This window comes from Papio anubis, chromosome 5 (genome assembly GCF_008728515.1).
Source record: "Papio anubis isolate 15944 chromosome 5, Panubis1.0, whole genome shotgun sequence".
Taxonomy (NCBI): Eukaryota; Metazoa; Chordata; class Mammalia; order Primates; family Cercopithecidae; genus Papio; species Papio anubis.
Genome location: NC_044980.1, coordinates 168,447,507 through 168,590,360, shown reverse-complemented (window position 1 = coordinate 168,590,360; position 142,854 = coordinate 168,447,507). Strand labels below are relative to the sequence as shown.

Here is a 142,854-nt window from a genome sequence, read left to right as displayed (position 1 = left end):
GTGTTTAACTGCACTACCATGAGAGTGCCGTTTCCTCTGCATTCTCACCAATACTTGTTATGGTCAGTCTTTTTCACCGAAACCATTCTATTAGGTTGGTACAAAAGTACTTGCAGTGTTTGCTCTCAAAAGCAATGGCAAAAACCGCAATTACTTTTGCACCAACCTAATATGTGAGTTGTGTGTGTGTGTGTGAATTCTAGCTCCTTTGGTAGAATTTTAAAATTAGCTTGCTAATTTGTACAGAAAAAGCTTCCTGGTATTTTGATTAAGATTGTGTTGAATATAGGGATCAAAGCAGGAGAACTGACGTGTTAAATATTGACGGTTCTGGCCGAGCGTGGTGGCTCACACCGGTAATCCCAGCATTTTGGGAGGCTGAGGCAGGTGGATCACCTGAGGCCAGGAGTTCGAGACCAGCCTGCGATATCCCATCTCTACTAAAAATACAAAAAATAGCCAGGCATGGTGGCAGGCGCCTGTAATTCCAGCCCTTCGGGAGGCTGCGGCAGGAGAATCGCTTGAGCCCAGGAGGCGGAGGTTGCAGTTAGCCAAGATTGTGCCACTGGGCGACAAGGGTGAAACTCCATCTCAGTAAAAAAAGAAAAAAAAAAAAAAAAAAAAAAGGACTATTCTGACCCAATAACCAGGTATATCTTTCTACTTGTTTGTCTTTGAGAGCTTCTTTCAGCAAGGTTTCATAGTTTAGAGTGTACTAGTTTTCTGCATCTTTTATCAGATATCTCTGTTTCACATTTTTAACGTTTTATAAAATCATATTTTTAAAAGATGTAATTTCTGATTGTTTCTGGCGTACAAAAATATAATTTTCCCTTGTCTACACATCTTATATCCTGCAATCTTGCCCGAAGTCATTTATTAGTACTAGTAGCTTTTTTTTTTTTTTTTGCATTTCTTTGGATTTTCTACATAGACAAATACAGTTTTGCCTCTTCCTTTCTAATCAGGATGCCTTTTATGTATTTTTTCCCTTTTATTACTGGCTACAAACTCCAGAACAATGTTTGAAAGAAGTGGTGAGAGCTTGTCTTGTCTTGTTTCTGATCTCAGGAGGAAAGCATTCAGTCTTTCATCACTAAGTGTGATTTTTTGTTGTAGGTGGTTTGCAGATTTTTTTTTTTTTAATCAGGTTCCTTTCTATTCCTAGTTTTCTAAGAGATTTTTTTCTAAAAAATCAGGAACAGGCATTGAATTTTTTTGAATACTTTTTATGTCTCTGTAAGTGATCATATGGTTTCTGTTTTTTAGTTACTATTGTGAGTTACATTGATCGATATTTCTAATAATGACCACCCTTTAATTTCTGACACATAGTCAGTCCAATTGGTTATTATCCTTTTAGTATATTGTCAGATTCAAATTGCTAAAATTTGTTTAGACTTTTTTTCCCTATCTGTATTTATGAGCATTATTGGTCTGTAGTTTTCTTTTCTCACAATGTGTTTTTCTGGTTTTGGTATCTGGGTAATGCTTGCTTCATGGAACAAATTGGGGGAATATTTGCTCCTCTTCAATTTTTTGGAAGAGTTTGTGTGGAACTGGCATTTTTTCTTCCCCTAAATATTTGATAACATTCACGATGAAGTGATGTGGACTGAAAGTTTTCTTTGTGGGAAGGTTTCAACTACAGCTGCAACTTCTAAAATAGATAAGGGGCTATTCCCCTTAACCATTGCTTCTTAAGTGAGCTTTTGTAGTTTGTATCTTTCATGAATTTGTCTGTTTAATCTAAGTTTTCAGATTTATTCGCATAAAGAGTTCACAATATTCTCTTATCCTTTTAATGTCTATAGAATCTATAGTGATGGCAGCTCCCTTTTTTTTGATCTTGATAATTTTTATTTTCTTTCCCTTTTTCCTGATCTATCTGGCTAGAAGTTTATCAGTTTTATTTATCTTTTTAAACAACTAGCTTTTATTTTTATTGATTTTCTGTATTGTTTTTCTATTTTGTAGTTTATTGATTTTCATTCTCACTATTTTCTTTGATAATGATGATGATGATGATTATTGTTATTATTTGAGACAGGGTCTTGCTCTGTTGTCCAGGCTAGAGTGCAGTGGTGTGATCTTGGCTCACTGCAACCTCTGCCTTCTGGTTTCAACTGATTCTCATGCCTCAGCCTCCCGAGTAGCTGGGACTACAGGTGCACGCCACCGCAACTGGCTAATTTTTGTATTTTTAGTAGAAATGGTGTTTCACCATGTTGGCCAGACTGGTCTAGAACTCCTGACTTCAAGTGATCTGCCCGCCTCAGCCTCCCAGTGTGCTGGGATTACAGGCATGAGCCGCTGCACCCAGCCTCTTTGTTTATTTTAAATTTAATATCTCTTCTTATTCTAGTTTTGTAAAGGGAAAGTTGAACTCACTGATTTAATATCTGATTCTTTTCTTTTCTTCTTTTTTCTTTTGAGATAGGTTCTTGCTCTGTTACCCAAACTGGAGTACAGCTCACACTGTAGCCTCAACCTCTTGGGCGGAAGTGATCCTCCCATCTCAGCCTCCTGAGTAGCTGAGACTACAGGCGCATGCCACCATGCCCAGCTAATTTTTAAAGCATTTTTTATAGAGACAAGGTCTCACTATGTTGGCCAGGCTGATTTCTAATTCCTGGGCTCGAGTGATCTGCCTCGGCCTCCCAAAGTGTTGGGATTACAGGCATGAGCCATTGCAGCCAGCAGACCTTTATTATTTTCTAATATAGGCATTTAGTGCTATAAATTTCCCACTAAATGATGTGTTAGCAGCCTCCCACAGATTTTGATATGTTGTATTTTCACTTTCATTCAGTTCAAAATATAAATGTCTTTTGACTTTTTTCTTTGATCCATGGGTTATTTTGAAGTATGGTATTTAATTTCCCAACACTGGGGGTTTTCCAGAGATCTTTTTGTTGCTGATTTTTAATTAACTCTATTTTGGTCAGATAACACACTTTTTATGACTTGAATCCTTCTGAATTTATTGAGATTTGTTTTATGACCCGGAATGTGGTCTATTTTGGTAAATGTTCTATGTACACTTGAGAAGAATGTGTATTCTGTGGTTGTTGGATGGAATATTCTGTAAATGTCAATCAGGTCAAGTGGATTGATAGTGTTATTCATCTTCTACATTCTTGTTGACTTTCTATATAGTTGTTCTATTCATTATTGATGATATTAAAATTTCTGACTATGATTGTGGATTTTTAAATTTCTCCCTGCAGTGCTATCATTTTTTACTTCATGTGTTTTGAAACTCTGTTATTAGGTACATAGGTGTTTAGAATTGTTATGTTCTTTTGATTAATTGTCCCCCTGTATTATAAAATGAACTTCTTTTTATCTTATAGTAGTTTTTGCTTTGAAGTATACCTTGTCTAATATTAATATAGCCACTCCAGCTATCTTTGAACTGCGTTAACATGCTATGTAATTTTCCATCTTTTTACTCTTAACCTATCGATGTCTTCATATTTAAAGTGTGTTTCTTGTAGACAGCATAAAGTCTGGTCCTGCCTTTTAAAAAAATGCAATCTGGTAATTCCTGTATTTTAATTGGGAGTGTTTAGATCATTTACATTTAATGTGTTTATTAATGTAGTTACTTTTAAGTCTATCATCTTATTATTTGTGTTCTATTTCCCATCATTCTTTGTTTCCTTTTTCCTTTTGTTCTGACTTTTTTTGGATTTTCATTTTATTTTTTAAAATTGACAAATAATAATTGTATATATTCATGGAACACATAGTGATGTTTCAGTACATATAATATATAGTGATCAGATCAGGGTAATTAGCATATTCATCGTCTCAAACATTTTATTGTTTCTTTGTTTTGGGAACATTCAGTATCCTCCTGGATTAATTTTTTAATGATCCCATTTTATTTATTATTATTGTTTTTGAGACAGAGCCTTGCTCTGTTGCCCAGGCTGGCGTGCAGTGGTACAATCTCAGCTCACTACAACCTCCGGCTCCCGGGTTCAAGTGATTCTCATGCCTCAGCCTCCTGAGTAGCTGAGATTACAGGTATGCACCACCATGCCCAGCTAATTTTTTTGTATTTTTAGTAGAGATGGGGTTTCACTGTATTGGCCAGGCTGGTCTCCAACTCCTGGCCTCAAGTAATCTGCCTGCCTTGGCCTCCCAACGTGCTGGGATTACAGGTGTGAGCCACCACGCCTGGCCTGTGATTCCATTTTATATGGTGCACTCTTAGTAAATTATTAGCTATAACTCTTTGTTTTGTTATTTTGATAGTTGTTTTAGGGTTTATAAGGTACATGTTTATTTATCGCAGTCTATTATCAAGCAAGTACTATTATACCACTTCATGTACAGTATAAGCTTACAATAATGTACTTCTATTGACTCCTTCCTATTCTTTATACTTATTGTCATGTATCTTATTTTTGTTTATGTTTTAAAATCCAGAATATATTGTTAGTATTTTTGTATGGTCAATTTTATATAAGGAGTTTCAAAAATTTAAAAAAATTATGTATTTACTTACATAGTTACCATTTTTGGTATTCATCATTCCTTTGTCTAGATCCAGATTTCCATCTGGTATTATTTTTTTCTAATTGAAGGACTCACTTTGACATTTCTTATAGTGTGGATCTGCTGGTGATTAATTTCTTCAGCTTTTGTAAGTCTTTACTTCACTTTCATTTTTCAATATTTTAACTAAGTATAGTGAAAATATTTTATTGTCAATTACACTGAGAATGTTTTTCTTTCAGTAGTGTCATCATGTTTATCTGCTGTCTTCTTGATGGCCTTATTTCTGACAAGAAATCTGTGCCATCCTTATTTTGATTTCTGTCTACATGACATGCCTTTTCTTTTTTCTTTGGCTGCCTCTAAGATGTTCTTTTACTAACTGGTCTTTACAAATTTGATTATAATATGTAATTTTCTCCAGTTTTTTTTTTTTTTTTTTTTTTTTGGCATGGATGTGTGCTTGGATTCTTTGAGCTTCTTAGATCTATGGCAAGTTTAGAAAATTTTTAATCATTGTTTCTTCAGATATTTTTTCTGTCCCCACTTCGTTCCTGTTATTTGGTGACTCAAATTATATACATAATAGGCTGTTTGCCTTGTCCCACAACTCACTGATGCTTTTTTAAAATTAATAGACTTTATTTTTTAGAGCAGTTTTAGATGTACAGAAAAATCATGCAAATAATTCTGATATGTCCATTCTCCCCTCTCCTTCCTATAGTTTTTTTAGTGTGATATATTAGTTACAATTGATGAACCAACACTGATGCATTATTGCTAACTCAAGTCCATAGTTTACATTAGGGTTCACTGTTTGTGTTGTACATTCTAGGTATTTTGACAAATGATGATATCATATATCCACCATTACAGTATCATACAGAACTACTTCTCTGCCTTGAAAAACATCCCCTATGCTCCACCTGAATGTACCTGCTTTCCCTTTCCCTGGAAACCACTGTCTTTTATTGCCTTTTCCAGAATGTCATGTAGTTGGAATCACACAGTATGTAGCCTTTTTCAAACTGATTTCTTTCATTTAGCAATACCCATTTACACTTCCTTCAGGTCTTATTATGGCTTGATAGCTTATCTCTTTTTATCTATCAATAATATTCTATTGTATATATGTTTGTTTTTACCATTCACCTGTTGAAGGACATCCTGGTTGCTTCCAGTTTGGGACAATTATGAATAAAGCCATAATAAACATTCATATGCAGGTTTTTATGTAGACATATGTTTTCAACCCAATTACTTAAATACCTAGGAACATGGTTGCTGGATTGTATGGTAAGAGTATGTTTAATTTTGTAAGAAACTACCAAATTGTCTTCTAGAGTGGCTGCAACATTTTGTATTCCCACCAGCAATAAATGAGAGTTCCTTTTGCTTCGGATCCTTGTTAGCCTCTGGTATTGTCAGATTTTTAGTCATTCTGCTAAATGGCATATAGTGCTATCCCATTGTTGGTTTGATTTGCAATTTCCTAAAGACATATGATGTTGAGCATATTTTCTATGTTTATTTCTAATTTATATATCTTCTTTGATGAGGTGTCTGCTTAGATCTCCTGCCATTTTAAATTTGGCTTGTTTCTTACTGTTGAGTTTTAAAAGATCTTCACATATTTTGGATACCAGTCTTTTATGTGTTTGGCAAATATTTTCTCCTACTGTGCAACTTGTCTTTGTATTCTCTTATCGAGGACTTTCTCAGATCAGAAGTTTGTAATTTTTAATGAAGTCCGATTTTTCAGGTATTTCTTTCATGGATCAGGGTTTTGGTGTTGTATAATAAAAGTCATTGCCAAGCCCGGGGTTATTTAGATTTTCTCCTATGTCATCTTCTAGTAGTTTACATTTAGGTCTCTGATTCATTTTGAGCAAATTTTTATGAAAGGTGTAAGGTCTGTGTCTAGAACCTTCTCTCCCTCACTCTCTTCTTCCCTCCCTCCCTCCCTGTTGTTTCTGCATGTGATATTGCATGTCCACTTGTTTCGGCCCCATTTGTTGAGAAGACTACCCCTTGCTCCATTGCCTTTGCTACCCTTGAATTGCCTTTGCTCCTTTGTCAAAGATCAGTTGCCTACTTGTATGGGTCTATTTCTGGTCTGTGTTCTGTTCCACTGATCTGTTCCATCTGTTCTTTTACTAATACTATACTGTCTTGATTACTGTACCTTTACAGTAAGTCTTTTAAGTCAGATATTATTGGTTCCCTGACTGTTTTTCTTTAATACTGTGTTGGCTATTCTGGGTCGTTCATCTTTCCATATAAATTTTAGAACCAGTTTATCAATATCCACAAAATAACTTGCTGAAATTTTGACTGGGATGGCATTGAATCTATAGATCAACTGACATCTTGGTGATATTGAGTCTTCCTCTCCATAAACATGAAGTATCTATTCATTTAGATTTCTTTTCATTTCTTTAATCAGTTTTGTAGTTTTCCTCATATAGATCTTATACATATTTTATTAGATTTGTAACCAAGTATTTTTTAATGCTAATATAAATGGTATTGTGTCTGAAATTTCAAATTTCAGTGGTTTGTTGCTGGTATATATGAAAACAATTGACTTATGTTTAAATCTTTTGTCCTGGCAAGCTTGCTATAATTGATCATTGGTTCCAGTTTTCTTTTGTTAATTCTTTAGGATTTTTCTATATAAAAATCATGTCATCTGTGAACAAGGACAGTTTTCATTGATTTCTTTCTACTCTGTGTATATTTATCTCCTTTTCTTGTCTTAGGGCACCAGCTAGAACTTCCAGTACAATGTTGAATAGGAATGATGAGAGAGTACATCCTAATCTTAGGGGGAAGACATCCAGTTTCTCATAATGAGGTATGACAGGAGCTGTAGGTTTTTTATAGATGTTCTGTATTAAATTGAGGAATTTCTCCTCTATTTCTAGTTTGCTGAATTTTTATCAAGATGGAGGTTGGATTTTGTCAAATGCTTTGTATCCATTTATTCATATGAGCATATGATTTTTTTCTTTAGCTTCTTGATGTGACAGATTATATTTATTGACTTTTGACCATTTTTTAAAACTATTTGTACAGACACTGTGATGATTTTAATTGCATATGAAATTAACTTTGTTATCTTATCTTCAGGCTTCTTTATCACATCAAAGGTTTACTTGCAAAATTGAACCATTGTTCTTATTCAGTAAATCCATGTTACAAGATGAGCCAGGATTTAGATATGTAAATATATGTAACTTTTTAGCATCTTTCATTTCAAATTAGAACCACGTATTTAGAATTTACTGCTGTAGTCTCGTGATAATGGCTGACATGAGAAGACATTTAAAAAATCCTGAAGTTATCCATACTTGCTATTTATTTAGTCTTCTTGTTTGGAATGAAAAGTAAATAATTCATGAATACTGCCACCTAAGCACCTGTTTCAAATGAAACATCATTCAGCTTGCAAAATAATGTCTTATAATTAAAGAAATAGCAGAAAACCTATGCTAGTTGCTTTTTTCTTCCTGGAGAAGTTGACAGGATAACTGCAATCCTAGGGACATCTCTGTGTTGAATCTGAGAGGTGGAACAAAAAGAAAAGTGGCCTTTTCCATTCCAAGCCATGGAGGTAATGTGTAGAGAAGAGACAACCACATTTAAAGAATACAGAAAGTAACTGGATAAAAGAAGCAGGACTGCCCACTTTAGGAGACAACATAGAGATACTTGCCAAGTCCCGAGTTCAGAATTTTTTTTTGAGATGCATATCAAAGCACCTAAAGTTTGAGAAAAAATGTTCTTCCTGTGATAAGGAACCTGCACTGGGGTTAATTTAAAAAGATGTCAGAAGTCGCAGAGAAGTGGTTCTCAAGCTTTTACGGAACACTGTCCTGTTTGAGAATCTGCTGATATTATGGACCTTCTTCTTTCTACAAAAATGTATAATTGTGCATAAAATTTCAGTAGTTTGTAGTCCCCTACTTAAGACCTTTGCTTTAGTGTAGATTATTACTCCCCTCTGTAAGGTAGGGAGGAAAAATATTCCATTCCTTTCCTCTGGTCGATATCTTTTTTCTTCTCCTTGCACAGTCCAACAGACACACTCGGCCTCCCAGAGACCAGCTGCACCCGCCCCCACAAAGACACCAGTTTGCAGCAGTGTGATCATTCCACCATCTTTGCTGCCATTTGAATGTTGAACCAGCTTTGCATACCTGGAATAAATTCTATTTATCCATGGCATGTAGTTTTTAAAAAATACATTGTTGAATTTGATTTGCTAATGTTTTGCTGAGGATTTTTGCATTTATGTTCATGAAAGATACTGATCTGAAGTCTTCCTTTCTGGTAATTTCTTTATCTGGTTTTGATATTAGGGTAATGCCGGACTCACAGAATAAGAAGTGTTCCCTCTGCTTCTATTTTCTGGAAGAGAATGTAGAGAATTAGTATCATTTCTTCCTTGAGTGGTACAGTTTTACCAGTGAAATCAGCTGGACCCGGTGTTTTCTGTTTTGGAAGTTTATTAATTCCGGTTCAGTTTTGTTAAAGATACAGGTCTATTCAGATTGTTTCTCTTTGTGTGAGTTTTGGTAGATTGTGTCCTTCAAGTAATTGGTCAATTTCGATTAAGTTATTAAATTTTGGACATAGAGTTGTTGCTCTTTTTATTTTTTTATTTTTTCCTTCTGTGTAATTATGGGTAATTTCTATGTCTTCAAGTTCACTAGTCTTTTCTTCTGCGATGTCTCATCTGCTCTTAATCTTAGACAATATATTTTTCCTCTTAAACATTATAGATTCTCTCTCTAGAAGTTTAATTTGGGTATTTTGTATATCTTCCATATCTCTACCTAATGTTGAATATTTGGAGTATAATTTTCATAACTATTTTAATGTCTGTCTTTGATGATTTTTTTTTTTTTTTTTTGGAAATGGAGTCTTGTTCTATTGCCCAGGCTGGAGTGCAGTAGCATGATCTTGGCTCACTGCAACCTTTGCCTCACGGGTTCAAGCCATTCTCCTACCTCAGCCTCCTGAGTACCTGAGATTACAGGTGCCTGCCACGATGCCTAGCTTATTTTTATATTTTTAGTAGAGATGGGGTTTCACCATGTTGACCAGGCTGGTCTCAAACTCTTGGCCTCATGTGATCCACCCGCCTTAGCCTCCCAAAGTGCTGGGATTATAGGTATAAGCCACTGCACCTAGCCTTTCTTTGCTAATTCTTACATCTATGTCAGTTCTTGGTCAGTTTGATTTATTAATTATTGTCCTCATTATAGTTTGTGTTTTTACCACCTCTATGCATGCTTGATAATCCCTGATGATTGAATGCCATATGTGAATTTTACTTTGTCAGGTGTTTAATATATTTGTATTTTTATAAATATTTGCTCTGGAATGCAGTTTACTTGGAAATAGTTTGATCTTTCTGGGGTCTTGCTTTTATTATTTGTTAGGAAGGTTTAGAGCAATGCTTAGTCTAGGACTAACGATTCCACATGACTAAAGAAAGACCCTTGTGAGTGCTCCATCCAGTGCTCCATGAATTGTTCGATTTTACTGTCTATCTGGTGTCAGTAAGCACTGTTCTTAGCCCTGTGTGAGTGCCAGATAATATTGCTTTGAACCCTTTCAGATGTTTTTTTTTTTTCTCCCCACAGCCTCAGGTTTCTTTTCTATTTTGTTTGTTTTAGAGATGGGTTCTCACTGTGTTGCCCAGGCTGTAGTGCAGTGGCTATTCACAGGCATGATCATTACACACTACAGTCTTGAACTCCTGGGCTCAAGTGATCCTCCCACCTCAGCCTCCCGAGTAGCTGGGACTGTAGGCATGTGCCGGCCAGGCATGGTGGGTATTTTTATTGCATACATGAGTCGACCAATACTCTGCCGTTTCCATGAGCGAGACCCACTGCAGATTTCTGGTGCTCTCTCTCTGGGCAGTTACCTTTTCTCTGCAATCTGCTCTAGAAACTCTGCTTTTGTCTCCCTTCCTGGAGTGGAAAATCTTAAGACAAAAAGGAGATTGTAGGTAGATATCAGGAGGAACCTAGTAGAAGAAATTTCTTACTCTCATAGGCATCTATAGGCCAATGGAGATATTCAGCCCTGAAAAGTAAAAAGAAGCTTGCTTTCCAAATGGTTCATCAGTTACTGTTTTCTTTCAGTGAATGGCAGATTTTAACACAAAGAAGAGTTTGTAGGCAGACATTGAGAAGAAGCTCTATCTCCTCAACTTAGGGAGTCTGCTGGGATCTGCCTCAGTTTGCCTGCCCTGGGTTATGGTTGCGAATCTCTGTTAATACAGTGATTGGGGAAAATTACAGGGTTCGTCTTATTTTGCATCTCTCAGAGATCACTGTCCTTTGTTGTTGTCTGATGTCCAGTGTCTTGAAAACTACTATTTCATTATTTTATATATATATAAAAATATGTGTGTTTATATAAAAAATATTGTGTGTGTGTGTGTGTGTGTGTGTGTACTTGAGACAGGGTCTCGCTCCATTGCTCAGGCTGGAGTGCAGTCGGCTCACTGCAACCTCCGCCTCTTGGGCTCAAGCAATTCTTCTGCCTCAGCTTCCCAAGTAGCTGGGATTACAGGCGCCTGCCACCATGCCCGGCTAATTTTTGTATTTTTAGTAAAGATGGGGTTTTGCCATGTTGGCCAGGCTGGTCTCCAACTCCTGGCCTCAAGTGATCCACCCGCCTTGGCCTCCCAAAGTGCTGGGATTACAAGTGTGAGCCACCGTTCCCTGGCCTATTTCATATATTTTTAATGGTTTCTTGGTTGTTTTCAATGGTAGGATAAATCAAGATTCTGTTACTTCATCTTGGCTAGAAGCAGAAATTATTTAAGTTTTTATTGTGAGAATTTTCAGATACAGAGTCGTTAAAAGAATGGTGCAATGATTATTTGAATACTTAGCACCTGGATTCAGGAACCGTGTGCGTGTGTGTGTGTGCGCGTGCGTGCACACAGGCGCACATGTGCATGCTCGTGCCATGTTTATATATTTGCTGGACCATTTGAAACTAAATTGTCGAGGTATCAGGACATTTCACCACTAAATCACTAAATACATTGGCATGAAACTCCTAAAAACGACAGTCTCCTGCATAATCACACCACCAGTATCACACCTAAGAAGATGAAATCATTGCCTTTATCATCTGTATTAGTTATCTGCTGCTGGGTAACAAAACACTCCAAAACATAGCATTTAACACCACAAATATTTTTATCTCACAGTGCCCGAGTGTTAGAAATCTGAAAGCAGCTTAGCTGGATGGTTCTGGCTCAGAGTCTCTCATGAGGTTGCAATAAAGCTTCCAGTTGAAGCAGACATCTCCAGACTTGTTCAGTGGCTGATGTCTGGAAGCCTGAGGTTCTTTCTCCATTGCTCGATCCAGTCTGCCTGCTCATTGTCGCAGCAGGGCAGATGCCTTCACCCAAAGCAAAGGATCTTTGTGTGTGTGTGTGTGTGTGTGTGTGTGTGTGTGCATGAGAGTGAGAGAAAGAGAGAGCAAGTACCCAAGACGGAAGCTGTAGTCTTTTATAACTGTTCACAGCAGTGACTTACCATCACTTCTGCAGTATGGTATTAGACACATAGACCAATCCTAGTATAATGCAGGAAGGACTTTGTATGGGTGTGGGGGTGGGGATCACCATGGCCCGTCTTGGAGGCTGGCTACCTCACCATCTAATATCTGGTTCATCTTCAAATTTCTCCAAATGGCAAAAAAAAAAAAAACCAAAAAAACAAAAACAAAAACAAAAAAAACAGGATCCATTGCATTTGTCTGTTGTGTCTCTTTGGTCTTTCTAATCTATGACATTAGCTTTTTGAAAAGGCCAGTCTTCTAGAGCATCCCACAGTCTAGGCTTGCTGATTATTTCCTTGCTTGACTTGTTCCTCTATTCCCTGTATTTCCTATGGATTGAAAGTTTAGTCTACAGGCCTTTCAAATTCAGGTTAAACATCCTGCCAGGAAGATATAGCCAAAGCTATGTACTTCACCCGGAGGCATATGTCAGGAGGGATTGCTATTGGTGATGGTGTTTGATCATTTAATTCCAACTGCTTCTTAAACAGACTTTCAACCAGACTACCTGCTTTAAGCCCCATCTTCACGTCTCTTTCAGAGATACTTGGTGCCTTCAATTCCCGAGGGTTTCTGGAGACTTGCAGTGCTAATCAGCCAGCTTCTGAGCTTCCCCACCAGGAGCCTAGGTTTCTGCTTCCTCTGGTCTCTGCTAAAACAGTTATTATCCATCTAGTTTCATTAGTTTTGTTGCTCTCATCTCCTCTTCTCACTGGGACACTCTGAATACCTCCTCTAGGCATCTGTTCAGCTATGACTACGTGGTTCACATATTTTAAAGAAAGCTGCCTTTGGTTATATATCTTTTCATAGTTCCTGTTTAGAGATCACTGTCCTTTGGTTTTGTCCCAAACCGAACAAAACCCACATGTTGACCCTCATTTGGATGAACTCCATGGGGTGGCCCTCATTCTTGGGTCAGGGTAGCATTTTCCAGATTCACTTACTAAGATCTACAAAGGATTAGTAAATAGGCCTGTGAGGAAAGAGTTTTAGGCTCCATTTTAGAGATGCGGAAATGGATAAGGTAAAGTCTCAATGTCAGTACATGGCAGAATCCAGATTGGAAACAAGATCTGCTTGACTCAAAGTCTTTGCACCAGAGTGTAGTTGCAGTGAATATCACTTCAAATAAATGGAAGCCATTTGTCAGAGGTGTTAATCTCTCTCCGGGTAACAGGCATTTACGATTGAGCCATGAGTTTGTGTCTTATTAACTTTGTGCTCTTGGATGAGTTTCTTTGCCTCTTGGAGCCTTCCTTTTTTCACCTATGATGTGGGTTGATAGTACGTAACTCACAGAGGTTTCTTATGGGCTAAAGAAGATGATGCTGCTTGCAAACGGGTTTCATGTAGCATTCTAAGAATATCAAATACAGAACCTGACTCCCATGCCTATTGATTCCAGCCTGGAGATGGACATAAATACCACTGTGGGGACTGTGGGGGCTAGAGGCCACATGCTAGTTGCCGTTGAAAAGGATGGGGACAGCTGCAGTTCCAGCTCTTCCCACACATGAGAACTTGAGCTCGGGATATAGATCTAATTTTCCAAGAGGAGCCAAAAACCTCAATTTGTTTACGAACGCTCCTGATTTTTAAATGTTGGCATCTGATTGAAACAGAAATCACGTGGACCAAAGTTCTTGACAGCAGGTGAAAGGAGTTTTGGCAGCAAAGCTCCCACAGTGCCGGGCTCTGTGCTAGGGTGGCTGGGGACAAAGGCAAGTCAGTCGGGCCTCCTGGGAGGCTGCGATCCAGGGGTGAGAGCGGCCTTCCATGGAAAAGGGGCACTATAATAGGATTTAGTTAAATGGGATTTGACCCACATTATCCTTGAGCTCCTTAGGCGTGGACCTGCAGAACGCTTTTTGTAGCTGAAATTGAAAAAGTAAAACAATTTGCAGCAGGCAGAGGGAATGTCTTGGGAAACGTTTCTAGGGCTTTCATGTTTCCTGAGGGCTTCCCCTATCTCATTTGAGTTATTCCATTAAATGAGCAATAATCCTATTTTCCTGGGCGGGGGGCACTACGGCTCATAGAAAATAAAGGTCTGAGAATCATACAAGCTGGGACAAGGGAGAGGCCAGCCTGGGACCCAGGATCAGGTAGGGAAGGGAAATTGGGGCCTGACAATATTTGAACACCTAGTGTTCATACTGATCTCATTGGATCTTCCAGGCAACATGTAAGGTCAATCTCATTATCCTCACTTTATAGCATTAACTGAGGCTCAGGGGGACGAAATGACTATTCAAAGACACAAACCCAAGACACTCAGGAAGGTACAAAGTGTCCATGTGCTCCTGAAATCATCTGCAAAATGTTTTATGTTTGTACTTCTGTCCATTTCCCAGGGTAAAGAGCCCAAAACTTTCAAAGGATTCTCAAAGGGGTCAATGATTCTCAAAGGTTAAAAGCCACTGATTTAAGCCAAGACTTTTCTGATTCCAAAGACTGTTCTCCGAGGCCCCCTCTGCCACACTCTGGTTAAGAGAGTGTTCTTTAAAGTCAAACTGAAATAAGACCCAGATCTTACTAGCTGTGAGACCTTGTTTCCCCATCTATAAAATAGGGATTCAGCCGGGCATGGTGGCACGCACTTTTAGTCCCAGCTACTTGGAAGGCTGAGATGGGAGGATGGCTTGAGCCCAGGAGGTCAAGGCTGCAGTGAGCTGTGATTGTGCCACTGCATTCCAGCCTGGGTGACAGAACAAGACCCCGCCTCTTAAAAAATAAAAAAGGATTAATTTATTTCACAAATATTTTATTGAGCCCCTGGCTGTGATTCAGACACATTCTAGGTGCTGAGGACACACCAATGAATTAAACAGTGTCTCTGCTGTCATTATTCTTTTTTTTTTTTTTTTTCTTCGAGATGGAATTTCACTCTTGTTGCCCAGGCTGGAGTGTAATGGTGCCATCTCGGCTCATTGAACCTCAGCCTCCTGGGTTCAAGCGATTCTCCTGCCTCAGCCTCCTGAGTAGCTGGGATTACAGGTATGTGCCACCATGCCCGGCTAAGTTTGTATTTTTAGTAGAGATGGGGTTTCTCCATGTTGGTCAGACAGGTCTCGAACTCCCAACCTCAGGTGATCCACCCACCTCAGCCTCCCAAAGTGTTGGGATTATAGGCGTGAGCCACCTCACCTGGGCCTGTCATTATTCTTATATTATGTGGGAGGTTAAAGACAACAAGCAAACAGATACTTGTGAGATGGTGATAAGTGGTATGGAGGAAAATGAAGCGGGTAAGTGGGATATGGCATGCTTCAGGGCTGGGGCTAAATATTTTAGTATATTCACAGAGTTGTACAGTCATCACCACCCACCCATTTTAAAGCATATTTCTTACCTCAAAAAGAAACCCCATTCTTTTAGGCATCATCCAAGCCCCATAATAACCCCCCCATTCCTGCCCTAAGCAACTGCTTATTTCTGGACACCTCATAAAATGCAATCATATAATCTGTAGTCTTTTGTGACTTGAAGCTTCTTCATACAGTCTGGATATAAGAGTTTTAAAAATCTGATATACAGTTTGCAAATATATTCTCTCAAGTCTGTGGGTTTTGATTTCCTCCTCTTAGCAGCATCTCTTGAAGAGCAGAATTTTGGTGAAGAGCAGAATTTTGATGAACTCCAATTGATCAACTTTTTTCTTTATGGGTCCTTCTTCTAGTGTTATAGCTAAGAAATCTCTGCCTAATCTATGGTCAGAAGGATTTCCCCCTACGTTTTCTTTTAAAGGTTTTTTTTTTTTTAAAGAGAGACGAGAAATCTGTATTCTATGTGCGACGTCTCCATTGGTAAGATTAAAATGAAACACGTTAAAAACACGTGGGAAAAAAAAAAGACATGTATATGGGCTAGAAAAGGGCCATAGACTCTCAGTTCTCATATATTAGTTTATGCTGCATGCAAAATTGCTTATATTTGGCCAATTTTTGATCTATAAAAACAGCAGTTTCATGCTGATAGCCTTTGCAGGTTATTAAGTTGTAGGTAATCAGGTGAGTCACAAGTGTGCATGGTATCACCACTAAATCACTAAATACATTGGCATGAAACGCCTAAAAAGAAGGACAGTCTCCTGCATAATCACACCACCAGTATCACACCTAAGAAGATGAAATCATTGCCTTTATCATCTGTATTAGTTATCTGCTGCTGCGTAACAAAATACTCCAAAACATAGCATTTAACACCGCAAATATTTTTATCTCACAGTGCCCGAGTGTTAGAAATCTGAAAGCAGCTTAGCTGGATGGTTCTGGCTCAGAGTCTCTCATGAGGTTGCAATAAAGCTTCCAGTTGAAGCAGACATCTCCAGACTTGTTCAGTGGCTGATGTCTGGAAGCCTGAGGTTCTTTCTCCATTGCTCGTTCCAGTCTACCTGAGCATTGTCGCAGCAGGGCAGATGCCTTCACCCAAAGCAAAGGATCTTTGTGTGTGTGTGTGTGTGTGTGTGTGTGTGGTCTGTTTATTTGTTTTCTGGTCGAGGCCTTTGGGTTTGCTGAGCCTTCCCTATTATAGATGAGAAAACCAAGGCCTAATGAGGGGAAACATCTTGCCTGTGGATACCCAGCTGTTCTCCACTTACATGCAGGCATTGTGAAGCCCAAAGGTCCTCTGGCACTGTGCTTTCCAAAACAGAGCCCTCCACACTGTATTTGAGCTTCACATTTGAAATATGGATTTGAACATTGTAATAAACAGAACAAAAACCCTTGGATATATTGCATTCTAAATGTTAGCATTTGGAGATGGCCAGCACAGTTTCTTATGCTGTTAACTCAGTTGTCAGCAAGTTTGACACTGAAGTTTGTCCTGCTATCTCTGTCTTAGTAAAGAGGACCCTAAAATTGCAAGCGAAGCAAGGTTCTAAATACTGCTAGGATTTTCAACTGCTATTACTTGGTGACCTGGGATTTTCTTAATGTATTTGCAACTTTAAAAAGTTTAAAATTTTTGAAGCTTAAAGTCAGTGCTGAGGTTGAGACATGGCTGTATCTGTCATCCATAATATCTAATTTCTTGTTTTTTTGTTTTGTTCTTGTTTTTGTTTTGAGCCAGAGTCTCACTCTGTCACCCAGGCTGGTGTGCAGTGGTTCAAGCAATTATCCTGCCTCTGCCTCCCAAGTAGCCGGGATTACAGGTGCCCACCACCACACCCGGCTAACTTTTGTATATGTAGTAGAGATGGGGTTTCACCATGTTGACCAGGTTGGTCTTGAACTCCTAACCTCGAGCGACCCACCTACCTCGGCCTCCCAAAGTTTTGGGATTACAGGCATGAGCCACCGCACCAAGCAGAATTTCTTATTCTTTTTGATCTATCAAAACAACCTCATTGTTCTCAATGACTGACCTTATAATAAGTAAATGTGATAGAACATATAGTGTCATTTTCCTTTTCCAGTAGAGGAAGATTACATTTCCCAGAGTTTCTTGCATTTGAATAGAGGCCTGTGACTCGATGCTGAGGGCCCCTGGGATGTGGGCAGATGTGGGCTTCTTCCCCTTACACAGAGGCCAGAGCTTTGTCATGGCAGAACCACAGGTGGTGGGAGGGTGGATCTCTGGACCACTGGTTGAGATGGCAGAACCACAGATGGTGGGAGGGTGGATCTCTGGACCACTGGTTGAGGGGTAGAGAAAATCTGCTAAGAAGAGTTCCCTGACCTGCACTGAACAGTGACAGGAACGAGAAGCAAACCTTCGTGTGTTAAGCTACTGAGATATTGGGGTTTATTACAGCAGATTCTGGTCTATCCTGACTAATACTGGATCAAACAAATACCGTTTCTTGCAAATCAAAACCACAATGAGATACTATCTCACGCCAGTTAGAATGCTGATTATTAAAAAGTCAGGAAACAACAGATGCTGGAGAGGCTGTGGAGAAATAGGAAGGCTTTTGCACTGTTGGTGGGAGTGTAAATTAGTTCAACCATTGTGGAAGACAGTGTGGAGATTCCTCAAGGATCTAGAACCAGAAATACCATTTGACCCAGTGATCCCATTACTGGGTATATACCCAAAGGATGATAAATCATTCTACTATAAAGACACATGCACACGTATGTTTGTTGCAGTGCTGTTCACAATAGCAGAGACTTGGAACCAACCCAAATACCCATCAGTGATAGACTGGATTAAGAAAATGTGGCACACACACACCATGGAATACTATGCAGCCATAAAAAAAAATGAGTTCATGTCCTTTGCAGGGACGTGGATGAAGCTGGAAACCATTATCCTCAGCAAACTAACACAGGAACAGAAAACCAAACACTACATGTTCTCACTCATAAGTGAGGGTTGAATAATGAGAACACATGGACACAGGGAAGGGAACGTCACACACCAGGGCCTGTCAGGGGGTGAGGGGCCAGGAGGGGACAGCATTAGGACAAACACCTGATGCATGTGGGGCTTAAAACCTAGATGACAGGTTGATGGGTGCAGCAAACCACCACGGCACGTGTATACCTATGTAACAAACCTGCACGTTCTGCACACGTATCCCAGAGCTTAAAGTGAAAATAAAAATTAAAAAAAAACCACAAATAACATTTCTAACAAAACACAGCTCTTATCTGTTCTATGTATTGGGTTCCATGTATTGTTTATTGAAAAGTAAAGTTTTCTGCTACTAAAGGTATCAAAATCTGCGATGGAGTTTGAAGTCAGAATCTTACAGGTGGGGAACTCAAGGGCTGGAGAGGAGAAATAACACCTCCAGGGTCACATAGCTGAGGCAGGGCTAAAATCCTCCGTAGTTTTATCCTGTCCTTTCTTTTGGTAATGGCAGCTGAATTTCCTCCTCTTCCTGCTCAGGCCACATGCTTCGTGTGGGACTCATTCTCAGCCCTCAGCTCCAGGCCTGGCGAATCTATGTCATCTATCACCCAAGCCTCAGTGATTAGCTTGAGGATAGAGGCATGACCCAGTCCAGACCAATCATAGCGAATCCCTGGGTTTTTGCTGGAGCTGCTCTCCATGGATGGTTGAATCAATAGGATATAAGTCTTGAGCTACTGGGGGCTGTCTCAGTGTCTCTAGGTTGAGAATGGAGCTAACACAGGGGAAAGCAGAGCTGAAATATGGAGAGAGCCAGACGATGCTTGATGATGTTTGAGCACCTGGATCCAGCCATGCCTGAAGTTGGATCTTTTAGTCACATGAACCAATAAGTTCCCTTTTTGTTTATGTCAGTTTTGACTGATTTTCTGACTTATACATACGATTTTGTGCTTTTTTTTTTCACCAAGGGACAGGAATTACTGTATTTTTCTGTTTTACTGATAAGGAAATGGAGGCTCAGTCCATTTGTCATCAGATGCTTCAAGTCTCGCCAGATTCAAGATTTGATGACCTCCCTTTTGTGTTGGGAATGGCCCACACAGGAACTCTTCTTTGCTTCTGCCCCCTGCTTCAGTGCAGACACACTCTATCCTGTTTCACAAGGGGGTGGTAAACACAATATCCACTACAGAGTAGGTGCTAAAACATTGCTGAAATGAAATAAGGAAAGAATGCCCCTTTAAAAAAAAAACTGTGTAAAGTGTATAATGAGGCAGTTCATCAAGAAATGCAAATGACTCAGCCCTAAAAGATACCCAGCTTCACTAATAATTAAGAAATACAAATAAAACAGCTATCATCTTTCACTCATGAGTTTGTCAAGGAGCTAAAGGTTTCCTAACAGCTGAGGGCAGGGAAATAGGCTGTTTCCTGGGCTGAGGCAGCAGGAGGGGAAGGGGCACAGTCTCTTTGGAGGGCTGTGTGACAATGTCTGTGAAATGTAAACAGTGTACAAGCCGTTTGCCCTCCAGTTTAGAATGTATTCTACAAAGAAACTCCAACAAATATGCAGAGATGCAAGTAGAAAGCTGTCCAGCAGAGAATTATTTTTAATAGCAAAAACCAAAACCGAAAGAAAACAGAACAAAACTGGAAACAAATGCCCACCAAAATGGATCTGCGCGAATCCCAGTATCCAAGACATGGAAAACATTTTAGCTGCTAGAAAGAATGAGGCAGCCCCAGATGTGTGGGGGTGGAAAGGTGGCCAGGGTATACCATGTGGTTGGGGGAGAACAGGATGTGTGATATGATGCTATTTATGCTGAAAAGGAAATCTAATCAAAGTTAAGATGAAGATAAGTTGGGAAGTAGAATTAGGGGGTCAGGGGACTTCTATTTTCAATGAATTAATCTTCTTTACAATTTGATTTTTAAAAATTATGAACATGTGCACTTTACAATTTGTTTACTCCTTTGGATACCCAATAATGCACAAAATTTCAAAAGGCACATGGTGAAGATGTATAATTCTGCAGTTCTCTCAACTATCTGAGATAGAATTAATTTATTCCCAGTATTCATTTAGTGTATTTAGAAGGAGGAGGAGGAGAATGAGTGAGAAAGGGTGGGGGACACAGGCAGCTGCTGCTCTGCGATCGGCAGCTGTGGTCAGGTGTGGAGGTGGGCTGCCCTTTTTGGGGTCACTCTGTCCTTGGTTTCCTGGCGCCAGGCCTTCCTAACCCCGCTGGAGCACTAGCAAAGGCCTTTGGTGATGCCCTGCCCATGACTACTGGCTGTGGTTCTGCTAGGTCCGGGTCCTACATCTCAGGGCTACAGGGAGTGAGGCGCTGGAATCCCCCAGGACTGCCCCCTTCTTGCCAGCTCCCCTCCAGCTAGGCCTGCCTGGCAGATGCCCAAACACTCATTAGGCAAGACAGGTCTGTAGGCAGATATTTATCCCTGTGCAGCTGTGGGCTGTGAGGAGGCAGCAGGTGCGGGGCAGAGTCCTGTTTACCTAGCGCTGAGCCTGGTAGGCGCTGCCTATTTGCTGAGCTCCCTTCCTGGCCTGGCTCAGGTTGGGCAAGCTCTGCCCTCTTCCTCCCTCCCTCCTCCCTGTGCTGTGCTGTTCAAGGGGGCTAGTCGTTCTTCCCACCTCTTTCCTGAGCTGACTGCTGCTCATTCTTCTGTCTCAGCTTCAACACTCCCTCTTCAGGGCCTCCCTGACTACCCTCACTCCAGAGTGGCTGTTGCCACGGCCCACAGTTCCCCATCGCGGTCATTACTTATTTCCCACAGTTACCAGGTTAGTGTTGGTCTTCTCTGCTAGATGCCAGATGAGCAGAGACTGGGATGGTTTCGCTCACCACTATTTCCCCAGCCCCTCCCATAGTGCCTGGCACTCAGGTGGTGCTCCTCAGGCATTTGAGTGTCAGCCTGAATGAAGGCAGGCAGAGAGCCCTGCATGGGCAAAGGCACAGATGTGTGACGGAGGGTGGCGAGGAGAGGGGGGCGGTGACGATGTATGGTGGGGAGTGGCAGGACTGGAGGCTGGAGAGCGAGGTGGGGTATTGAGCACCTCCTCGTCCTCTCCTTACTCTGAAAGCCTTTGAATGCCACATCTGGGAGTTCAGGTTTTATCTAGTCAGAAATGGGAAACTGTTGGGTAAAGAAAATGCAAATAATACAACCAATGAGAGAATGACAAGCCAGATATTTCATGCTGAATGGTAAATTCTGAAGTTCCTACAGTGGCCTGTGAGGCCCTGCAGCATCTGCTGCCCACCACACCCCTTCCCCGTCTCCTTCCCCTACTCGCTGCAGCCACACTGGCCTCCTTGCTGTTTCCTGAACATCGCAGGTATAATTCAGCCTCAGGGCCTGCTGTGGTCCAACTGTGTCCTTCTCAATCTGTAAGTTGAAACCTAATCCCCAGTGTGAGGGTATTAGGAAGGGGGGCGTTTGGGAGGTGAGTAGGTCATGAGGGTGGAGTCCTCACAAATGGAATTAGTGCCCTTATCAAAGAGGCCCGCCTTGTCCTTTCCACTATGTGGGGACATGGTGAGAAAGTACCATCTGTGAACCAGAAAGCAGACTGTCTGTCATTAGACACCGAATCTGCTGGTGCCCTGATCATGGACTTCTCCGCCTCTGGAATGGTTAGAAGTAGTTACGTTGTTTATAAGCTTCCCATTTTAATGGTATTTTGTTATAGCAGCCCCGGCAGACTAAGGGCCTTTGCACTTGCCATTTCTGTGCTTTTCCCTTGGATATCATGGTTTATCTCCTTTGTTTAAACCTCAGCCTCCTATGGCATCTTACCAGAGAGGCCTTCCATGACACCATGAACAAAGGAGCCTCACCCCCCTCCCCAGTGCCCTGATCCTGCTTTATTTTCCTCTCTAGTATTTGTATCTGTTTACTTGTCTATTGTGTGTCTTCTCTCCATGGATGTCAGCTCTGAGAAGGCAGGAGTATATCATTTCTCTGATTCCCAGCTGTGTCCTCTGAGCCTGGAACATATACCTTTAGGCTCAATAAATGCTCGTAGAATAAATGAATGAATGAATGAATGACTGTGTAGTATTAAGCTAAGCCACCCCGGTCCTGGAATGATGTTAACTGTTGCTCACATGCTCTGTCCTATTGCCAGAGCTCACACACAGCCTTGAGTTCCTTTGCTCTGCACATCAGCCAGGTGAGAAGTGCAGGTCAACGTTATTATCTGCCTTAAATAATAATTATCAATGACACAAAAGCATCATGATCACCTGGACAGAAACCAAAATGAAATGCCTGCAGGCTCATGACGTCAGCAAATCAGTTTCTAAAATATGATGTGCAGGAATTGTGACAAAGAGGATGGAGTCTGCATTGTGAGGCAGATTTTCCCTGTGTTCAATTCCCAGCTCAGCTATTTACTTACTCTGTGACCTGAGACCATTCAAGCCCCTTCTGTGAGCCTCAGCTATCCCTTCTGTCAACGGAGATCATGATTCCCTTGAGTAGATCTAGTGAAGAAGGCATTTGGACCTAGGCATTTCCTGGGCTGCACCATCCACTGTGTTTCCTTTTTGGTGCCAGCATAATATTCCACCAAGTAGAGTCACATGCTTTGTTTAATCAGGTGGCTATTTCCAGACATGGTAACAGTAGCCTCCATTTACTGATCTGCTAGGCGCAAGGCCGAGCACTGCACCTTCCTTATCTCTCCTTCAGTCCTCACTGCAGTCCCGTCAGGTGGGTGCTGTTAATATTTCCATTTTGCATATGAGGTTAAGCAGCTTGTCCAAGGCCACACAGCCCCCCTAAATGGAAGATAATGGAGTTGAAAGCCAAGTTGTCAAATCCAAGAGCTTTCAACTCTGTGCTTTGGTGGGATTTTTGTCCCCCATTTTGCAGATGGAAAATGAGGCTTGGGGAGGCCAGCGACTTGCCCAGGGCAACAGTGAGCAGAGCTGGGATGAGTCAGAATCCAAGTCTACCAATTCTATTTTATTTTATTTTATTTTATTTTATTTTATTTTATTTTTTATTGAGATGGAGTCTCACTGTCACCCAGGCTGGAGTGCAGTAGCGCAATCTCGGTTTACTGCAGCCTCCACCTCCCAGGTTCAAGCAATTCTCCGGCCTCAGCCTCCCAAGTAGCTGGGACTACAGGCATGCACTATGACACACGGCTAATTTTTGTGTTTTTAGTAGAGATGGTGTTTCACCATGTTGGCCAGGCTGGTCTCAAACTCCTGACCTCAAGTGATCCACATGCCTGGACCTCCCAAAATGCTAGGATTACACGCGTGAGCCACTGTGCCGGCCCAAGTCTACCAGTTCTTAACTTATGCTTTCCTCCAGACCTGCCTTCTCACCCTGGGACAGTATCCACGGGTCTTATTTTTCCTGAAGCGGGGACAGTTAAGTGGCTGGGGAGAGATTGGCCCTCTGGTTTCTGCTCCATACCTAGCTGAAGGCTTCAGGATAAGGAGAAGAATCGCTGGTGAGCAGAGGAAACCTATTTCTGCTCTGGAAATGGCTCTTCTCTCCCTTTCTCTTCCCCCACCTCTTTCTTCCCTCCCCTCCCCTTGCTACCCCCCAGAGCTCCATACCAATTAATCAGCAGACAATGGAGGCTCCAGCTGGGACAAGTGGGCTGGACTCATTAGTACAGAATGACATTAATATCAGAGTCTTTTGAGACAAATGCATGATTCAGGGCAGACGCCTATGGAGGGCTGGCTCTGAAGCTGGTGTGGGAAACGGAACCACGGTCAAAGACAGAGAGAACCGTGTATACGTGGATGGACAACCAGGCCGGGTCCCCGGGATGCCTGAGGGGAAGAAGGGGCAAAGCAGCTCTGCCTTGGGCAGGGTCCCTGTCCTCTTGTGCAGCCTGACTTCTCCCTCCTCCCTGCCTGGGAGGCCTGCATGGGTCACTGGGTCACTGTAACCCTGGGCAAGCCGGAGAGGCAGCGGGGCATGGAGGCCTTCAGGGCTGGATGGGCTGGGGCCGGGTCCCAGCTGCATCTCCTCTCCCCTCTCCCTGTGGCTCCAGCAACTCGCTTCATGTCTTTGGGCCTGTGTCTCTTCATCTGAACTATGGGGTAGTGATAGCTGCCTCTCAGGCTGGTGAGAGGATCATGGAATGAGGTGGACACACTTTGTAGAATGTGGACTAGCGGGGAGTGAAGCGCATCTTCACCATCTCCTCCTTCATTGTTCTTTACACAGTGGGGATAAATGTCAAAAATCTTCCTTTAGGGGCAACAGGAATCAAACCAGCTCCTGCAGGGAGCCTTAGAGATAGAGTTCTGCCTGGTTCCTATGCTCTTCATTTCTTCACTCACTCAGATATTCATTCATTGATTGATCCACTCACACGTGTACCGAGCACCTCTCACAATGTCATCAATGTGGCACTGGGGATAAAAAGGTGGATGGGACACCATCGCTACCTCGGAGGGACTCTTCGTCTAGTGAGGAGGCTTTCCCTGCCTGGAGGACATGTGTGTGGTCAGAGAGAGCTTTGCAGAGGGGAGGCCATACAGCTGTCCTTGTGGTTTAAGGAGTTTGCCAAGTGGCCTGGGGTGGGGCAGTAGGGACATCATTTATTTGAAAAATATTTATTGACTGACTACTACATGCCAGGCACTGTCCTCAGTGTGGGGACACGGCTGTGGACAGCAGAGATGAAACTCTGCCTTCAAGGAGACGGCATTCTGGTGGAAGGTCGTAGAAGCCACGGAGCAGTGAGGGGGCGGTGACAGGGCTGCTGTTTCGTACCGGCTGGTGCAGCAGGCCTCAGCGAGAGGTGCCATCTGGGCAGAGATCTGCAGGGGCCGGGGGAGTGGCCCACAGGGATACAGGAGCGGAGGGGTGGCGGGACGCATTCCTGAAGTGGAGGAACTCTCTCTGGGCTCTGGGAGAAACAGGACACCCAAGCTGCAGGGGAGGTGGGGGTGTGAGGTACAATGGGGTGTGGGGGTGTCCCCGGTCATCTCAGGCTTTGTAGGTCTGGCTGCTGGAAAATTACTGGATGCCCAGTCACACTGGAATTTTAGATAAACAGCAAATAATTTTTTAGTATAAGTGTGTCCCACGCAAGTTTGCCTTTCTGTGAAATTCAAAAAAAGATTTTTAGTTCCTAATATCCCTTTCTTCTTTTTAAAACATTGTTTTAATTGACCAATAAAAATTGCATATACTTATGGCCTACAACATGATGTTTTGGAATATGTATACAATTATGGGATGACTAAATCGAGCTAATTAACATATGCATTACTTCCCACATCTTTTTTTCCCCTGTGGTGAGAACACTTAAAATCTACTCTTAGCACTCTTAGCGATTTTCAAGAATGCAGTGTACTGTCATTAGCTATACTGCCACGGTGTACCATGGAGCTCTTGCACTTACTCTCCCTAACTGGAACTTTGTGTCCTTTGACCCACAGCTCCCCAGTTCTCACCCCCTGCCCTCCCAGCCTCTGGTAGCCACCATTCTACTTTCTGCTTCAATGAATTTGGCTTTTTCAGAGTTTGCATGTCCGTGTGAGATCACATGGTATTTGTTTTTCTGTGTCTGGCTTATTTCACTTAACATGTCCTTGAAATTCAAACCTAACGGGCATCCTGCCTTTTTGTTTGTGAAATCTGTCCACCCTAGCTGTGGCCTCCCTAAGACTTTGACTTTACTCTGAGATGGAAGCCACTGGAAGCTTTGAGGTGCAGGAGAGATGAGGTGTGACCAGTTTTAAAGGGTCCTGGGTCGTGAGCAGACTGTGGCTGGCAAGGGCCGAAGCTGGGGGCCACTGGAGGTGGGAGGTGGGATGGAGGCGCCAGGAGGGAGTGTGCAGGTGCTGAGGGGAGTCTGTATGTGTTTCGAAGACAGAGCTGACCCCATTTGCTAATGCATTTGTTGTGGGATGGGAGAGATGGGGACATGGAGGACTTCTGGGCTTTTGACCTGAGCAATTGGAAAGATTGCAGGAGGATCCCATGCTTATGTATATGTGTGTGTGTGTGTGTGTGTGTGTGTTTGTGTGTGTGTGTGTGTTCGCGTGTGCTTTTGGACACATGGTTCAGAGATGCCCACTGGACAACCAGGAGGAGACATGCAGTGGGCAGCTGGGCACATGAGCCTGGAGTTCAGAGAGAATCATTCATTCGTCATCAGCTCAGATGTCATTTAGAGCTGAGCACCTGCCCAAGGCGGAGGAGGTGTGTAGGTAGAGAAGCAGCCCTACTCCAACATCTGCAGAGGCCTGGAGGCTGGAAGGCCCTGGTGAACACTGATGGTCAGGCCCAGGTGGTGTGGGAAATGAGACTGGCATGGCCTGGAGGCAGAGAGCCATGAGGAGTGCTGAGAAGGGGAGTGACATAGTCAGATGTGTGTGTTTTAGAAGGGTGCCTCCGGGGCAGGGTGGAGGGGATGGAGCGAGGCCAGGAGGGCAGAAAGGGGACTGTGGCACCAGCCCTGCCCCAGGACAGCAGCCGGGGACTTGGTGGGGACGGTGTGCAGGGAGACAGAAGGGAGGGTGGTTTGTGTGTGGCGCTGCGGACAGCGCTGGGCAGCAGGATGGATGTGGGGTGCAGGAGGACGGCTGGGGGCAGAGAGAGAGGCTTTTGTATTTGCCTCAGAGGAGTGCAGAGTGTCCCCACCCCACCCCCAGCAGCCCACGGCCCGCTGTGCTTGTTAGCAAGGAACACTCCTCAGAGGGAACATATGTGCTGTTATTTTTAGGTGATTAGCCGCACGTCGTGGAGCGTTTGTTTGCCAGTCGTGGGTAAACAAAAGCCATTTGTCAAAATGAGATGTTCCAGCCTCGTCCTCCCTTCGGCAGGCCAGTCCCCGCGCTGTGAATTCCTGTTGCATCAGCAGCGAGGCTAATTAGCTCCTCGGCTCTTGAATAATAATGGCCACATTTACCGAGAGATTTCTGTGCACCAGGAGCCCTGCAAATGCCATCTATGCAAGAATCACAGGTGCATCTTATTGGCTGCAGTTTGGAGTGGAGGAAACTGAGGCTCAGGGAGGTGGAGCAGTTTGCTCAAGGCCCCACAGCTAGGAAGTTAAAGCTCTGACATTCTCAGGTCTGAATGACCCCAAAGCCTGAGATGGGTGAGGGGGCTGCTCTGTTCTTCTGGAATATCTCCCCTTCCCCATCCTGTGAGCAGAAACTGAGCAACATCACCACCAGCAGCCTAAGGTAATTAGACCGTCATTCCTTGTACGGAGTTCAAATCTCCGCTGCATCCAAGGTATCTGCTCTGTTGCTCACTTCTGAGTCCTGCACGTGCTGACCTTTCCAGTCTCTGGGCTTTGGACAGCCTCAGAGAGTCAAGTTTGTTTCTGCCACTTCAGGTCTGAGTATGAGCTTGGGCAGGTCGCTGAGATGAAGTGTGTGTGGGCTCATTGGCCAGTGCTCCTCAAGTCAATACCAGTGGAAGGGAGGCTTGGGCAAAGGGGGAGGCTGACCTATGATGCTATCTCAGCAGAAGCCTCAGATGGCCTGAGGATGGGATGACCCCTCAGGACTGTTCCGGGTCAAGGCAAAATGTTGGGTACTCGGCACCCCACATTGGTCAGTTCATTTGATGTAGGCCACCCTGGGAATGGAGTGTGAGGGCTGTCAACTTTCTGCAGACGGTACTCCCAGCAGCTGGGGTAATAAGTCCTTTATTCCTGCAGAGGGACCTGAGTGGCACCTTACAGAGTCCTTCACAGTCCACCTCTTGGATCCACTTCATGTAAGTTCTCCGAGAAGCTCTTCTAGGAGGCAACCTGAAGAGGAAAATTACTGGGATGAACTCCAGCCCCTGTCTCTGAAGTTTTAGGGTCTTAGGGCTGCAACTGACATCCTTAGCTGCCCACTCCACTACCCATTATAGACCACCTCACCCTCAGATGACATCTCTGTTGGTCTCCTGATTACCTGAGGGAACTGAGACCCTGGTCACCATGCTATTTTCAGGCCAGGGTTGCTATACCTGTCAACTTACCATCAAAATTGGGCAAGGGAGTACCAAGAAGCACCCAAGGGCATCACCTGGATGTCAAACATATTCCTCCCAGACCCCATGTGCAACCCCTTCTGGATGCCGGGATGCGACTCCTCTTCTTACCGCTGGCCCCTTGATGCAAGGACAAGAAACCCACAGTGCCAAGGAGGCGGCTGTGCTTAGACTTTGAGGGACTCTGGCTGTGCCACCTTGCAGAAGTATTTTCTCTTTAGGAACAAGGACCTCTAAACCTACAGAAGCCAGAGTTGAGGGACAGAAAGCACAAATTCTCCAAGTGGGCCACTGGGCCACTTAAGCTTCTACCCCTAAATTCCTAGACCCATGTCTTCTGCCCAGTGGGGATGCAGTGCCATATATAGTATTTGATTTGAAGTGATTCTGCATCTTGGAGGATGGTCCTGAAACGTTGTGAAGGCTTGTTTCTGAACTGGCATTGCAGCTCTGTCTTCAGCAGGCCATCACAATGCACCATCGGCCCAGCAGCTTTGGGATCATGTGGTGTGCAGTATTACCAGTGGATCCCTGGTCATGGGCCAGCCCACTCCTGCCCCTCCAGGGTTATTGCTATAAGATGGGCTATTGAGTCAGAAGTGATGTTATGTGGCATCCTGTGCCAGTGAATCAAACACTTCATAGACCCTTGAGTAGAGAGCCCACGGGCAGGAAAGGCAAATCTCTATCTGGAACAGTTCTCTATTCCTGATCTTTCCAGGAGGGGGTCCAGTGTAGTCATCTGCCACATGCCAGGCCAAACCAATCTCAGTTTTATCCTCTTCAGCTGGTGACATGGGAGTCCCCCATGTGGCCATTCAAATGAGCGGAGGCTGCTGGTGCCACAGCGGGGATGATGTGGGGTCTGGGCTACCTGCTGTGTAGCTTGCTGGTGTCCTCAAGGCCTGCTCATGTTTGACCTGGGATGTTCTCACCATGTTAGATTGACTGGGTCTGGCAGACCCAGCTCATGACAGGCAGTTCCGGCTGCCTGATCACTCGGTATCTCACGTCTGGGTGTTCTGTGTCACACAAGGTCTAGGAGTACTAGACCAGGACCTGTTTTCAAAAGGTGTATAATCCTTTGCTGCTAATTGTAAGGATTCACTCCCAAATTCTAGGGAGTCTCCAGATCCTAAGGGATTCTCCCACTGTAGCTTGCGTCCTTCTCTGGCATCTCTTCCTGTCACTCTCATGGCTGACACCATAGGGTCTGCTGAGTTGTATGGCTCAAGGGATGGGGCTGATGGCTCCAGCAGCCTGATACTTCTGCAGAGTCCTTTCTTGCTCTGGGAAGAAAGGACTCTTGGCAGCCTTTCATGGCACTGGCCTACAGGGTTGGAGCAGTATTCCCAGCTATGGAATATGTTGCCTCCAGACCTACCTGTCAGGTGTTAGGATTTCGTCTTCATGGTAGGAGGTAAAAGATTAAATAATTTGTCCTTACTTTGTAGGACTAAGTTTGTAGGTGTGTCCCAGTATTCACCAGACCATTGAATTCCTAGAAATTTTACTCATGTGGTGGCCTCTTCATCTTCAGTAGTTTTCTCTCTCACACTTTGGCTTCCGGCATGCTAGGTACTGCTTGTCTGTCTGCCTGGTCAGCACGATGACATCCGTGTACTGGATCAGCGTGATGTTCTGCAGGGTCTCCGATGATCCAGATCTTTTTGGATGGTCATAACAGAGCCCTGATGAAAACTGTGAATGTATACTGTTGTCCTTTCCATGTGAATGTGAACTCTTTCTGATTCTCTTTCTTGATTGAGATGGAAATGAACATATTCACCAGATTAATGGCTTCATAACATGTGTCTGAATTCAGTTTTTTTTTTCTTTTTCTTTTTTTGAGACAGAATTTCACTCTGTCACGCAGGCTGCAGTGCAGTGGGGTGTGGTCTTGGTTCACACAACCTTCGCCTCCCAGGTTCAAGTGATTCTCCTGCCTCAGCCTCCTGAGTAGCTGGGATTACAGGCATGCGCCACCATGCTTGGCCAATTTTTGTATTTTTAGTAGAGATGGGGTTTATCATGTTGACCAAGCTGGTCTCGAACTCCTGACTTCAAATGATCCACCAACCTCAGCCTCCCACATGCTGGGACTGTAGGCATGAGCCACTTCGCCTGGCTCCCTGAATTCATATTAATCTTCTCTAGCAGCAATACCACACCTAGCAAGGAAGCTGCAATTGGGCTACTACTTGTTGCACTTCTGGTAGTTTCCATGGGGAACAGACTGGTGAATTAAGTGGGACTATAATAGGAATGACTATCCACACATCTTTTAGATCTTTAAGAACAGCACTCATCTTTGCCATTCCCTGGGATGTAATACTGCTTTTTATTTACCATCTTGGCCAGAAGGGGGAGTTTCAGAGGCTTCCACTTGGATTTCCCCACTATGATAGCTGTTACCTCACAGGATAAAGGGCTTGTATCAGTTACTAAGTAATTGGAGACCACTTTTACATTTATACATTTGGAGACCACTGAGGGTGGGACCGTGGACCCACTGTGAGCTGGACCTAGGCTAGAACTCCATTTATCACCTGGCTCCCTTAGGAGGGGCCATGCTAATGCTCTGGGTTTCCCCTTCCCCAACACACAGTTACCTGAGTAGTGTTGGGAAGAAATGGGGGAATCCTTGCTGTGTGCAATTGTGGGGGTTCTTCCTCCTGGGGACATGGGCTTTCTGTCAGTCAAGTTTCCACATCCAAGAACTTGCTCAGGGATGGACACTGGGGAAGGGATTGTTCCTTTTTTTTTTAAATTAAGGTGACTGTCCTTAGCTCCCCAGCATCTTATGCATTTACAGTAGTGTCCTTGTTGCCTCCAAATGTATGTGGCCCCTAGGGGTGCCAAGTTCTATTCACTCCACAGGTCTCTGTAGGTCAGGCTCCCCTGGCCTCCTCTCTACCCTGCCACTCACCACAATGACATCTTCCTGCCTTCTGATGGTGCCATGGTCTGAATGTTGGTGTCTCCCCGAAATTCATAAGTTGAAACCTAATCACCAATGTGAGGGTATCAGGAGGTGAGGCCTTTGGGAGGCGACTGGGTCATGAAGGTGGAGCCTCTTGAATGGGACCAGTGCCCCTAATGAAAAGATGTCCCAGCATGCTGCCTTGCCTGTTTGACTCTCTGAGGACACAGTGAGAAGGCACCGTCTGTGAGCCAGAAAGTGGGCCCTCAGCAGACACCAAATCTACTTTGATCTTGGACTTCCCAGCCTTCAGAACTGTTAGAAATAAATTTCTTTATAAGCCACCCAGCCTACGGCATTTTGTTACAGCAGCATTAAGGCAGATGGCTTCTAGTTTTCCAAGGTCCTTGGGATCATTTCTGTGAGTAAGCCTGGTTCTACAATGGCAACTCCTCCTGCCAGCCCTGGTCCCCATCACTGAATTTCTAAGGAATCCATTCCTAACAGTCTTGGGAAGTGGGATATCATCCGGGTCCTGCGTGCAGCATAGGCCTATGGGAGTTCCAGCCTTACGTGGTACACCTCCTCTGGTGGGCACACCTCTCTGGGCCTCAGTGCCAAGGGCCTACCATCTGCTCTGGCATTTCTCACTTCATGTTGGCCACTGCTTTTCCCATGTTTCTAGGAACCATCTGTAGTGAGTTTGTACCATCTCCTGGGACGCTGGTGAGAGTATTAAATCCTGTATTCTGGGAGGGTTCTCCCAAGTTGATAAATACTCCCTTATCCAACCTTACCATCTGATCTTCTTGACCAGAGACCCTTGGATTCCAGTCCCATGTTCCTGCAGACCTGTGCTGGTTAGGTCCTACAGCTCCTTTGGGGTATAGCCCCATCTTTCCTCACCAGGCTCAACGTGCCCACAGCCGGTGCCATTGTGACTTCATCCTAGTCGTTGGCCTAATGACCAGGAGGACAGACGAGGCAGAGCTTGAGCTGGGGACATGTTGTCTGGCTGAGGAGAGGCCTCTGCACAGTGTCCAGGCAAGGAGGGAGGGAGTTCCAGCCCTTAGCAGCAGGGTGACATTCCTGCCGGCTCAGAGGGCTCAGGGGGATATAGAGAGTCCATCGTTTATAGAGACCTCAACCTAGATGTCCCCAGCCTGTGTGTCAGGGTTGTTCTCTCTCTCTCTCTTTTTTTTCTTTTTGGCAGTGGGTAGGGGGACAGAATCTCGCTATGTCACCGATGCTGGAGTGCAGTGGTGAGATCTCAGCTCACTGCGACCTCTGCCTCCCGTATTCAAGCGATTCTCCTGCCTCAGCCTCCTGAGTAGCTGGGATTACAGGTGCCTGCCACCACACCCGCTAATTTTCATATTTTTAATAGAGACAGGGATTCACCATGTTGGCCAGGCTGGTTTTTCATATTTGTAGTAGAGACAGGGATTCACCATGTTGGCCAGGCTGGTTTCTAAATCCTGACCTCATGATCCACCCACCTCAGCCTCCCAAAGTGCTGGGATTACAAGCATGAGCCACTGTGTCAGGCCACAGGGTTGTGCTGTCTTCTAACCAAGGCCCTGGCCTTGGCACAGTAGACCTGCCTTGGTTGGAGTTGTATCTTTTGTGGATTCTGAGCCTGGTTTCTGCTTTCTCTGTCCTGGTGCAGAGGAGAGCCTCTTTAAACGCCAAACAGAAGGGCCTCTGGCTTTCACATTGGCCTTTAATTGCTGATTAATCACGCTTAGCTTTTTGTTATTGTTTTCCAGATCAAGTGGATTTAACAATAGCTACCTAGTTCAAGTGTTATATTACTTCCCCCACCCCTGACCCTCCACCCCCGTCTTTCTCAAATCTATCACACTGACACATCACACCGGTTAATGAATTTCTTTCACAATCCAGCATCCTTCATCACCTGGGCCAGGGGCGATCTGTGCCAGGCGTCTCATTGCCAGCTGAGCAGCAGGTGGTTCAGCTCCAAACTCTCCACCCGTGTCTGCTTTCCTGACTCATGTTCAACACCAACTGTAACAGGTTGGGTTCCTGGAAAAAAGACTGTGGTGAAGTTCAGCATGCAGGATATTTATGGAAAGTTAATTTTGGGATCAACACCTGTGGAAGGAAAGGGAGAGAAGCAGGACTGGGCAAGGAGGGAAGTCAAGTTGCAACACAGGATGGCAACCTCTGCTGGCTCGCTGGGAGCTCTGAAGGTGGTAGGAGCCTTTGGAGCTGTCCTCATTGGAGCAAGAGGGCCTGGCCTTTGTAGCGCCATGTTGATCAGTCACTGGATGTGGGCAGTGCTGGGAACAGCGTGTGGCCCGGGTGAGGTGGCCCTCTCCTGTGGAGGCAACCCTTGAAGATGCGGATAGCTGAGGGTTGTCTGATGGTGGCACTTCCTACAGCTGGGGTAATAGGTCCTTTATTTCTGAAGGGGAACCTGGGTGGTGCATCTCAGTATCCACCCTAACACCTGAGTTCACTTCTCTATGAAATAGGGATAAATATCATTAGCTAACACTTGGTAACTGATAAGGACTCCACAAATGACAGCTATTACATACTTATGGTAGTTTTCTGAGGGTTTTTTTTTTTGGTTTGTTTGCTTTTTTAAGACAGAGTCTCACTCTGTCACCCAGGCTAGAGTGCAGTGGCGCGATCTCTGCTCACTGCAAACTCTGCCTCCCAGTTCAAGTGATTCTCATGCCTCAGATGGATTACAGGGGTGTGCCACCGTGCCTGGCTAATTTTTTGTATTTTTAGTAGAGACGGGGTTTCACCATATTGGCCAAACTGCTCTTGAACTCCTGACCTCAAGTGATCCACCTGCGTCCGCCTCCCAAAGTGCTGGGATTATAGGCATGAACCACCACGCCTGGCCTTTTGAGGATATTTATAAGTGATAAAACTTCAACTCAAAATAATGTAAGTAATGAAAGGAATGTACTTGTTCATGCAATTAGAAAGACAGCATCAGGAATGGGTGGATTCAGCAGCTCAAAAGATGTCCTCAGAGTGGATTGCATCTCCCTCTCCACACATACACACCTGTCTCTCCATCTCTAATTTCTCTGCCTTGGCCTCACTCCCAGGCAATCTCCGTACTGAGGTTAAAGATTGCCCCCAGCAGCTCCAGGCCCACAGCCTGCCAGCTCAGCAACACTGGCAGAAAGATTGGGCCCCACACCCAGCAATTAATAGCTCTAGGATAAACCCCAGGGGCAGACACCCGTGGGCCAGGCCTGGGACGTGGGCTCATCCCCAGACCTGGGGAGATGAGGGCAGCCCCTCTCCATAGGAACGTGGGGAAAGGAGGTTTTCTACAGGGAAACTGAGGTGCTGCGAGCACAATAAAGGAGAGCAGTCGCTGGCAAAAACCAGATACCCTCTTCCCCTGACTCTGGGAGCCCTTGCCATGCCATCGAGAGGGCGAAGGGGCATCGGACTGGTCGTCCTGTGTGGGGGCGTGTGCTAAATTCAGGAATGTGGCTCACGTGACCGCATGTGACACGTTTCTGTGTGGCTGCCTGGAGACACACTGCATGGCCCACGGGCCATGTTTCTGGGGTACATCAAAGTGGGTCCAGCATCAGAGGGGCCCCAGCTTCCCAGGGAAATGGGAAAAAACCAGGGGGTCAGACAGACTTGGATGAAATTTCGTGTGACCTTGGGGTTAGGCTTCGATTGTCGTTGAGCCTGAGAACCCCGCGGGCATCAGATCCGAAGAGGGGGCCGGATTCTCCCTGTGAGAATTAAGTGAGAGCATGCTCACGAAGCCCCTGGCATGGGGCCTGGTGCACTGTTTGTTCTCAATATATTAAACATGAGAATATTTTAAGATGCATTCCTTGGCAGATGAGATTGCCTACTTAGAGGCGGTGGTTGCCCTGGAAACGTGGGTTTCTCTGCACAAAGGGTCTGGAACCCCTAAGGACTGGGTTTGCCTCTCTGACGTTCCCTGGAGCAAGACCCCCAGGATTTTTGGTCTGTGTCAAAACATCTTTCTCTTTTGGCTTAAGCTGCTGATCTCTCAAAGCCCCACCAGACAGTCACCGTCTTTTGGCCCATGGGTTCTGGAAACCTGGTTTTCTTGAATGACTTCTTGGCTGCAGATCCCTTGCTCGGTCAGCCCTGGGCAGTGAACCCTTGCCCCTGGCCCCAAGACTGAGTCCAGGTGGACCGTGAGGCCACCTCTGACTCTAATTTGTCTCGAAATCATTCCTCCGTCTGGCTTCCTCCATTCGCTACACAGTATTAGCATCTACTTTTGCTGGCCCCAGCGTGAGGCCCCGGTGGTGGTGTCGGAGCCTCTCCTCGGGGAAGGATGGATGACTGAGGACTGGGCCACAGAGTGCTCCATGGGATGAGGCAGCAGGGAGCTGAGGGGCTGAGGAGGAGCCAGCCCCAGCCCGAGCCGGCAGTCCCTGGGTCTGTCTGGCTATCAGGGGTGCTCTCTCTGGGCTGCAAACGTTTAAAAACATTTATCTACGTTACCATTTCTGTACTATTTCATCAAATCTGCTATGACACCGATTGCAAGGTAAGCCTCTGTTTTACCTACCACCAAGAAAATAAAGCTCACAAACTCTGACATCCAGCAATTGTAAGATGGCCTCCAACTTCAGTGATTTTAATATGTGAAAGTATGTACTGCTTCGTATTGGTGAAATACAGTAATTATCAACATTTAAACATTGGGGAAACAGCATGTCAGTTTCTCAAAAAGTTAAAAATAGAAATACCATATGAGGCAGCATTCCACTTCTGGGGATATACCCAAAAGAGTTGAAAGCAGGGACTTGGCCAGGCACAGTGGCTCATGCCTGTAATCCCAGCACTTTGGGAGGCCAAAGCGGGTGGATCACTTGAGGTCAGGAGCTTGAGACCAGCCTGGCCAACATGGTGAAACCCTGTCTCTACTAAAAACACAAAAATTAGCCGGGTGTGGTGGTGCGTGTCTGTAACCCCAGCGACTCAGGAGGTTGAGGCAGGAGAAATCACCTGAACCAGGGAGGCAGAGGCTGCAGTGAGCCGAGATTGTACCACTGCCCTCCAGCCTGGGAGACAGAGTGAGACTCTGTCTCACAAATAAATAAATAAATAATAAAATTAAAGCAGGGACTGGAAGAGACGTTCGTCCACCCAGGTTCACAGCAGCACTGTTCGCAACAGTGAGAGCATAGAAGCAACCCAGGGGTCCATGACAGACACCAAACGTGCACTTACACACGTGGAGTATGACTCAGCCTTAGGGAGGAGGAAAACCCTAGCACGTGCTACAGCCTGGATGGAACTTGAGGACATGACGCTGTGTGAAACAAGCCACACAAAAGGACGAATACTGTATGACTCCACTTGCATGAGGTAGTTGGAGGAGTCAGAATCACAAAGACAGAAAGCAGGGCCAGGCGTGGTGGCTCACGCCTGTAATCCCAGCACTTTGGGAGGTGGAGGCGGGCAGATCATGAGGTAAGGAGTTCGAGATCAGCCTGACCAACGTGGTGTGAAACCCTGTCTCTACTAAAAATAAAAAAATCAGTCGGGTATGGTGGTGCGCGCCTGTAATCCCAGCTACTCAGGCTGAGGCAGGAGAATCGCTTGAATCCAAGAGGGAGAGGGTGCAGTGAGCCAAGATCACACCACTGCACTCCAGCCTGGGCGACAGAAGCGGGAACTATTTCAAAAAAAAAAAAACAAACAAACAGAAACATTGGCTCACGCCTGTAATCCCAGCACTTTGGGAGGCTGAGGTGGGGCCCGGATCAAGGTCAGGAGATCGAGACCATCCTGGCTATACGGGGAAACCCCGTCTCTACTAAAATACAAAAACAAGAGTAGCGTGCGCCTGTAGTCCCAGCTGCTACTCGGAGGCTGAGGCAGGAGAATGGCGTGAACCGGGGCCGGAGGAGCTTACAGTAAACCGAGATCGATAATCACTACCTCAGCCTAGGCGACAGAGGAAGACTTGTGTCTCAAAAAAGACCGGTAGCGGTGGCTCAAACACCATAATCCAGCGCTGGGAGGCGAAGGGCAGTGGATCCGCGGTCGAGATCAAGACCATCCTGGCTAACCACGGTGAAACCCGTCTCTAAAAACAGCGAGAGCGAGATGGTGATTTTCGCAGTCAGCTTCAGGGAGAGCTGAGGCAGGAAAGAATGGCGTGAACCGGAAGCGGAGCTTACAGTGAGCTGAGATCCGACCCTGCACTCCAGCCTGAAGCGACAAGCGAGACTCGAATCAAAAGCGAAAGGTGGTGCCGGGCTAGAAGGTTGATGAGGCTGGCAGGCTGGTTTTGGCCTTTGGGTGAAGGTTGGTGTGGTGGTGAGGACTTGCAGACAGTGATAGTCATGCTTGTCGGACGTTTTAAGATGGTGGTGATGGTAGTTTTACCACAATAAAAAATAATGAGAAGACGTGTTTTAAAAAATCCAGCTATTTCACATTAAGCTCCTGTATTCTGGTTTCTTCTGAGTAATTGTAAACTCCAGCCACACAGGGCCTGCATCTCTGCAGAGCGTTAGTCAGCTGCAGGGGAGTGGGGCTTCCTCTTCTGTTATCTACAAATTTTAACGTTTATATCAAATAAATAATACATCTTAGGATTCAACAATCAAAACAATATGCAACAGTATAGAATGAAATCTCCAACTCCTACACCTGCCACCATTCACTGGTCTCAACCCCCCCACCACAGAGAAACCCTTATTTGAGTTTCTTGTGCATCTTTTCAGGTTTTTTTTTTTTTTATGCAGGTACAAATAAATATGAATAAATATTCCCTCAACTGTCTTTCATTTATAATAGGCTCTGTCTTTGCTTTGATCATTTAATGATGCGTTTGGAAGAGATTTCCAAATCCGTAGACAGAAGCTGGCCTTTCAGAAGGGCTGGGTTCTCCATTAAGGGGAGCCTCCCCACACCAGGTTTCTTTGAGTGCCTAGTAGGTTCCTGGGGGCATTCGAATTCAGCCTCCCTTATATGTCCTGGGGCATTCTTAAAGGGCAGGGATGCAGGCTGGGGCCGAAGGGCAGAATTAATGGAAGGAGGGACTTGAATTTCTCTTGGTGGTTGGCATGTGCGTACATGCTTCCATCTGGTGTAAAGGCTCTCAGGTAGGGGAAGGGCACACAGCCCAAGGAGCCTGCCTGAGAGGCAGGATGCAGAGTTTACGCAAACAAGATCCAGAGAGTTCATAGTTTTGTGGAGGAGAGAGCAAAATGAGGCAAAATGGACAATTATAAGACCAGAATGGAGGGTATGATCTTGGGTAAGTTAATTAAACTCTTTTTTTTTTTCTTTTTGAGATGGATTCTCACTCTGTTGCCCAGGCTGGAGTGCAGTGGCATGATCTCGGCTCACTGCAACCTCCACCTCCTGGGTTCAGGTGATTCTCCTGCCTCAGCCTGCCGAGTAGCTGGGGTTACAGGTGCACACCACCACGCTAATTTTTTCTATTTTTTGGTAGAGACGGGGTTTCACCATGTTGGTCAGGCTGGTCTCGAACTCCTGACCTCAAGTGATCCACCCACCTCGGCCTCCCAAAGTGCTGAGATTACAGGCATGAGCCACTGTCCCTAGCCAGTTAATTAAACTTTACGTTTCTGATGCCTGATTTGCAAAACTGTGATATTTTAGTCCCTACCTTTCAGGGTTATTGTGCTGATTAAATGCAACAACACAATGCCTGGCATATAGTAAGCATTCATTCTATGTGGGGGCGTGGCAGAGAGAATCTGACTGCTTGGAGGTGATACTGAGTGGGGTTTTGAAGGCCAAGTAGGAGTTTGCAAAGTGGAGAAGCTGGAGTAGTACATTCCCTCGAAGGAAATAATGTTGGATCTCCTGGCTTGCTTTCAGGTATTAGCCCTATATTATATTAACCCTAGAGGATGTAACTGAATCTCACACAGGTCAGAACAAAATGAGTGCTCCTGTTCCCAAGACTCACTCCTGCTACAACTCTGGCGTTCAAAGACCCAAACACGCAACTGCCACCAGCACTCAGCTCTGCTTTCCCCTGTGTGAACGTTCTTCCCAGGTGGGCCCTCCCTAGAAGGTGGCAGGAGGAACACTGGCAGCTCCAGGCCTGTATTTAGCCATTCAGCCAGAGGAGAGGGGAGGGGAGGACTGGGAAGGGGAGAGGGGGAGGGGCAGCCGCTTTCCCAGTGGTTCTCGTGAGCACTTCAGATGCGGTTCTTACTGGTCATAGCTGCTTCATGGATCATCCTTGAACCCATCCTGGTTCACCTTTGAAGTTGGCCAGGCGAGCCAGAACAGGGGTTGAGAGTAGAGAAGGGTGGTCCCCCAAAATAATATTGGGGTTCTGCTCTTAGAAGAAGGAGAGATGGCCAGCATGCTCAGCCGGTGTCCTTCACAGAACCCCAGAGGAGTTTGCAGCCTGGTCTGCAGGAGACAGAGCTGCCCAGTGATCTCCTTTGAACCTGGGCTGAGAAAGGCACCAGGCTCCTGAGCTGGGGGAGGTGGGGAAGGGCGCACAACCCCGAGGAGCCCGCCTGAGGGGCAGAATGACCATCCTGACGGTGGAAACCGTGTCAGGGAACAGGCATGGTTGCGGCGAGCTGCTAGACAGGGCGAGAAGCATTCCTGCCTCGTCCCCACACTGTCCTGATTGTGATTTGGAGGAAGGATGTGTGAGGGAAGGATCTGAGCTTCCACAACTCACGGGCTTGCCGACTCTGCCTGACAAAGCCTTCCAGGGATTAGCAGTGATTAAGTAAGAGGAAAAAAGGGGTTCTAGAAATTAGTACCAACCCCTGGAGGGACAAAACCAGCCTAGGGGAAGCCAGAGAGGTGAGCTTAGTCCCCATGGCATCTGCTGACCCTTTGTGTAGAGAAACCTGTGTTTCCAGGGCAACCACCACTTCCTGATTGGACACCTCACCTTGCCAAGAAGTGCAATTGGAAACATTCTGGCATATAATTTATTGCAAACATTCTGCGAACCAGGCCCTGTGTCAGTGCTGTGCATATATGGTCTCCTTCCAGCCCGTCTGCGTGAGCGGGTATTGCTCCCATTTTGCAGATGAGGAAACTGAGCTTCTAGGAAGCTAGGAGACTTCCACCACGGTCACACACTGGAAGGTAGAGAAGCCAGATTCCCCCCTGTCCATGTGACATACAAGCACCGTTTCTTCCACCCTGGGACCCCTTTTCTGCTGGAGGCCAGAGACCCCGTTGCAGCCTGCAGCACCCCAGAAACATAGCAGGTGGGTGGTGCACGTGTTTCCCACAGTTACTCAGCAAATATTCTGAGGACACTGGAACAGGAGGCACAGAGGGAGACTTCACTATCGGGCCTGAGTCTCCTGCCTCCCTTTCTCATCTAAAGCAATTTGGGTCCCCATTGCTTCAGAGAGGAGGAGGTGGGAGGTTTAGGAGAGAGCCGGGAGGGGTAGAATAGGCAGGGAGAGGTGGGCAGGGGCCAAGGCCCCAGATGAGGCAGGACACAGGGAGGTAGCTTCATTAGCCTGTCCCCAGGGGACTTGGCAGCCAGTTATTAAATACTCCCTACGTTGAAGAGCTTGGTGGGAAGGAAAAACCACCTGTGGGAGTTGTGTGTGGAGGGGGTGGGGCCTGGCTCTGCCCGGACTAGGAAACCCTTTGGTTTCATTTGACTGGGGGAAGGGCTGATACTGGGGCTTCTCCAGGGCCTACACCTGTCACCATGGCTACCCCCTGGCAGCAGAGATGTCTTGGGCATCCTTGGATGCAGGCAGGGAGTTGGATCAATGTCAGAGCTGGTCCCCAGGGCCCCTCTGAGGGGCACCCCCATCTTGAGGCCTCCTTGGCTTCCATGGTGGGGGCTGGGGGTTCCCTGGGACCCTCACGCTCTGCCTTGTCTGTCTCTGAGAATCCTGCCATTTCTATTTGCAGTTTTGGGTCCTCTTCCTGCTCCCATATTGCAGACCATAGCATTTTCCCTTGTTCCATGTGGAAAGACATCTGTTAGGTGGCTCAGTTCCCCTGGCCTCCTCTCTCCCCCTTACCATGTGCTCCCTGGCCATCAGTGGTGACTCGAATTCCTGTCTACAGCTCAGATCTCTCTGCTGAGCAGCTGCCTCCAGGATGTCTCCTGGGGTGCTTCCGGGCTCCACAGACTCCTGCATTCTCATCCCCTCAAATCTGCTCTGCCTCTGTGGCACCTGTCTTGAGGAAGAGCACTAGTCCAGGCCAGAAAACGGGACTCATCTTCGACTCTGTTTCTTTCCTGACCCCCCGCAGGGAAGTCAGCCCTCCAGTGTCTCCCTCCGCTGCCTTCCCCACAGCCCTAGACCCCACACCTTCCCTTCCCTGATGGACCATTTCAGTCTTCACTTTGGTTCCGCTGCATCCCCCTGCAGCCCTTTGCACCCTCCGGTTCCCACAGTGGGGGGCGGCTCCCCCAATCTCGGAGCCTCTGCTCCTGTAGCTCTTTCTGCCTGGGATGCCTGCCCCGCACCCCCATCCCCTGGCTTTTGGTTTTTAATCTTAGCTAACTGGAGAGTCAGCTCAGCTTCTGCCTCCTCTAGGAAATGCCCCCAGCAGGTTTGGGTGTCTCTACCCTGGGCTCCGGCAGCATCCTGCGCGGTCCTGTATTACAGCACTGAGCATGCTGTGTCAGAGTCTACTGCGTATGTGGCCCCTGCCCCAGCTGACTACCAGAGCCTGGAGGGTTGGCGTTGGGGGCCATGTTTATCTCACTGTTCCTGGCATCCAGCTCAGAGTCAGGCCTGTGCTTAGTGCTGATCCAGGGCCTCAGGGGGAGTGTTTGTTCACCATCCTGTTGAGTACCAATATCGTATCAGTTTCCTGTTGCTGCTGTAACAAACACAGTGCCTGAAGCAACACAGTTATTCTCTTAGGGTTCTGGAAGTCAGAAATCTGACCAGACTCAAATGTCACTGGGCTAACATCAAGGTGTGGGCAGGGCTGTGTTCCAGGCGTCTGTTTCCTTGCCTTTTCCGGCTTCCAGAGGCCGCCCACTTTCCTCGGCTTGTGGACCCTTTCTCTGTCTTTAAAGCTGGAAATACTGGGCTGTGTCCTTCTCACACTGCCATCCCCCTGTCTCTTCTGCCTCCTTCTTCCACTTTTAAGGACATTGGTGTTTACATGGCCCCCAATCAGATAATCCAGGATAATCTACTCTTTTAAGATCAGATGAATTAGAAACATTAATTGCATCTGCAGCGTTAATTGCTCTTTGCTGCATAAGATAAGAACACATTCACAGATTCCAGGCATTAGGATGTGGACATCGTTGTGGGGGTAGGGGGCATTGTTCTGCCTGCCACAATGTGGAGGACCCTGGAGAAGACAGAGCCCTGTCGGGGGAGGGACCATACCCCATGGAGCTCCAGAAGTGGGGAGAAATCAAGGGCAAAAGAATGATTGAGATCTGAGAGCGGGACGGTTTGACGTAGGGAAGCTCCGTTCTGGGAGAGCCAGAAAGAGCTTGCCTTCGATATTGGTCAGGCCTGCACACGACAGAGACCCAACCCAGATGGCTTTAAGTACAAGGGGATTTTATTGACTCATGGAACTAGAAAAGCCAGAAGGGAGGGAACTCTTCCAGGTATGGGTTGGTGGATGTTCAGAGGATGCCCCCACAATTCCATTTCTCTTCATCGCACATGTTTCCTCCTCACCCGGGATTGGCTTCATCCCCAGCCCACGTGAGATGACAGTGAGGGAGGCGGCACTCGTCTGTCCCAGTGCCCAGCTTTGACTGCACCGGGGAGGAGGAACTGTGGTCTCAGCACATTTCCTGGACCCACCTTGCCCAGTTGGGTGCTGAGTCTGGCTCCCAACCAATCACAGGACCAGGGGAACACTTGCTGAAGATTGGATTGGATTTCACGCAAATCATGGTGTAGAGAATAGAGGAGGAGTGGGTTCCCAGAGGAAATTCTGGGCGCTGTTTTACCAGATGGGTGATACCCCCTACTCTGTCCTAGGGAGGCAGGAGAGGGAACGCTGGGCTGAGAGGCGACCTGGGTTCCATTTCTGGTTTAGCTGCTGGTTTGCTGCGTGACCTTGAGCAAGTTACTTACGAACTTCTCTGGGCATCGCTGTAAAGCAAGGGGGTGAGGTTGGATGCTCTCTAAGGGGCCTTCCAGCTTCAAAAACCTTACCACTCGGAGGCTTTTCCCATCTGTTTAGCCCATCTGTTTTCTTGTGCCTGTAGACACCAGTAGTAAAAATCCTTAGAAAACCCGGTGGGTTTTCTGTAGGGAAGGTTGTGGAGAGTAGCGCTAAGTTTGGGATTGGCAGCAGGGCTAGACAGGCAGTAGGGAGCTTTGTTCTCTGCATGCGGTGCTGCTGGGAGGCAAGACCTGGGTTCATGGGAGAATTTGGGGCCCAAGCAAATGGTCAGAGACTGTGACAACCTCAGGCTGGGTCTGCCACTAGGGTTAAGCCTCACTCTGTGCTTGGCGTCAAGACTGAGTGTGTGGCCAGGGTTGGGGGTACCGTGTGAGTTGGGGTCACCATATGGCTGAGGTGGAGACTCAGTCTAGGCCTGGGGTGAGGGATCAGAATCTGTTCAGCAGTAGGCAGGGCAGATGCCATAAGTTGGTATATGGGGGACTCAGGTGTCATTCAAAAGCCACTTTGGCCACACATGACTTCTTAAGTGCTTATTATTATTTTGAGACGGAGTCTCGCTCTGTCACCAAGGCTGGAGTGCAGTGGCTCAATCTCAGCTCACTTGAAGCAATTCTCCTGCCTCAGCCTCCCAAGTAGCTGGGATTACAGGTGTGCACCACCACGCCTAGCTAATTTTTGTATTTTTAGTAGAGAGGGGGTTTCATCATGTTGGCCAGGCTGGTCTTGGACTCCTCAGGTGATCTACTGGCCTCAGCCTCCCAAAGTGCTGGGATTACAGGCGTGAGCCACTGTGCCTGGCCGGCATTTATTATTATTTAATAGCTTATAGATTTTACTTATTCTCTTGTTTCTTGGCCACTGCCTTTGACTAGAATGTTGAGTCTATGCAGGCAATGACTTTGTTTTTGGTGGCATTTCCAGCCTTTAGAACAGTGCTCAGCCATTGTAGGTACTCAATAAATAACTGTTGAGTGACTAAATGAGTCATGCTGAGTACAAGCATCCAGGGGTAGCAGTGCTATATGCCTTAGACTAGCAGTTCCCTGACTTTGCTGCCCATCAGAACCACCTAGAGAGCTCTTAATTAAAAACCCCAATGCCTGGGTGGCTGAGGCAGGAGGATCATTTGAGGCTAGGAGCTCAAGACCAGCCTGGGCAACACAACAAGGCCTCGTCTCTTAAAACAATAATTAGCTGGGTTTGATGGTGTATGCCTGGAGTCCCAGCTGCTAGGGAGACTGAGGCAAGAGGATTGCTTGAACCCAAGAGATCAAGGCTGCACTGAGCTATGATTGCACCATGGGGCATTCCAGCCTCGGTGACAGAGCGAGACCCTGTCTCAAACAAATAAACAAACAAACTAAAAAGCACCTCCATGCCCAGGATGCACCCCATACCGATTGAATCAGATTGTCAGGAGGCCAGGGCCAGGCTTCAGTATATTTTGGAGCTGCCCCAGGCTAGTCTGCTGTGCTGCAAAGTTTTAGAGCCACTGCATCAGACCACGTAAAGTGCAGGAGGGGACATGCTACTGCAGAGGACACACATGGCAGCCGCACAGGTGCAGGAGGGAGGAGGGAGACCAGAGCTGGGCTGCAGTGAGGCTAGGGTTCTGGGCATTAGGATGGAGACTTTGTGTCCTAGATCTCTATCACATTCTCCGGACACCCGCCACGGAGGCGATTACTCTGCTATCACAGAATGGATTTTGGCCACAAGTCAAGATGAGCTCTTGCTTCCCAGCTAAACGATGGCAAATCAATTTGAGGTCTTGGCTGGAGCGGCTGATTAGGGCTGGCAGCTGGGGAGGCTCTGGCAGGCAGAGCCAAGGCAAGGCTCAGCTAGGCCTTGGAGAAGGTGGCTGGCAGGAGCTGGGGGCCAGCGTTGGGGTCCAAGAGCCCAGCCTTCTCTTGAAGGGCAGGGGAAGCCTAGGTGGGTGACTGTCCGGGTTTGGGGTGCAAGTTCTGTTGATTTAGAATAGTAATATTAACAGTCTTAGTCATCATTTTTTGAGAACATGCCTTGTGCTGGGTACTTTCACACATTTTTGCCATGACTGGGCAGTGCAAGTCATATCTCTTTTTACGGAGGCCCTGAGAGGTGAGATAATGAGATCAAGGTCAAATGAAGCCTGGCTTGGAACCACGTTCCAAGTGTTTTTTCATGATCGGCTGCTTGCTGTGTGTTGGTTTGCATGTCCGGACTATAGGCTCTGGTGACCATGTCAGATTTGGGTCTGAAAGGCAGTACTTAGCCTGGGTTTGGCCATGAGGAGGCCCTCGGGAGGAAAGCACTTGCTGATGGCAGAAAGGAATGAGGAGATGTTTTCTCAATGGATGGATGAATGAAGGAGTCTTAACCGGGGGCTGAAGAAAGAGCTGCAGGTGTGCTGAGGTCTGCATTGTGAGGCAGACAACCTGCAAGGCGGGGGGCAGGTGGGGGCACAGATTCCTGTCGGGATGAGGAGAGCAGGAGGCTTTAAAGCAATCAGCCCCCGTGTTTGGCATACAGCAGATGGTTGGTAAGTAAGGGCTCCCTTGCCCTCCCTTTTTCTCCCCCGTCTTACGTACTTTGACATGGGCTGTCTTGACCCTCATGCAGACAGGGCCATGCCAAGTGCCTCTCACAATGAGAGCAGCCTGGAGTTGATGTGGCCAAGAGCTGAAGACCCCTGGTCCTGCCCCAGGATAGAGTGGATGCCCTGGGTCTGGAGCCCACCGAGACGGTGACACCAGCTCTGACCCACCCACTGAGTCTGTGCAATGTGCTGGCTCTGTGCTCCCATGGGGAAGTGCCCTGCCTGAGCTCACCCAGAGGGGAAGGGCTGGAGCCTGCATTCATACCCAGGCCAGTGCCTGTGGAGAGGCTGGGTGTGTAGTGTCATCTCCAGCTGGAGAATCCCAGCTGAGAAAACATTGTCCTCAGGGGGTATCGCATCATCTCTCAGATCAGGCAAGAAGTCCCAATTAATTACAAGTGCTAAGTGAGTGGTCTGGAAGCAGGATTTTGCAGTCAATTAAAGAGATGCTGGAGGAGGCTTCATTAACCCCCTGCTTCCTGGCAGCTTTTGGTTTAGGAGAAAGAGGGGAGCTGTCTGCCTAGAATGAGCTTCCCATCGCTGTGGGGAATGTAAGCAGGAGTGTGCCCTCTACCTAAGATGGCACAGGAGGTTTTCCTGAATTGCATGGGAGGATGGATTTGACTTTAAATTCCCTTCCCATACCAGGTTTCTTGATTTCCTATGCTTTGATCCTGTAGTGAAGTCAATAGTCAAGACATGGCTACATTTTGGGGTTCACCTTCCTCACAGCCCCAGCTGATCTTCCTCAATTTGCACATCTGATCATATCATACCTCTGCTCTGTACCCTTCAGTGACTTCCCATTGCCTGCAGGTAGAGTCCAAACTCCACCTCCTGGCACCCGAGTTGAAGTCCCTGGCCTCTCAGCCTTTCACAGAGACCTCAATGAATTCACACAGATACCCTCTGTTTCTCCCTCCCCCACTCCCACTGCTCAGGTTAAACTACTTTTGTCTGCTCCATGCCTTTGTTCATGCCAGTCCCTCTCCTAGATGTGCCCTCCTTCTCCACCAGGCTGATTCTTCCTCATTGAAGACTCATCTCAGATGTAAACCCCTCCAGGGAGCCTGCACCATGATCCCAGGTTCACCGGTGGCACTGCTCATGCTGTGGTGGGCAGCTGTTCTGTTTCTCCATTATCTCCTCCTTCAGCACGTGGGTTCCTGGAGGGAGGGCTGTGTGATTGGTATTCTTGGTGTCTAGCACATGGTAGAAGCCCAGTGAATACTCATTTTACTGGAGAGGATTAAGACTCTTAGGAGAAGACATTCAGGACTGAAAATGAGAGGATGCTGGCATTTACTGACCTTATGATCCACTGAGCAGAGAGGAGAGGGAAGCCAAGGGTAAGTATCCAAGTGTCCCAGGCTGGGTTGTTTCTGGAGGTGGGCCCTGGGTCTTAGGAGGACAGTGCCTGGGGTGCTGGGCAGAGCACACAGATAGACTCCCAGGGAAGCCACAAGCCCTTTTGTTCTCTTTCTCTCCAGTCTCCACCCTTGGAAGGCCCTCAGAGCCCAGCCTGGGAGCTCTGGGAATGACCTTAGTCTTGCAGAGGCTCCAGGAGAGTCTGCCATTGGCCGCTGCTCCAGCTCTGAGACATTTCCTCTGCTACCTGGGACACTGTGGCTGAAGAGTTTTGGAGCTCTGGCTCCTCCAAGGCCCTGCTCTACTCTAGTGCTTTGTAGGAAAGGGGAAGTTTGCCTCAGTCTCTACGGTGGGCAGCCTCTAAGATGCCCCCAATAATCCCCTGTCCTGGTATTCACACCCGGTGTAGTCCCGTGCCCGTGAGTGTGGGTGAGTCTTGTGACTTATCGCTAGTCAATAGAAGATGGCAAGGGTGACGGGGGGTCACCTCCATGGTTAGCTTATATAACAACATGGCTTACATCTTGCTAGCAGACTCTCTCTGTTGCCTTTGTGGCTTGCACGCTTTGGTGAAGCAAGCTGCCCTTTTGTGAGCAGCCCCAGTGGACAGGCCCACATGGCAAGGGCCAGGGGATGGCCTCCAGCCAACAGTCAGCCAAGAACTGAAGCCCCCAATCCAACAGGAACTGAAGCCTGCCAATAATCACGTGAGCTTGGAAGTGAGTTGTGACCAGCTGAGCCTTCTGATGAGACCCCAGCCCTGGCCTGCACCTTGACTGCAGCCCTGTGAGAGGTCCTGAAGCAGAGGACCCTGGTAAGCTGTGCCAGGACTCCTGACCCACAGAAATGGAGAAAATACACATGTGTTATTTTAAGCTGCTAAGTTTGTAATGATTTGTTATGTAGCCATCCATCACTAGCACAGCCTCCCATTGCACACTGAGCTCCCTCTGACTCAGAGAGTCCAGGGACCCTGCTACCCACAGTGCACTAAGCCAGGGGTATGGGCAGATCTGGGAGAACAGGCAGGAGGGTGATGTCAGGACATAGAAGGTGGAGGATCAGGGTCTGCACCCCTCCCCACGTTGCCTAGTAAGTACAAAGAGCCAAAAGAAGAGTGACTGTGGCTATCATGTAGAAGGTGCAGAGATCGATATCTTGGGCCCTGAACCAGCACTGGGGTCCCTGGCAACACACTGTGGGCCAGACCCTATGCTGGATGCTGGGGAGGGATCAGAGCACAGGCCAGCTATAAAGCTCCCAAGTTAGTGAGGGAGACAGGTGCAGCGACATCTCTTTCAACAGAATTTGCAAAGCTCCATTCACTGAATGCTTGCCATGTGGTGCTCATAGCATGTGCAGGACCCCATTTACTCTTCACAACAAGTGTGGAGATTGGAGCAATGCTTATCATCCCATTTCACTTATAAGCAAACACTCAGAGGGGTTAAGTGGCTTGTTCAAGATCACTCTGCTGGGTGACAGAGCCGTAAACACATCCAGCGCTGTCTGAACACTCAGACATGATGCTCTGTGGCTGCGAGTGCAATGAGAGCCTCTGCTCTAGTCAGGGGGACGGGCTGGGTCAGAGTGGGCTTCAGAGAGGAAGTGATGTTTGAGTTGGAGCTTGACGGAGCTCCAAGCTCCCGGGAGCACCAAGGAGGGTAAGGGCACCACTCATCTCAGGCCCTGGGGGCAGAATATGCAGACGCCAAGAAGATGGTATGGATAGGGGACTGGGGCACTTGGAGCACAGAGGTGGGTGTGGGTTCTGATCAGCAGGTTGAGGCCACATCACACAGGGCCATTTGGACAATTTGGATGTTATCCTATAGGCAGATGCCTTCCTATTGGCCTTTGGAGGGCTCTGGGCAGGGAGTGACATAGTGAAGTCTGCGTTTTGGATGCACCTTGCAGGCAGGGGCAGGGTGGCACGAGAGGGTGCATGGAAAGAGAGGGGTAGGGGCTGGGAGACCATTGTATGGCCATGGGAAGGGCCCAGCCAAGCTGAGAGGAGTGGGACCTAACTTAAGGCAGGGTATTAGGGTGAGGGTAAGGGCGGAGGGGGTTCCGGAATGGTCCTGACTCCTCACCAAGGCCTGGGAAGTGGCTGTGTCCGGGAGGAATGCTGAGTGGTGTCCTTTCTTTGGGAGCCCAGCCTCCTGCACGTGGCCTGCAGGGAGCAGGTCTCCCTCAGTATTTGGGAAATGAATGAGGACAGGCCGCTGCCCATTGTGTGACTTGGCAGCATTCTCAGGAAGCGGCACCCTGAGGGTCCTGGGGGAAAGGGTGGTCAGGGATGTTGTGCGTAGGGGGTCCACAGGGACCACTCAGCCCCTGGGGCTGAAGAATTGATTCTGGAAGGCAGGGAGGCAGAGTGATCCTGGAACCCTGAGCCCAGTCCCAACTCTGGCCGTGGTTGATTTCTGGAGTCATTTCCATGGGGTCCTGGCCAGAAGTCAGGGTAAAACTGAAGATTTTCTGGGGCCTCTTGAGCTTTGTGGGTTGCCTCCTCCCTGGTGAGTCGGGGCCCCTGTTTGTCCCTGGTGGTGCCGATGGACAGAAGAGGACAGAGAGACAGAGAGCTGCTGTACAAGGTCTTTTTCTTTGTTGTCATGGTTGATTTTGTACATCTCAGCATTTGCATCATACAAAGGGGGGAGCAACAGCCATGGCTTTTGGTCAGGTTCAGGGGGGCTGAGGGGGTGCTCCTCCCCTCCCCCCAGGCACTGACACATTGAAAGGAAGCAGAGCAACAATGACACAGCACAAATGTGGGAAAGAGGTTCCCCCGCGCGAGCAGGATGGTCGATCTCACCTGGGTCTCACCAGGACTCCCCGCTCCCACCCAAGGCCAGCACGAGCACCTCCCATTCTCTCCCCAGTGAAGAGCGTGGGGTGACAGGAGTGGGACTGGAGCAGGGGACATTTGGTGGGAGGCATGTCCTCAGGCCTGGGAGCCCAGGCTGACCCCAGCCTCCCTGTGCAGTCAGGGGCCTGTGGAACCCTAAAGGATGGAGCAGGTGGCCAGCGGGGATGGACAACCCTGCCAGCTGGGTGCCGGGCTCTTGGAGCTAGGGGCCCACCGCACTGCACTCTAGCCACAAGGCTGTGGGCTGGCTGCTTTGCCCACCGGCTGTCCCCTGACAGGGGCTCTGGGCTGCAATACTGCTGTCTCCTTTTCGTTCTCTCTCTCTCACACACCTGGGATGGCGTCTCCACTTCCTGATTCCATCTGGAGGAGTACCCCGCACAGCCTTGCTGTTAAGGACACCTTTTGGGAGCTTCTGGATTTGGAGGGGAGGATGTCCATGTTTGGAGATCCTGACCCGCCCTGACCCGTCGCCGGTGCCCAGCCCAGGGCGACCCGTAGCTGCCTTTTTCCTTCTCTCTGGCAGCGCCTCCCAGGCACGGGAGCCCGGCCTTCCCCAAGAGCGCACATGCTCACCTCACCTGGTGCACGCTCCCTTGCGCCTCATTCTTTTCACCCATCTACAAATGATTGCTCCTTCCTATTTTCCTATCTGGGGGTCCTCTCCCTTGTGTGTGTGCTGAATTCTGGGGCCACTCCTCCCCTAAGTGTGTTGCATGCACACTGCCCCATTTATGTGTGCACACTCATTCCTCTCCCACCCAGTGGGTCACGCACACCTCACCTCCCAGGCGATCCTGTGAGGATCCCACCCCTGCTAGAGCAACTCTCACGTATTCTATGCACTACGTGTGCCACACAGACATGCTCTCTGGGCCACACATTAGCTGCTCTCCACAGCCAGGTCTGCGTCAGTAATGACAGTCATTGTGTTCCCCTGGGCCTAAGAGTGATCACTTGGCAGTGGTTGGAGCCAGGTGTGTGCCAGGCAGAAATTTTCCCCCATACCCACCCCCAGGAAGACCTCAAGTCCTGCTGTCCCAGAGCAGAATAGAGGGGTCTGGGACGTGGACTCAGACTAAACCAGCCATCCTGGAGGGCAGGCATCAGGGTGGGGCTGAAAGCCCCGATCCCACTCTGGGAATACAGAGGGACTGCACTGTGGAGACCACCAGGGCAGCCCTCTGAGGGTCTGGGGTCCCTCCAGCCCACCTGGAATATCTGGTTTGACTAGGTTCTCTTGCTCATCTGAAGCGCCCTGCGCCTTGGTCTCTGCTACCTATCTGGTCCTCTCTGTGTCCTGGCATCACCATCGAGGCTTGAAGGTCCCTGTCAACTGGCGGAGGGGCACCTCTGAACACTTGTGTCCAAGCGGGGCTCACACACAGGGGCTGGGGAGGCCTGGGGCCCCTGGACTGGGCCCTGCTTGTCTCTGGCCCAGGACCCCAGGGTTCTTGAGAATGACCATCCTGCCCAGGATAACAGACACAAAGAGACAAGCAGACAACAGGGGTGCGAGGTGGCTCCCCATCACAGACACAGGCACAGACACAGACACAGGCCCCCGGGGGGCTGGACACAGGGGCACGAGGAGGGGGCGGGGGTGCAGGGAGGAAGGTAGGTCCAGGGAGCTGGAGCTGCCGAGACCCTGCTCCCCAAGGAAGGGACAGACCAGGGGACTTTTCTGGTTCCCTAAACATATGGATTGTTTTGTCTCGTGTTTAAAGTATTGCAGTCTAACTGATATGGCTTTACCTATTGGAAACGGACAGAGAAGACACATGTCTGTCTCTGAAATAAAAGCAGAATCCACTAAAATGGAAAACCTGCAGAATGCAAACTGGGGCCAATGGGAACAGGGGCTTCAGGGGCAGGCAAGTCGCCCCTCCCTGGCCCTGCTTTTGGGATAGGCCCTGGCGGGGCCCAGCATGGCTTCCTGGGGCACTGCCTGGGTCTGTCGCAGTGGGATTCTGAGGACCTCAGGCAGGAACCCCCCAAGGGTGGGAGCACTCTAGGCCAAGGACAAGGTCTCCTATTGGAAGTGGCCAACTGTGACCAGTGGTCTCAGGGCTGGGAGGGGACATCTTACCCTCGTTCTTTCTCCCCAAGCTCACATCCATGCACGTAACTGTCTTTTCAGACCCCCAAACATGCACACACAAACCTTCAAATATCTCCCAATTCTCTCAAACACACACTTCTACAACACCTAACACAAACCCATCACTCCCAATACACACGCTATTTTGAAAACACATTCTTACACAAGCTAACATATACAGCCTCTAAACACGAGATGGATAGCACAGACATATGATACAATTTCAACCCAAATACACCACCTCAATCAAGCACACATACACAAGGCTAACACACAATCTGTAACATAGATATAACAACTACAACACACACAATATCAAGACACACACACGCTCTAGCCCTACACATATGCATATGATCTCTGAACACACAATCTCTGATGCAGTCTCTGCCACACACTATCATGCATGCATGGATACAGTTTCCTCCCTCATTTGACCCCTCTTCCCTCACCATCCCCACACAACGGACTGAGCAGAAAGCTGTGATAATTTGAGTGGGGGACAAATGCCAGTCCCAGACATCCCAGAGGAGAGTTTGTCCTTGGCCAGTGAGATGAATGGGTGGTGCCTTCTGTCAAGCGGGAATTGGCTTCTCACCAAAGGCTTGGGGCTTTGGCCAGGAAGGGTCCTCCTGAGGACCACGGGGCCCTGGAAGCGCATGGACAGGACAGGGTGAGGAGAGGGTTGGATAAGAATGGGGGCAGCTTGGCCACACCAATGGGGGTGCTCCCCACGGCACAGACCATCGCTGCCCGATGGCTCCAAGTGTTTTCTGGGGGCCTGGGCAGCCCCTTGGCTGAGCAAGCTGGGCCTAGCCTGGCAGTGGGGGCCCAGGACCTAAGTGGGGTGGGGGTGTGGAACAAGGGGCTTCCCTACCTGGGGCTCCTCCACAGATGAGCTAAAGTCCACAAAGGATCCATTTGGAGGGACCAGCTTGGCAGGGGCCATGTCTCTCCAGGTGGGGGCTGGGGAAGGGGGTGCTCCTGGGCTGGGTGTCACCAAGGAGATGGAAGAAGGAGAGCCCCAGCCTCCTGCCCAGATCCCAGCCTGGCCAGACCCGGGGTCTCTCAGCCTGGGCCTTCCCGGGACAGGCTTCCCCTGACTCCCTTCCTCAGAGCCAGGCCACTCAGTGCCCCTGCCCTGACCTGGGGGCCCACTGAGGGTTGGAGGCTAAAGGTCAGCATGCTGGGCAGGGCTGGAATGTGTCATTACTTTGGCTGACTGGGGACAGTGGTCCTCCTGGCAGTGGGGAGCATGAAGGAACGTATAGGGGTCACCACACTAGCATGACCTTAGGCTTCCTGAGGGGGCTCCCAGTACCTTTGGCCCTGGGTTCAGCGCCCCCCCACCCCCACTGGGGAAAGACTGTCTTCCCTTTTTCAAGCTACTTGGGAGTGGGGTGCAGGTGGATACCCTGGAATGAAGGGAGGTGTGAGGGAGAGCTGAGGGGGAGAAGCCCCTGGCCGGGGAAGGGGGGCAGAGGCCAACTGAGGTTTTCCCCTTCAGAATTGAGACTTAACCTAATAAAAAGAAAAGAAAGAACCAAAAAGAAGTAGTAACAGGTGGAGTGGGCTGGGGCAGGAGGCCTGGTTACTTCTTGAACATGTCCTGCAGCGGCCCGGGCAGGTATTTGAGCACCGTGTCCAGGATGCTCTCCTCTTCCTCCTCCTCCTCGTCCCCGCAGCCTGCAGGGATGGCCTTCTTGGGCCGGGTCAGGCTCCCCTCGCAGGGCTGTTCAAGGGCCGCTTTCTCCTCTGCTTCCTTCTCCTCCTTCTTCTTCAGCCCATACTGGGGAGGGGTAGGGCAGAGACACGCATGAAGCGGGGTGGGCAAGAAGAAGCAGGAGTCTCACGATCATGCAGCACTGGCTGAGGTGGCCAGGAGTACCTCCCAAGCCTCAGTCCTCTCATCCGTAAGGTGGGCATAAGGGTGTCTTCCCTGTAGGATGGTGCCTGGTCCTCAGTGGGAGAGACCATGCGTGGGGTTTCCTTTAAAATTAACATCTGCCCATGAGAACTTCCTGCTGTGCTGAAATCCCCAAAGATCTGAACACGGGGCGTTTGCTCATATATTTTGAGCCAAATTTGGTGACGAGTCTGACTTGAACCAATGGAAGACTACTTCTAGCCTTTATTTATTGCAGGGCACTGACAGACATGCACTGGACTGTCTGGAGTAGGGTGGCAGCCCCAGACCCGCTGGGAGTGACACCTAACAGCACAAGGTGCTTAGGACACTGTGGTATTTTTCGAACATTCCCCAGTTCGGAACTGCATTCATTTTTGGTCCCAAGAATCTGCAGTACTAAATGGTGGACCGTAGGGTCCACCCTCTTGGAGTACCTACTACGCGCATTCTCTTAATCCCCAAAAGGATCCCTTGAGGGAGGTGTCCTTGTGACACCCATTTTGCTGATGAGAAGAGTGAGGCTCAGAGAGAGCTAGGGCGAAGGTGAGAGCTGGGATCCAGGGGAGGCCGGGCAGGGGCTTTCGCTGAACCGATTTTACCCGCTTGTGGCCCTCCCCAGGGCGGGCGGGCGGAGCTGACCTTATCTCGGATCTGCTGCCGGACCTTCTCCCGCTCCGCCTCCATGCGCGCGTGCTTGGCCTTACGCTCCTCCTCCTGCTGCCGCAGGGCCTCCTGCCGCTCCTCCTCCTTCTTCTGCGCGTCCGGGTCCTTCTCCTCTTCTCCCCCCAGCATCTTCCCCATGTCCTTGGTGGCCCCTACGAGGAAGCGGTGGGAGGGAGAGGGCGGGGTCAGCCAGGGATCAGGGCTGGGGAGAGAGGGGCTGGGCGGGCCGAGCCCCCTCCCACAAGGGTCGGACCCGCCGAGGACGCGCGGTGGGGCGCTGGACCTCACCTCCAAGGGCCTGCTTCATGACGAAGTCCATGCCGCCGGCTCTGGTTAGCGTGCCCTAGCCCACGGCAGAATTTGCATGCAGCGCTCCTGGCTGGCCTGGCTCGGGAAGACGTGACAACCTGCAAAAGAGAATTGGGAGTCAGATGGGAGAGGCCTCTGCGCAGGCAGGGCAGTGGAGCTAGACAGACAGCAGCCTCACCCTGGTTCAGACACCAGGCACCCATCACTCAGGTCAAGACCCAATGCCCTGCTAGAGGAAAAAGGAGAGGGAAGAAAGCGACTTACTGGGCAGACACGTAGGTGCTGCCAAATAGCTTTTTGAAAGCGGTTTGGTCCCTATTTTAAAGCCTTCATCTTGACGCTATTGTTCAGATTTGATTGAAGCCAGGAGCTTTGGAAAGAGCCGTGAACTTGGAGTCAGGCAGATCTGGGTTCCAATGCTACCGTCATTTCCTTATTTGCCATGGAACCTTCAGCAAGGCCCTAACCTGCTCAAGTCCCCAGTTTCCTCCTCTCTAAGAGAGAAATGGCAATGCCACCTTTCCCCCGGGTCCGGCGGGGATTGGAGGGGGCCCAGCCTGGGCCACTGGATCAGCCCATCAAAAGACCAGCCCGTGTTACTGCCCCAGCCAATCGGAGGCAGCTGAGCCAATGAGAACAGCCAGCTTGGATAAACAGATCCTGACTTTGGAAATTAGACAAATGGAAAATAAGTTATTTTTATTGTAGTGTACATGTAATTTTTATGTTTTGTAGCTTAATATCGATTTTTATTTTGAATTTCACATGGGAGTGTTGGAGACATAACCTTCTGGGGGCTTAGGGCTTTTAAACTACCTAGCATGGGCCTTGCAGGCACTTGGCAGACATTAGTACCCTACCCCTCTTCCTAAATCACCGACTTTCGGTTTTTATTATATTTTTTATTGTTCTGTTTTTGCCTCAGAAGTGTTCTCCAAATACAATCTTAATAGGAATCTCAATATGCAAAATATGTAAAAGTGGAACTCTTCCAATGGTAGAGGTGGGGGAGGAAGAGCCTTCCCCCTTGGCCTCCTTACCATCTTCACCCCACATCCCTGAGAAGCTGAACCCTAGTACTCTAACTTGAGAGTTTCTTTGTATTTTAACCATTCAGTTCCACTGGTTCTTTAACAGACACAGATCTGTTTTCAAGTGTAGAGGGGACATCCGTGAGCTATCCAAAGTGTGAAGTAGCTTCATGGTAAGCGGAGGCCAGGTCTGCTCCCCAAGGCCTTTTGTCCCACACTGCCTTGCAAGGAAGAAAAAAGGTTCCTGGGAAAGGGCGGCAGATATTGCAACCTTGTTGGATTCAAGGCTGGATATTGCAACCTGGCTGAGTTCTGGGTCACTGGTTGTTCTTTGATAGATTTTCTTCATTTCTCTCAAGATGAGAAGTCATATCGGTAGACTGAGATTATTTCATGATATGGGGCCCAAGAGCTTATCTACGTGATCAGACCATCTCATCTGATAGGTTGTTCTGGGAAGAGAAAGTCATTCTGTAGCAGAAAAAAAAAAAAAAAAAAAAGCAAAACAAAATACCCAGGGGCTTTGGCATCAGACACACCTGGTTCAAAATCCAGGCAGCTATACTTACTGGCTGTGGGTCCCTGGGCAAGCTTCAGTTTGCTCCCTGCAAAATGGAGGAGTATTAAGGCCGCCCTAGAATGGATGGTTGAAGGAGAATGAATGATACCAGTCAAGTGCCTGGGGTGTTGCAGGAACTCATAAAATGTCAGCCGTTGCCGACTACGTATTTGTGGAACAAGCCAAAAAGGAACAGGCTTTCCATGCTTTCTAAGAAATGCAAGAGAACCCACCTGCCTAACCCCAAATTCTGAGTTTGAAGGTTGCTCAGCTCAGTCAAGATGTTTTCGCTTGATTTAATACATTGTGAAAAAGCTTCATTTCTAAGAACAGGAAATGAACAATTTAATAATCAAGTGATTTCAGGAACTCTTGGGTTCCTACTCTGTGTTTACATAGAGCTCAAGGAATTACCAGGTGGCAGTGGGAGATGCAGGGCTCTAATCTGAGATGTTCCAAATTGGGCAGGGCACCCAGGCTTTAGTTGCACCCTCATCCCTAACTTGCTGGGTGATTCTGATGTGTCTCTCTCCTGGAGCAGATGATCTTCCAGACCTTTTCTCCCATGCCTCTGTTGAAGCAGTCTGCAGCATTTGAACTGCTGACAACCCCACTGTACCCCCAAACCTCCTTCTCTCCTGGTTCTGTGACTCAGTTCTTTCCTGTCCCTGCTTCCCCTGTTTCCTCTCCTCTCCTCTTTTCTTCTCTTCCTTTGCATTTTCTGACTCCTCTTCTTCCTCCTGTCTCTTACATAAGCTTTTTCCCCATAACTCTGACCTCAGCCCCTGCCTCTTTTTTCTTTCTAACCTTTCCCTGGGAGAACTCATCCATTCTAGGGGTTTTAATGACCACTGAAACTGATGACACCTAGACCTGTATATTGACTCATCCAGCAAGTATTAATTGAGCACCTACTTTATGCCAGTCAATGTGTTAGGCACTGGGGATTTACAGGAAGCAGGCCAGACAAAGCGTTGACCTCATGCAGATTACATTCTGAGGCATGTATGTGTGTATGTGAGTGTGGGTGTACATGCATACATATGTAGGGAAATAGGCAACACATAAGTAAAAAAACACATTTCCTTCTCCTGGATACCCTTTCCTGGATGTCTGTGGGCACCACTCAAACTCAACATGCCATTTCTGTATCACCCAACTATCACCTACTCCAGTCACCTCTGCTTGCAGGCATGCATTAATCAGACATTGTTTGCCACTGCCACCCCTCCTCCAGTTTGCAAAGTACCTCTGCTCACCACTGAGTCTTCTCAATGCTTGCATTCCTGTGGCTCTAATAGCTCTTCTTCAGCCTGCTGGGATTCTTTATCTGAAATTCCCAACTCTGCCCAAAAATCCTGCTGCCCAATCCCAGTATGAACCTCTGAGCTGTTAAGCAGTCTCCCGTTCACTCTGTCTACACTCTCCTAACCAATTCTCCTTTTCTCAAGGCCTAAACTACTACTGCCTTCTCCCTCTCAGCAGGTGACTTTCCCCCACTTCAAGGGCCAAAGTATAAGGGGTATGAGCTCTGAGGTTAGGCATGCCTGACTCACATCTTGAATCTGCCGCTTTTTAAGCTGTGCAATAGTAATTGACCTAGCTTCGTTGATACTTGATCTTCTCTATAAAATGAGAATTATAATGCCACTTTGAAATTTTAGAAATACTCTATGGGATGTGTTTGCACATGCTGGGTGCTCAGTAAATGGTGGTTTTAATAATCAAAACAATTAATGTCAGTGAGTGGGAGCTCCAGTAACCTCCCTTCCTTCTAGCTCCTGAGGAAGAAGCCCTCTTCTGGCTGAAGCCAGGGCATCCACCTGTGCCCTGGATTCCCTCTCTTTATACTTCATCACTCCCTCTTCCTCACATCTTCCATCTCCTCTCCACAGGTTGCTTTTATCCCCTCCCTTCTTTAACTCCTTCCCTATATTCTGTGTTTCCCTTAATCCTACCCCTCTCACTTTGTGACGAAGTGATCTCAACGTGGTATCTCCACATCTTCACCTCCCAGTCAAGCCCTACCTCTCTGTGAGACCAGAGCTCTGCTGCCTCTGCAGGAACCCTGAAACTGCCATAATCAGTCGCCACAGGTGATCCAAGAGGGTCTTCACAGCCGTCATCCTCCTCCTCCATCCCTCTGCTGAATCACATGCTGCTGCTGACTCCCTCCCCCCACCTTTTCCAGCTTTCTGGAATCTCCTCCTGAATTCCATGACACAGCACTCTTGTGGTGTTCATCCTACTTTTCAGATAGGTCTTCTCTCTCTTCTTTGCTGACTCCTTTCCTTTCCTTTAAAGTGAAGATGTTCTCCAAACGAACTCTCCCCTCCTGCCTCTCCTGCTCCTCTGTCTCCCTTGGGAATCTCATCTACCCCTATTGGTTTAGTGCACTTCTTTAGCCACAGATACTTCCCTCTCTCTGCCTTCCCTCCCCCAAACCTGCGCATTTAACTCTCTGTTGGATGTTGTCACATGGATAATCTCAAATTCTATCTGTCCAAAGATCAGTCTCATCCTGGCTTTCCCCACACACCTATCTTTTTCTCTAGCATGCCTTGTCCCAATCACCTCAACTGAAAACTCTAGAGACAGCAAATTCCTCATTCATTCATTCATTCACTCACTCACTTGCTCATACTACAAATATTCCTTGAGTATCTACTTTCTGCCAGACACTGTTCTGGGTGCTGGGGCTGTGGCAGGGAACAAGGGAGTCCCAGCAGTGGTCTCACAACATTCAGCTGGGCTGGGGAGGTAGAAGCTGAATAACAGATCACACAAGGAATTGGGGAGTAAGATTGGGATGGGGGTGCCGAGGGAGAATTCCAGGGAGAAGTCCAGATGCTGTGGCTTTGCAATGCTGCCTGCATCCCGACCCTCCATTCTCCGACTGCTGCTAATGCCTTGGTTCAGGACCTAGAGATTCTGGATTTATCCATAACCTCTAACTGTCTCTCCCCCAGCTCTCATCCAGCCTCCACATGGCCATCCAATTAATTTTCCTAAAGGGCAGATTTGCTCATTCACACACACCCTGCAATGGCTCCCCATGGCCTTGTTAAACTGATGCGAGTCCTTGTGCTGACCTTCAAGGCCTGCACAGTCTAGCACCCGTCTGTCTTCCTTGCTGCTGGTGTGCCACCTCTTGCACAGGGCTCTGCTTCAGCACGTAGTATTTCCCACCAGATCCTCTTTCTGAAAATGCCTGGGCATTTGTGCATGCTATTCCCACAGCCTTGGAACCTCTTACCCTTATCTCTGCCAGTTCACATCCTGGCTCCATCACTTACTAAGTAACCTTGAGCAAATGACTCAATGTTTTCTCATCTGTGAAATGGAGACAACACCACCTATTCCCAAGGCTTGTAGTGAGCATTGAATGAAGTGATGCAAATAAAGTGCTCAGCCCAGTGTTGGCACAGAGTAGGTACACATTATCTAACATCATTGCAGTCATCAGTATCATCAGCAGCAGCATTAATTTCCGAAGATCCCTCTCAAATAGCACTCCCTCCATGCAATTTCCCAGATCTCCTTGGCAAGATGTGAGGGCATCTTCCCCTTTGGAGACCTGTGGCACTTTCTGGGGCAGTATTGCCTGCCTCCAGTACATGCTCTCTTTGTCTGTTTTTCCCTTCCTGGTCACTCTGAGCTCCTCTCAGGACAGGACCAGTATCTTGTTTCATTTCTCTTGTCCCCAGAATCGGCTACATCTCCTGGTACATGGTAGATCCTGAGGACATGTGTGCTGGGTTGAATTTAACGTGTCAACGAGTGCATGAGGGTGTGTGCGTTGGAAGTATGACCCCGTGTGTGCAACTCTGGACTTAGACATCGTATGAGTGCGTGCGTGTGTGCAGGCGTGTGTGTGGATGTTTTGCCATATGCCTGCGGGAGCGCTGAGGTCCAGCAGGTTGCCAACAGTTGAGGATTTTGACCGGGCCGCCAGGAGGCGCTCCTTAGCGGTTCTGCGGGAAGTCTTGGTCTATCCCTGCGCGGGAAGGGGGGTGGGGGTGGAGGTGGGGGTGGGAGTGGGTGGGGGACGCTGCACTGGGGGAGGGGAGGCCGGGGGTGGGGAGGGATGCTGCTGTAGCACCAGGTTTCCCTGCCTTCAGTGCGCCGGGGACCCAGGGCGCTCCTTCAGCTTCCTTGCCCTCTCCGACTCCCTCCGAGCCCGTCCCAGCCCAAGCACTGGCTCAGGCTCGACCATCTGAGCCCCTGGAGGTTTTCGGGACTGGGCCCTGCCATCTGACAAGCCGACTCGGGCACCTGCAGTGGTTGTCCTTATGGCTGTTTTTCTGTTTTTATGGCTCAAATCTGGGCTATATTCACCGCAACTCAATTCAACACTCATTTGCTTCTGGCAGGGGACTGTACGCCAAAGGCAGTGGCAGAGACAGGGGACGTCATTCCACCCCCTCCCCCCGCCCCGTCCCCACCCCGTGGCCCGGGATGGGAGAAGCATGGGGGAGGGGAGGGGCAGCGGAGGATGGGAGGAGGTAGGGAGCCGGCCCAGGCTGAAAAGCGGAAGTGGCCGGGGGTTCCCGTTTCCCCGCCAGAAGAGAGGACAGGAACCCCGGCGTCCCTCTCTCGGACCCCCGCGGAGACCCATCCCCCCGGCAACTCTGCCTTGGAGCTCCCGGTGGGCCACAGAGAGCGCCCCTTCCCCCAACACACATAGCTCCAACCCCAAGACCCGGCCCAGTTTCAAACTTTGCTGAGGGAGGGGGCAGATTGAGGCGGACGAGAGCGGAGCACTGGAGGGGTCGTTCCCGAAGACTCCAGGCGGCGGACTTACGCTGCCCAAGCCGCTTCTCCTCCCGGGAAGGGACAAATAGTCCCCTTGGTCCCCCATCCCCAGTCGACGTTTACGTTCTCCTCCCCTGCACCTGCCGTCTGTCCGCCCCCTTGCCGCCGCCCTCTGACTCACTCCGGGAGCACGAACTGTACCCCTCGGGGGCGACTCCCTCCTCCTGGGCGAAGCGTGCTCCGGCGGGCTTCGGGTTAAGCACAGCCAGAAGTAGCTTAGATCGACGTCCCCCACCCCCGCGAGCTCAAAGTTGTTCTCTGGGTTCAGACTTGAGTCTCCGCCGCAGCCGGGGCGGTCCTGGCTCCAGGACCCCGGCCCTTCGGGCTCTACCTGGAGTCTCCGGCTAGGGCCCACGCCTCCCCTTAGTTCGCAGCCAGCCGCCTGCTCGCGGCCGCTCGCAGGGAGCTGTCCTTTCAGCACCATGGAGAGCGCGTCCGCGAGTGTCCCCTCTACCGCCTCTCAGTCCCCATCCGGCGCCCAGGCAGCCTTGGGGAGCTGTCCCCCCGAAAGCCGTGCTCCCCAGATTCCCGAGTTGCCCCAAGGCCTCGAGGCGAGAACCGGGACCCTGTTGCCCACAGCCCGGCTCCGCCCTCCCGGCCCTCGGCCAGCACCGACCTGGCGGTCCCTGCAACCGTCTGAGCCACTGCAGGGCTCCGGCCCGACTCCACGAGGTGGTTCCTTCTGCTATTCCAGCTCCCGCCGCCGCGTGCAACTCCGCCAGGCGAGCTGGGGCCGCGGCTTCTGCTGCGGGCGGCTGCCGAAGGCGCCCTCCAATCACGCCCCTCAGCCGGGCCCTGACGTTCTACCGCTCCCCTTCCAGATGGGAAATTCAAATCTCTCTCTCTCTCTCTCTCTCTCTCTCTCCCCCCCTCTCACCCCTCTGTCTCTCCCCCCTCTCTCTCTCTCTCCCCCCTGTCTCTCTCTCCTCTCTCTCTCTCCCCCCCCCCCCGTCTCTCTCTCCTCTCTCTCTCTCCCTCCCTCCCTCCCCCGTCGTTCCTTCCTTCTCTCCCTCTCTCCCTCCCTCCTCCCTCCCGTCTCCTTCTCCCTCCATTCCTCCCCCTCTTTTCTCGCTCCCCTCCCCTCTCTCCTCCACCTTACACTGTTCTCCTCCCCCTCGCAGACGCCCCTGCCGACTCCCTGCAGCCAGACATCCTGGCCACAGCTCCAGGCCCACAAGCTTTCTGCTCCTGAGGAGTGGTGGGGGCAGGGGGTGGAGGAAGGGCTCTTTAAAGCAAAGCTCAAAGTTCGCCTCCTTGGGAAAGCCCTCCTTGGTTTCTCCAGGCAGAGTGGTCGCACCTCTTGGGGTTCCTGCGACTCCGAGACAAGCCCTTGCCTCAGCGACTCCCGTTCCACCTGTTAGCTTGCCTCTTGCCTGTGAGCAGCTCCAGGACTGGACCTTGGCCGGATCATCTTTACAGCCCCTCCCCCCAGCACAGTGCCCAGCCACAGGAGCACTCAGGAAACACTGATGGAGCGTGTGAGCAAGACCCTCGCAGTGGGTCAGCACCCAGTGAGAGAAGACTGATGCAAAACTGCAGTGGACCTTAGGCAAGCCACTCACCAATCCCTTTGAGATCTGATATCCTGTGAAGAATAAAGACTCCTCTGGCAAAATTTATTCGAGAAGGCCATTTCTTTTCCTCCTATGCCCAAGAAAGTAAAAGGACTTCCAAGAGGCAGGACAACATCTGCTACCATCCCCAGCCTTTTCTCTTCCCCTGGCACTCATTTTTTTTGTTTTATTACTCTCTCTTAATGAGCCTCTTTATTCTGCCTGCCATCTTTCGGCTCCCAATTGCTCCCTTTAATCAGGCCCGATGTGTAGGAAAATGGTTTCAGAGAGGAGGGGCCTTGCACAAGGCCTTTGAAAGATCTGCAGGAGTTTCTACATCCGTCAGGGTATGTCAGAGTGGAGATGGCTTCTCCTTCTAAGGGGATGGCCTCCTTCCAAGGAAGGGGCAACAAGAGTTGCAGAAATATGATTTCGTTCCAATAAGGGGGAGCTTATCCCTTCACACACGATCACAGCAAAGGCCTTAAAGCAGGAGACCCCGCCCCCCACAAGTCAGAGGCCACTGGTGAACCTGGTGAACTGGTGAACCTGGCCACTGGTGAACGAGAGGCCTTGTCACCTGGAGAATCACCTTCTGAAGCCTATGTCTGTTCTCCCCTTACAGGCTTGGGTAAGGAAGGCCCCTCCTTTAGGGCTGAGTTCCATGTTTAGCACTGTGTTGGGCCGTCAGCATAGAATGCTTATTCTTTATTTTCCTTCCCTTTCCTAGGGCAGATACAAAGAGGGGGATGGCAGTGGCAGGGAGGCTCTTTGATTAGAGTGACTTAGACTTTCCACTAATGCCTGAGGGGAGTTCTGGGCAGGGAGATCTGACATCATGTCATTTCGAGTGCACAGTCCTCCTCATCCCCTCTTTCCTCATGTGCTTCAAGAACATGCTTAGTAAATGGGACCTGGCTGCCAGCACTCTGGTTACAACTGAGGTTTTTCCACAACTGGTATTGCTTTTGACATGGACACAACTGAACTGGGCTACAAATCTAGTTGAGGTTTAGGGAAAATACTGAGCTCAGTTCTGGACACCACACTTTAAGATGGACTTTGGCAAACTTGAGTATGTCAAGCTCGAGAAGGGGCTAGTCTGGTGGTGGGCACCTGGAAAACAGGTCAAATGAGGGCAGGTTGAAGGATTTGAGGATCTTTCACCTGGAAGAAAGAACACTGAGGGGGCATTAACCCTTGAAGGGCTGGCAATTCCTGCTTAATTTATAATTCCCCCGCTTAGTAACGTGCCTGGCAAAGTAGGTGCTAAGGAAGTGCTTGAATGGATGAATAACTGTTGCAGGGGAAGAGTAGTACTATTGCTTTTTCTATTGCTGGCGATAGAATTAGGGCAATGGGGGAAAGGTAAAGGAAGCAGGCAGAAGCTCTGAGAGGAAGAACCTGCTCTCCAGAGGAGCTGTCCAGCCACAGCATGGACTGCCCCATGTGGGGTTATGGGTTCTCTACATCTGGAAGATGGCATGTGGGTGGGAGGCTGGTCCAGCTGATGGCTAAAGCCCCCTTTGAGCCCAAGCATCTCTGAGTCTATAAAAAACTGCCTAAGCTGACATGAACTGTGTCTCCCTGCAGAAAATCTTACTGATGAATAGGAAGACAGCTCAGCCACATTTTGGTGACTTCATTTTATTGAGCAATAAGGGGTAAATCACGACACTTTAGCCATTAAAGAAAGGTGATGAAGAGATGAGTACCTGCTTCCTATTCAGTGTTACCAGCCTTGACATGCTTCCCAAATGACCTATTATTGAAAAAGTTGCTGAATATCATAAGCATTTCCTAATGATTAAAATACTACTACTAATAGTGAATATTTGAGCTTTCATTATGTCTCAGGTGTTAACTTTGGTGCTTTATAGGATTTACATGTTCTCATTTAATTTACACAAGCGCTTATGTTCAAGATGGGAAAGTTGAGGCCCAGGGAGATAAAATGAATCTTTGGCAGAGCCAGCATTCCAGACCAGGCTTGCCTGACACTGAGTTCTGTGGTCCCTCCAGCACGTGGGGCTGCCTCTCTCCTGACACATCCCACAGCCTATGGAAATGTAACTTTTGCTCTGCAGATATTTTTTTACATTGGCATTTATAGTCTTCCCTGTTCTCCAGTTTCTCACTGAAAGAAAAAAAAAAAAAACTGCCAGGAAATCACACCCAGATCAGGGTCCTCATGTCATGTGGGTTGCCAGCATTTCCTTCATCTCCTGCATCTCTAATCCAGCGGGAGTGCAAACAGGCCCAGCCGCAGGTTCTTGCCGAGTCTGCTCTGTAGACAGCTTCTAAGAGTCACCTGGTAAAATATAGATTGGGCTCTGCTTTAGGGGACTTATCCTGGCTGGAGCTGAATTTCCACTTTTATTTATGAGCCCTGGGGGCAGGAGGAGGGGCTCAGATTTGAACAGATTTGTAAGATGTTATGTATATGCCTTGAATGTTCAGTAGGAAGCCAATCAGGGAGCTAATGTTAGTACTTTGTGTGAGGATCGAGGAACAATGTGTGAGGAATGACAACTGTCACAGACCATAAATGTGGTGATCAGTGAGAGAGCTTGCATAAGGCTCCTGTCCAAAGGTCAGCCCATTTCTTCCCTGCAATTGCCTCAGCCCAGAGGGCATCCTGGATGCCATGTGGGAAGTGAGGGGGTGTCTAGGAAATGCCAGGCACCAGCTCTGATCTGGAGCTCGCTGGCTGGTTCTGAGCTTGCTGGGAGTTACGTTGGTGGGTGCAGGGAGACATTCAAATGCTCCAGACACTGGCTTCACATCCTGTCATTCTAGCGTGAGCCTGGAGGGGCAGAGTTGGTCTTGGTTTGGGAGGTTGGCCATGTGCCCGAGGAAACAGAACTGCGGGGGTGGTACACAGAGAGGGGCTCTAGGCCACCTTGCTCATCTGATGAGTGCCTTCCCTCTTGTCACTGACAATGGCTGGGTGCCATCAGTGTGAGGGCCCCAGTGTACCTTCTTCAACATGGAATGGCATGGTGTGAAGGCAAACCCATAAGTGTGCAATGGTGTATTTGAGTGCCCAGCAGTGTGGGACTGTGCAGGTGGGAGAGTGGTAGCACTCATGTGCAGTGACACAGGCACTGTGTGTCATCATTAATGTGTGGCAGGGCAGGCGTGGGTCTGTGACTCTCAGTGTGTGGTGGTGTTTCCCTCCCGATGGGATGTGACTCCTGTGTCAGTGTGTTGTTGGTGTGTGATGGTATAGACCTACGTGGAGTGTTGTTAGAGTAGAATAAGTCAATGGCATTGTTTGGGCATTTGGCTGTAAGGCAAGAGTACTACCTAGAGCTGTGCAGGTTGTGTACTGCACAACCACAGAGGGCACCATTTACACAGACTGTGCCAGACACAAAGGCTCTGGGGACATGTCACCATTTCTGTATATTGTTGTATGTCTAAGTGTTGCTGTCAACCAGGAATCCTCCAGGTGATAGGATGTTGCCATCAGTATGAAATGGTGTAGTCCTGTGTAACCATCAGTGGTAAGGTTGCAGATATGAGTGTCCTACAGTGGGCTGGAACATGTATCACTGCGATTGTGTAGGGCAGTAAGGGTGTGTGTGTACAGCCAGGAGTGTGTCATTACCACTGGGCAGGTATGCAGGCAAAATGCGTCACAGATAGTGACTGACCCCTCCTTGTCTATTCTGCCCCCACCAGAGACACCCTCATTAATTCAACTTGCTGGCTCCTATCCCACCTGGGAAACTGCAGAAGCCCCAGCACCCTTCATTCTTATTTTATTTTTTTTTGATACAGAGTCTTGTTCTGTTGCCCAGGCTGGAGTGCAGTGGTACAATCATAGCTCACTGCAGCCCTGAAGTCCTGAGTTCAAGTGATCCATCTCAGCCTCTTGAGTAGCTGGGACTACATGGGTGCACTACCAAGCCTGCCGATTTTTATTTTTTATTTTCTATGGAGACAAGGTCTCACTATGTTGCCCAGGCTAGTCTTGAACTCCTGGCCTCAAGCAGTCTTGTCTTAGCCTCCCAAAGCTCTGGGATTGCAGGCAGGAGCCACGGTACCTGGATTCATTCTTCACTTTTCTCAGAAAGAGGGTACCAGGCTCAACATATGAACTCTGACTCATTGGTGGTGCATGGAGTCCATGTGGAAATTCCCTGGGTGAGCCCCTCCCTATCCCAAAGCCTGGCCCCTAACTCAGAACCTCTCTCCTAGCCCAGCATCTGCCCAGCAGCTCCTCAGAGGTCCTCTGCCAGCCTTCATCCCGTCCCACCCTCCCAGATTCAGGCACTCATTAGCATGTCAAAGCAGTTGTCTCCCAGCCCACACTGTACCCCTGGATATGCGCACATGGTTAGCTCCCCTCATCCTGTGCTTTCCTGAAACCTTGCATTTTCATGTCTGCACACCAGTCTGCAGTCTTCTTGCCCCCATCCTATCAAAGGAAGAATATTTTGGTAATAAATCTTTCCTCTCTTGCCTCTGGTTCTTTTTCCAGCTCTCATTTATGACTTCTGTCTCCTCTCCTCTCACTCTTTGAGATGTGTTTGGACATCCCCGTGCATCAAGAACTCTTCTCTGATGGCCTGTCCCTAGAGCCAGCCAATGACCCCAGACAAGCATCCTCATTTCTGAGTCTCAGCTCTGGACTTGCCCAGGCACAATCAGTGGAGCATCAGAGTTTGCTTTCCCTGCTCTCGAGAGGGTCCCCTTCCTGAGTGTCTGTCCACCCTCAGGATGCTTGGTCCCTTTTCCTCTCCACCTGCAAAACCCATGCTCAGAAAGACAGTTTTTACACGTTAGAGTCTTCTCCTTAGCCACAGGGAAATAGAATAACAGAGTTGCAGGATACCAGAATCATGCAAAAGACCATTTTAGAATCACATTTAGAATCACAGAATTATAGGCTCCCTACAACACTATATGTCAAAGAGTAGCCCACTCCTACTCAGAACCACTGGAGTGGGGGACTTGTTAAAAAATTGCAGATTATTGTGCTTCATCCCACATGGCGCAAACCCAAATCTCTGACACAGAAGCCCAGGAATTTGCATCTTTTGCCCAGCTCCGCAAGTGTTTCTGACACATCGACTGGTTGAAAAACCCTTGCCCTGGGTCAATAGAGTCAGAGAATCATAAGATCCTGGACCCTCATCTTACAGAAAAACTGGATCATGGAACCACAGAATATTTTAGGATTCATGGAAGCTTCAAATCAACCAATTATACACATTCACTCACAACTTTAGAATCTTAAATTCTAAGAATCTCAGTGTCAAGAATTGTGAAGTTGGAAGTGACCCTGGAGTGTGATTTTGTTCTCGTTCTAGGAGGAATTTTTAGTTTCCAGCCTTCCTGTTCCTTTTGGAATGGAAAGCTTTTTCCCTTGTCCCTTGAACGACTGCCTCTATGGTGTCGCCTACATTTGTGAAGATAGATGTTCTTTCCATCTTGGTACAGAGGCAGTCGGCAGAACCCCTGCATTATATGGAGTGAGTGAGCTTTCTGGAAATGACTTCTACTTTCCATTTAGAACCAGCACACTCTGGCCCACAAAACAGATCTTGCTTGTTGATAAAAATGAATTCAAAAGGACATTATTCCTGTTTTGTTAAAGCAAGGATATTGGTGGAACATGGACAACAGAGGTTAATAAGCTTATGGGGCCTCTGGTTGAGGAAATGAAAGAGAGAGAGAGTGCCGAGGGGCAGTGGAATGCTACTGGAGATTAATAGACCAGTGTGTGTGTGTGTGCACACGTGTGCGTATGTGGTTGGGGGAGGGTTGGATGAAGGGAGGCAATAAGACATACACTAAAAAAATCAGTGATGAAAAGATAACTTTCTGGTCATCTAACCCAGTGTCCTCAATTTACAGATGGGGAGACAGAGGGTAAGAAAGGGGAAAGGACTTTCTCAAGGTCGCATAACAAGTTAATGAAACTTCTCACTCTAGGTAAGTACTCTTTTTTAGGTATAACTCAGCACCCAGCTCCACATGTCCTAAACACCTCCAGTGTGCCAAGCATTGCTTTAGGGACGTTACGGATGCCAACCCTTTAAGCCGTCTGACAACCCTATGTAGCAGGCATTTTTCACTCACTCATTCTCTTATCTAACATATACAGAGGTCCTGCAGCACCCCAGGAGTTCTCCCAGGCAAAGGTGTACAAGAAGTTTCAGAGTTTCTCTCCCCCACTTCGTTCCACAGTGAGAGATGCAAATGCTTCACTGAGAGCTAACACACGGACCAGTTCACACTCTCCAGATCCTTTCAGATCCGAGACTCTGTGATTCGAAGCACTCAGAAGCAAGCGGGAGACAGATGCCCGCAAACAGTCAATGACCATACAACATGTTAAGTGCTGTCTTAGTGAAGAGGGAACTCTGACGAGGAGAATCAAACACACACAGCTTGCAAGCCAGATGGAATTGGAGGCTTAAAGCAGGGAAGGGGCAGGGGTGGCTGGCACCCCCTGCTCCTGATGCATGAAAGCTCTGGGGCCATCCAAGTCATCTCAGAGGTTTCATGGTGGTGGAAGCCATGGGCACTGGCCACGTAAAGACAGGGAGTTAAATCTCACTAATCCTCTGCCCCTTCCCATGTGACCCTAGTGTGTGGCTTTTCCCTGAGACTGTGTCCCCACTGATGAAATCGGGGAGTGATTTCTACCTGCCAGGGTGGTTGTGTGGCTCTAATCAAACAGTGCTTAGGAAACAGTAGCATAGCCTCAGCAAGTATTAATTCCCTCTTTCTCTCCAACACCCAGGCAAGGCATAGCATTCTCTTCTGGAGTTCAGGGCAGAGTGACCACTAGACAAAACCTCCTTTTATGGTCTGCTTGGTCAAAGAACTCCGCCTCATAATCTCCCTGCATGTATTTAAGTTGGAATGCGAAAGAAACGAATTTAAAGCTTAGAGGAAAATGGGGGAGATGGTTCTTCTTTTTACCCCTTTTCTTGGCTCCCTCCCTTCCTCTCCTGCATACGAGGGTCTAGGATATTTGGGTCCCCCAAAATGGGAACTGTGTAAGAAAGTCCAGAAGGGACTTAGACTTCAGGCCCAAGAAGAGGAGGAATTTTCCACCCACAAATTTAAAAATGGCTGCTCTGGGCCACTCAACCTCCAGTTGTTTCTTCCTGGTAGAAAAACAAAATAAAACAAAACCCCCTTTTATTTGGCAAACAAGCAAAGGATTGGGGAAGTCTTGGGAAGATGAAGCCAGGGAAAAGCTTAAAGGGCAGAAGAGGAAGGGATTTTCAACAACTGAGCCTCTCATGGGGAAAGGTGATTCATAATCTTTATCTGATTTAATCCCCAGTCCCTCGCCTCCGTTACCTTAAATATCATTACCTCCGCTTTATATTCAGAGAGGGATATTCAGACTCAGAGAGGTTAAGCCCTTGTTCAGGGTAACACAGCCAAGAAGCAGGAGCAACAGCATCTGAACCTGGTGTGTCTCTCCAGGTGGCCACATTTCCTGAGGGAGATTGGGGGCTTTCTAGAAGCCGAGCCTGGGTCTGCAGCTTCGAGGCAACTAGTTCCAGAGTTTGGGTATCCTGCTAGGGCACCCTATATGGAGACCTCGCCACGGGCTGGTCCTTGATGGGGCTGGGTGTTCTAGGTCTCAAGGTGACCAAAAGTGATGGAGCTGTAGGTCAGGGCTCAGAGCTGTGCCCTAAGGACTTACATAAGAAATTCTCTCTGGGGCAGGCCTTTGCTCACTTCCAATCAGCTTGGCTCAGCCCTGTTCTCACCAGCAGCCTTGGACCACGGCTCCTGCCTCTGCTCTTGTCTTCTTCTTTACTTTCTAACTGGCTTCCAGACCGGTAGGAGAATCAGAGCTTTCTAAAACACAGATCTGACTGCATCACTCTTCTCCTTAAAACACGCCGTGGTCACAGTCTTTTGGCCAACTCCTCCCTCGTGTGGCGTCGGCTTTGGAGGAGCCCACCTGTGTATTTCATCTGGACCCATGCGTGGTGGATCACATGACCTGGGCTGGACTGATGAGCACATCTGGTCCCTCCGGCCCCAGAGACCAGCTGAGGGTACGTGAGCACAGAGGGCCAGAGAGACTCCAATCTGGGTTTTCTACTTTTACCTCTTCCCTTTTTTTCTTGTTTAAAGCCACTTTAAGGATCCAAAAGGATCCTAACTAATACAAAATCCTTTAATGCCTTCCCATTGCCTTCAGGATAAAGTCCAAGCCCTTTAAACTGGCCTTGAAGGCCCTTGGTGATCAGACTCTGACTGCTTTCTGCAGTCTCATAGTAGCCACTTGTGCCCCATCAACACCAAATGATTTACAGTTCTTGGACACGCCACAACCTCAACCATGTTTCTGAGCTTTTGCCCGTGCTGTTTGCTCTGGGTAGAATGCCTTTGTCTACTCTGTGTGCTTGAGAAACCTTTGCTTTGACCATTACGGCACAGCTAGAGCATTAACAAAAAAAATCTAACTTGGGAAACAGGATGGAACCAGGGTTTCTTGCATGCACCCAGGTGGACCCCTTCATTGCGGCACTAAGCTTTATACTTAAGGTTGCTTTCTTGGCTGACTTCCCTACTGGATTGTGAGCCCTTGGAGGATGGGACTCACTGAAGAGGAGGGAGTCCTTTACTTAGCAAACACATACTGAGCATCTACTGTATGCCAGAGGCTCTTCTTGTTGCTGGGGATACATGGTGAGAAAATACACAAATTTCTGTCTCTTCTAGTAGGAGAAGTGGGCACTGCTTGAGCAAACACACCCAGGGGCAGGGCGCTTTCAGCAGGTGCTGGGCTATGACAGAATAAGACAGGGGCATGCCGGCTACATGTCTCTGGGCTCAGAGCCCAGAGAAGGACCAGCCCCAAAACAGGCCCTCAGGAAGTGGCTGTTTAATGAATGATTAAGGAACATGCCCAGACACCCAGGTGGCCCTCTGCTTTCCTTTATGACTGTTACTCAGGACTCTACCAAAACCTCTTTGTTAGTGACTGACTTGGTCCCAGTTTCCAGCCTACACCCCCTCTTGAGGGGGTCACGGTTACATAAATGACATTGGGGTGCGTCTGTGCAACACGCACCTTTCCTGGTGGGAGCTGAACAGAGCAACATTCTCTTTGACTTCACAAGGTCACTCTGTCCCCACCTGGGTCCAGTGTCTGGAAGCCGCCGTGCTCCCATGCCTGACTTTAATCAGTGCTCTCCCCGCCTCCAGCTTTCTAGCCTTCCCTCTGCCATCTCCCTTCTAGGCCTGTTGCCAGCCCTTTGATCCTCTCTGTGACTCTCCACTGGGCCTTTGTCTGGATCCATTAAGGCGGTGAAGCGTCACCCTGCTTGGGTCACTCCTGTGCTCAAAGGCCTCCGATGACTCACCATTACCTGCAGCATCAAGTCCAAACCCACTCGGGCCCCTCTTGAGCTGACTTCTGCTTCCTTTGTCAACCTGTTTACCTCAACTCTTCTCCCACACAGCGCTCCCTGCTGCAGAGCCCTCCACACCTCCGGGGTGCCCTTTTTCCCCTATCTTTGATTGTCTCCTGCTGCTGGATCCTAAGCTGCTTGAGGGCAAGGGCATGCCTTGCTCATCCCTGAATCCCCAACATCAAGCCCAAGGCTTTTTTGATTGTGGATGGTCAGTGGATATTTCCAGAGGTAGAACACATGCCTGGCATTGCCCCACCTGCTTGGGGTTGAAATAACTTGCCTTGGCCCACGGCCTTTGAGGTCCCATCTCAGGGGCAGGATTTGCAGACTGAGGCCACTTTCTGGACCACAGAGCATAATAATAGCTGTTTAAATCTTGCACTTGCCCCTTCTGAAGCTTTTTTTTTTTTTTTTTTTTATTTCTTACCCACACATATAACCCCATGATTTCCTTCCGTGCTCTCGCCCTATCACTATGGCATTTTGTCATTGGGATGTTTCTGGTGTAATTTGCTGTGGTGATAATACATTTTTGACCTGTCTGGTGTTGCCTGGAGTTCCTCTATTCTCCACCCTCAGTCTTTGTGATTTGGGTGGGGCTGACTCTATGTCCTACTGCCATGGGTGGGCATTAGATCCATAGCCAGCTAATTAGAGTGCTGGGTAGCCACCTGGCCATGGTGATTGGCTCTAGGATGGCAAGTGACACAAGCTAAGCCAATGAGAGTCAGCCCTGGGACTTTAGCTGGAACCAATAGGAAAGTGACTCCCTCCCTTCCTTCCTTCCTTCCTTCCTTCCTTCCTTCCTTCCTTCCTTCCTTCCTTCCTTCCTTCCTTCCTTCCTTCCTTCTTTCCTCTCTCTTTCTTCTCCCCTTCTTTCTCTTTCTCTCTTTCTTTTCTCTTTCTTTCTCTCTCTCTCTTCTTTCTTTCTCTTTCTTTCTTTCTTTCTCTCTCTCTCTTTCTCTCTTTCTTTCTTTCTTTCTTTCTTTCTCTCTCTTTCTTTCTCTTTCTTTCTTTCTTTCTTTCTGTCTTTCTGTCTTTCTGTCTTTCTCTCTCGACAGAAGCTGGAGAGCAATTGCACAATCATGGCTCACTGCCGCCTCAACCTCCTGGGCTCAAGAGATCCTCTGCTTCAGCATCCCCAGTAGCTGGGGCTACAGGCTGGTCTTGAACTCCTGGGCTCAAGTGATCCTCCTGCCTTGGCCTCCCAATGTGCTGCGATTACAGGCATGAGCCACAGTGTCTGACCAAAAGGAGCCTCCATGTATGGAATTAGCAGGGCTGGCAGAATGTGGGACTGAGCAACTGGTGACTGGTTTGCTACCACCTGGGGAGGGCCTGCCCGAGGGTGATGCCAATGCAGAGAAGCACACAGCTGAGAGAAGGGCAGGAGGCAAATTCCTGATGACAGTGTTTGACAGGTCCCGATGTGCCTTGAAGCTTCCTCTGCTCATGCACTTTTCAGTTATGTGAGCCAATAAATGCTGCCTTTTTCCTTCAGTTGCTCTGAATTAGGTTTCTGTCTTGGCCACCTGGAAGGGACCTGCTGGAATCTGTAACTTTGGAGCTGTGTGTCCCTTCCTTAAGAAAACTTCTTATCAGGCAGGTCCCAATCCCGGGAAGCCCTACCGTTTAATATTCTCACATTCCAAGAAGAAGCTGATCTTCCTTTGTCTCTAAGCTGCATCTTGACCTACTACAAGCTGGTCCCCATGGTCACGTTGACTGAAAGGGAGGGAACTCACAATGGTGGTGCTTGCTCAAAGATTTGCCAAAGTCCAAACATTCATATCCACAGATCCCAGTTCATATCTCCACACCTCCTCAAAGATGCACATATTTTAGGCCAACAAATCTGCAATTTCACCCTTGAGTGGCATTGGCATTCTTGGGTGGGTGCCATCTGTTCCTGGCAATTTGTCTGCATCTAGTTTGTCAACTGGAGTTGGAACATTTGCCTGCAGGAGCAGTGCCTTTGGTGCCCTTACTTCCAAGAGACCATTTTGGAGCAGGGATTTCCCTGAGGTCCTCCTCAGTTGGGACTGGGGCTGAGGCTTCCTCAGATCTTCTGGATATCTCTTTTTCATCTCAGAGCTGTGATCATCAAGCATCTTGACAGTTCTTTATCTGGCCTCTTTCCATCCGATGCATTTGAAAGTCCTCTGACTCTTGGTCCCACAGGCCTTCCCAAGGTGACTTTCAGGGTGTTTTTAGACTGCATAATTTCAATGCCTCTCTGCCCTAGCTACGCCTCCTGATTCCAAGTCATCAAGTTTTAAATGTTTTCCCAAAGATGCTTTTTTCTTTGCAATACGCTCTCAGATGTGTCTCCTTAGCTTGTTGGTTTTGGTTTGTTTTGTTTTGGTTCCCACCGTGATGGTCAGACCATGCCAGGCTATAATTGGAGGAGGGACACTGTGTGCTCGGTTGGTGAGGCTCATGGAGCCTCCATCATCTTATGATGCCATCAGAACATGTGGCTTCTGTGGTAGCAAGAGGGAGCTCTGTGTTATCAAGGTTTTCCTGCTGGAAAGTGATCCTTCAGGCTATCTTGTTTCTTTCTCCAGTTCTGCCCTTTCCCTTCCCCTGCTGCCCTGTGCCCAGGAGGCTGCCCCACATAGACCAATCAACAGGCTCCCTTGGTCTTCGGCTTTCTTGGGTTTTATCAAAGAGGTACTGGCAGGGATTTGAGGCAAGGAAAAGAGCACAATCAGAGTGTCTCTCGGCTGAAGGTGGAGGCTTTTGTGCATTTCGCAGCTGGTGCCTATAACTTCACAAGTTCCTTCCATGCTTTGGCCTTATCACTGTGTCATTTTGTCACTGGGATGTTTTTGGTGTAATTTATTGTGTACATTTCCTGCTTGTACCCTCTCTAAGCTTGACAACTGCTCCTTCCTTGCCCCTCAGGTTGGAGATGGTAATGGCTCCCCACTGACACTGGTCCCCGGGAGCTGTGCCATCCTTGTGGGACCTGTTCACCCTGCCCATGCCTTGAGGTAACTCTCCTCAAATGGGCCTGATGCAGTGGTCCATGCTCCCTGCCAGGATCCTCGTGGATTCACCGATAGCCATTTTCTGCTCACCATTCGTTGGCCAGGCCTAGTGCCTTGGGCCTGCCAGCTGCAAGGGGCTGGGAAGGGTGGAGTCGCCTGTGTTCAGAAGAGGGGTAAGCAGGTATGGGTGTGCTCTGATCATCTCCACCACAGGCACCAGCTCACGACTCCCAGTCCTCAGTATTGAGCACTTTGGGGCTCCAGGAGGGTCCCTCCAAAGGCGTTCTCTCACTTCCTATTATGTACTGTTCTTCAGAGCTCTTTCTCCCCGGGGAATGGCAGGAAGGGGCATTGGGGTTGTATCCAGACTTTGCCAGGCCCTCACTGTGTGACTTTGGGCAAGTCAGCTTTCCTCTCTGAGCCTAAGTTTCCTCATTTGCAACGTGGGATATTGACACTTTCCTTGCAGGCACATTGCTGGGCTGAGACAGTGTATGCACAGGCCCTGGCGCTGGGAGGCACACAGCTACCAGCAGCTGGAATCAACCATCATGCCCATGTCTGGCGGAAACCAGCACCTTCGTGCTCACTTAACCCTGCTCCCTGAGCACTGCTCTGGGCCAGCCATGTCTCCGAGCTGGAATACAGGGGGAATAAGGCAGAGGAAGACCCTGCCTAACGGGGTGTTTCTGGTGGGAGTGGGCAGGCAATTAACAGGTACAATGGCTCCCAACTTACAATGGCTCAACTTATGATTTTTTTTTGAGTTTATAGTGGTGCGACAGCAATACACATTCAGTAGAATCCATATCTCAGGTACCGTTACAACCACTCTGTTTTCCACTTTCAGTACAACATTCAATAAATTACATGATATATCCAACGCTTTATTATAAAGTAGCTTTGTGGTAGTTGACTTTGCACAACTAGGCTAATGTAAGTGTCTGAGCATGTTTAAGGTAGACTAGGTTCAGCTGTGATGCTCAGTAGGTTCAGAGTATTAAATGCATTTTCAACTTACAATATTTTCATCTTATGATGGGTTTATTGGGACATAAACCCACTGTAAGTCAAGGAGCATCTGTGAATGGAAAGATAATTCAGAGTGGTGAGTGCACTGCAGAAATAAAGCCAGTTGATATGAGAAAGAAAGACAGAGCAGGGATGTCCCAGTAAGGCTCCTAGAGGTGACGTCTGAGCCTGACCTGAAAAATCGGATGAGGCCCATGCTGAAGATCTGGGGCAGAAAGTATGGCCTGAAGGATGCTCCCCTGAGCTGGGAGTGAGCTCAGCTTGTTCCCGGGACGGAACGGAGCCGTGGCAGGGAATGTAATAGGAACTGAGTTCCAGGTTGTTTGGGACCTCATCAGCCTTGGTGAGAGGCCTGGATGCTCAGACTGAGATGGGGGCCATTTGGAGATTGTAAGAAGCAGGTAGAATCCACCGTGAGTCCCTAGTTCAGTTCTTCAGTCCCCAGTTCTAAATTCTCTGACTGCGTTTGTCAGCTCAGTTTCCTTAGCGAATTGCCAGTTTTGGAGAACCAAGGTCCACAGTGAAGGATCCAGGCAGGTTCCTTCCTCACTTCTGGGAAAGCCGAGGCCCACAGTCCCTGGGTCAGGCTCTGGTCCTACTGATGAAGACAACAGCCACCCAATCACACCCCAGCTGGTCCTCCCCACCCTCCACCTTCCTGAGAACCCGCTGTGCGCAGGCCGTGCACATTTGCCACGTCCTTTCATCGGCCCACTCTTGGTGAGAGGCTGCCATCGTCATCTCTGTCTGTAGATGAGGAAACTGAGGACCCAGTCTCTCCCGCTCCCTCCTCACCTCAGGACAGCTCCCTCTCGCATGCCGCAGCCCACACGGCATCCTGTAAATAACTGCATGTTCCCAACACCTCTCCTCCTTCTCCTTGGAAACCTGCTCTGGCTTTCCACTTGGACTGCTGGGTTGTCAGATTCCCTGGCTTGGCTCCGTGCGGAGCGTGGCGGGAGCTCAGATATTGCATTTGAAAGCCTGGGGCTGGGCTCCAGCTCAGCCATTCACTAGCTGGGTGACTGTAGGCAAGTCACTGCACCTCTCTGAGCCTCAGTTTCCTCATCAGAAGTGCAGGGTGCAAAAACTCATGTCTGTAGTGAAGATTGGATGAGGACTGTACAGAAGTCTCAGTTGAACGTGAGGCACACAGTTGGGTGCTTAACGAAAATGGGTTTACATGAGCTTTATTTATACGACCTCATTTCAGCCCCACAACCACCTTATGAGGTAAGTACTATTGTTATGCCCATTTTACAGAGCAGGAGAGAGGCAGAGAGCGGTCAGGAAACTTGCCAAGGTCACACAACTAGAAGGTGCTATACGGGGGTTGCATCTAGGCTGTCTGGTCCCAGAATTTGCTTTCTGAACCTCTCTGTCCTTCTGAAACCAAGATGTCTGAATGGGAGATGAGGCTCACTCCATGGCTGGATGCAGGATGAGGTGGCACTGAGGGATTATTCCTCACTGTCCATGGTCACCCTGTGTCTCTGTGTGGTTGCTATGGTAGACGCAGGTTGTCCTATTTTCTCTGGTAGCCTTTCTTCCCTATAGAACCTTAATATTCCCTTGGGGAGCCACTCGTTCCCATTCTCTGGCCATGTGGTTTGGATGGAATTGAATCTTCTTTCCCTCAAGCTCTAGAGATTGGCATGGAACCCAGGCCTAGGATTTAGGGATGAACATGTGATCCAAGATGGTCCAGTGAGACTCAATCCTGGGGCTTGTCCTGGAAATATTAGAAAACCTCTCTTTCTGTTGGAATTGCTGAGGTGGGAAAGCCTGAGCCTGGAGCTGCAGGGTCACAGTGTGGAAAGAGCCTGCCCCAAAGGAAAGCCACGTCAGAAGAGGCGCTAATAGACAGAGAGAGACTGAACCTCAGTCACATTTTGTGAGCTCCTGGATCAAGCCCTTCCTGAAATCCACAGATCTACCCTTGAATTTTTCAGTTACATAAACAAATACAACTCCTTTGGCCTTAAACCATTTACATTTGTTTTTCTACCACTTGCATCTAAAATAGGATTGACTGGTAATGTGCTAAGTAGTTCACGTTTGTTATTTCACTTAATCCAGTGGGGTACTTACATTGTGATCATTATGCAGATGAAGGAACTAGGGCCAAGAGAGGTGTGTTATATTGGCCAAGAGGTCACAGCTAGCGCGTGGTAGAGCTGGGATTAGACTCCACACATTTCGACTCTGGACTGAACTTCAACTGCTCTGCCTTATGGTAGAAGCCAGATGTCACCCTTAAATACTGTGTGTAACGTCTACTCTCCAGCTCTCATCCAGCTGCTCTCCCCGCCGACTGTCATGCCCTTTAATCCCCACTTCCTCAGGAAAGAAGCCTTGCTGGCTACACCCTCAGACTAAGCTCTGTTTTCTGGTAGACATTTTATGGCCTAATATAATTTTTCTTCTGAGCTCCACTGAACTTCAATAATTATTTGTTCCGGGCTTATCTCTTCTGCTGGGTGGGAGCCCCTAGGGGCAGAGATGACGTCTGTCTGGCCATAGTTGCAGCCCCGATGCCTTGGCACGGCGCCTGGCCCGTGGTGGGCACCTGGTAAATGTTTGTGGAATAAATGGATTGTGTAGTCTTTTCATTCCCACTGTGGCGCTGGATCACGGTACACCTGTTTGACTGCAGAGTTGTATCGCTCTGACACTGCACAATTCGCCCTGGCTCTGCTGTCTCGTAGGCTGCTGTGATCTTGGGATGTTTACTTATCTTTGTGTACATATTTATGCTTTTCCTTCTTAACAGTGAGTTCTTTGAAGATAGAGCAGTGTCTCTGACCCCGCATCCCTTGAGTAGTGGTAATAACAGTAGTAATAGCAATACAAATGGTACGCTGATCATGAGTGCTTACCACCTGCCAGACACAGTTCTAAGGCTTTGACATGCGTTGCTTCCTTTCATCCTTACATCAAACTGTACTACATGTAGCATTATGACCCCATTACACTGAAGGGCAAACTGAGGCTCAGAGAGGTGATGTGGACTCTTTGTGCCTCCCCAGTTTGAGTTTGGATTCTGTGTCATGCAATCAAGAGTCCTTGCTTTCCCAGTGACTTTATGGAGGAAACCTAGGCTGGGATGGAAGGCAGCAAGGGTGGCAGCAAGGCTGGGGTCAGCAGGGAGCTTTAAGATTGATCCAGCAAATGAAGGCCTGGCTGTCCCCGGTCAAAAGGAAAAGAGTTCTCACTGTGGAAGATAAAAGGAGAAAAGAGCTGGTCAAAGGAAGGAGGAGCTGTGAGAAGCGGGGGCCTCAGGACAAAGACACGTGGGTAGGGGCTCAGGGGTGCTGGGGACAGGGCACCAGGGATGCAGCTGGAGAGCCTGGGCTTCTACCTAGCCTCAGCACTCTTTGGCTCTGCGATCTGCAGCAAGGCACTGTGCCTTTCTGAGCCCACTTTGCCAGGCTGATGCCAGGCTTGAGATAACACCTGGGAATTGCTAGCCAGTGCCTGCCATGGAGGAACAGGTACCATGAATGGGGTGCCAAGGGCGAGGGGTGCTGCAAGCTCTTCATCTGCATGAACTCAGGGAGCCTCTCAACAGACCTAGGAAGCTGGCATCGCAACAATCGCGCTCCACAGAGGGGGAAGCTGGGGAGGGAAGCACAGCCGCTCGCTCGAGGCCATCGGTCGTCAGAGGCCGCTGAGCTCTGTGCTCTGGCTGTGTGGTTCCAGAACCGCCCTTTCCTACTGCGTCACAAGAAGGGCTTGAATTTGGATGTCCATGAGAGAAGGGGCCGGTGCAGACAGTTGCTGACTTTGTACCATCTCCCCTTATGGGTTCAAGTTGCTATTTTCATCATTTACCTGCGAGAGGCTCTGCCCCTTCTCCCCAGCGTATCTCAGGGCACAGTAGACAGACATTTGGCAGCAAGCCTGTGGGAGCCTGTGCTGGAACCGGGGCTCAGAGACAAATAAGACCTGGTGCCCAGCTTGTTCAGCAGGTGAGCGGGTGGGACTGAGGCCTGGAGCTCCAGACAGCCGCTGTACAACCCTGAAAGACGAGAGGCCAGGCAGCTCTCTGAGGAGGGGCGCTGGGGCCCGTTTCTCAGGGGTCTTGCCAGCTGTTTCCAGGGGCACCGTGTGAGGCTGGTGCCAGGGCTGGCCCAGAAGTGAGGAGCCAGCGTGTCCCCGGCTTGACTGGTGGAGTAGCACCTCTGTGGTATTTGCCACATCTCCAAACCACCTGTGCTATTTGCTTAACATTTCTCTCATTTCATTCACTTGCAGAAATAAAACCCTTCATTGCATTTATTTAAAAAAGAAGCCTCACATGGGCACTTTAGACCAGAAAACTAGTATCACTTGCTATTAACAGAAGGTAACAATGCACATAAATGCAGTGAAAAGGAAACCTGTGTACTGTCTCACTCGGTGTGAGGCCCTCAGTCTAAGGCTAGCCCTCTGGTCATGGACAGGGAGGGGGCTAACATTAGAGAGTGTTGAGGACGTACTGAGACTTCCTCACAGACACAACGGAAGTGTTGTAGGAGAACTGAAAAACCAGAATCAATTCCTCAGTATAGGACTTGCTATCGAGAGTGGTACCCACAGAACCACGTACAGTCACGGAGATGCTGATGCTTCCTTGGGTTTGGAAAACACCTGGAGACACCTTCACCTGCCCGCCCTGCTTTCTCTGGGGTCAGCCTCACTTCCTATCCCACCTAGCTGGTTCTCGGCCTCAGCTCTTCCACTACCAGGGAGGCGAAGGAACTTTCTGCTCAGCTGCTGGATGCGGAAGACCCGAGGTTGAACCTGCGTTTCTTGCAGCCAAATGGGAAGAAGACACTTTGTCTCTCTGATCCTCAGTTTCCCTATCCAGAAAAAGGCCACAGCAATCCCCTTTTCCAGGACTGTTTGGAAGATTAACTGAGATGCAGTGTGTGCATGTATGTACCTTTGCATAGTGCCTGGCACAGAAAGCAAGAACTCCAGCCCTTGGGTGCTGATCATGTCAAACTGAGAGACTGTTTGAAGCCACCTCTGCCGCAATTCCATTTTCTCTTTTGCAGGCTCTTTCTTTCTCCCAAGATAGTTCAACGGCTATGGGCTCAAATCTTCTCTCCTCCATCCCTCCAGAGGCAGGTCAACTCTCGAAACCTCAGTTCGCTCATCGTTAAAATGAGAATAATAGAATCCCCTCAACAAGTTACTGTTTGGGCAAGAAAATACTTTGCCGTTGGTGAAGTTTCGTATTCCTGTAAGGACTTATTTTTATTGTTCGTAACCACCTGGGGTTGGAAGGCTATCAGAGTGTTCCTGGGGTTGCACTGCCTACCCTCAGGGGAAATTATCTGAGTTTGAGCCCACGCGAAAGACTTCCTGAGTTCCTGACAGGCTGCGCGCTGAGGTTTCTGTCATTGAGGGGAATATTGTGGGCTCCAGCTGGGGCAGCTTCTGTTTTTAGCTGGAATCATTGCTGTTCAGCCCCCTGTGTAGAAAAAAGAAACACGGTGCAGAAATAGCCCGTCCCAGGGGCTGCCCAAGAGAAGGGCTTATTTTGACTCAGGATGCTGCAGAAGCTGTGGCAGGCTTGTCAAAATACATCTGCCTCTTCTCGAGCAGCCCACGGATCCCCACGCTCAAGCCAGGACCAAAGCGTGGCTGCCAGATGCACACATCTGGAACCTAGTCCCTGGGAGCTGAGGACAGCCCCGGCATTGATTCCAGCAATAATCGCCTCCTAAACCCTGGGGGGTCAAAAGCAGATATCCTGTGCCAGTGGCACGAAGAAGCCCACCTTGGCCTTGAGACTCGTCTTGGTGGCCCCCGTGGCTGGCATAAGGCCTAGTGGGGTCTGGTGTGTGGATGAGGGAGCTTCCGCAGCCATTCCCTCTGTGGGCCTTGCAGAGGACCCCGCAGTGGAAGTTATTACACCCATTTCACAGGTGGGAAAACTGAGGTCTGGACCATGAAGTGATTTCTTGTGGGGGAATCTCCCTCCAGTCATGTGTTTCTTCTCCACACCCTTTTCAGCACCTCAAGCTGCACGTGCCTCTGCCTGGGATGCCCTTTCTCCTTGTGTGACTGTTTATGACCCAGAACACACGGTATCTGCTCTGGGCAGTCAGCCCCAGCCTCACTGGGCCTTTGTGCAGTCTTCACCATGGCCCTCATTTCCACGTCAGTGTCCTGACACTTCAACCTGGCCCCGGCCGGACCTGACAGCTGTTTACTCGAGGAATGAATGAATGGTGCTGGTGTGTTTCATTAAGCGGCTCCCCAGCTCAAACCAAAGGGGGCCACCTTTCAACCTGAGGGTACCTTTGAAGAGACAAGAAAGTGGGCTTTGTCTCTTGTATGGTATAGCCACCTGTCCACAGGCTCCTCACACGCAAGATGCCCTGAGCCACACTTGTTCATCTCCCACCAGAACTGTCTCAGGCAGCGGCTCTACCATCTCTGTGGTTCCTCAAGCTCAAATCCCTGGTCTGCTTGGATGCCAAGTCTGGACTACTCACCCCAAGGGACTCTTGTCCCTCTGCCCCTACCACCTCCCTCCTGCCTCTGGTTCCTCGGGCCTTCCCAGCCCCACTGTGCACCACATGCAGCCTCTTAGTTGTGTCTCTGCCTCAGCCTGGCTCCCTCAGCCCCATCGTCACTCCCACCCTCACCTGGTTCTGACTCCCGCCTCCTCTGTGAACTCAGCTCTGAACACATCGCTCTGCCCCTGCTCAGCAATTCCCCCTTTCTATGGTGGCATTTTTCAAAGTGGATCTTGCAGATATTAGTGGGGGTTCTGGGAATGAGGGTGCCCTTGGTCGAATGAGTGGGGATTGCTGGGCTAAATGGAGTCAGACAGACCTCCCCCTGCAGGACTTCTCTGGGCTTTTATTGTGCTCTTGTGGATGACGATTTTCCGAGAGGCGACGCAGCATGTGGCATTTCTAGGACTTATCTGATCATGCACCTTTTGATGTGGAACATCGAGGGGGTGTTCCGAGGAAGGGCTGGTGTGTGGGTCAGAGTCTAGACTAGACCTTGACCTTAGTGGTCAAGATTCTTCCCAGTGCAGCTCTAGTCTGCTCTGGCCAGCTGAGAGGAGCCTCTGGAGGCTCCCTGTGCCTGCTGCAGCTTTCCTGCCTCTGTCTCCCGCCCACTCATCCTCCTGCCAGACTTGCGTTTTCCATACATCCAGCCCTTCCTTTTCTTCAAGGCACAGCCCAAATACCACCCCCTTGCTGGGCCCCTGCATGGGAGACCTCTCACCCCAGGGCCCCATATCTGGCTGATGCTAGATCATCCTGAGTGTGACGTTGTTACCGGGAAATCTTTGAATCAACCCTAATTTGCAAAAAAACAAAAAAAAAACAGAAAAAACCCCGTCACTTGCAAACTCCAGTATTTTGATCAGCATCAACAGCAGGTTCCTCACTCAGGCTGCGCCATTGCACTCATGTGCCTTGATGCAGTGGCGTGGCCTGCTGCAGAGACCACACGTTCCCAAGGATGACATCTGTGTATGCTATGCAGCCCCTTTGGAGCCCAGGGAGCCCCTGATTCAGCGGGAAACAGATGGTACGCAAAACCACACTTCTCATGCTGAGAGTCACACTGTCGTTCCCCTAAAGGGACAGTTCCTTTAGTATTCGAGGAAGGGACTCATGTTTGCTGAGAGCCTACCTGGTGCTTTATACATGCCATGACCCCAGTGACTGGAGCAAGGCAAGGAAGGTGCTTCCAAGGGGAGATGGAGCCAGGGTCAGGGCCCTGCTGGAGCTCACGCCGCAGGGGAGCTGTAACACCGAGAGGCTCAGGTGAGTCCGGCTCCAAAGCCCGGCTTCTCCCATGATGGCCCCAACCAGGCCCTGCGGCAGAGGGCTTCTCTCCAGGAGCCTGTCCTCTTCTCTCCCTGACAAGGCTTCCCACAGCCAGCGTAGTCCCCTCTCCAGCGTGGTAGCAGCCCGGTGCTCAGGGAGAGTCCCTGCTTGTGTGCCATCTCCCCAGCCATGCTGGGAGCCCCTCAAGGTCAAGTCTTTGTGCCTCTAACATCCAGTGTGGGGCTCGGCTGCATATATGAGGTCCTGTGTATGAGATGAGGGGTCCATGTTTCTTGGCCTAAGGAAGATTCTGGGCCTTTGTTACATCAGTCCCAGGAAAGTGTACATGGAGGTCCAGTGTTGTGAAACTCACCATCAGGCGTCGCTGTGGAATCAGAGAGTGCACTACCCTGTCCTCACCCAAGGGTAGCCGGACATCCCTTTGAGCTGCTGGCTGGTGACAATGGACAGGTCAGTGCTACCCAAACAAGCAAATTGACTGTTTTGTGCTCTGTTTCCACCTGTGAAGTGTGGACATCGGTCCTGCACACACGGCAGCACTGGTTGGTGTTGAAAACACACACCAGCACGGCCTCCCGCGGCAGAGGAGGGATCCTGAGAAGTGTAAATTAGATCACGACACACCTCTGTTTGAAAGTCTCCATTGGCTTAGAAGAAACCAGCACAGGTAGAATGCAATCCAGTCACTGCGTGGGTCTCTGAGGCCCATGCAAACTGAGCCATCCCCTCTCTGCCCTCCTTTCCTCCTGCTCTCCCCGGCTCACTCTGCTCCAGTCGCACGGACTCCTGCCTTCCCTGGGTTGCCAACCTTGTTCCTGCCCCAGGACCTTTGCACATGCTCTCTGCTGCCTGGAACACGCTCATCTTGGCCTGGCAGGCTCCTTCCTGGTATTCACATTCTGGCTTGAATGTCCCTTCCCCAAAGCAGCGCCTCTGATCGCTATATTTAAAACAGGAACTCACTTCCTATTGCACTACTCTATTTAATGGTTTTTGTAGTGCTTGCCACTGTCTGGAATTATTTTATCTTTATTCGTTTAAATGTGTTTATTGCATCTCCTCAACTAGAATGAATTTTCTCTAGGGGTAGGACCCTCACCCACCCTTCCTGTGGCTCTGTCCCAGCACCTGAAATAGCCCCTGAGTCCTCTGAGTCTTACCCTGCCCATGCCTCCCTCGTGCCCTCTCCTTTAGTCACGCTGAACAACACCTTGCAATTGCCAGAAGACACCGTGTTCTCCCTTGCCAGTGTTGCATGTGCTTCTCCCTTTCCCGGAACGCCTTGGCCTCCTCCTGTCCCCTGGTTGACTTGTACTCCTGCACAGACTCAGCCCAGCATCGCCTGGTCCAGGGATGCTTCCTGACCCCCTTGGGTGATGGGCCCCTCTGCAGCAGTCTGTCCCCCCTTTTTGGGACCCTTCCTCATGCCTCAGCCTTTGTACATGCTGGGGACACTCCGTCCTCTCCCCTGCCAGTCGCTGTGTCTGGCTTCCCTGCCCCCGGCCCCCGCCCCCCTCAGATCTCTTTATAGGTATGGTGGGCCCTGGGGACACCTCTTGGAATTTCCTGGCTGGACAGACCGTCTCCCAGCTCCTGCAGTGTCTCTTTGCTGTCAGCTTGGGGCTGTTGAGGCAGGGCTGTGTCTAAACATCTCTTTGGCCTCAGGACCTGGCACAAAGCAAGAATCACAGATTGTTTGTTGAATGAATAGCAGTGACCATTAGCCCTGTGATGAAGCTGTCAGGTGAGGGACTTGGAACAGCACTGTCAGCATCAGAGGCCATAAAACTCCCTGGCAGCTGAGAAAGCTTGAACCTCAGGGGCCACTGCCAGACCCGGGGATTGGAGGAGAGGGGCTGGAGGTCCCAGGCAGTGTCTGTTGGTGCCTCTGCCATGGTGGCTGTCTGACTAGCAGAACTGGGAAAACCGGGATTAACTCCGTTGTGACTGGCACCATGTAGTGGAGCCTGTGTGTAGTCTGGGCAGGTTCTGCAGCCGCTTTCTCATGCCCCCTGCAGGAGTTGTGAGTCTCCAGCTAAACAGGACCTCTTATTCTCTCTAATCCTGCACTGGGCTGAGGCGAGGGCAGTAAGATGCCCATCTGAGGCTCAGGCAAGGCTCCTGGAGTATCTGCAACTCTGATGGAAGAGCACTGGACTTGATGGCCTACAGACCTGGCTTCAAATTCCAGCTTTAGCGGCGACTCTGAGTGGGCCAAGCATGCTGTGAGCAAAGGCACTGTGTGATGGACCAGGAGCCTGAGTTGCTCTGGGGATGCTGATGGCCCTGGGGTTGTAGATGCAACCTGTGCCGGGATGAGACCTCGGACCCAGCTCCTGCTTCTCAGATTTCATTGGATCCTGAAGGGCTCCAAGAGGGGGCCTCATTTGCAAAGTTTTCCAGGCATGGGCGCCGCTCACACTCCCCCACGCGGCTCCTCCAACTCAACCTGGCCTGTGCTGCCAGAAGAATCTTCCTAAAATACTCCTCGCATCACAGCACTCCCCTGCTCAGAAACTTCCTGCAGTGGCCTCACGTCGCCTGGGACGAGGCCCCCAAAGCCCTTCTCGGCCCCACGCCGCTTTATTTACACACCCAGAGTCCAGGCTGGGGTCCCCCTTTTGCTTCCTTGGTGCCACCGCCTCGCTGATTCATCTCAACACCTCCTAAATAGGAGAAGTAGCCTCCCTGCACTACATATGAGGAGGCCGAGGCTCAAAGAGCTTGATCAACTTGCCTAAGGTTGCCCAGCTTGGTCTAACTGTCCCTGGAGACCTTCAGGGCCCCTGAGCTTGGCTAGGCCTGCAGGATGGGATTGGCCTTGCTGCTTTGACTTCCAGCTGTCACGCAGCAAATCGCACTCCAACAACCCTGCAGGGATTCAGTGCAAAAGCAAACTTTTCAGACAGAGAAGACAGAGGGCCAGCTTACAGGCATGGGGGAGTGGCACTGAGTTGGGGGGCTGAGGCAGCAAAGGCTCCTAGAACAGTTGGGGAAGAGAAATCAGGCAGGCCTGGGTCAAGTCCCAGTTTTGCCACCTGCTAGCTGTGACAACTTGAGCAAGCCTCTTTGTCCCTCTGAGTCTGGGTGTAGTCATGGATTTGCTGTGGTATACAGTAGTGTTTCATAAATGCCCAGTATCTGGGGATGGTATGCAGTTGGTGTTCAATAAATGTCCAGCATCCCAAAAAATCTATCTTTCTCTTTCAACCTAGAAGATTCCTCAGAGACCATTAAATCCACCCTGTTTTCATTTTACAGATGAGGAAATTGAGCCTCAGGGGATGGAAGTGACCTGCCTAAGGTCATACAGGCAGAGGGAGGTGGAGAGAGCTACAGTCTAGGTCCTCTGACTCTCCACCCAGCCCTCTTGACTTTTCATTCCACTGCAGGGCCAACCACAGGTTCCCCTGAGCCCTGGGAAACTACAGGGCAGGGAGAACTGATGTGCCATGCCTGTCCTGTGGACTCACAAACCAGGAATCTGGGGGTGTGGAATGGCTAGTGCCAGGCCCCACGCCCACCTTTGGGGAGGACTTGGCCAGGCACTGGGGTGAGGGTGCGTGTGCTTGTGTGTGTGCATGGCCAGAAGTGGAGACCTTCCAGCCAAGCCTCAAAATGAAGGAAGGAAAAGGCCACAGGTGCAGTGTGGGCAGGAGGGTCAGACCTTAGTGCCCTCATTAGGGTCTGGCCCTAATTGATTTCAGGAGGTGAGGGGACAGGCCATCTGCATCTTTCAGATTGCTGAGGATGAAGCCAGAGGGGTGGAAGCCAGGAGGAACACAAGTGACTCCCCTTTCCTGGGACCCGGGCCCACCCATCCTGGGTTTCCCTCAAAGTCCTGGAATTCTAGGAGAAAACTTTGCCCTTAGCAGCCCAAAGGCCTGGGTGTAAGTTCTGCCTCTGTTATCCGACAGCCATGTGACCTTGGGCACATCAGTCATCCATTTATCCCACAAATATCCCTCGAGCTCTTTCTCTGTGCCAGGCAGAGTGCCAGGCCTGTGGAACCAGCACCAATGAGTCCCCACCCTTAAGAGACTCACAGTCCAGTAGGAGCAAAGATACTACATAAGCAAGCAAAGACCAGATCGTTTCAGGCAATGCTCCCAAGAAAAAACTACCTTGAGGCAATGGGGGCAATCACTCTAGGGGGAGTGGCCCTCGTGAGGAGGTGACCTTTGTCTGATGGGATAATCTACTAAGGAGAGGCAAAAGCAGGTGCAAAGAGCCTGGGGCAGGAAACGGCCTGGTGGCACTTTGGAGCAATAGACCAAAGGCCGTGTGGCTGGAGTATGGGAGCAGGAGCAGAGTTGAGGAAATGAGGTCGGAGATGCCGCAAGAACCAGGTGATGTTGGGCCTTGAGGGTCCCAGAGTGGGCTGTGGGTTTTAGTCCAAGAATAGTGGATCCTTGTAGGGTTGTAAGTAGGGAGGGACATGTGTGATTCCCTTTTAAGGAGCTTTCTGGTTTGGAAAAGGTGTCTGCTGTTTACTCCCACACAGAGTGGTTGTGAAGATAAAATGAGAAAACATACAGGAGAGTGATCTGTTGGCCACAGAAGCTGCAGGCAAGTGCTTCCATGGGCATGGAAGACTCTCTTGGGTCACCATCTGGGCCTGCCTGGGGCTTTCCCTTCTAAGAACTGATCCTTGTTACGGAAGAGGGGCAGCCAAAAGCTCGCAGAACCTCAGTTCTGTAGCTATTCTGCTGTCTTCCATCCACCCTAGAGGCTCCTGCGTTGAAATCTGCTTTCCTGAAATACAATCCAGCCCTCAGCAAAGACTCATCTTCCCATCCCTTGCAGTTTACAAACGTGCTGTTTGGTCGTCCTCACAATGTCCTACATTATCTGGTCCCTTCCTCCCCCTGCAAAGGCACTTTTTAAATCCACGCCCTGCTTTTTAAAATTCATTCACGTTATTTCCACTTCGCAGGATCCCTCTGTTCCTGGAGTTACAGCAAGCTCCACCAGCCTCCGGCCCTTTGCACTTGTTGCTCCCTCGGCCCCGTGGCTGTTCTCCTTGTTCTTCATATGGCTGGTGGTTTCTTTTTCAGGTGGCTGGGCAAATTCAGGCTGCCTCCCAAGAGAGACCTTCTCTGACTTTGCTTATACAACAAGCCACCCTCCTAGTCACAGCCGATAATCTCTGTTTTATTTTTTCCATCTGTCCCCTTGTTGACTGTCTGTCTTCTCCTGCCAGACAGAAGCCTCAAGAGAGCTGGTTCTTGTCTGTCCCTATTGGCTCCTCTAACCCCAGTGCCTGGTACACAGTAGCAGCTCAGTAAAGGTTTGTTGAATGAATGCATGACCAATTCTGTGTGGTAGACACTCCTTTTCCTGACGAAGAAACAGAAGCTTCTTGCCTTTGTGGGTGCCTCCATTTCTGTGAATGATCCCCTGTCCCCACCCCGCTGCTCACATTCCAAACTGCCAGGCAGCCTCTGGCTGCTCCTCTTGGTGTGTTCCTTGGCCTCTGGCTGGTCATTGGTGATTCCCATCTGGGCAGTGCCTTCCGTCTGCAAGACGGTTCCCAGATAGCATTGCACAGAAAGCCCTTCCCTTTAATGAAGATCATAAACCTTGCCCTACAGGTGCGGTGATGCTGGGGTGGACGCGAGGGTCATTTCTGGGTAGGCACACAGGTCTTCTGCCCTCAAATCTACCCCACATTGGGCGAGGCCCCAAATGAGGAGGCAGGGAATCAGAGAACACTGTGTGGTGGGTGAAAGGAGATCTCAGAGGTGGGGCTGGGGCCTGCCTAGAGTTCTGTGCTCCTGGGAGCCCTCCCCACGGCTGGCTTGCCCAGTCACCTGGCCCGGGGCTATAGCAGGTAACAATGACCTTCTCTCCTGAGGCTTTCCCCTCCGTTGGAGGAACCCAGGTGAGAGGAGCCAGTGCCTAATTTTGAAGGGGCCCACTTGGCTCACAGCCTGGCTCACATGGAGAGAGACCCTGGGCCTGACCCCAGGCCCTGCCTGCTCCCTCACTCACCCTTTGCTGGTGAGGAGTGGCCTCCCCTGACCCAAGGCTTTCTCAGCCCTTTAGGTGATGGTGGGGATTGGAGTTCCCTTGTTCAGGGCCCCATCAGCAGGGGAGATCCTGCCTTCATTTACAAAGACGTGAGCAGGAGGAGGCCACGAGTGTGCCTTGGTGAGTGTGTGTGTGCACGCAAGCATATGTGTGGGTGACTCTGTGAGCATGTGATGTGTGCAACATGACATAGGAAGCATGCGCATGTGTGTCTGGTGTGTGCGTGCTTAGACATGCACAGCGCTGCGTGTGTGTGTGTTGGGGGGGGCGTTTACACAGTAAGCACATGCAGGTGTGTGCATTCGTGAGACCACAGTGTGTGCTCCTTGGGGGCCAGTGTTTACAGCTCAGGGCTTTGTGGCTACCGCTTTGAGGCCCCATCAAAGGCTTGTGGGGAAGGCAGAGCTGGAGAGGGGCTGGAGGAGGTTGTGAGCCAGGCCAGCCTGTTGTCTGACTAGCTGACCCTGTCTGGCTGTCTTAGAGACTGGCTCTGGACCCTGGGTGGCTGCTGCTGTCTGCCTGACCGACTGGCGCTCCCCATACCCGCTGACCCTGACTGGCTGGCTGACTCATCTCGCTGGGCATCTCCTTCGCTGGAAAGTCTAATGCAATCCTAGCTCAGCCTGGGGAGATGAGCTGTTTAAAGCTAAGGCTCCTGATTCCCAAGGATGAAGTAGAGAGAGGGGTCTCTAGACTCACAGTTGCCCCAGGGCCTAGAGGGGAAACTTGGTGGGATGTGCTCTTCAGAGCATGGGTGCCGGCCCTCACCTCTAGGGCCCCCGGTCTTTCCTTCCTCAGTTTCCCCCTCTGAGAAATGATTGTCATGAGTTGGGTGTTTAGCCAGAGAGTCTAAGAAGGGCAGGGTTGGCAGATGCCAGGGCTTAGGAGAGGCTGCCTGATACCCAGAGGTGCAGGCCTGCGCTGGGGTCACCGAGCAGCTGTCCTGCAAGTGCAGGTGGGTGAGCAGGGCCTCGGAGGTAGAGGGCCTGGCTGGGGCCAGGGGAGGAGGATTAGGGGAGCCCTGGAGTGCAGGCCCCATGGCCGTCCTCCCACAGGGCGCTGGGCTCTGCAGAGGTGGTGATGAGGGTCACCACGGTACTGTGTGTCTTCCCAGTGGACTCGGGAAGGAAGGCACAATCAGGAAGCGGGGCCGTTTGCTACAGCAGCTGAGAGCTGGGAACATCAGGGAAGAATGTGGGGTTTGCAGTCAGGCTTGGCCCTGATCTCTGTTACCTTGAGCAGGTCATGCCCACTCCCCTGGTCTCCTTTTCTTTAGGAGGATATATTAATAGCATCTTTGCTGTATGATTAGAGCACTGGTTCACTAAACAGGGACATGTAAAATGTCTAGTACATAGTAGGTGCTCAGTAAGTGTCAATAGTGGGAGTCATTGAGGAAATGATTACCACCTGCTGTTTTTGATTGAAATGTGGACTTGTGGCCTTTTGGCACCCATCCTGCCGGCACCCACAGCTCTGGGCAGCCTGCTGTGCCATTGCTTTGCCATCTCCTCCTCTGGGCTCCCACCATGCCAGCGGTGTGTCCTCCTTCATGGCCCTCCATGCTGGACAGTCATTATCTGCTTAGATCTCTGTCTTCGCTGCAATTCTTAGCCCTTGGAGGGGAGGGCCTATGGGAGGAATGCTTGTGGCTGATTGAATGTCTATCTGTCTGCTGCATTGAGCAGCGAGTGCTGGAAGAGTGGGGTCAAAGAAAAGGTAATCAACATCTATTCAGTTCTTACTGGATGCTTACACTTTATCTCATTTCTTACTAAAACCTTACAAGGTGAGTATCATACCCTCATTTTGGTGAGAAATTTGAGGCTTACAGAAAAAAAGACTTGTCCAAGGTCACTCCCACCCGGGCAGGAGGAGAACTGGGATTCCCATTCAGTCTCTGCTTCTAACCACTGTGTCAATCTGGTCTGAGGCAAAGAAGGGAGACGTGGCCCTCCCATCCATCTGAGAGCCACTTTAGAGGATGCCTGTCTGTGAGAGGCACTCATGTGTCCCTGCTGGTAAGGGACCTTGATCCTCTGAGCCTGCAGTGTGGAAGAGGCTTGGAGGGTCCCTGGAATCTAGGTCTTAGACATAGGGTTCTTGCTAGCAGCAGGAGGGCAGGTTGCAGGGTAGTTGAGGTGAGGGGCAGCTGTACCCCACGTCCCATGCTCTGGTTGCCTCTAGTCTAGCTTCAGGCTGTGTGTTTCTGATGTGCACTTCTCCTGTGTGTAATGCCCTCTTCACGAGTGCGACTCTCCTGGGTGCACCTTTGCGCTTTGCTGTGTGCTGGTGCCCATGTAAGCCAGTGTGTGCACCTGCTGGGAGCTTGCACAAATTGCCCTTCTGTGCGGGCATGAGTTCTGACTATGCGTCTGAGTGTCTGTCTGCATGTTGAGTTTGCAGGTTTTGGGGGGATGTGTGTGGTTGTGTGAGGAACTGGGATGGGCTGAGATGTATGCTGAGAAGCTCACAAGAGAGAATGTATAGGAACTGGAGCCTCCAGCAGCCACTATCTTAGACTCACCTCAAGGTCTCAGCTTCTTGGATTGAAGCATGAAGGTCAATGCTTTCCTTCTTTCTACCTTAAAACATTCCTGGCACAGCCCTTCATGGTTAGAGAGTTCTCAGTTCAAATCTCGGTTTCTCCAACTGCTGTGCGGGAGGCTGGTGAGTTACCCACTTTCCTGGGTCCTGGTTTCCTCTGTGAGATGAGGATAGTCAGGCTGCTGTGTGGCTTGCAGAGGGCATCTGTGTGCCCAGCACAGAGGAAGCTCTTTGAGCTGAGTGTGCTATAAAAAAAGTCTTGTCACACCATGTGCTGGCCCACTCACTTTCCCACATGTGTGCAAACAGGGGATGTTTCCTTGACATTTTTGAGAGACAATCTCCTTGCTTTCTCTCCATGCCTGTGCTTTTCCCTGGCACCAGCTAATACAGAGGAGGTGAGACCCTCTTAATCCTGCTGGGTAACTAACTCACAAGAACTTCATGCCTTTGCTTTAGGAAAACAGTGCTTGAGTAGGCTTTCTCTATTTTGCCCTGAGATGGATGGTGTTGATTTTGCGTCCTCCATGAAAGGAAGACTTGACATTGAATTCTTAAATGAAAAAGGAGGCATCTACTCTTTTAAAATGAATGGGATACACCGACTTTTAGAAGCCATAGGCTTGAAAACCTAAATTGTGACTTTATTTTGCCTTCTTTTGGTCTCTCAGGCAGGGTCCACCTGGTGGTGAAATTAAGATATTGCAACCCAGCTCTATTCTATCTTGTTAAATACCCGGAGAAAAGATGCAGATTAAAATTTCTCCAACTCCTGTTTTATCACATCTATTATCTGTAAAACACCTATAACTAGCTTTTTAAAGCTATTTTAATTTTATGATAGTGAATCACTAATTTTTAGTTGCTGAGGTTGGCATTTTAGTGATTAAGCACTTCTGTCAGTCTTTGAAAAAAGAACTTAATGTTTTACGCTTTGAAGATCTCTGAAGACTTTCCCTTCTAAAGGAATGGGCATGTATTGTAATTGTTTTATGCCAAAGGGTGTGTGCTGTAGAAAAAAAAATCACCTTTGTTCAAAAAAGAAATGGATAAATTTGGCCTTTCGGAGTGGTAAGAACGACCTGTCACTATAATATACTGTATGTTTATATTTTATTTAAATTTAATCTCTTAGGTACAGGGTGATAACCTTCCCCCCAAACAACAGTGATTGCAATTGTTTTCTAGAAACTTCTTTAAAGTGTCACATTCGGCACTACAAATGAGTTTGAATGTAATAGTCCAGAGATTTATATATAATTGAATATTCTAAAATGGAAAAATGTGTCAGTGTCAAGTTACAGTGGCTTATGTTTTTCAGAGTAATTCCAATGAACTTCCTATTTTTGACAGTAAATGTCATTTAATAGTGTACTTGCCATTTGCGCCTCACTGCAAAATTAGTGCAGAGGATAAAATAATGTTTAATGTAATCTTGATTTTACCTTGTATATTGTACATTCCCCAAACTCTAAACCTTGCTCGCTGTGTGGTAGAAAACCCTTTAAAGGTCACAGGTACATTACCAAACATATCGCCTTAAAATTTTTTAAGGTTGAGGCTGGACGTGGTGGCTCACGCCTGTAATCCCAGCACTTTTGAGAGGCCAAGGTGGGAGGATCATCTGAGGTCAGGAGTTCGAGACCAGCCTGGCCAACATGGTGAAATCCCGTCTCTGTTAAAATACAAACATTAGCCGGGCGTGGTGGTGCATGCCTGTAGTCCCAGCTACTTGGGAGGCTGAGGCAGGAGAATTGCTTGAACCTGGGAGACGGAGGTTGCAGTGAGCCGAGATCGCGCCACAGCACTCCAGCCTGGGTAACAGAGCAAGACTCCATCTCAAAAAAATAAGAAAAAGAAAAAAGAAAAAAAAAGTGTTTAAGGTTGAACTTCACACAAATGAAAAAAACTCATACAAATACTTAAACTCTGTAGCAAAGTATCTTTAAAATTCATGAAAAATAAAAGTTGTATCATTCTTTTTTGAGGAAAAATAAAAAGAAAAACATGCTTAAAGCTGAGTGTGGTGGCTCCTGCCTATAATCCCAGCTACTCAGGCACTAAGGTAGGAGGAATGCTTGAGTCCAGGAGTTCAAAGCCAGCCTGGGCAACATCGTGTGACTCTTGTTTCTAAAAACATTTTTAAAAAATGCTTATGGAGTGCCGCAACCTTTACGCTGGGTTTGTCGCCAGGATGACCTTCCTTGTATTCTCTGGTCAGACAGCAACCTCATTTCACAGTGCCGGCCTGCTCTGGGTTACCTGCTCTTAGGAGACAGAGCCGGGATTTAAATCTTGGTGTCCCAACTCCAAGTCATCTCCTTGAAGACAGCTATTTTTCAAGTGATTTTAAAGAAATGGGATTCTGTTTTCAGTTGCATTTGATTTGGAAGCCAAATGGGTAAGAAAGTTAGAGTGAAGATGCACTGGCTGCATGAGTGGTGGGGGGCCTGCAGACCCCTGCCTGGGTCTCCTCATTCCCTGAGGTGGCTTATAAGGCCTGACGTAGAATCTTAGGGCTTCACAGAACTAGAAAAGCTGGAAAACCATGTGGTCACAGCCTCCAACTCCATAAGAAAGACCTGGCTCTGAGGCTTGGGTGAAGGGGCAGCCCAGAAACGCCCGGAGAAGTATAAAGATGACTGGCAAAAGACAGAAGGGGTGAGAAATGCTAGTTACAGCTGCCCTCCACGCAGGAATGGAAGGGTGGGCAGCTGACGACACCCTGTCTCCCCCAGGACCCATTAGGATGCTCCCTTACCCATGCTGACAAAATTCCCTAGTCTCTGTTTCTGTCTATTGCAACCATTTCTTGGGGAACACACCTCTGATTTCTAGATAAATGTTGCAACAAAAATAGGACTCTACCACCCAGAAGAATCTTTGAGGTATATCACAGTTTAAAAAATACATTTACAAAATTGTTTTCTAACCACCTTACCATCACAAGCTGTAATTACCTTGCTTATTTGCTTATTTTCAACTATTATCTCTCTCTCTGACTAGACTGCAAGTTGCACGGAAGCTGGGACCTTGTCTGTTTTGTTCAATGTAGCATCCCAGTATCTGGTCCCGTGGCTGGCCCGTGGAGGGTGCTTGGTAACACTGGGGAGGCTGACCCAGCCAACAGGGAGCATCATGTACATTTTACAGATAAGGAAACCAAGGCTCAGGGCGGGTGGGGGTTGCCCATGGCCAAGCAGCTGATAGACAGCCAAATCACCATTTGGACCCGGCTCCCAGTTTATTGTTAGCTGTGGAGCAACAATGAACTGAATGAATTTATTCACCCCACGCCCATCCAGCTGAGCAGAGATGGAAATTGCTCAGGCTCTGGCAAAGGTCTTGCACAGTACGCCCTGAATCTATCTTCCAGCTTTCTGGTCCAGCTCCCTTCTGTCTGAAAGCCACCAGTCTGTCTGCAGAATGGGGACACAAAGACTGGGAGATCTCTCTGGGGCCTGGGAGGATTAATCAGCAATTAGTGTGCAAAACACTTTCCAGACAAATGTTAAGTATTATTAGTATTTAAATTTAGTTTCATCTTCCCCTGCAGCCCGAAGACAAAAGGGAACAGATGGCCTTGGCTCCAGGTGGAGAGGGGAGGGCGGGAAGTTTTCAAGGCTCCGGTTTCCAATTAGCCCCTGCTGCCTGCTGTGGGAGCCGCGCAGAGACGCCCTGTGGGGTTGTCCCAAGGCCTTTCTTCAGAGCCAAGTGAAGGTCAGGGGGAAGCACAGCTTGGGGTCTGAATTTCCCTTCCTAACCCTGTGACCTTGACCAGGTCACGGCTCCTCTCAGAGCCCCAGGTCAGTGAGACCACCTTGCAGGCGTGGAGAAGGGAGTGAATGAGACCAGCGGTGACCCAGCCTTGCCGCCATGCTTCCTTTCCCCCTGACTCCTTCGGGACAAGTTAGGGTCTAGTTTCTTCTAGAGAGGTTTTCTTGAGAATTGAAACTGCCCTGGGATGTGCCATCTTGCAGCTCTGACCTGAACACAGCTTTGGCTCCACCACTTGTGCCACTGCCTGCACTCTGGGCCTCATGTTCCTTCTCTGTAAAGTGGGTGTGACATTGGCACCTGCTCTGCCGGCCTTGCAGGGCAAGGATCAGCTGGGACGATGGCTGCTGGAGCTTTATAGACTGGAAGGGGAGGCATGGATTGGGAGTGCTGACCACTGTTTTTATCTGTTTTCTGTGCCAGGACCTCTATCTTTTAGACTGAGGAGCGGGTAGTTGAAGATGGAATGCTTATGTACAACCCTTGTGTAACCCACCCTGGCTGAACCCCAATTCTGGGCTTCCCCAGAAAGAGGCCCCCTCTTTCCAGAGGACTTGCAGCTGGCTGGACAAACACCTGGTGAGAATAGCAACATCTCGCCACCCCACTGGAGAACCTGCCTGAGACAATGGGACAACCCGAGGAGAGCAGAGCTGAGGGGTGCAGGGAGCTGCCCCCTGTGGACTTGATTAAGAGCCTCTTTCCAGCTGCCTGAGTGACCAGGAGCACGAACCAGTGCTTCACCTTATTCTTTTTACTTAAGTCAGTTGAGATTTTATTTTATTTTTTATTTATTTATTTTTTTTGAGACGGAGTCTCGCTCTGTCGCCCAGGCTGGAGTGAAGTCACCTCATCTCAGCTCACTGCAAGCTCCGCCTCCCGGGGTCATGCCATTCTCCTGCCTCAGCCTCCCGAGTAGCTGGGACTACAGGCGCCTGCCACAATGCCAGCTACTTTTTTGTATTTTTAGTAGAGACGGGGTTTCACCGTCTTAGCCAGGATGGTCTCGATCTCCTGACCTCATGATCCACCCGCCTCAGCCTCCCAAAGTGCTGGGATTACAGGTATGAGCCATCACGCCGGGCCTAGTCAGTTGAGATTTTAAAAGCCACTTGCGGTGGGGCGCGGTGGCTCACACCTGTAATCCTCGCACATTGTGAGGCTGAGGCGGATGGATCACTTGAGGTCAGGAGTTTGAGACCAGCCTGGCCAACATGGTGAAACCCCGTTTCTACTAAAAATATGAAACAGCTGGATGTGATGATGCACACCTGTAATCCCAGTTACTCAGGAGGCTGAGGCAGGAGAATCACTTGAACCCGGGATGCGGAGGCTGCAGTGAGCCGAGATCGCACCACTGCACTCCAGCCTGGGGGACAGAGTGAGACCCTGTCTCAAAAAAAATAAAATAAAATAAAATAAATAAATAAATAAATAAATAAATACCACTTACAACCGAGACTTCCCTTCCTAACTCACTTAAATAAATAATTTGATTCTAACAGAAACTTTGATTTCAGCACTGGGAAGAGCTCAGCCGTCAGCATCTGGAAATCAGGTGCAGATGGTTGGATTCCATTTGCTAATATTTCGTGAGGATTTTTGCATCTGTGTTCATGAGGGATACTGGCTTGTGGTTTTCTTGTAATGCCTTTGTCTGGTTTCGGTATCAAGCTAATTTAGCTGACCTCTTAAAATGATTTGGGAAGGTTCCCTCCTATTTTCTAAAAATATTTTGTGTAGAATTGGTATTATTTCTTCCTTAAATGTTTGGTAGAATTTACCAGTGAAGCATGATTCAGATTTTTATGCTATAAATTACTTTTTTAAAAAGGGAGCTGTTTTGCTCGCTATTCCTGTCTTATGCATTGATTGAACTATTTCCCAACGTTGTGTTTTCCAACCTTTTTCTTGTTTTGGCTGCTCCAGGCTCCGGTAACTGTAATATGATCTAAACTTATGCGACGGTGTGGCAGTTTTTACTTTAAAAAAAAAATCAACACATTGTTTGCAATCTGTCTAAGAGAAATTAACAAAATACCACGAACTTCAAACCTATCTTAAAGTCGATGTGTCCTGCCTGCCATTGCAGCCTCAGCTCCTTCTCTTTTCCACGTCCCCATCAATCCTGTGGTCCTGCCCCCTGGCCTTTGCCCCTCTCTGGAGCACTCTTCACCGACCCTGTCCTGGCTTGCTCCACTGGGATTTTGCTTCCACAAAACTTTTGTTTGTTTTTTGAGAGGGAGTCTCGCTCTGTCACCCAGGCTGGAGTGCAGTGGCATGATCTCAGCTCACTGCAACCTCCGTCTCCCAGGTTCAAGCGATTCTCCTGCCTCAGCCTCCTGAGTAGCTGGGACTACAGATGGCCACCACCATGCCCGGCTAATTTTTTGTATTTTTAGTAGAGATGGGGTTTCACCATGTTAGTCAGGATGGTCTCGATCTCCTGACTTCATGATCTGCCCTCCTCAGCCTCCCAAAGTGCTAGGATTACAGGCGTGAACCACCAAGCCCGGCTCCACAAAACTTTTCTGCATTTCCCAAGCTGGCCTAGGTTTTGGGTGACTCCCCCTGCTACCCCACCGACTGTGCTTCCTCCCACCCAAGCATGAATGGCATTACGTTGAAGTTGTCCATGTCTGTCTCTTTCCCAGACCGTGAGGTCCTTGAGGGCAGACTCTGTGTCTACTTAGTCCATTGTTCGATTCCAGCTCTGAGTGCAGAGCCTGGCACCCGGGCCCTGGATAAACACTTGCTGAGTGAATGGACGTTTCTGGCTGTGCACGACCAAGGTCACAGCCATAGTACCTGCCTGTGTCTACACATCGCTGGACCGTTTCTGAGCAGTTTTCACATGCAGGGTTTCATTTGAATCTTCACAGTCATTCTGTGCAGTTGGTGTCATTACCCCATTTTATATTTGTGGACACCAAGGCCCAGAGTGATGTAGGAACTTGCCAAGCTACGTGAGTGGCAGAGCTGGCATCCAGAGGCAGGCGCTCCTGACTTCAAATCCAGGGATTCCCTGTGCACCTCAGTTACACGCCAAGATGCTGTTGGTTTGGGAAATGTTGTAGGATTTACCCTGAAGCAAAATCTTGCGCTACAACAGCAGCCAGAGAGGATGTTTCAGGGAGGAACGCTGAGCCCGCAGAGGCTGGAGCCATGCATGGAAGCTCAGTGCTCTGCGGGAACCTGAGCCTGCAGTTTAGATGGGTCCCCAGCTCACCAGGAAAGGGGATGTAAGGCAGGAAAACGAGAGGCAGGCAACACAAGGCAGGTAGCAGCCGAGCCCACGGTCTGAGCAAAGTTTTCAAAGAAGGGGCCTGGCTATGGCAGGAAGGGGTGGAGAGAGCCCCTTAGTCTGGGGACTGACTGATTTTGGCTGTGGAATCAGTGATCCCCTCTCCAGCCTCCCATCCCCACCCCAGATCCCAACTGCTAAATTCTTCCAAACCATACCTGTCCAATGGACATGTCAAACGGTGTTTCTCAGAGTCCTGGAGTGAATCTGGGCTTTGGGCTGGAGCCTCTGACCTATGGCATACTAGGCCTCCCCATTTCCACTTGCCTGGCTAACTTTAATTCTTCCTCCGGTCCCAGCTTAGATGTCTGCTCCTTCAGGAAGCTTTTCTTGACTCTCCAACTTGGAAATGAGTCCCTTGTGTCCCTTGTATAGCCCCCCTTGCTTCTTTGTATTACAGACTTGAGCACCCTAGAGGCCTTCAGTGTGTTCGTGTTTCTTTACCATGAGTTCTTTGGGGCCAGGGACTGTGCTTTCTTCATCTCCATATCCCAAGCAGCCAGCCCTTCTCATCTGCAAAATCAGGGTGGCAATTCCTAATCACAAGGTAGATAATGAAGCCTCAGTAACAAAAGAGAGCTCAAAAAAACCCAAAGCTTTGTGGAGGCCATGCAATGCAGATTAATCCCTTTTTCTTTTTCTTTCTTTCACTTCTTTTTCTTTTTCTTTTTTTTTTTTTTGTCTTGAGACAGAGTTTCGCTCTTGTCACCCAGGCTGGAGTGCAGTGGCACAATCTCAGCTCACTGCAACATCCGCCTCCTGGGTTCAAGTGATTCTCCTGCCTCAGCCTCCCGAGTAGCTGGGATTACAGGCGCCTGCCACTATGCCTAGCTAATTTTTGTAATTTTCGTAGAGACAGGGTTTCACCATGTTGGCCAGGCTGGTCTTGAACTCCTGATGTCAGGTAGATCTGCCCACCTCGGCCTCCCAAAGTGCTGGGATCACAGGCATGGACCACTGCGCCCAGCCTAATCCTTTCTTCTTAGCTCACTTTAAAGAGGCAAGCAGAGTGCGAAGGGCTTTGTGTATGGGGCCTGCCTGGGTCCTCTCCCTTCTTTTGGTCTGAGCATCAGAGTTTCAGGAAGAGGTGCTTTCCTGGAAGGTACAGACAACTGAGGGGCCCAGTCTTGTCCCCTGAGTTTCCTGCCCTCTCCAATTTTAACCTCAAACCTGTTGGGTTTGGAAGATTCCTTGGAAGGGGAGGTTTGATTCTACTTTCTTTGGCAGACAAGCTCCTTACTACCTTGGGTCCCCAAGCTTGTCTGGCATTTACAAAGGAACATAACTGAAAGCGTCACAGGCCCACTAAGGAGACAATTATAGGCAAAAGAACAGCAGAAGCAGCAGTTTCCAACGCCCATGTTTCTGGTTGTGAAGGCAGGCAGCCCAGCCTGGCAGAAAGAACCCACACTCATCACACAGAGCTGGTTCAGCTCTCAGCATTGTGTGCAACCTCAGATAAGTCAGGTCATCTCTCTGAGCCTCAACTTCCTTTTCCAGAAATGGGGCCTTCAAGACTTAACTCTCTGTGTTGCAAGCATGGTGCTCAGTGAGCTTTCATGGTCTTCTCCATTCCTCACGGCACTGAGCACAGGGCCAGGCACATAGGAAATGAGGAGCTGTCATTGATTGATGATTAATTACCCCCATCTCCTGCCTTCAGACATGGAGACTATGCTCAAAATTACAGCTTTATCTCCCGTATCACTTTCAGGGCCAGGAAACTTTTTGGTGGCTAGGACATATTTGCTAAAGGAATGAATAAATTCCAGATGGTGGAAATAATAGGAGCACAGATGAGAGACATGGAGGGCAGAGCCAGCAGAGGTCTAGGGTAGACCAGGGAGGAGCTGGACCTCTTTAGAACAAAGTGTCGGAAGTGGATAAGTTGCCTTTGCATAACTCGTGCCCCCAGCTTAGAAGGCTCTTTCTCTTTCCATGTCTGACATACCTATTTGTCTCTTAAATCCCAACTCAAATCTTGCCCACCTCCTCACTAGCTTTGTTTGACCTTCTCGGCAGAATCAGTTGCCTCTGCCTCTGTGCTGCTTTGGGATTCTGTCCATGCCTCTGTTAGGCATGTTTAATCCCATGTCATAGTTTTTGGTTGACCTTTCTGACCTCCTGCTGAGCTGTGGGTATCTGGAGGGCAGAGGCCATGCCTGGCCTCTCTTGGGATCTCTGCGGGACCAGGGCTGGGCAGCTGGTAGGCTTTGTTCATGCTTTGCCCCAACAGTGGACTATGGTTTATTGAACCACAGTCAATGTTCTGCTCAGAGCCCGTAACAGAGACACTTGTGTCAGACACATCTCCCCGCTCAGCAACCAAGTCAAAGCGCAGGGAGAAGACAGGCCCTGTTGGTTCTTACCTGCATCAGGCAGGAGGGAACAGCGTCTGGCCTTGGGAATGAAGCCTGAATGGGGTGACTGAGTAGACGGGCTCTGGGAGCCAGGAAGCAAATCTGGGTTCCAGTTCTCTCCGCAGCTGACTGGCCTTGAGCAAGTCCCTTCCCCTCTCTGAGCTATGATTTCCCTTCTATGACTTGAGCAGTGGGGAGAGAAGGGAGGGAGCTGGAGAGAGCGAATGCTCTTCCTACTTCTAAAATTCTGCCCATTTATTTCCAGGGCTTCTGGGAGACTGACAGACACACGTAAACACTGATGCATACTCACACCCACACACATGCACACAGGAACAAATAGATTCAGATGTACCCAGACACACACACACACAGAGGCAAACTGACATCAGCACACCAGCTTTCACAGACAGAGACGCGCTTATGCCTAAATGTCACGCCTGCATAGGATATGGAGACACTCAGCTGCCATACGCACACAGGCGCACCCCCAGCCATGCTCACAATCGCACTGACACTCACAAGTGTGTGAGCACGAACACATGAACGTTTCCCTTGGGCTCTGAGGCCCCTTCCAGTTGGTAGAATCGAGGCTTATTTGGAGCAGACCCACCTGCTTCCCCTGGCAGGTGACATGTTCCCTGCTCTCCTTCCCAGACCTGGGCTTCCTGGCTGAGCTGTGAGCAGGGTGAACGCTGCCCCCAGCCCACAGGGGTGAGGCTCTGGAGGGAGACTCATCTCCCAGGTTACTGCCTGCGGATGCTGCTTTAAAAATAGCTTCCTGCTGTTTCCAGGAAAGCTCTGGGGAGTGAGGACTCCAGAGACTGGATTGTGCTCATCACTTGCCTGCCTGCAGATCTACATATGAGGGTCCCTTGAAGAGACCACCAGAGTCCTTGTTAGTGCCCCATGGCCTGTGGCAAAGAGGAAGAGGCTAAGGGTGGCTGGACAGCTGGGGGTGGGGTGCTTCACCCCTAAAACTCCCCCTTCTAGAGGAGAGCTGCCTCGCTTCACTCTCCTGCGAGGGGGCATCACGCACCTCCGGGGGCGGGAAAGGAGACAGGCGTGATGGTTCATATCTGGGCTCTGCTGCTCCCTGGCTGTGTAACCCTGGGCAAGTTGCTTCATGTCTGAGCATCAGTGATTTCAACTGAAAAATGGGCTAATCATCTCTTCCTCTCTCATGAGTTGTGAAAATTCAGCCACAAAAGGTCCCATCATTTCCCTCCTGCTGGGCTGTGCCCCCCGCGGGGGGCAGGGAACCAGGGCAGCTCTGCAGCAGCAGTGCCCTCCCTGCCTGTCCCTCTGCCCACACTGCCCTTCACGTGCCCTTCCAGCTCTCACTGCCTCTCTTCTGGATCACCTAGCACCACACAGTTCTGCTTTCAGAACCCCAGAGAGCACGGAGGGCCACAGCCACACTGGTGGATGAGAGAGACCGCTAGGCCGTGACCTGCGACCGGCTTCCACCAACAGCAGAAGGTTCAGGTGCAGAAATTGGCTTCAGTGAGGACCTGGGAGGGAGGGAGGATCTGGCGGCTGGTGGAGCCCAGTGACAAGTGTGTCATCAGCTTACGCCGTGTCCCTGTGAGTCCTGTGGCCCCGGCTAGGTCTGCATGAGAGTCCTGGGCAGGCACTGCCTGAGTAGTGAGGGTCAGGACCGTATCTCTGGCTTTGTGCCTTCCTAACCGTGTGAGCTTGGGCACAAGTTAAAGCCTCTCCGTTTCTTCATCTGTGCAGTGGGTCTTCTGCTCCCCACATGACAGGGTCATCTCCGGGCAGAAAAGGGGTACAGGACGCTTTGTGACTCTGTTTAGCCAGACGTTTTCTTAGATCGATGGAATCCTGAGATAGGAAATGGAGGCTCAGAGAGGGCAAGTGGGGCAAGTGGCTTCTCCAAAAGACCCAGCAGAGGTCCCGGGGAAGGTGGAGCTCGAGGCCCACCTAGTCCCCTCCATCCTTTGGCAAAGAGTGACAGTGGGAACTGGGGTCAGGTGTGGCTCTGGCTGACTGTCCTGGCAAGGGGGCCCTTCCTGGGGGAGCGGGGCCTTCTTTCCGAGGTCAGCTTCTGCGCATCCCCCGGGAGGGAGCATGGCTGAGCAGGTGGGCCTGGTCCGGTGCTCTCTCTGCAGCTTATTTACCAGCCGGCTTCAGACAACTGCTGGCCTCGCTGAGCCGCAGTTTCCTCCCCAGAAGTTGGGGATGGTGATGCCTGCCTTGCAGGGCTGTTGTAAAACTCAAACGCAAAAAGCCTTAAGGCCGCTTATGGAGGGATCTGTGGGAAAAATGCACTCCTCAGTTCCAAGATCTTGGGATCTGCATCTGCCTCTGTGGCTGCCCTTCACCTGATGTGGTGGGGAGAGGCCTATTCCCAGGGTCCTTTGTGGATTGAGGGCCAATAATGGGGACAGGGAGATGGTGGGGTGGGAGAGGCGCAGTCAGGTGTGTTTGGGGGAAGTGCGTCCAGCTCCAGTGGTTGGTTTCCTCCCCCAGACCTCACTTCTCCACCTGTCAGATGGGGGAGGCGTCCCATGGCATGAATCACAGCCTCTCTAGGAACAGAAGGCGCAGACAGAAGCTGCCTCACACCTGTGGGTTTGGTGGGCTGATTTGCTCAGGCTCTGGAGCCTCGAAATATGCACGGGGCAGAAATTGCCTGAGTGTGCAGAGGCAGGTGTGAATATCTGACAAGAGCAAGACAAAGTATTCAGAAAAGGAAGAAGCTATGGGGGTTATCTAGGTCACTGAGGCTCAGAGAGGGACAGCACCTCACCCAAGGCCACAGAGCAAAATAGTGTTTGAGCCAAAACTCAAACACCGTTCAGCCCATAGTTCAGGAATCTTCCAGTTGGAAGAGGCTGAGGTCATTTGGTCTAACTTCCCACCTAAGAGTCCCTGTTTATGCGCTTCCGGGAATGAGGAGCTCACTAGCTTATACCGCAGTCTGTTTGTTTTGCAATAGCTCTGGTCTCTAGATATTTCTCTTTCATGTTGAGCTAAAAATCTATTCCCAATCACTTCTACTGTCTACCTTCTAACATGCATTGCTTCCACATACAGATGCTAGACAATAGAGATCACGTGCCCCTGAGTCGTCTTTTGTCCAGACCATCATTCTGCAGCTCGCTGTTCCAATAGAACAGTTTCCAGACCCTCACCCTCTTAGTCCATGAAGGGACCACCACGCTTTCTCAGGACCCAGATGCGGATTTCCAGAGAATAAACCATGAAACTCCCAGAGGCTGCCTCAGTGAGGATGCGCAATAGATATTAGGTATCTTTTATCAGTGAAGACAAAATTGACTCAGAAGTAAATGGCGAATTTTTAAAGGTCTTTTCAATTCATGATTTTCATGTGAGGCAGTTAATCTAAAAGCAAATAAAATCATCCAAATACCAGAAAAAAATATGCAGTGAAGTGTATTTTTTGGAAAGTAAGTCTGACTCTACTAAATTATCCAGGAATTATACCTAAAACAGACTCCACTGACTGTAAACTCCTTGGGGGCAGAGTCTGGGTCTTTATATCACCCTTGACAGGCAGGGCTGGCCAGGGCACACAGGAGGCAGCTGTGTCCATGAATGAATAGTTGCAGCTGGTTTTTTTGTAAACGTGCACAAGGTCAAGTGCATCTCCCTGCTGGTTCATCTCTTGGACTTTATTTATTTATTTGAGACCTGAGTCTCACTGTCACTCAGGCTGGAGTGCAATGGCGTGATCTCAGCTACTGCAACCTCTGCCTCCTGTGTTCAAGCAATTCTCCTGCCTCAGCCTCCCTAGTAGCTGGGATTACAGGCACCCGGTGCCCACCACCACACCCAGTTAATTTTGTATTTTTAGTAGAGACAAGATTTCGCCATATTGGCTACGCTGGTCTCAAACTCCTGACCTCAGGTGATCCAACCGCCCTGGCCTTCCAAAGTGCTGGGATTACAGGTGTAAGCGACTGCACCCGGCCATCATCTCTTGGACTTTAAAGGTGTGTTGAAGAGGCCTGGGTGTGAAACCATTATATGGGTGTCAGATGCTGGAAAGAATAGCGGCCACTCTGCATTGCCCTCCGCTGCTATAGAAAAGCAATCAAGCAACCATTTCCCTTTATTTCAGAAAGGGTATCCCCATTTCCTCTGGGGGAGCTGCTCCTCCCGGAGTCTCCTTCAGTGTGGTTTAGTTCAGGGTGAGGCCCCAGCCTGGTCTCCCATAGGGGGCACATGACCAGGGTTTGGCCAATCAGTGTAGTCCACCCTCTGGCTACAGTGATTGGTGCAGGGAAGGGCATGTGACCCCAAAGGGGCCAATGAGACTCAGTTCTGGAACTTTTGATGGGACTGTTGGAGCCTCCTGTTGCTGCGGCTGCTGAACTATGGGACTGTAAGTCTGGAGCAGCAGAGGCCACCCTGTGAAGACAGCCTGCCTGGACATGAGGCCAGCACAGAGGAAAGCTGAGCCAAGACAGGGCGAGAGAATGAAGTTTGCTCTCCTCATTCGAGCTGCCTGAGCCAACTGTAGGGGAAAGCAGTATCCCCCAAGCTTCTTATTACACACACCAGCACATTCCCCCTTTCGCTAAAGTCACTTTGAGTTGGATTTCACTCACTTGCAACTGAGTGTGTTGACCAGCTCAAGAATACAAATAGTAAGTTCAGTTTTGAGGGAGTAGGTGATGGGAAGCCCTCCCTGTCCAAGATTCCCTGGAAGCCTGGGTTGGCCTGGGCATTGGTGGGTCCTCTCTCCCCACCCTGAACAGGGTAGACGGGCCAGTAGGGGCCCCAAAGCAAGTGCCATCCTGGGAGATTCCTTTTTTTGTCTCATTCCCACATCCCATCAGCCACCAAATTCAACCCATTCACTCGCCACAAACATCTCTCCAGCCCAGTTCGGGGTCCGTCTGATTCCTGCTGGCCTATCGCTTTTGCCTGGGAACGTCTGCTTCCAGTTTGATTCTCATAGAGATCTTTCTTAAACACTAGTCTCACCCTAGGTATGCTCATGCTGTGACCATGACCAAAGCCTGGAGTCCTTTTGCACTGGGAATGGAATTTAAGACCTTTGACCATCTGGCCCAGCCCCATGCTCCTGCCCTACCTTTTGTCCATCCCCTTGTATTCAAACAACCTGGACTCCTCCTTAGAATGTTCTCATGTGGTCCCGTCTTTGCATCTGTCTACACTATCTGAAATTCCCCATTTCTTACCAGGCTCAGCTCAAAGGTCCATCTTCTGCGAAGCTCACCTCACCCATACTATCCTCCCCACTCGGTCAGCGGCGCCCACCCTGGGCTCTTGCAGCGTCCTGCACACACCTTTACCACAGCCCTCTAACTGCGTGGTGCTCCTAGTCAGTGCTCCCATCCTGTCTCCACCAAGCCCTGTGCATCCCTGAGTCTCAGCCCAGCCCACGCTGCTGGCACAAGCTTCTGATCTGCTGAATTCCTGCCCAAGAAATTGCTCAGTGCCCCTCCCCAGTTACCAGGGGAAACCAGAGAGTCAATTACTCCACCTCCACCTGGCCCAGGAGGAGCAACTGTGGCGAGTCCAGCAGGGTCACCCTCTCTAGCTGCTGGGAGCTGAGATTTCCACTCCAGCTTCATTAGGCTGCCTTGGGGAAATCAGTGGAGTTTCCAGGAGTGTGATGGGAATGGTCAAGCTGTCTCCCGCCCAGCGATAAAACCAGATGTGGAAGCAGATGGTGGTGACCAGGAGAGCATTCAAGCTACAGGCAGAGACCCTCATCCCACTCTCAGCCCTTGTCTTAGAATCAATGAACCAGAGGAAAACAGTCGCTTTAACTGAAAGCAGGGAAGAAGAGAGTGAAGTTTTCCTGAACTACAGCCCAGGAGGTCCCCAGAGACAGGAGCAATCAGATCTCACACTCCGGCTTCTGCCAGCTTGGAAGTTTTTCACTAGAAAAGGAGGGAATGGAGCGAGAGGATGCCATTTCTAAGTATTGTAACCTATTTTCTTTTTCTTTTCTTTTTTTTTTCTTTTTTGTTTGCTTGTTTTTGAGACAGAGTCTTGCTCTGTCGCTAGGCTGGAGTGCAGTGGTGCGATCTCAGCTCACTGAACCTCTGCCTCCCGGGTTCAAGCAATTCTGTCTCAGCCTCCTGAGTAGCTGGGACTACAGGCTCATGCCACCAAGCCCAGCTAATTTTTGTATTTTTAGTAGAGACGGGGTTTACCATGTTGGCCAGGATGGTCTTGATCTCCTGACCTCGTGATCCGCCCGGCTCGGCCTCCCAAAGTGCTGGGATTACAGGTGTGAGCCACTACGCCCGATCCAGTTCACCAAGTTAAAGCTTCTCTGTCCCCTAGTTTCTGTGCCCCATTTTCTTTAACCCCGTTTTCTTATCCTCCACCATCACTCAAGGCATTAGATGCTATCCCAGTTCCTCAGAGGAGGGAATGGAGGCTCAGAGGGGTGAGATCATTAGCCAAATTCACACAGCTGGTGAGTGGCAAACAGAAATGCCAATCTGGTCTGAATGATCTCCTTGCCTCCGTCCCAGCCAGGCCAGTGAGGTGGAAAGAGTTTCACGGTCGGTTGGACAAACCTGCTGGAATCCTGATTCTTCACTTCCCAGCTGAGTGGATTATGTAAAACCATGGAGCCTCTTTGATGCTCAATTTCTTCCTCTGCGCAACGGGAATGTCAATCTCAGCCTTCCCAGTTGTTGTGTGAGAACAAGGTGGTAGACCCTTTCTAGTGGGTCTGGCACATAGTAGGGGCACAATGAAGGTGCTGGCTCTCATGACTTCTCTTCCTTCCTGCCCTGCTCTTGACCTTCAGGTCCCCTGCTTGGCCTATTTCACTGCCAAGTTCTAGGTCATTTGAAACTGCAGAGGCCAGGCCTCAGCCTTTAGGTCTCACTGATCCCGTGGCCTCAGGCAAGTCCATTTGCCTTTCTGGGCCTTGGTTTCCTCCTTTGGGAAATGAGAGAGACTTGGGCAGGATCCCTGGTCCCCAGCCTGGGGTTCTTCTATCTCTGGGGTTAGAAGAAGAGAGGGCATTTTCCGACAGCAAGGTCGGCCTGCCTAGCAATATTGCTTGCTATATTTCTTAGCTTTGGGTTGGAATGACATCACCTCACCTCGTGGCTTACCTCTTGCTGATCAAAGCTCTGACTGGCAGTTAAGTGTCTTTGATTAATAAAAAATGGGGAAAATGAATTAATCATGACTTAAATGCAGCATGTTTGGGAAACAGAATCTTTAAAAAGTCAAATCCACTGAAGCCAGGAGGGGGAAAAAAAAAGGAGTCCTTGAGGGTGAAATGTTGGGGACCCCTGGGGTGGATGTCCATAGAGCCCTCCAGTTGTGCACAGAGGACCTGTATGGCTGGCCAGGGGCCTGTGGGTGTTGGGGACAGGAGGATCGGTCCCTTTAAGGATCCTCTCCTCCCCACCAAGCCCCAGGCCTGTGCGGAGGAGGACATGCATTATTGAAAGCGCATTTCAATACCTATTCACTCTCCTCCTCCTCCTGTGGGTGGCAATCACAGTTTACATAATCTGTCTCTCTGTCCTCCCAGGCAGCTGCTCCCTTCTGGCTGAGTGGTTTGAGGAGGGGGAGGGAGGGGAGAGGGAGAGACATTAACTCTGTGCTGTCACCTCAAGTAGTGGCCAAGCTGCCATAAAATGAAAGAAGGAAAGCAAGCCCTGACATCACACAGCCCTGAGTTCAAGTGTCACTTAGGTACTGTCTGATTTTGGTTCCCCCACTTTGCCTCCTCCCCTGTAACCTTGATCCACTATATTATAGTCTCTGTATTAATAGCTTCTAAACCTCTGTTTCCAGCCCAGACCTCTCTCTTGAACTTGGAGGTCATCTATCAACAACTTGAGGGGTAGCTCTGTTTGTGTTCACAGGCAGCTCAGGCTAAGCCCATTCCAAACTGATCTCACCAGTTATCTCCGAATCATTCATCCATCTATCTACCTATTTATTCATCCCTTTATCCACTCATTATCCAACCAATCATCCATCATTCATATGCTCAACCACTCATTCGTTCATTCACCTACCCTCGTCTATCCTACCATCCATCCATTCACCCATCCAGCTGTCTGTTACCCATCCATCTCACCACTCATCCATCCATCCATCCATCCATCCATCCATCCATCCGTCCCCCCATTCATCCATCATTTACTAAGGGTCTGGCATTTGTCAACCTTGGGTGTACAGCAATAGGCAAAGCAGGCACTGATTTGTCCTGACAATACTTAAAGTCCTGTGAAGAAGACAGACAAGCAAATAGAATAGTATAATAAACGTGAAAAGTATGATAATAGGGGAAGCATAAAGTGCTGCTAGAGCACAGGTGAAGCACCCAACACATCCTTAAGGGATTAGAGAAGACTTTCTTTTGAGGAGATGACACCTGAGAGCTAAGAAGGTGTGAATCTGTTCCTTTCCCTGTGTTCCTTGTCTCCATTGCTCAAGGAGCTTGATTCGTAACAACCATTTCCCCTTCTTTTCGTAACTGTGAAAAGGCCCCTCTCTGGGAAGATGTTCCCTTTTTCCACTCATGGTCTTTATGGGTTGGGTGGCAGGATCCCATCAATACCAGCTCCGCGTGATAGCGAAGGACCCAGGTCTGGCTATGGGAATGGGTTAGGACTGAGTCCACTGACGTTCAATTACAGAGCTTTGCTGACACCACTGGGATGGGTGCCCGATTTTCACTGGAGTTGCTCAGCTGATAGGAAGGAGATGGCTGTGTTCCCACTCTGCAAAGGAAGGCCTGCCCAACATGGGGGATGGCAGTGGAGAGATGTAGAAAGATAGAGTGTTGCGGTCACCATCTGAAGCCCTGGGGCCAGGTGTGTCTGACCCAGCAACATGAGACTTTCCCTTTTCCCTTTAGGCCGTCTTCAGTTGGGTTTCTGTCACTTACAGTCTAAAAGAGCTTAGAATGAAGGCTTAGAGAGTTGAGCCACGGAGCTGAGACCCTGGTCTGTCAGACATCAAAGTCTATATGGTCTGCCAGGGCACCTTGGAGGTTAGGAAGGAAGGATGCTGGAGAGTGGGACTTAGACTTGAGAGAAAAGGAAGGAAGGAAAAGGAAATTGAGGACAAAACTTGAAAGTACGTCTTGTGGTCTGTGAAGGGACAGGTGGGGAAGAAAAGAAGTACAGATAAAAGAGAGAATGAAGGAGAAGGTGGTGAGGTTGGTAAGGAAGTGAGTCAGATCAGAGAACTGTACAGTGAAAGAAAGATGACATTCAGATTCCCTATGTTCCAGGCAAATGAGCTGGTCCTTGAGCAACTGTCCACAGGAGAGGCCCAGAGTCAGCCCACGTTTCATTGCATAATCGTGTTTCAAGGTGACTAAAAACGTCACCTCCTCGTTGAAGCCCTCAGGAACCCTCCTACTCTGCAGACCTCATCAGTGTCTCCTTTATCACTCTGGCCACTTTCAGTCTCCCCATTTCACCTCCCTTATTTAGGTGCATGACTCATCTCTCTTGCAGGGAAGTCCATGTCTTACTCATCTTTGATTAGACCTAAGCTCCTCACCTCATGCCTGCACCCAGTAGGGGCTCGGTGCATTTAAAAATACATACATTTATTTGAAGGAAATGAGTGTCCAGACAAGAAGTAAATTTAGGGCCGGGTGCAATGGCCCACGCCTATAATCCCAGTACTTTGGAAGGCCAAGGCAGGCAGATCACTGGAGGTCAGGAATTCCTGACCAGCCTGGCCAACATGGTGAAACCCCGTGTCTACTAAAAATACAAAAATTAGCCGGGCATGATGGCAGGCACCTGTAATCCCAGCTACTTGGGAGGCTAAGGCAGGAGAATCACTTGAACCCGGGAGGCCGAGGTTGCAATGAGCCAAGATCGCACCACCACACTCCAGCCTGGGTGAAAAGAGCGAGACTCCACCTCAAGAAAAAAAAAAAAAAGAAAGAAAGAAAGAAAGAAAGAGAGAAAGAGAGAAAGAGAGAAAGAGAGAAAGAGAGAGAGAGAGAAAGAAAGAAAGAAAGAAAGAAAGAAAGAAAGAAAGAAAGAAAGAAAGAAAGAAAGAAAGAAAGAAAGAAAGAAAGAAATTTAGGAGAAGGTGAGTAGCAGGAAGCTGGAGAGGGGAAAAGCGAGATGAGACACAGAGACAGAGAGACTGAGTCAGGAAGGGGGTGAAGGAGAGACAGAAGGTGGAGGCCCGACAAGGGAGACAGAATGTCCTGATTGTGTAGAGCTGAGGATCTCTGCTGGCCCTGTCTGGGGTTCAGTTGCCCTTGCCCCTGGGGATGGGCAAACCATCAGGAACGGACTCAGTTTGCTCAGGATCCAGTAGGATTGGAAGGAAGAAATCCTATGGGGTGGGAGGGGAGAAGTTGGTGGATGGAAGAAGTGCCAGGGGTCAGGAGCAGCCAGGATCTTTTGCCAAATCCTGAGTCCACCCCCAGGAGGTCTGCAGTGTCACTCTTCCCTCCAGGAAGAGCCCAAACCAGAGAAGGACACACTGTCCCAGGCAGCGGACCTAGGAGTTCCTGACTCTGCTCTGGGACTGAGCGGCCGACTGCCCGTCACTCTCTGTTATAGTTTTCTTCGTCATCTCCACAGCCCTGAGCATCATCCAAAGTCATCCTGTTTACCATGTCCTGCTACTTGTTTATTGTCTGTTTCTCTCAATGCAGAGGAAACTCCACAAAGGGAGGGAGCTGGTGGGCCTCTTGGTGCCTAGCACAGTGCCTGGAGATGCTCATGAAATGCAGCGCGGATGAAGGAGTGGAAGGACAGGGCGGGTAAGACGTTCACATGTGCTGTGTGTGATAGGGGGTGGGGGTGCTGCTTGGAGGTGGAGTTGATGAAGCACTTTACTAACCATAACTCCTAAAATAAAGGCGTCTGGGCTCTGAGATGAGAGCCCTTGAGAGGAGAAAGGCCCTTCTGGGACTCATTGTGTGGCTGTCAGTCTGAGCGCGGGCAGCTGCGGGAAGACGAGGTCCTGCAGGGAGGGGATGCCATGCCGGGCCCGCCACACCTGCTCTCAGGCAGTGAGGAACCCGCCAGTGGCCTGTTGTGGCTGCACGAGACGTGAAGAGGCTGACCCTGCTACCCGGAGAGAGGGGGCCGGTGCAGAACAGGGAGCCCCGCTAGTCATAGAAGTGTCGGGGGGAAGGAATGAGTGTGTGCCAAGTAAACTAAGGGCTGCATTATGCCAGGCACCCTGCTGGGCACAGCATCAGCTTGCCTCAGTGACTTCTCCCCACAAGGCACAGAGGAAGGGATTATTGAAACAGGTAAAGAGCCTAAGGCTCAGAGAGGTGACGTGACCAGTCCAGGACCACATGGTGGGTGGTGGCAGAGACAAGAGCTAACTAGATTGGCTCCCTTCACATCTCTGGGCCTCCAACACAGTCTCAGGCTGGGGACACTCACCTCCAGATGGCTGCTCACCTCCGTAGGGACTTTTGGTGTGATGCAGAGAGAGGGGGAGGAGGAGGGAATTGGGGAGAGAGATGGATAATTTCCTTTTCTGCAAAATAAGGAGTGAGATAGATGTCCTTGTAGCTGCTTCTTCACCTTCCTTTTGTTCCCTTCTGTTCTATTCCTCCCTGGGCTGCCTGCTTCAGGCTGAGGACATCCCAGCTATCCTCTCAGCACCCTCTGCGAGACCTTGGGCAGGTCCTTCACCTCTCTGAGCCTGTCCATCTCATCTGTGAAATACTCGTAACACTTTTGACCTGTGAGGTCAAAGGGTGGCTGTGAGGAGTGAAGAAGGCAGAGGAAGCCAATGAAGCCTGGTACCTAAGAGATGCCCCTGTATCAGCCAGAGGTTCCAGGACACCCACGTCCCAGTCACTCCACTTGGCTGCCGGAGATAGCCTTCTAAAATGAAGGGCAGACCTTGACCCTCCCCGTCCAGGGCCTTGAATAGACACTTTGGGAAAGAGGATGTCCAAATGGCTAGGAAGCATATGAAAAGGTGTTTAACCTACTCGTCATTGGGGAAATAAAAATTCCAGCGATAACCACTACACATCCACCAGAATGGCTGAAATGGAGAAGACGGAAAATGCCAAGTGTTGGTGAGGGTTTTGGAATTCCTGGAACTTCCACCAAGTAGCTACAGTAGGGAATGTAAATTGCTACTATCATTTTGGAAGAAACATTTGACAGTATCTGTTAGAGCTGAACCCACATCTCCTGTGATGCAGCGACTCCACTCCTTGGCATAAACCCCCTGGAAATGTGTACATGTGTTTTTCCAAAGACACGTACAAAAATCTTCATGGCAGCGCTTCTCCCAAGAGTCTAAAGCTGAAAACAACCCAAGTGGCTATCAACACTAGAACTGCATTTTGGTCTAGTCCCACGATGAGATTTACTGGAGCAATGAGAATGAATGACAACCACATGCAACAACTCAAGAGAATCTCCAATGTTGCTGAGTGGGGTCCAACACTGCGTGATTTTATTTATATGAAGTTCAGAAACAGCCAATGAGTCTATGAAATTAGAAGTCAGGGCCAGGCGCTGTGGCTCACACCTGTAATCCCAGCACTTTGGGAGGCTGAGGTGGGCGGATCATGAGGTCAAGAGATCGAGACCATCCTGACCAACCAACACAGTGAAACCCCGTCTCTACTAAAAATACAAAAATTAGCTGGGCGTGGTGGCACATGCCTGTAGTCCCAGCTACTCGGGAGGCTGAGGCAGGAGAATCGCTTAAACCAGGGAGACGGAGGTTGCAGTGAGCCAAGATCGCATCACTGCACTCCAGGCTGGGTGACACAGCGATACTCTGTCTCAAAAAAAAAAAAAAAAGAAAGAAAAAGAAAAGAAAAAAGGAAAAAAAAGAAGTAATTGGGACAGCAGCTCCTTTTTCAGGGAGCTGGGGACTGGAAAGGAGAGCAAAGGGAGCTTCTGTGATGCTGGCAAGTTTCTGTGTCTCGAGCTGGGGAAGGTTACATGGGCGTGTTCACTTTGTGAAAACTCGTTGAACTGTAGACATATGTTAGGAGCACTTTATGAACGTAGGTTATAGTTCAGTAATTTTTTTTTCCTGAAAAAACAAAAATGAAAAACAACTAACCCTTCCATGGCTTCCTGCTAGCCTGGGCGGGGTCTCTGCTCTGTGGCTGTCTGCAAGGCCCTTTGCTGCGCATCAGCCCACCTGTCACCACTCCCTGCTCAAGCACGAGAGAAAGGGGCGGGTTTTCCACACAGCAGGCTGATTTTCACCTCTGTGCCTTTGCCCATGGTGCCCCTCTAGCTGGCATCCCTTTTCTCCCCACTTTCTGTTTGCCTCCTCATCCTTCCCCCTCCCTAGTGGGCCAACTACCTCCACTCTGAGCTCCCACAGCCCCCATCGAACTTTCCTTTATCTCAGCAATACTCAAATGGTTTCCATATTATCATCTACGTGCCTGTCCACTCTCCCAAGATCAAGGTCTGCCACGGATTCATTTCTGGCCTCTATGCTCAGCCTGGGGCCGGGCAGGGTGGAGAAACAGAATGCTTGCAGAATGAATGAAGGAAGCCTTGCTCTTATTTGAGGCTCCTGTTTTCCCCTCTGTGGCTCCCCACACTTAACCCGAGGTTGAACCTCCGTCATTGTCGTGTGGCAGTCTTCCGGAGATTTCTCTTCTATGGGACAATGTCCCCAGTCCTGATCCTGTCTCCCATGTGTGATGGATTTCTCTGTTTCCTTTTGTGAACCAGAAATGGATACACATTCCTCTACACTGCTCCCCTCACCTCCTTCATCCTCACTGTACTCAGTTCCGCCGCACAACTCCTGAGGCCAAGGCTGTGATTAGTCAGCCAGGTGGGGAAGTGAGCCAGGCACCTTCCCCTCAAACCCAGTCCATGGGGACATCAGACCCTCTTCACAAACATGGTGGGAGTAATTAAAAAATGGAGCAAGATGCTCGGGGCTTGCAGGAGGAGGGGAGCAGTAGGAAGAGCAGTGAGCTTCTTGTCATCAGAGGTATATAAATAGGAACTGGCTGGCTGCAGTCAGGGGAGGTTGGACTCAGTCCCTCTGACCCCAGTGGAGGAAAAGGAAAAACAATGACATCAATTGAGGTCCTACTGTGCATTAGGTCCATTAGACGCATAATGTCAGAGACTATGCACAATTGTTCAGGGAGGTAGGTGTTATCCTTGTACCCATTTGACAGATGATAAAACTGAAACTCAGAGAGGTGAAGGGTCTTGCTAAGTAGGAATCTGACTTACTAGGAAAGAGCTGGAATTTGAATCCAGATCTTTCTGGCTTCTAAGCTTCTGCTCTTTCTAGAGCCATCTAAGATCCTGTGATTCCATCCCAGAGAACCATCTGCTGTTGTGACACAGCCTGGAGAAAGCATGGCAAGTGTCTTGGAGTCCCCTGGAGTGGGGCCCACTGACTTGCCATTGGCCATGGTCTGGCCAAGGCTGTCAGAGCAGTGAGGGTCCGTATCCCCGAGTGCACTGGTGTCTGAGCCCTCCAACAGCTGCAGTCAGTTTTGGGTCACCATGGACACCACGTGAGATGTTGAAGGGACCAGGTGGCGATTTCTTTCTGAACAGTTTGCCCATTGACATTTGACTTCTATTTTTCCAACAACTTGATTTTCATTTGCTAGTGTTTACTGATTGGAAAAATAAGGAAAGGTGGAAAGCTCAGATTAATGAAATTCTCTCCCCACTCTTTTCCCACTTTTTAGGATGTGTTGAGTTAAACATGCAAATTAAGAGATGCTTTCATGCAGCAGCCATGAGGCACCTCTGGTTCCCGGTTTGAACACTGGACCCTGGCTGCCTCTGCGCCACCCATAGCCCAAGTCCTCCTCTTGGACCCCTGGCTCCCCAGCACTGCCAGTGGCAGGTCAGGGCTTGTGTTGCAAGAACATGAACTCAGTGAATTCTTGTGCGCTCTTACCCATCTTTCCAGCCCCTGATGGTGAGATAGGTCGTGTGACTAGTTCTGGCCAACGGCCTGTGAAAAGAAACAATCAGTGTCACTTCCAGGCTGAGGTATTAAGAGTGACTGTCGGCTGGCGTGGTGGTTCACACCTGTAATCCTAGCACTTTGGGAGGCTGAGGCGGGCAGATCACAAGGTCAGGAGATCAAGACCATCCTAGCCAACATGGTGAAATCCCTTCTCAACTAAAAATACAAAAATTTGGGTGTGATGGCATGGGCCTTTAATTCCAACTACTTGGGAAGCTGAGGCAGGAGAATCGCATGAACCCTGAAGGTGGAGGTTGCAGCGAGCCGAGATTGCACCACTGCACTCTAGCCTGGTGACAGAGTGGGACTCCATCTCAAAAAAAAAAAAAAAAAAAAAGGAGGGACTGTGAATTCTCCACTCACTCTCTTCCCCTGCTGCATAATGGTGGAACCAGCCTGGATCCCTGAGTCACCGATTGGAAGGAAACTGCCTGGAGAGCTGCTGGCTCCACAGAAGACATCATGCAAAGGAGAAACAAATCTTTGTTGTCTTAAGTCACAACAGGGTTTCAGGATTAACTTGTTGCCACAGTATAACCTTGACACCTGCAGTCCCTACAGCCCCCTTCCATCAATGCCACAGTCCTTCACATGTGTCAGGCACGATGCTGGGCATAGATGTAACAAGAGACAGTGGGTCTCCTCAAGGAGCTTACAGTCAAAAAGCAGCAGACAAAAACAAATGAACTTTAGATGGACTCAAAGTAACAGAGGGTCAGTGCTGTGACACAAGGAAATACAGGGTCTGTGGGGAGTCCAAAGAATGGGTGGCAAGGCAGAGGGAGGGGCAAGTCACAGAAGGCTTCCTGGAGGAATTGATGTCTCATCTTAGTTGTGGTGGATGAATAGAAGTTAGTCCCCATGGTCACAAACTGGTGGTACATATTGTTTGGTCAACACAATATTTAATTGTTTTCCTGTTAATTGATAATATTAAAAAATGAGGAGTTTCGCATAAAACTTTTCATTTGGGCCTTCTCTTAAACAAATCCGTACAGGTGTAACCATCAACCCTGGGACCACGTGCCTGTGGGGTAACGGTTGGAGTGGTAACTCCACTCCCTGGAGGGGACAGCAACTGTCCCCCAAGCTAAGCATGTCTGTTCCCTGTCACAGTTCCTTCATGCATGTGCTCCCCCCGAGCCTGCTGACGGGAGGTTTGCAGCCCCTGAGTGAGTCAGTTCTCATTACACATCGTCAGCCTAGCAGATCCTTCTCAGCCCTGGGGCCGAGGATTGGGCTTGCCCAGCACCCTTCCCCTAGGGTCCCCAGCCCATCGGAAGACCCTCCCGGCAGCAGCTCACCACCGTACTCAGGTACAGCGGACCACTGGTCCCAGACTGGGATGGCGACGTTGGTCCATGCAGGGTGGGAGAAAGGAAGCCTCAGGGACAGTCCCAGAGAGTGAAGCCTAGGAGACCACAGTGGCTGGTACTCCCTGGGATCCTCCTGGTAGACATTTGCTGGTTTGAGTTGCCCAGAATCCACTCCTCCTCCCTTTGGTGACAGCCCTTTAATTTTCCTTTTGGGAACCACCCCTCCCTCACGTTCAGTCTTGGAAGCAGTCCCATCAAGGCTCCATGCTTTTGGCTGGCCAAGAGGAGGACACGGGCCCCACGCCAGGCCAGCTGTCTCCCTCCTGGGGCTGTGACTCATGAGCCGAGTGATACAAGGAGGAAAAAAATGGCTGTGGCTGATGCATCCCAGAGGGGACCTGGACAAAACTGGCCTCAGGCCCTGCTTCCAGACCCCTTGTGCAGCTTTGGCTCTGGTCCTTTCCTGAGCCCTGTGGCCAGGTTTCCCTTTGGCTCTGGGTACCATCTGATAACCTCAATAACCCCCTTTTCTGTCTGAGTATGACAGAGTTAGTCTCTGTTGCTTGCTATCAGTGTACCCTAACTTACACCCAGCCCCTCTCTAGGGCTGCTGTGAACTGTTTAGGTTCACATCTGATTCCCTGTACACCAGGCTGACACAGGCTGCCTCTTTCTGTCCCTCAGCTCCTTCCTGCCGCCATGGATAATCCAGGTTGTGATCAACCACTGGATCACAGCCTCTAAATGAAACTCCCTTCTGGATGTAATCAACCTTGCCAGAAACCAGAGGCCTGGGGTCTGTCTCAGATCCACCCTCTGGTGGTAGCCCTGACCTCACTGACTGCTGGCCTGGCTGCTGTCCCGGCTCAGGCAGGAGGATCTGGGCCACTGCCCAGCAATCTCCCTCCTTCTTAAGATGGGCCTCCTTTGCCCTCCCCAGGACAAGAACTGCCCCGGAGGTTGTGGTGGGGCCTGGAGACATCCCTGCCTCTGGGCCCAGCATGGGCTCTGGAGCCACGGAACCCCTTGCAACACCTTTGCCAGGTTACTCTTGCCTCAGTCATACACCCGTTCTCTCTATTTTCCTCATGTACATCTTGCATTTACTATTACTCACTCTATACTTAGCAAGAGTAACAGATTCATTTTTTGACCTTTAATACATATATTTGAAAAGAGAACATAAGATCCTTCTCATAAACAGGAATGCAATATCCTGTTCTGTAAATAGAAGGCCATGGTAAAACACAAATACATGGCAAATAAAACATCGTTATCCACTTCCAGCTAGTTACTGTTGCCGGCTGAAGTCTGAGCCTCTTCCTTGGAAAGGAAATCAAGATGGCTAAGGAGAGGCTAACCTTCAATTGAGACTCTCCCCTTGATATAATCAAACGAAAATGCAGTCACTCTCTCCCAGTGCTATTTAATTTGTGCCTGAATAACTCTTCAAATTGTCTCATGGATCCCTGATGGTCTGTGCCCGCTTTGTGGGAAATGCTACCTCAGCAGCCTCTGACTGCTCTGTGCATCTGTGGCCAGCTCCCTGGTCACACTTGACCACTTCTGCCCACCAGGGCTGGATCCATGGCTGCCTGTCTCATGGCCACCCCACACTGTTCCAGGCCGAGTGGGCCTGGGCACCTACTTTGCCCCAGGAAGCTCTGGTTTTGTTTTGTTTTGTTTTTGGAGCATGGTTCTAGGTTCAACCACCCCAGGGAGCTAAAATAAAGACAAGGATATAAGAACTAACTTTTTGAGCCCTTCTTAAGTGACAGACACTGTGATTGGTGTTTTACATAGATTCTCTCAATTTCCCCCAAATTTCAGTCATTTATGTGCCACCTTCATGATTTCTGCCTCATCACTTAGTATTTCTCTTTAAATTGATTTGCCTTTTTAAAAAGATCACAATTTTATTTTCAAAGGAAATGCTATATTATTTCCATAAATCACAGTTTAGTGTGCTGATTATATTTTTCTAACACGCATCACTTGCGAGCTATTAAAATAATAAATGTTCATCTGGATACCACCTAAAGTCATCTTGTACAGCATCAATCGATCATGTGTGTGCCAGCCTCTGGGAGGTACCAGAGCATCTTAGCTGTGCTCACACAGCCCTGGGAGGGTGGCTCATGGCTGAGAATGTGGAGGCTCAAAGGGACACTTGCCCCAAGTTCCACTGGTGGAAAGGGATGGGGCTGAGATCTGGGCCCAGTCTACCTCCAAAGGCATAGGCTCTTTCAATGACAGTACTTTCCAAAATGCACTTTTTAAAATCAAAAGAATCCTTTAAAAGTAAAAGTATAGGAGGAAATCCAACATATAAAACAGATAAAAGTGAAGCTTTTGTGATTGAAACGGGTTTGGAGGATCCATGGCTTCTTCTTTGAGGCCTTCCCTTCCCTAAACCCATCCTGTAATGGGCCCTGAGAACCCTTCTTAGAAGCCCAGGATGCTGAGGAATATTATTTCAAGCCCACATTGCACAACCCTGTCCCTTGGCTCCATTTAGTGCATTTTTTTTTCCATGAGCCAAACTCCTGAGGGGCAGCTTCTGGGTCTATGTTATTTTTTCTGGCTAGGCATCTGTACCTTGGACCTTGGCCACCTTGAAATCTTGAAATTTTCCATTTTGCCATCTTGAAATCTTCCACTGGCTTTCTAAACCTTACTCTGACCTGATTATTCACTCATCAAACACTGATGTCTATAATGTGTACCCAGATTTTTAGGGGGTACAAAGGGGTATGATAGGAATGGAATGTATTTCCTTTGGTGGGTTCCCAGACCCGTGTGAGAGACAGACACTGGTCAAGTGCGGTAAGCGTGTGAGCAGCCCCTGCTCACCTGAAGCTCACTGGTGTTCTCATTCCTATCTCCCTCAGGTGCTGGCTGCATTCTGTGGTGGGCAAGGCCTGGGATGGGGCTGGCCAAGGGGCCCGAGCTGTGCTGGCTGCCCTCTGCATGATGAGGCTAGAGGTCTTGCCTGATTTCCCAATGTAATTTCTGGGTCATCTTCCCTTCAGCAAACACTGCCCGACATCATAAGTCTAGAGTTCGAATCACATCTCACTCAGATCCCCAAACCCTCGCTTCCGTGGGAGGACCCACTTACAATGCTCCCAGCATCTGTAGTATGAAACTCTGCCTGGCTCCCAGCCTCACCCTGTCTTCTCTCCTCACTGCTGAGCCTAATTGACCTTCCAACCTGGAGGCCATCCTCCCACTGAAGTGGGTACCCCAAAAAGATCCTTCTATGCCAGTAAGAAAGGCATCTATTGCCTTAAACATATGAAAAGGTCCTGGCAGAGTTCCAATAGATTTTAAAGATTCCTAAGGGACATTTAGCCTTGTGGTGCCCCCTGACCAAGCCAAGACTGCTATCCAGCCCCTCAGTGCTGACTATGGCCCTGGTCCTCTCTGAAAGGCCTCCATCTTTGGAACACTCTACAATGTCCCCAGAACATCACCTGTGAAGTCTCCTCTGTGCTATGAGACCAGCCAGGTCTTAGCTAAGTCCAAGTTCCGGGAAGCTTCTCTCTCGGTGGTCCCAAGAGTTGAGTCCGCCAGTAAACTCAGAACAACTCAAGTCAATTCAAGCCAAGTCAACTCAGGTCAACTCACGTCAATGCACCTCATCTTCACTATATGAATATGTGCTGTGGACCTCTCAGCCTATTCCACACCACCCTGAGCCAGGCTCTAGTTGAGAGAAAGGCAGAATCCAGCAATAAAATGACACAATCTTGATTCTCAAAGAGCTTTCTGTTTTAAACCCAGATTCCAGACTCAAACTTTTTCATGAGCTGAGGGAACCCCTTGCACAAGGGGCTGGATAAAGATCCTCCTTTCTGGCCTGGAGACAGGCCAACCAACATCCTAATCCTGAAGTTTGCTTCTCAAGACTTTTCAAACCACCCTTCCTGGGTAGTATGACTTTGTTAACTCAGATTGCAGAGTCAGCTGGCTCCTCCACCTTTAAGATCTGGTTCATATGGGTCCTGAGTCAATCATTCATAATCATTCATTCATTTATTCACAAACCTGCATCGAACACTTACTATGTGCCATCCACCTTACATATATTATCTCATTTAATCCTCAGCATAATCAATGTGAATGAAAAACCAGTAAGGGGCCAGCTAGACTTCAACTTGGCCCTCATTCCAAAGCCTGTGCTCTTTCCATCTCATCCTACTGCCTCTTAGAACAATTGAATAGAATCTATAACACAGAAAGAGATCACTGAATGCTTAAACCAACACATTCTATATGGAGGGAAAGAGTGGATTAATGAATATTTTATGTAAGACCAAATCCCACCTGACCAGTTTATTAGAATTCTTTCAGAAGAGAACTATATAGGGAGATAAAGCGAGACTTTCACAAAAAGCCTTTGTCAAGTTTCCATCCCAAAGCCTATTAATAAAATTGATTCATTATAGAATTGGGCAGAGGTGGGTGGTGAGTGGGAGGGAGTCTATTTTTGCATGGATAGGGAACTGGCTTAGAGACAAGAAAGAGAGGGTGGAGATAGATGGGTGCTTTTCCAAATGGGTTTCCCAGGAATTGGTACTGAGTTTGGTCTTACATAACACTCAGTACACACGCATTGAGCACCCAGTGTGTGCAGGTCTTGCACTAAGCATGGGGCTGGAGTACCCAAACAAGCCGGAGTCAGCTCTTGTCCTGGAAGAGCCCAAAGGTGCAAGTGCTCAATGACATCTCCAGATTTTGGAAGATGAGAAGCTCCTCAGCAAGAGGAAATGCCAAGACATTGGAGACAAAACTTGAAGAAGGTTGCTGGGAGTGTGGAAACCCCAGACAGCAGCCAGAAGGTCTGGGCTTTAGCACCAGCTCTGTCCCTGACTCTCTGTGTGACACTGGGCCACTCCCTCCTCGCTCTGGGTCTCAGTTTTCTTTCCTATACAATGAAGAAATTGGACAAGATGATCCCTAAGGCTGCAGTGCTCTGGATGGAGGAGAATAACTTACACTAGGAACTGGTTATGAGGAAGTCTTCATTTCCTGTGGCCAAAATGTCCCCTTCTGTCCCTGCCCTGTGAGGGGAGGCCCCCCTCCCACCTCTCATTTGTGAACAGTAAAGACAAGGCAGAGAGCCATGAGGTCTGTGATGCTGCGGCTCAGAGCCCAGCCTGGAATTCCTCAGTGGCATTCTCTGCGAATGACTCAGCATCATAAATAGCTCCCATCTGGATGAGCAACGATATCTATAGCGATCGAGATCTCTATATCCACATACACTCTCTCTGTGCAAATATGTGGCTCACTGTATGCTAAATACGAGGTGGCCTGGAGACGTTCCTCCTCTTAAGAGACTATTTGGTATGAAACTCAAGACTGTTTATTTAAAGAAACAAGTTTACAACTATGCACACTGGATTACTGGTTGTGGGTGGTGGGGAAGAGGCGATGTGGATGAGGGACGCCGGGTGTGATCCGAGCTTGGCCAGCCACCTGGAAGAGGAGCTGAGGTTGACTCCTCCACCCATAAGATGGTTGGGATCCTGGGCTGGGGAGGGGGTGGCAGGGGGGATGTTGAGCTCATCAGTGCAGGAAGCCACGGCTCAGCAGAAAGAGCACAGGATCTGACAGCGACAACAGAGCCAAATACCAGCCCAGCTGCCTTTCCATTCATCTTGGGCAGTTCATCAGTTCATTCATTCATTCATGAAACATGTACCAAGAACCTACAATGTGCACAGGCCATTGGGATACAGACATGAAAAAACTGGGAATTCAGCCTTAGCTACCTACCAGCTGTGTGTCTTTGGGCAAGTCCTTTCCCTCTCTGAGCTTCAGTTTTCTCTTCTGTAACTGGGGATAATAATATCCAACTCAGGTTTTTTGGGGAGCACTGAATAAGGCAATGCACAAGAAAGTGCTTCTCTGTTGTAAATGTCTCTGCAAATGCAAGGTAAACACCATTCCATCACAGTGCCCAATTGATCCATCTCATTCCATCTTAGGACTGTTCTTGGCAATCACAGAGGGAAGACATGCCCCCTTCATCAGGGCTCCAAGGGTGAGGGGATGCCCTGAACACACTATCCAGGGCTTTGGTGCTGAGCAGTGCCCTTACCTTTGCTTCCTGGCAGAGCTGGGATGCAGGCGCCTTCAGTCACTGAGCAGAGCAGATAGCATGGCAGGGACCACACCTTCCTGGAGGAGGAGAGAGGAGGTTGAGGGCTGAGGAGAGAGCTTCTGGAGGAATTGGCTTGCTGAATGGGCATGGAGCCCCAGACCCCAGTGAAGGCATGCCCTCACCTCTCTGGAGGCCACCACTGTTGCTCTTGATTCCAGCAAAGGGCTGGGTGGGATGGGGCCCTCCATGGCATCAGATCCAACTCCTGGCCCATCTCACCCAATCTGACAGTAGTTACCCATCTTGTTCACTGGTGCAGGTAGCACTTGGATCGTACCATCGACTGTATTTTCTTACTTAAATGTGATTTCTGATTGGTATAAAGGGACAGGATTTATCATCAATCATATCTGGTTTTGAATTCCAGCTTTGGGGATGTCCTCTCTGAGCCTCAATGTCCTCATCTGTAAAATGGGATGCCTAATAGTACTAGCCTCATATACTCAGTGCTATATAAGTGCTTGTTATTATTACTGTTGTTAAATAAGATCATGTCTGTGAAGATGTTTTTTTTTACACTATAGCTCCTCAAATTTTAATTACCTTCCTCTGCTTGATTCTAGGGGGCATCATGCATTCCGTAAAAGGCAAAGATTAGATGTTACATCTTTGTTTCCAGAGCTCTGCATGGGGTCAGGCAGATTGTAGGTGCCAGTCAATAATCGTTGACTGAGCATCGTGACAAGCTTGCTAGATTTGGTATCACATATTTAGGATGAGTGAGGTCGATGTTCCATCCTCATTTGATAGATGAGAATACTGATGTGGAGAGGGGGAGATGGTCTGCTTAAGATCACATGGGGGTAGGCCTGGAGCTGGGACTCTTCTCTCTCCAGCTCTTGCTCTCTGCTGCAGCCTGGGCCCCCCTTGGAGGGGAACCAAGGCCCCAGTAACTGAAGTGGCTGCAGTGTCCTCCCCCCAGGACAACCTGTCGCCTCCTCCCCCAACTCTCCATTTCCTCTTCTTTTAGTAACCATAGCACTGCTCTCAGTGGCTCTGAAGCAGGTACTATTGTCTCACTTGCAGAGGTGAGGACTAAGGTTGAGAGGCATGAAGGGTTGGCCCAGATCACGGAGACAGTATAGAGTGAATCAGGGCTTTCCACAGGAATCAGCCAACTCCAGGCACGGTTACCTCCTAACACAACCCTCAGACCCCCACTTTCCTCCCCTCCTCCATTGCTAGAATAGGAGCTCCTTGGGGCCGAGTCCGGCTGTCTCCCCAGAGCCTGGCATTTAGCAGAACTTGATAAGCATCTGTTGAGTGAAGGAATGAAAGAGTGAGTAACTAAGTGGGTGAATGACTCTGCCAGGCCGTGTTCTAAATGCTGGTGACAACAGCGGTGAAAAGGGCAGGCATGATCCCTGCTCTCAGGGAGCTGACAATATTTGACTTTAAAACTAGCAACTGGATTAAAAACAGGGCAGATGTTCCTGTTTCCAGCTTGCTGGAGAGGGAGAAGGGGTGGGCGCCTGTGGGCTGCAGCCTGCTGCCTGCCCAGGGAATGAGCACCTGGGTGCAAATGGCATCTTCCCCGTCCTTAGGTGGGGCCACCTGTGTGCAGGGACAGGAGGCTGGCCTTTAAGAAGGGAAGGAAGGAAGGAGAGGTGATACAATTCTGTGTTTAACGTCTACCTACTGCTCAGTCCCAAACAGCTAGCGTGTCATCTGGCACATAGCACGTGCTTAGTAAACTTTTGTTCCATGAATGAAGAGTGGGCAGAGCACATTTTGGGATGACTTGGGTCTAGGAGGCAGGGAGAATCAAGAGTGTTAACTACTAGAATTATTACGACTTAGAATGGAGCGTCACTCCTTACAGAGCCTTTTCACACACTGGTCATTCTCCTGGGCAGGAGAGGGGCCCGCTGAGCACACACTTGCTGGTGAGTGCTCTGTGCCTCTGTGCTGGGCACCAGTGGTGTTGGTGTAAACAAAACAGCAATGCCACCACCTTCAGTGTATTTATGTGTGCCAAGCCCTCACAGCCACAATCCTTAACGCTCCCATTAGCCTGGCAATGCCAGTGTCATAACTCCTACCAACACAGAGGATGGCACGGAGGCCCAGAGAGGCCTTGATCTTGCACGGTGGAAACCCGTGAGTAACTGAGTGGGTGAATGACTCTGCCAAGGTCTCCTGTCTTACTCTAGGAGTGAGACATAAAAACTTCATAGCTGAGGCTGGTCGCAGTGGCTCATGCCTGTAATCCCAGCATTTTGGGAGGCCAAGGTGATGGATCGCCTGAGGTGGGGAGTTCGAGACCAACCTGACCAACATGGAGAAACCCCATCTCTACTAAAAAAAAAAAAAAAAAAATTAGCCAGGCATGGTGACACATGCCTGTAATCCCAGCTACTCAGGAGGCTGAGACAGGAGAATCACTTGAACCCGGGAGGCAGAGGTTGTGGTGAGCCAAGATGGCACCATTGCACTCCAGCCTGGGCAACAAGAGCAAAACTCTGTCTCAAAAACAAAAACAAACAAAAAACAAAAAACAAAAAAAAGTTCACAGCTGAATGGAGACACGAGCAGGAAAGCAGACAGTTAAGCTACAATGTACCACCCCCTCTAACACAGTTTTCTCTGAGGTGCCTCTCTCTTCAGCACTTTAGAGAAGCTGGGAGGGCTTCTCTGAAAAGGTGAGTCTGGAGCTAAGGATTTGCAGAGGCCAGTGGACAGTGGGGCAGGAAGGGCTTTCCAGGCAGAAGGAACAGCATCTGCAAAGACACGGAGGATGCATGGTCTACTCAGGGAACTGGGAGGAAGGTGGCTTGGCTGGAGCCTCACGGCCAAAAAAGAGACTGGCAGGTTGTCAGAGCCAGTTTAGAAGGGGACTTAGAGGAGCTTAGGCTTCACCTTGAGGGTGATGAGGAGCCATTGCAGGGCTCAGCTCTGCGCTCTCGATCCGTCCGGGCACCTCAGGGGCTCAAGGATGAGAATGGGAGCATGAAGGTGGGGAATCTGAGGTGCTCTTAACAGGTTGTGGACAGGGAGCTGTGCTAAGGCAGTGGCTTGGGGTGGAAAAGATAGGAGGAGTAGGTAGCAGGACTGAGGGCTTGATGAGGTGTGGAGCTGAGGGAGAATGGGACTCAGCCTGCTGGCTTGGGTGTGTGTGTAGCAGTGACATGGGCATCTGTGGCAGTCAACCCTCTGGTCAGCTGACCCACCCTGTGGAGTTGGAGGTCCTCTCCCAGCCACGAGAAAATCGCTGTGGCAGCTCCTAGTGACAGTTCCAGCAAAGGCTACCCCTACCACCTGACTGCTTGCAGACCGTGTCCTAGCAACCTCGCAGCCCTCCCCTTGGCAACGTGAGCTCCTCCTCTGACTGCGCTGGAAGGAAAGGTGGGGCTGGGATGCCCCCTGACCACTAGACCCGCCCAGGGGACTTGCCACTTGCAGCCTGCCGGGCTCATCAGGTGGAGGCTGGCCAACCAGGTGAGGGAGGTGGTCTGGACACAGAAAGCCTTGGGAGCTGGGTTCTGACCCCAGAGCTGATGCTCTGTGTGAAAGATCTTGGACACGTTTCTTCCCCTCCACAGGTGTCAGTTTTCCCTTCTGTGAAATAAAAAGGGATTGCTGCAGTCTAATGCTGTCTCATCCCATTTTTGGTATTTTCCATGCTTATTGCTTGGATTCTCTGTTGCTGACACAGATTTTAGTGTCAGACTCCAGGGATTTAAATCCTAGTGGACAAGTCATCTCATCCCTGAGTCTAGATATTTTTTTTTCTCTGAAAAATGGATATATCTCATGTTTACTCAAAAGGGTTATTAGAGTTGGCTGAAATGGTGTCAATCGAAGTGCTTTACAAATGGCAAAGAATAATTAAGATGAATGTTATTGATTTCATTTCATCACATGGTCTGTGCTCTATTGAAATTCATTGGCCCACCACCAGCAGCGGCCACAGCAGCAAGAGTTTACTGAACACTTACTATGTGCCAAGCATTGTGCTGACTGTTTTCCTAATATTACAACAACCATGGGAGCTACCTATAATTATTATCCCCATTTTACATATGAACAAAATGGAGGGCTTATACGGTTAAGTATAGGAAGAGCTTGGCCTGGCTCCCTGGCTTCAAAACGTGCTGGTTTGAAATGCATGAGGTGTCCACCTTAGGATCTCTTCTTACATCTTAGGTTTTTCCTCTTGTCTGAAGTCAGAATCTAACAGGGTTGGCTAGTCAGGGGAGTAGCACTAACATTTAATGAGCATCTTTTATGTGCCAAGAATCGACCAGGCTTTCAGATTTAAACGTGTGTGTAAATCACCGGGAGGGCTTGTTAAAATGCAGGTTCTGATTCAGTGCCTCTGAGATGCAGCTGAGATCGTGCATTTCTAATAAACTCCCAGCTGATGTTGATGCTGCCGGTCTGTGGACCACACATTGAGTAGCCAGGCACTAGAGGACTTTAACCAGTATCCTACTGAATCCTGGTGACTAAGTTTTATTAGTTCTGGGTTCAAAGACGGGGAAATCGAGGCTTGAGAGGCAATGCACCTTACTAGGCTCCCAAAGCATCCAAGGGCTGGGTCTGATCCTACACAGCACCTTAGGGTACAGGCCCAGTATCACCTCCTTGATGTGTGATCCTTTCTCCGGGCTTCTGTCTCCACAGCCAAGGCAGGCAGTGTTCTCTGGGGCCCCTACCGGGAACAGTTTCTTATTTTCAGTTCTCCGTGAGCAGACTGGCTCCTGATACTGGCTCCTAGTGGGAACAGGGCTTGGCCCAGGCAGTGTCCCTGCCGTTGAGCAAATGTCTTAGGGCCAAGATTAGAACCTACTTATGTACAACTCATTTCACCTTTCTCACCCGAATCCCTCCTCTTTTGTATCCTGTCTTTATTTAAAATTTTGATATTTTATTCATCATGGTTTTTTTGCACTAATTTTTTAAAAATATTGCATACAAAGTTATTTACCTTAGTCAAGTTTTCAGCATCCCCTTAAATTGTGCACCAGAGGCAGGTGCCTTACTGGCCTCACCCCAGTCCTGGTGGCCTTATGTTGTCTCCCTCCCCCTGCATCCAACCGGCATTAGGATGCTGCCCGCAAGGCACTGCAGTGCCTACACAGCCGCCCGCGCCAATGGATTTATTTCCCAGCAGGTGAGTCCTGCAGATGCATCACTTGCGCTGTCCCTTGGCTGACCTGCTCTAGAGATGGCAGCAGGGACTGTGGCCTGAAGGAGGGCCTAGGGGATCACTCTGAGATGGGCTTCACCCCATCCACCCCTTACTGGCTGAGTGACTGAAGGAAGTGACTTCACCACACTTTAGATCACGCCACCCCTCTCTCTCACAAGGAGGCTCCCCCAGCCTTCAAGGCCCTGCCTAACCCCAGCCTCACAGCCTTTTTGCTCTCACCATCTGTGACCTCCTCCTTGCTCACTTGGTTCCTGCCCTGCAATCTTGTCAGGGTTGTTTTTGTCCTAGGACCTCTGCATGTTCTGTTCCTTCTGCCTCTACTCTTGTCCCATAGGCAGCTTCTTCTCATTCAGATGCCAGCCCCAATGCCTCTTCCTTGAAGCCTTCCCTAATTTAAACAGCCTCATCCTCCTTGGCACACTGTCTTTTACTTTCTTTCTAGTATTTATATGACTTGGTGAAATGATTTTGTTTACTTGCCTGGTTTTTTTCTCCCCACTAGAAAGTGAGCTCCACAGAGGCATGGCCCTTGTCTTCCTCTTCACTGTCTCTCCAGCTTCTAAAACAGTTATTGGCTCATACAACTGCCCAGTGGGTATTGACGAATCAATGAGCTATTCCTTGGGCTTCAGTTTTCACATTTGGGAAGTGGGATGATAACCTTAACCCACAGTGTTATTTTCATAATTGAAAGCACATTTGGGCCGGGCACAGTGGGTGGCTCACGCCTGTAATTCCAGCACTTTGGGTCCCAGCAAACAGATCACCCGAGGTCAGGAGTTCAAGACCAACCTGGCCAACATGGTGAAACCCTGTCTCTACTAAAAATACAAAAATTAGTCTGGTGTGATGTCAGGTGCCTGTAATCCCAGCTACTTGGGAAACTGAGGAAGGAGAATTGCTTGAACCTGGGAGGTGGACATTGTAGCGAGCCAAGATCATGACACTGCATTCCAGCCTGGGTGACAGAGCGAGACTCTGTCTCAAAAAAGAAAAAGAAAGAAAGAAAGAAAGAAAGAAAGAAAGAAAGAAAGAAAGAAAGAAAGAAAGAAAGAAAGAAAGAAAGAAAGAAAGCACATTTGTTGAGCATCTGCTATGTGCCTGTCATTGTGCAAAATGACCCAGCGAGCCCTGGTGGTATTATCCCCATTTTACAGATGATGAACTTGAAGCTCAGAGACGTGGTGGGATTTGCTTAAGATCTTCCAGCTGGAACAGTCAGGGCTGAGGCTCTCTCCTGTTGGAGAAACACCTGTCCCCATGCCCTGCTCTGCAGAGGTGTTCCTGATGTGAGAGCCAGGGCTGAGTTCCTCGGAGCCTTTTGCCATTTGCTGCTTGAACTGCAAGACCCTACTTGCCCGCCTGGCTGTCGCAGCTTCCGACGAGTCAGAGGCAGGAATTCTAATGGCTGATTTTTGTGGAACACAAAGGCCTGCCTCTGCAAATGTGGAGATACATTTTCTCCGCATTGGCACTTACCACGCTGAATGTCTGGGGAACAGTTTTCATCTGCCAGGCACTTTACCAAGATTAACTTTTGAACCCTAAGCAGCAATGCTTGTTGCAGATTGAGGGGGTGGCAGGGAAAGTGTGGGCAGTGGTGTCTGATCACAGGAGAACCTAGGATTTGGAAGGGCTTGAGACCCCACGTCAACACCTCTGGAAGGTTGGTTTATTTTCTTGAGAAGTGGTTTCTCCATTGTCCTGAAAGCACTGAGCTCCTAGACGATTCAAGGTTTCTGATGTTTGCTGGCCCACTTGGCTACCAATTCAGCAATGTAGTCCCCAAATATTTTCTGAGAATACCCTAGGCATTATTCTAGACTCTGAGGATGCAATGATGGGACAAAATATATGCTGCCTTTGTCCTCCTACAGATATTAACTCAGTGGAGGAGCTGGAGGACAGAGACTCCTGCCGGTAACTGGCTGTGTGACTGTGGGTTAGTTCCCTTCCCTCTCTGGGCCTTTGAATTTTATCTTCCTCTCTACTCTGAACCCCCATGCTTAAAAGTCTTCAATAGCTCCCCATTGCTTACAGAACAAGGTGGGCATCTGTGGCCTGGGATTCAAGGCCCCAAGCCGGGCTCTAGTGGACACTTCTTGGCATGTGCTCCTGGCTCGCCCATCTCCATTTTGCTCCGTTTTTATTTAGAATACTCGTACTCATACGGCACTTTCTGAGTGCCAGGAATGTCTGAGTGCTGCACATATTTTAACTTGTTTAACTCTCACAGAAATCCCTTGAAATAAGTCTTTGGACTCTCATCATCTCCATTTTAAGAATGAGGACATCGAGTCACACAGGGGTAAACAACTTGCCAAAGCCCATGCAGCTTCTCAATGGCAGGGCTGGGGTTTGAAAGCAGGCAGCCTGGCTCCTGGGCCATGCCCTCCACGGCTACCACACACTGCCGCTTGGTGCACCTGTGCAGCAGCCTTACCACTCTCCTTTCCCAGATACAATCCCACATCCATTGTGCACCTCCGTGAAGCCTTCCCTGATGCTTCCCAGGCTGACTTAAATCTTCTTGTCTCTGTTCCCACAATGGCAGCCTGTAGCATGGGATACTGTTGTTCTTGCTTGCCTATTGTCTCCTCAGTTGAATGGTGACCACCCCCGGGTGGGAGAGGCTGTGTCTCACCCTTCCTGCCTCAGTGCTCAGCCCAGCACCCCCGTATCTCCACTCTTCACACAGCAACAGAGGCATTTTTTTTAAACACCCAGGGTTTTTTTTTTTTTTTTTTTTTTTTTTAACACTCCTCTGCTTAAAGCCATCTGGCTACTATCTATTACATTTAGAATAACAGCTTCAATCCTGACCATGGCCTAGAAGGGCCTGCACGATCTCCTTTCTGCCCTCTCCCTGCCCCTGGCGGCTGCTGCTCTCCCCTCACTCACTCCACCTCCCATCTGTCCCCACACAGTCCAGGCTCACATTAGGGCCTCTGCCAGAGCGATTTCCTTTGCCTGGAGTGTGCTGCCCCACATCGTCACATGACTGACTCTTGTTATTCAGGCCTCAATTCCATGTCGCTGGTTCACACAGGCCTTCTCTATCTGTCTGTCTGTCTATTTTCACATTTGCTTTTCAATTGTTATCAATGACTGTGCCTACTGTGAATCTGTGAGCCCCATGAGAACAGAGATTAGCAGTGCCTTGTTCTGCTGTATCACCATCACTTGGAATAGTGCCTGACACAGAATAGCCATTCAATGAGTAAGCGTCTTGAAGGAAGAGGAGATGCTCACCAAGTCCCTTTGGGATCTTACATATTGCAGTTCAACTAGGCCCAGGTAATATAATGCATCGAAGTCAGTCTCATCCCAAGCTGATAGCTGGGATAATTTCACAAGCCGGGATGCCCTATCTTGATCGCTTTTCTATGTCTGGACTGCAATCACACTCCCAGAGCAAGGCACTTTTTTTTTTTTTTTTTTCCTGGAGATGGAGTCTCACTCTGTTGCCCAGGCTGGAGTGTAGTGGCACGATCTCAGCTCACTGCACCCTCCACCTGCTGGGTTCAAGGGGACTTTTATTGGCTTTTAATGGCTGTTCTCTGCTGACTTCCCTTCACCAAGGATGCTAAGAGCTCCTTGCATGTGCTCTCAATTGTCTACCTAAGACTTGGGGAAACTTGTGAGACACTGCCCTCCTCATTTGGTAGCAGGGGCTTCCCTGCAAAGTGAAATATCTGACTTGCAGAATAAAAGCCCCAGAGCCCAGTCAGGACACACATACCCATTATGGCCATCATATTTCATCAGTAATATCAGTAACAGGGAGACTTTATGTTCCCAAAAGGCACAAGAGCTCTGAGTCCTGCCAGGGCCTGAGCCAAACACTACTCATTTAGCACCTCCAAGGAGCTGAGGTCTATAACTGAGCAGGGTGTGCAGCCAAATTCAGGGCAAATGGGAAAAGGAAGGCCTCATATGCATCTGGTTAAGGCAAGCAGGGCAGGCAAAAATCCACAGAAATGAGATCTGGACTTCTGACTGTTCAGCCTTTTGCTAATGAGAACCAAGGGACCAGCTGAGAGGTTAGCACAGCAGCCAGAAAGAAGGTGCCACCAAGATCAAGTTACTTAGAAAATATATGGAAGGGGCTGGGTGAAGTGGTTCATGCCTTCAATCCCAGCAGCATTTGGGGAGGTGAGGCAAGAGGATCACTTGAGCCCAGGAGTTTGAGACCAGCCTGGGCAACATAGTGAGACTCCATTTCTACAAAAAAAAGAAAGAAAGAAAGAAAGAAAGGAAAAAAACTTTAAAAAAATAGCTAGGCATGGTGGTGCACGCCTGTAGTCCAAGCTACTTGAGAGGCTGAGGAGGGAGGACCCCTTAAGCCCAGGAGTTCGAGGATGCAGTAAGCTGTGATTACACTACATATATACACTATATATATATATATATATATATAGAGAGAGAGAGAGAGAGAGAGAGAGAGAGAAGGGAAACTTGCAAAGGGATCTCAAAGATCAAGACCAACTGTCATACATAGCCATCTTCTTGAGAACCAAGAAGGCTATTTTTTGCCCCCCTTCCTTTTTCCTCTTCCAGCCTCTTTGAGCTAGAGAAGAAAATGGCATCCTAAATTTATGAGTTCATAGATCTGGGTTCTGGTCTCTGCACTATGGAACTTTGGGCCAGTTTCTCCCCATTTTTTACCCCTCTTTTCCTCATTTGTAAAATGTGGCTGTTGGGCCCGATGATTTCCAAATCAATGATTTCCATAATGTTAAGCTTTCTAGCCTTAGGAGCTCATGATTCAAATTACTTTGAAAAGGAAGCTCTTGCTTTTTCTCTATGGGGTTTGATTTGTCTTTACTTATTGGTCTAATGCCCAGTGTAGGTAGTGGACATGAACAATTCTGGCATGGTCAAACCTGTTGAGGGTTGATGTATCCCTTGTTTATTTCTGAAACAGTTTCTTTTAATGCATGTGGCTCATCACTATAGTGTGGCTTCTCAAGACATCCTGCAAAGAACAGAAATGTTCAGAATGGATTGAGGAGGGAAGGTCATGATTTGAGTTAGTGACTTCCAGGGTGGTCCAGTATCTGAATGGCAGAAGTTGTACGGATGTTAAAATCTCTCTGCATGAAATGATGTGATGTCTTGGGTTTGCTTCCAAATAAGTCAGTGTGAGTGTGTGCGCATGTGATGAGAGTGGATGTGGGTGTGTGTGATGAGAGTGGGTGTGGGTATAAATGAAACAAAATTGGCCAACTGTTGAAGCTGAATGATGGGTATGTGGGGGGTTATTATACTATTCTTTCTATTTTTCTAAATATGTTTGAAGTATTCCATCATAAAAGGCTCTTTGGAGACTGGCTCCAGCCCTTCTCTACACTCTCATCTTTCAGTCCATATCCCGAGGACCCTCTGGCACAGTGACATTTGCTTGGTGGCTGGGACTTCACATCTCTTGGCGTTGACACACAGCTCTCTCTGCCTGGGGTCCTTTTCCTCATCTTTCCTTACAGCTCCTGACTCCTGCTTCTGAGATCCCACCAGCCCAGTTGCCTTGATACTTATCATAACATATTGCAACTGTTTGTTTTCTTTTCTGGCCTGTGACCTCCTCAAGCTACTTCTCTACCTCCCCAGTGCACAGCCAGTGCCTGGTATATAATAAGTCCCCAGTACAAGTTTACAGAAAGGATAATAGCAGTCATAGGATCTACCGTTTTTTGAGCATTTACTATGTGCCACTAAGCTCATTACATGGCTCTCTCATTAAATTATCATCCAAGTGGGTACTATTAATCTTCTCATTCCTCTTTAATAGCTGAAGATAGTCTCAGAAGGTCACTTGCCCAAGGTCACATGCTAGTAAGTAAACCACTCTGCTATTCTCCTTGCATCTGGGATTTTAAGACTTCTCCATGAATGTTATGCAACAGGACCAGGAGTTAGAGAGCCCGGGTTTTAGGCCCAGCTTTGCTACTAAATTGCTGAGTGACCTTGGGCGAATCACCCCTGCCCCCTAGGCCTTGTCTTCCGCGGAGACAATGAGTGATCTAGAGTGTCACGTGATCCGAGGGCCCTCCCAGCCTCAGCTCTCAGAGAAAAGGTTTCTCTTCCTCGTATGCTTTCCTGCCGCGGAACTGGCTTCCCTGTTTTGGAACCTCCCGGCTTCACAGACGCCCTCAACCTTTTTTTCTTGCTAATTGCAACCTCCCAGGCCTAAGCCGAGTTCTCGACCTGCGGTCTGGGTCGCCCCCTCCCCACTGCCTTGTCTGCGGTCTGGGATTTCTCTGGAGGTGGGGGCGGACCCCGGGGCGTGAGGGAGAGAGGGAGCCTGGAGCTGTCCCGTTCGTGAGGCTTCCCCGCGGCTTCTCAGCCCCCCTCCCCCTACGGAAACTCAGCCTCACACTTTCTAGGGATGTTCCGGGGACAGCCGGAGTCAGTGATTGCAGCTGCCAGCCGCGGGCTTCTGTGCTGGGCTCTTGGAAGTCCGCGGTTCTGAGCTGGGATGGGGGTGGGGGTCTGGAGGGAAGAAGGGGCGGCGCACTCCTTCCTCCCCGCCGAGACCTCAGCCTAGGCCCAGCCCGCCCAGCGGAGCCGGGACCCTTCTGTGCCTGTGTCCCCTCCACCCTCTTGCCCACTCTTAGCTGGGCCCCGCCATTGCACGGCCAGGCCTCGGCGGACGGCAGACCCAAGCCGGAGACGCGCGGCTGTGCTAGGCCCCCGCCCAGCTCGCCGGTGACACCGCTCTGGGAGAAGCCGAAATCCCCCGATCGATGCAGCCTCACGCCACCCCTAGGCGCGCAGGGGGCCCCAGACCCGCGGCTTTGTTCGCGGTTCGCTGTGCAGCAGGAGAGAGCTGTCCGCCGCCGCGGTGCTGGCGCGGGGAGCGGCGCGCGGGGGCGAAGGACTGTCCTTAGCAGCCGCGCCGAACCCGGGCGGAGGGTGCAGGGGAGCCTGCCCGGCCGCCGCTGTCCTCCGCTGCAGTGCTGACCCGGGAGGGACCCCGCGCGGCGCGGGAGCTGTCCCCGAGGTAGTGCTGGAGCGAGAAGCCCGAGGCGCCCCCTGCCTCGCCCCGGAAGAGCCGCCGGCGGCTGAGAGCTCTAGGGAGGGGGAGAGGCCGGAGGAAGCCGCCTTCAGGAAGCTCTCGAGCGCGGGGCCTGTGGCCGGGGTCTCTCCGCCAACCGCTCCCGCGGAGGAGGGCGGCTCAGCCACAGGGAGCGAGCGCGCGTTCTACGAACCTGTTGGAGGTTGCAGCTCCTCCGCGGCCGACCAGGGCGCCCGGGACCGAGGTTCTGGCGCGTTTCTCCCTCCCCCTCTTCCTTGACTCCTCCGCCGAGGCGCTCCCTCCTGCCTGGGCTAGCACACGTGCACGCGGGGGGCGCCGAGCCCCGTTTCTGTCCGCCCCGAATGTCTGCCGAGCTGCAGGGCACAGAGCCCAGAGGCCTCCCCCCAAGGGCAGACCCGCTCCCAGGGAGACCCAAGCTTCCCGAGAAAGGAGGCGGGGGCTGGCGGCGGAGACGAGAGAGGGCGCCAGCAGAGGTGGCCGTGAAATCAAGGAGACATGGGAGAGTTCCCACACAGGCAGTGCTGCCCTGAAGTTCGAGGACTTAGGGGTCTGCCACTAGGGCATCCTGACTTTGAAATATGTCTTTCTCCATTTCTGTGACCAATAACCAAATGCAGGTCTACCTACCTGCTCTGCTGCAAACTGCACTCACTGGCCTGACTGCCGCTAGTACCTCATTCCAGGCTGTCTTTTACCATGTCCCAGAGAAAGCTCTCTAAACTAACTTTTTGACGGGATCCTTCACTAGCAAGACAAGCTATGTGCCCATCATGACAGAGGACCACTTATTCTGAACAGGCTTACCCCAGTGCCTTAGCACCTGCCCTTCCCTTTGGCTGAGACTTTCTCCCTTCCTTACTACTTATGCTTTATCTGCAGGTGAAAGCATCCTCATTTTACATGCAAATTTTCCTGGCCCCTAAGGCACAGTCAGTCACTGCCTCCTCTAGAATCCCTCAGCCTTTACATCCCTCCACTACACTTCTCATCACATTGTGTTACTCATGCACCTCTATCCTCAGTTGTCAGGCTAATAAAAACTGGTTCCATATTTTATGTTTCTCTGTATCTTCATCTCCTAGCCTGGTGACTGGCACACAATAGAGGTTGAGTTATATCTGCTGAATGAATGTACACATGAGAAGCAGAGGTCAAAATAACTTCCTTTTCTTCATGTGATTGCTCATTCGATTTCTTTTCTTTCTTTTTTTTTTTTTTTTGAGACGGAGTCTTGCTCTGTCACCCAGGCTGGAGTGCAGTGGTGCGATCTCGGCTCACTGCAAGCTCTGCCTCTGGGGTTCATGCCATTCTCCTGCCTCAGCCTCCCAAGTAGCTGGGGCTACAGGCGCCCGCCACCACACTGGCTAATTTTTTGTATTTTTAGTAGGGATAAGGTTTCACCGTGTTAGCCAGGATGGTCTCGATCTCCTGACCTCGTGATCCGCCCGCCTTGGCCTCCCAAAGTGCTGGGATTACAGGATGAGCCACCATGCCTGGCCTAATTTCTATTTTGTAAATCACAGCCTTTGAAGCTCCATATACAGCATCCATGTCCAACCCTCCTGCCTCCTCATGACCCACTCTCCCTTGTCTCAGTAATTCCTCCTACAATGGCCTCCATTTTGTATCAAGGTGTTTTTAAAGGGTTTTTTTTGGTTTGTTTGTTTAATTTTATTTGCTGTTTTCTTTGCTTGGGATCCTCATCATCTTGATCTTTATATGGCTGTATACTTGTTATTTGAATTTCAGTTCAAATGTCACCTTGTCAAAGAGGACTTCCCTGGCCACCTACCTAATGCTTCCTCCCCTAATCACTCTATAACTTACCTGTTGCATTTCTTTTGTTGTTGTTGTTAATACTTATTACTCTCTGAAATTATTTTATTTATATGCTTACCTGTGTATCATTCACTTTCCCTCAACTAGAATTCAAACTCAACCAGAGCAAGGATCCTGTCTGTCAAGCTTACTGCAGTGTTTTCAGTGGTTAGCATTCTGAGAAGAACTGAACTTACACCAATGCATCAATAGTCCCTTTCTCCTTGGAAAGGCTTGAGCTACTTTGCAGGTCATTGTAAAGTCTTCTATTAGGCACAAATCATCTACGAATGTTTAAGGAAAGAGGATCACACTGATACTCCATGAGATAGGGAAGGAGAGAGCCCCTTTACATAGATATGTGGCTATAAAGTGACAGACCTGGACCATAGCCCCTTTTCACTCCAGATGGCAGAAGAATAGCAATTCACTCCTACTCACCGTTTAAAGTAATTTCAAATTCAAGATCTCACTTGATATTTCTGACAATCTTATCTGGTAAGCATTATTCTTCCCATTTTATGCCAAATCAACTGAGGCCAAAAGAGGCAGACAGACTTGTACAAGGTCACGCAGCTTCCAAATACTGACACTGATCTAGAACTGTGACACAGCTTCTGAATTTCCTGGTAGTAGGAGACCCAAGCACATACACATTGGATTATAATACAATTTGATAATTGCTCAGCAGTGATTCTCAACCTGGAGAGGCGTGGGGTACTGTGGGGAAGAACTGGATAGGCTGTCAAAATCAGAATAAAACGGAACTCTTTTCAGTCATGATAATTTGTTGAGTGCTTTCCAGGTGTCAGGTACTGTACTGTTTTATGTACTTTGTCTCAACTTGTCATTTTTTTCTTATTCCTATCCCCTTTTCACAGAGGAAACTGTCTTAGGGAAGTTAAGTAACATGGCCAAGGTCATGGAGCTGGTAAACAACGGAGCTGGGGCTTAACCTGAGTTTTTTTGACTCGAAGCCTGAGCTCTTAATCATTATGCACCCCAGAACTATTGAATCTGAACTTCTGGTGAGCAGTATGGGCCTGGGATTTGAAGATGATTTTAGGTCATTCTGATATATCTTTGCCTTTACTGAGAAATGCTCGTGGAAGGGATGAACACTGCCTGTTAGGAGGAGTTACGGGAGGGTGAAATTGGACCTTAAAGGATTAAGTGGGGATTTTACAGGCAGACAAAAGGAGGAGAATATGTCAGATAGAGGAAATAGAATATTTAAGAGCCTTGGGGTGTGAAAATGAAGGGACTGCTATAGGTTCGGTATGGATGGCTATAAAGCTGATGTAGAGAATAGGGGATGAGAAATTAGGCAGGAATTGGTTTGGACTTGGCTGCAATGCTTCTATTCCATAGACAGCAGAGAACTGTTGAACAACTGCTTTAACAACTGCCATCACCACCTGACCATCCCCACAGCAACAGCATTGAATCAATACTTTACAATTTGTAAAGTGCTTTAATAGTGCGCCATCCCTGTGAGCTTGTTCTTATTGTCCGTAGAACCTAGTAGAGAACCTGAGACAGTGTAGGTGCTCAGTATTTGTACAGGAACAGTTGGACACAGGTGGGAATCTAGCTTAAAGGCTGCTGCAATAATTCAAAGGGATGAGAAGTATCACTTAATCCAGGAGTGCACAACTCTGGACTATGGACTCTGGAAAGTTGAAGTGTATTGCCCCTTATTTCCAAGCACTTTGGGGAGGCTGGAATTTAGCTCTCCAAAATGGTTGCTGAATAATTATAACAGTTTTCCTTTCCCATATACAGAAAAGCATATTAGCACCTAGACAGCCAATGCCCAGCTAAGCCAGGATTTCCTCTGTTGTATATATGCACTTTATGTCTTTTGGCTCCTGGATTTTGGCCCTGATGGACTTTATTATGTGGCAATAACATTATATGCCATCATTTGTTTTCTTGATTTAAAGGGCAATCACCATGCTAATGAAACAGTCTTGGCACAAGAACTAAAATCTACCTTCTGTCTCTTCATCCCTCAGGGAAGTCCACACAGACCCTGATAATGGCTAACTTACAGAGGGCTGAATTGTATCAGGGACCATTAAAGCCTTTGAAACATATTAACCCAATGAGGTAGGTATGACTGTCATCCCCACTTCACAGACGAGTAAGAAAGAAGTCAAGATATTTGTACTCTGAAGAGGTCAAGATTGTACTCTGATGGAGGCAACCTTCAATACCCAGCTGCTTAATTTGAAAGGCTGGGCTGGGTGCAGTGGCTCATCACTTGTAATCCCAGCACTTTGGGAGGCCAAGGCAGGTGGACTGCCTGAGGTCAGGAGTTCAAGACAAGCCTAGCTAACATGGTGAAACCCCGTCTCTACTAAAAATACAAAAATTAGCCGGATGTGGTGGTGCACGCCTGTAGTCCTAGCTACTGGGAAGGTTGAGGCAGGATAATAGCTTGAACCCTGGAGATGGAAGTTGCAGTGAGCCGAGAACATGCCACTGTATTCTAGCCTGTGTGACAGAGTAAGACTCTGTCCAAAAAAAAAAAAATCTCCAGGCTCCAACACTACAGCTAAATGCCTCTAAGGTAAAACATTTTCATTCTGTTTCCTGCCAGACCTGTTCAACCCTGGACAAAATAATTTCATTTCTGCAAGCCTCAGTTTCCTCTTCTGTACAGTGGGGATCAAAATACCTATCAAGGAATGTTGCTAGAGGAAATAAATAAAGGAATGTATGAACACTTCCAAATGATGCTACTTCCTCTCCTGATCTTCCTCATTTGGAACAGTCGCTCCACTGTAAGCCCAACAGCTGGAGTCATAAACCCAGAGTCCACTGTTGAGTTATTCCTTCTCCTTCACATCCAATCCATCAACAAGTCATTTAGGTTCTTTTACCAAAGCATATCCTAAATTAGTCCACTTCCCTCCTTCCCCACCACATCCCCTGTAGTTCTCTTCACCATCATTTCCTGCCTGGACCACTACAACATCCTCTTACCTGGTCTCTCTGGTTCCTTTCTTGCTCCCCCAAATAATTTGTAAAATATATATCCCATACAGAAAAGAACACAAATTGTGTGAACATCTTGATTATCACAAAGTGAACACAAGTGTGTAACCAACAACCATATAATGAAACAGAACATGATAGCCCCCAATTTGATATCCCTGTTATCCCCTCTCAAAGGAAAGCAAAGCACAATTCTGACTTCTGACCCTATAATTTCACCAATTTTTAAACTTCATAAAATGGAACTCTACAGGTAGGGCATGGTGGCTCACGCCTGTAATCCCAGCATTTTGGGAGGCCGAGGCAGGCGGATTGCCTGAGGTCAGGAGTTCGAGACCAGCCTGGCTAACATGGTGAAACCCCGTCTCTACTAAAAACACACAAAAAATTAGCCAGGCGTGGTGGCGCACACCCGTAGTCCCAGCTACTCAGGAGGCTGAGGCAGGAGAATCACTTCAACCCCAGAGGCGGAGGTTGCAGTGAGCCGAGATCGTGCCATTGCACTCCAGCCTACATGACAGAGTGAGACTTCGTTTCAAAAAACAAACAAACAAGCAACAACAACAACAACAACAACAAACCAACTAGACAATACATATGCTTTTGAATTTTGATTTTTTTCTTTTGCTCAATATTAGGTTTTTGAGATTCATCCATATTGTTGTCTGTGTCAGCAATGTTACTTTTCATGCTGTGTAGTATTTCACTATATGAATACACCTCAGTTTGTTGATGGAGTGTTTCATTGTTTCCAAGCTTTGTGTAAATCTTTTGATACATACATGCAGGTGTTTTGGTCAGTTATTTTCCCAGAAGTGGAGTTTCTGGGTGAGGTATGCAAATACTTAGCTTTAGCAGATACTCCCAAACAGTTTCCGAAAGTGGGGATACCAATTTTTGTTTTGTTTTTCTTTTTTTGAGATAGAG

General features: G+C 49.1%; 1 protein-coding gene across 3 annotated transcripts; it reads right to left on the bottom strand.

Annotated features, from left to right (window-relative positions):
• Positions 1-53,780: 53,780 nt before the first annotated feature.
• On the bottom strand, positions 53,781-138,049 carry CPLX2 (complexin 2). 3 transcript variants are annotated; one of them, XM_009209598.4, is made up of 5 exons: positions 137,279-138,049; positions 124,850-124,929; positions 55,233-55,351; positions 54,921-55,096; positions 53,781-54,161 (listed from the first exon to the last, which is right to left on the bottom strand). In XM_009209598.4, the coding sequence occupies exons 3-5, from the start codon at positions 55,261-55,263 to the stop codon at positions 53,964-53,966; spliced, it is 405 nt and encodes a 134-aa protein (XP_009207862.1). In that variant the 5' UTR covers positions 55,264-55,351; positions 124,850-124,929; positions 137,279-138,049; the 3' UTR covers positions 53,781-53,963. The 3 variants fall into 3 exon arrangements, with proteins under 3 accessions (XP_009207862.1, XP_009207861.1, XP_009207863.1); XM_009209597.3 differs by lacking the exons at positions 124,850-124,929; positions 137,279-138,049 and adding an exon at positions 62,275-62,635 and having other exon boundaries at positions 53,859-54,161; XM_009209599.3 differs by lacking the exons at positions 124,850-124,929; positions 137,279-138,049 and adding an exon at positions 61,780-62,563 and having other exon boundaries at positions 53,859-54,161.
• Between the last annotated feature and the right edge of the window lie 4,805 nt (positions 138,050-142,854).

Excerpts from the sequence above, each read along its gene's own strand:
- CPLX2 (XM_009209598.4), bottom strand. The coding sequence starts at position 55,263 with ATGGACTTCGTCATGAAGCAGGCCCTTGGAG. Across the intron at positions 55,097-55,232 it reads CATGAAGCAGGCCCTTGGAG|GGGCCACCAAGGACATGGGG; the intron begins GTGAGGTCCAGC and ends GCTTCCTCGTAG. Across the intron at positions 54,162-54,920 it reads GGCAGCAGATCCGAGATAAG|TATGGGCTGAAGAAGAAGGA; the intron begins GTCAGCTCCGCC and ends ACCCCTCCCCAG.